We start from the raw sequence: 144,179 nt of genomic DNA, 5'->3' as shown, positions 1-144,179 counted from the left end.
GCACTGGCGCTCAAGTAGGGCCAAAGTTGCATATCCTCGTGTCACTCTAGTGTGTGCTACCGTGGTCATGGTAAAGCAAGGAGGGGCCACTAAAAGTAGCTCCGAGGTACACATGATGGGACCGGGGCTCCCTATACCTAAAGCTCAATCTTGATGTGTAGGGGCGGGAGATGTTGAAAACCATGACCTTGGTTTTACCAAGGTTAACAATGAGATCTGTGTACAAAAAACCTATAGAGCATCCACGTGTCTTTGGAGGGGAATGAGTATGCCTGCAAGTGGAGCACCTGGCCTACGTAATCGAGATCTCATCAATGTAAAGGCCAAAGAGAGTGGGTGACATCAATGTAAAGGGCAGCCCTGTTTCACCCCAATAGTACTAGAGATCTCTTGTTGCAAGAGATCTCATCAATGTAAAGGGCACCCTTGTTTCACCCCAAAATCTCTTGTGACATCACTCCTAGGGCTCTCACCCGACTTGTGGGTGATTCATAAATAGCGATGATGCTCCAAAGCATGTCGGATTGAGCCCCGATCTCCTATAGGTGTTGGAGTAGTTGGGCTAGGGGAACAATATCAAAAGCTTTGTGGAAGTCCACAAAGCATCAATAGATCCTCTGATGGTGTGCTCTTCCCTCCTCCATGATGGCTCGAAGGGTGATGATGTGGTCAAGGGTAGAGTAGCTCCTTCAGAAGCCTGCCTATCTTGCGCCCCACAGCCCTGTTTCTTTGCTGGAGCTCTCTCTCTAACGAGACGAGCTCCCAGGTCTACTGTGCCACCTGGTCACGTAACTCGAGCACCTAGGAAGATGGTGGGCAGAGGAGTGAGCTCCAATTCTACTTCCTAAAGGTGCTGCTCAAGAGTGGATACTTCAGTCTGAAGACCTCAAATGGTGTCCTCGGCCTGGCGAGTGTGATCTCGTTGGCGACGGCAATCATGGGAGAGATCAAACATGTAGTCGGTGAGGTAGGTGGAGTAGATGCGGAGGTCAATAGAGAGTGTTGGAAACATGGATCCTCCCACTTCCCGGGAGGTCACCCATCCTAGTTGTGTTCTTGCGCAAGCGCGCTTAACTAAGGTGTTCGACAAATTGGTCAGCCATCTAGACCCCAAATCCTTAAGGTGTTAGGTGACCTCCGGTAATCCAATTTGTAGAAACCTCAACTTGCCAAGATTCAAACCCAGTCTCACCACATGAGTTGGTTCTCTCTAGAAGTGTGGATTGCATCTCCCACACCCCCCCTCAAGCCACACTTTGGTTGAGGTCTTAGCTTCCAACATCACATGTCACATCAATCAAAGTCAAGCTATCTTGGTCTACATCTAAGTACTTGTTCATTGCTTTCATTTCCATTTCATTATGTTTGCCATCTTTCCTTTCTGCACCTAGAGTTAGCTTGCTCTCATGTTCCTTCAGAGAGGTTATCCAAACCCCGAACTATGCAGCGAACTTGACGAGGATGAGGCAATGATAGTTGCTCTTGAGGATTCGGGAACCCACGGAACTATCTGCAACGCTGTAAGAAAAGGAGAGTTTGGAAGCTTGATGCGCTTAGTGTTGTCACCCCGACCTACACGAAATGGTGCAGTGGCAGGATGAGGTGGGGAGATCCTTTTGCACCCGAGGTGGGATGCAGGACGCCATGGGGGATGAACGGTGAGGCTGGTGGGGTGGCAGGGAGGTAAGTGGGCTCACAGAAGGTAGGTGAGGAAGCGAGTAGAAGGCCAAATGAATGAGATGATTTCAGGCTCATTGAGCTGAGCACGAAATTGGTGGCAATGGAGGCGAATAGATTCATAGGGGAGATGGTGAAAAGGAAATGGTTGGCTGGTGCAGAAGCAATGAAATGCCTCAGTGTAGTGGGTGGAGACCAAAGGTATTAGCGATGTGGGGTTTTCTCGGAGCAAGAGATACTAATGAAATAAGATGTAGAGATGTACGGTACAGGGGCTAGGTGGAGAGGGTGGGAGCCAGCGGGCACTGATGGCGGTGGAGAGATTGACTGGTGGAATGCTAGTGATGTGAGTGTCGGAACGGCAATGGAAAATAGAGCTGTCCGCTGGACCAATGAGGTGAGCGATGAAAGTTGAGAAGTCAGTTGTCCGCTGAGCATTGGGCATCGTCAAAAAGCTGGTGATGAGGGCGGCACACAGGGAGGCGTCCATTGTAGGCAAAGCCAGAATGGGGGCGAGACCAATCAAGCCCAAGGTGGCGAGTTCAGCTTGACTAAACAAAGTGGGAAGCTGTGGATGGAAGGGAGATAGTTGATGAAATTGATGGTGAAGGGAGTGTGTGGGAGGTGGTTGCTGGGGACAAGTGAAAATGGTGCACTGAAACATGGTTGGAAGCTGATGGTGTCCAGGCGGGGTGGAGACGAGTAGGTGGGCGAGGAGGTGGGGCAGAAATGGGAATAACATTGTCATCCTCAGAGGGAGAATACTGAGGTTCGGCATTGTTGGATGAGGTGGAAGAAGATTCAGATGAGTCGAATGAGGCGGGCAGAGATTGTACCTGTGGAGTCACGGTTGCCACACTAGCAAATGTGGAAGGCGATGGTTGCATCATGGAGCCAACCCATGATGGGGGTGTGGTCGTGGGAGTCACGGTTATAGAAGGAAGCAACTGGGTGGTCGGGGATGGCGGACGAACTCCATAGGTCGTAAAAGCTTGGCAATGGAATGTACAGGACTGGAGTAGTAGGGAGGCCGTCTGCCATGAGTGGAGTGTGGTAGAGAAAGTGATTAATAGAATGGAAGAGTACGGGAGAGCATGGTCTGAGTTGGTGGTACAGTAGACAAAAAAAGAAGTTGCCTAAAGGGGAAAAAGCGGTGAGGAAGGTGGAAAAAAAAGGATTGTTTTTTTCTTTGAGATTTTTTTTTTCTACTCGGTAGTGCAGAGGTGAGGCACTAGTGCGAGTGGGAGGTGTAAGGGGAGGTGAGGAGGAGAATGTGAAAGAGGAGGCGTGCAAGGGAGGTGAGTAGGAGATGAGGCGCAGTATGTGTCATGTGTACAGGGTGTATCTACCGTGTGTGCTACACGCACACAAGACTAGCTTCGAGGTTTGGGGAAGCTTGGAGCTAGGCAGGCTGATTGGCGAGCTAAGTTAGGGATAGACTAACGGGCGAGCACCCAAGTAGTGTCATGTGCACAGTGTGTATCTACAGTGTGCTACACGCACACAAGACTAGCTTCGAGGTTTGGGGAAGCTTGGAGCTAGGCAGGCTGATTGGCGAGCTGAGTTAGGGATAGACTAGCGGGCGGGTGCCCAAGTGTGGACGCCCGATGACCGGCCAAGACCCTATAAAAGGGTGGTCAAGGTTAGTCATTAGATATATAGAGTCTCGCGTGACTTTGTAAGTGCTCTATGGTCAGGATCCTGGATCTAGTGCAGACATGCACTTGCTTCATGCAGCCGAGACCGGCAGCAGTCTCGAGGCCCACGAGGGTAGCTTCGTGGCGGTATGGGACATCACGAGGTAGAGATTGGTCGGTACGTCCATCTAGTTAGCTCAGCTCGTGGCTCGGTGGGGACAGCCAAGACTTGTGGGCTTGCCCACGGCTGTCGAGGTTGGGAGGTGAGTCAGGCCTGCACTCCCTTCATGTTTGTTCGTTTGTTTGCAGGTTTCGAGTCTTTTACTAGGAGCGTTCTACGAGGAGATCCTATGGGGATTTGACAGTATGTGGCTAAAAAAAAGAGTAAGTGTGATGGTGGCCATGGGGGCACCTGGGGCCAGCAAGGAGAAGTTGCGTGGGGAGGCGAGGAGGAGAAGGGAATCGAGTAGGAGAGGGAGGCGAGTAGGAGGCACAAGGGGAGGCGAGGAGGAGAGGAGGCTAGTAGAAGGTGCAAGGGGAGGCGAGGAGATGAGGCTTTGAGAAAGCACAAGGGGAGCCGATGAGGAGATGAGGCTTGGAGGAGGTGCAAGGGGAGGTGAGGAGGGTTGCTAAAAAAAAACGAAAAGATGTTGTCGACCAAGGGAGAAGGCAAGCTTGAGAATTTGGCCTTAAAGAAAAGAGAGGCGAGGAGGATGTGGGTACCGTGGGAGGCGAGCACGAAAAGGTATCCCAGAAAAGAGGCCAAGTGGGACAAGAAGGTATTGGGCAAGCGTGAAGCTATCTAGTTTGATGATGGAGGACGCGTGGCAGGCGAGCATGTGGAACAAAAAAAAGTAAAAAACGTTTTTTTTTTTTGGTTTTCCCATATAAACGTAAGAGGGGAGGTGAATAGCAAAGAAGGGGGCGACTATGTAGATTTTGTCACATGGAGGAGGCGAGTATGAAAGAGGACTAGGGGACGAGCATGTAGAAGGTGGGAGGCAAGTAGAAAAAGTGGCTTTGGGGGGGGGGGGGGGGGGGAGGGGGGGGCAAGCATGAAGATTTTGGCCGTCAGGAGGAGTCGGGGGCTGATGGGCGAGTATGAAAAGAGATCATGAGTATGAAAAGTGGCACATGGGGAGGTGAGCTGAGTATGAAATTGTTGGGGGCCGAGCATGAGAGTGCGGGAGGGGGGCGAGCATGATTTGCATGACCTGGCATCGGGTGAGTATGGAAGAGACGCTTGGTCAAGTATGAATCGGGTGAGTGCACGTGGGGGGTGAGTATGAAATTACGGGAGGGGAACAAGCATGAAAAAGGGTATTGTGGGGGGTAAGTATGAAGGACATGGGGGAGGCGAGTAGTAAAAGAGGGAGGTGAGCATGAAGGACATGGGGGAGGTGAGTAGTAAAAGAGGGAGGCGAGCATGAAAGGCATGGGGGGGGGCGAGCATGAAGTAGGTGAGGGCGAATAGGAGAGATGAACGAGTATGAATATTGTTGCGAGAAAGGCATGGGGGGGTGAGCATGAAGTAGGTGAGGGCGTGTAGGAGATATGGACGAGGATGAAGATTGTTGCCAAAAACTAGAATAGAGAGTGGGCGTCTAGCCAAGTATGAAAGGAGGGCTTGCCGTCGGCCGCATCTGCCCGAATGGGGCCATGTGCCACGATTTTCCCTTTTTTTTTTTGTTTTTTGTTTTTGGTGAACGTTTAGTCAAGTAGGGATGACCAGAGATTAGGCGCTCTTAAAAAATAAATAAATAATTTTAAATAATTTTTTTCTTCATGATTGAAGAGATTTAAGGTTGTAGGGTTATACACGTTAATCCTTGAGCCATTTACCAAGGGAAGTAGAAGGCGACGATGTGCAGAGTTGCACAACACCTTGAGGAAGAATTTGGTGAACCAGAAATGGCCCTTCCCAAGCCCAAACCAACTTTTTTACCAGTTTTAGATAACAAGCTTGTGAAACCGAGGCTTTTGGACATGGTGATCACCATGCTTCCGTTGGTTTGTTCCACCTCCACTGCGTGGGCGGCTAGTGCTCGTGTTTCATCCAGAATAGTCATCCAGAGCACAGTGGCATGGTGTGAAGCATCATCGTGTCGGTTGGACTCTATCTTGTGGGACCCATTCTTAAATTCAAGGTGCAAGAGTGCTTTCAGGCCGTGAACCAAATGAAATGGGTTATGCCTTGTGGTGGCTTCGAATGCAGTGCGGTAAGCCGACAGTGTACCTAGAAGTTCCTCTCACCAGTGACTTAGGTGTTGATGGCATAGCTTTCAGAGTAAGTGACGAAGCACTTTGTTGGTGCTTTCAGCCTGTCCATTTGCATGAGGGTAATAAGCACACGATTTTCGATGGAAGAACTTGTATCTGCTGAGTAAGGTGGTGATGACTTCATTGACGAAGTGGGAGTCCTTGTCATTGGTGATTTCCAAGGGGTAGCCAAAATGGATGAACATGTGCTCTATAAGAGCTAGGCCACTATGTCAGCCATGCAATCCTTGGTGGCTTGGGCTTCAGCCAACTTGGTAGTGTAGTCAGTGGTGATGAGGATATATTTGCACCGGCTGGGGAGTGCCACAGGATCTATGGGCCCCACAAAGTCGATTCCCCATAAACCATGCTAAGGAGATCTGGAGAGGCTAGTTGGACTGACGGGTGGGTTTGGGTCCACACCATTGGCACGTGTCACAAGACTCGGCAAACTAGATGGAATCTTTGAACATGGTTGGCCACCATATGCCGTGCTAGAACAAGAGGGTGCCTGAAATGTGTCTGGGATAGTGACCACCACCAAGTCCAAAGTCAGGATCTTTGACGAGATGTGGCACCTTGTGAAGGCTTACACACCACCATGGGACACCATCTGGCCAGCCTTGTAGAGCTGACCAGCTACGAGTTGGAAGGGCCGGCTTTTCACCAAAAGCCAACGTTTGTCTTTGGGGCTTGTGCCGGTGTTATCATGTAGAGAGAAAGCAAGAACATCCCCATACCAATCTGGGGCAACATCCATTTTAAAAAGAACACTATCAGGGAGATCATCATCAATACCTGTTGCAGTTTTGCCAGTGTCGATGTGGAAGAGATGATCTGCCATAACGTGATGTTTGCCAAGCCATAGCAGAATTTCAAAATCAAATTCTTGGAATAGAAGCAACCACCTCTTGACACGACCAACAAGAAGGTATTCGAGGGCATGGTGATCCGAGATGACGGTGAAGTGGCTGCCCAAAAGATAGTGACGAAACTTTTGGCAGGCGTAGATGATGGCCTGACCTTCCTGCTCTGTGGTGTTGTAGTTCTATTCAACTGGAGTGAGGAGGCAACTGACGTAGTAGATAGGCTGGTCCATTTTGTATTCTAGACTCGGTTGGGTGAGGACTGCGCCAACAACAGTGAGACTTGCATCTGTGTGGACGTGAAAGATGATCGACCAATCTGGTGGGATGAGGATGGGTGCTTCGGTGAGGTGCTTTTGAAGGTAAGTGAAGGCATTGGACACCGGGTCGGACCACTGGAAGATGGTGGAAGGTTTGACTAAACGGGTCAAGAGAAGAGCTACATTAACATAATATCTATAAAAGGGTGATGATAGCCGGTGTGTTTGACAAAGGCTTAGGTTCCTTTGGGCCTGATGGGGGGAGGTAATCGAAGGCTGCGATCTTATCGGGGTCTGGTGCCAAGCCTTCAAAAAAGAGATGTTGTGACCTAGGAGTGTGCCTTGGACTACCAAGAAATAACATTGAAAGGGATTGAGTCGTAATTGGGAAGAGAGACACTTGGCAAAAACTAAAGCTAGCGGTGGTCCTAGATGGTGGCTTTCTTGAGGGACCAAAAGTCCACACAGACACGGATCTTGTTGGTTTTCTTCTTAGGATAGATGACCATAGGTTAAAGCCATTCAAAGTGTTCCACTCGGGAGACGATGTGGGCTTACTCCATTTTTTCCAGCTCCACTTTGACTGCCTGTGCATACTTTGGGTTAAGCTTGTAGGCCTGCCCACGGATTGATCAAGTTCCCCAATGTTGGCTTGGACACCTTCCAAGTCTTTGTATGTCCAGTCAAAGACATCCTTGTAAGATTGGAAGAAGACGGCGGCTTGCTCAAGTAGCATGGTTGCACATCCAAGAGGCTAGTAGGATGGGTCATGGCTCCTCTATAGTAGCTAGGTTGAATTCCTGGATAGGATCTTGGCAGGAGGGAAGGGAGAGGGGTTCCCCTGTCTCAGTTGCTTTGGAGAGGAGAGTGGGATTGTGAGCCGGCTGTTGATAAATTGGAAAAGTGTTGTATTGTTCTTCCCTCCAAGACTTAGGACACTCCCCCAACGGGATGGCAGGTTCTTCCCGGGGCATATTCTCTGTGCTGGGGCATTGGGAGATTGGTCGGGCCCGTGGTTGGGTGCTTGTTGACCTTATTCGAGAGAGGTTCGACAATCCTCCTGCACCCGCTGTGGCGGCCTGTGATAGGCTCCTCTAGACCTACTACCTCAGAGTGCTATGATTGAGAGTTGGTGGAGTCACTTGGTACCTCTGTAATGTCACCATGTAGAATGTTAGGCCTTTTGCCGCTTGGAGCCAATCAAGTAGTTCCGACCCATCACCATGGGAGACAAGGTGTAAAACTCCCATAGGACCACTTGATACGCAAGCTAAACACACAAGGTTAGAACATATAGAAGGGTGCATGCAAATTGACCTTTCAACTGTAGATTCCATATGGAATCTCCCTCGAGCCAGGGGCTAAGGTTCCACTCCCCATAGGCCAAGCCAGTTAGCCTTGGCATCCCATACCACCAAAGCCTGTCCTAAGGGACCCTTTGCAAGACCACCTGTGAACCACCATGTCTATGGCAAGTGTTTGGTCTAGGCATAGACCATCAGTCAAGTAATATGACTGAATTAATCTTAAAAACCCATAAGTCACTTATATAGTGACTATTGCCGCTATAAATAACAATCCAGCTAAAAATAGACAGTAACCATGGATCATCACTAATAATAAACCCTAGCGTCCTATAACCTGCCTGTGGCATTCCCATGACAATGATATTCCATACTTGTAATCATCCCTTGTCCAGATTAGGATCTAATCCTGAGGATACTGTTAATAAGACCTTTTTTAGACACGGGCCAAGATGTGGTCGATTGAGGGGTAGCAGACGAAGTGGGGGGTATTGTGGCACTACGGATCCCTTGGTCTAGACCTTCTTCCATTTTCAGCTCTTGTGGACCATGCTCTAGGGAATCCACAAACAGTTAGAACCTTAGTCATGTAGTACTCCTGTACTTCGAAGCCACAGCCGGCTAATGAGGGCCCCTTTGACTTCAGGAAGTCGGATCACCCCAAAGTCAAGCAAGATGGGATTCCCTAGATTACTACAGGGACGCCTTCCTATGGGGATCACCTCTCGTTGGTAGGCCATCTGGACACTGAAGTTGGCTGGTCTCGTTACCTAGAGACCCACTGCATGGAGTGTGAATTTTGGCATTAGGTTAACCCAACAGATTTTTTTTGTCTGCTAGTAGGTAGTGCAGAGGCGAGGTGCTGGTGCGAATAGGACAGGGAGGCGAGTAGGAGGCGGAAGGGGAGGCAAGGAGGACAAAGTGGAAGAGGAGGCAGGCAGGGGAGGCGAGTAGGAGATGAGGTGCACTATGTAGTTTAAAAAAAAGAGTAAGTGTGATGGCAGACATGGGGGCACCTGGGGGCAGCAAGGAGAAGTTGTGTGGGGAGGCGAGGAGGAGAAGGGAACTGAGTAGGAGAGGGAGGTGAGTAGGAGGTGCAAGGGAAGGCGAGGAGATGAGGAGATGAGACTTGGAGGAGGCGCAAGGGGGATGAGGAGATAAGGCTTGGAAGAGGCACAAGGAAAGGTGATGAGGCTTGCTAAAAAAATGAAGGGATGCTGTCGACCAAGGGAGAAGGCGAACTTGAGAATTTGTCCTTAAAAAAAAGAGGCTAGGAGGATGCGGGCACCGTGGGAGGGGAGCATGAAAAGGTATCCCAAAAAAGAGGCCAAGTGGGACAAGAAGGTATTGGACGAGTGTGAAGCTATCGAGTTTGATGGAGGACGGCGAGCATGTGGAACAGGCAAAAGAAAAAAACGTTTTTTTTTGTTTTCCCAAAAAACATAAGAGGGGAGGTGAATTGAAAAGAAGGGGGGTGTATATGGAGATTTTGTCACCTGGAGGAGGCGAGCATGAAAGAGGACTGGGGGGCAAACATGTAGAAGGTGGGAGGAGAGTAGAAATAGTGGCAGGAGCTGTTAGCATATATCATCTCCTGTTGGTGGCTATTTTGGTGTCTACAGTGCCCTTCCCATGTTCCGGCACCTATTTTCCCTATTTTTCGTGGGCCTCCGATGTGGCTGCCCACCCTTTTATGGCATTTATGCCTATTTTTCCCCATTTTTCAGGTCGTGAAGTCATGGGTGAGTCGGCCAGTACATATGGAGAGTATATATATGCTGCCCTCCCCCTAATTTTCATCATTGTTTTTGGTCATTTGGCGAGCACCCTTCAGCTCTCTGCCTACGGAGACCACTCCGCGCCTACGGGCTGGTTGTATCCATCTCCCTTCTTGAAGATTAGTGCATCAGCGTTTTGTTGTTTTCTCTCTCATCTCTCACTTGGTGATTCAGCTTTTCTGTCATTTGTCTACATCTTTTCGCTGCCCTTTGACATGGTATCAGAGCAAAGGCGTCTAGACCTGGGATCGCTGATTGGAGGCTGATTGGTGCTGATTTTTGCCACGTTTTCAGGCAAGCCTGGTGGCTGCCTGCAGTATTTTACATCTGTGTTTTCATCTCCAGAGGGGCAGATCTGCATTCTTTGCTTTTTTTTTTTCCCTCTCCACTCACATTCTATCCCACCCAGCCTCCCTACAAGTGCAGAGAGCAGCTCTTGGGCTGTTTTGGTGTCGAGGGGGTACATCATGGCACTCATTCAACCTCAGGCGGTTCAGATACCCACTCTTCCGACTTTTCTTACAGATGCAAAGTTAGATGGCACAAACTACGACATGTAGAAAGTCATGGTAGAAGAAATCTTGGAGACATATGATCTTCTGGAGTTCATCACTCGCCCAGTCCTCTAGCCTAACCCGGACACAGTAGAGGATGAGGATACGAGGGATATCCTTACACAAAAAGCTGCTCTATGGGATATGCTTAATGCCCATCTTCTGAACTCTCAATCCTCAGTCATCGCTCACATCAAACGGGATACCCATGCACAGGTTGCTTGGAAGAGACTCTTTGACATCTACGACCGAAAGACACCGATGAAAAGAGTTTCCTTGGAGCTTCAAATGTTGAAGCTTTCACCCATTGATTCCACTTCCATGCAAGATCACATCAACAAACTGGAGTTATTGTTGCGATCTGAGATTTCTAGGTGCGGGAAGGAAGTTTTTGATGAGGATATGGCCATCCGGCTACTTGCTCAGTTGTCCCCAAAATTTGAGAGCTTCTATTCTTCACTTCTTACCTCAGGATGGATGGAAACCATTACCTGGAGCTGGTGCCTATGGTCCTTGATCAGGAGATCAAGGAGATTCAAGGATTCTTCTTCAAAGAAAGGTAACCAGGCTTTCATTGGATAGAGAGGGGGACTGCCTAAAAAAGGCAAAGGTTTTGCATCTCCCTCTAAGGACTCCAAGGGTTGTAAGGATGCTAAGCCAAAGGGGTCTTCAGCTCATAATTCCTTTGGCAATCAGAAGGTTTGTGATTACTACTCCAAATAGGAGCACTCATGGCTACAATACCGGAGTCGCATGCGGGACTTGGAAGGGAAGTCAAAGGACAAAGGGGCGAGCTCATCTGCCAAAGTTGTGGAGTCGTGAGCTTTCATCACCTTGATTGATCTCGAGTCCGATTCTCCCCATCCAATGGTGGAGCAAGCTATTTGATCAGTGTGAGGAGATGCGTGCCGATGCCCCTTTTTCTATGCAGGAGTTTAGTCATGCTCTTCATGCCTTACCTCATGGTCAATGTCCAGGGGAGGATGGCCTCTCCCCTGTTTTTTTTCATTACTTTTTGGGATGAGATTGGGGCTGAGATCACATCGGCTCTCCAAGAGATGTGGGACACAGGTTGTATGCCTTCTTCTCTCACTGAGGGGCTTGTGTATCTTATCCCTAAGAGTGGGGATAAGACATTGATTGGCCAGTGGAGACCTATCACCTTACTTGTTGGGACTGCATATAAGATTCTTGCTAAGGTAGTGAGCATCGGATCGTAGCCAGTTTTTCAGGATGTCATTCATGATACTCACAATGGATTCTTACAAGGAAGGAGCATCTTTGATAGCATTTTCTCGTTTTGGGAGGCCGTGGAATGGGCCAAAGCGAGTAATCAGCCCTTAGTCATTCTGCTCTTGGATTTTGAGAAGGCCTATGATAGAGTGGATTGGGATTTCTTGGAGGGTACTCTTAGCCATATGGGTTTCTCTCATAGATGGATCAAGGGAGTTTCATGCATGTACCATGATGCCAACAATAGTGTTCTCGCTTGCGGTGATAGAGGAGAGCGGTTTCAGATTTCTCGCTCAGTACGGCAGGGTTGCCCTTTAGCCCCATTATTATATATCATAGTTGCAGAGGCCATGAGCATCTTCCTTTGCTCCACTGTTGGTATTTCTGGGTTGAGGTTACCTCTTTGTAGTCAAGAGGAGCTGGTTTACTCTGAGTTAGCTAATGACACAACCATGTTCTTGGAGGCCTCACACATATGCTTATGTTGCTTCTGGGTAGCATTGGAAGAGTTTTATTTGGTAGTAGGGGCACTCATTAATTGGCACAAATCTGTTGGTTTTTGGATTAGTGACTCACCGAGAGTTGCTAAGGGTGTAGAGCTTGGTTTTACTTGGATCAGTAGAGGATGCACTGCTAGATATTTGGGATGCCACTTGAACTTAGAGACTGTGATCTGCGCCTGCGAGCTCCGCCTCTCCCCCTCCCGCTGCTTCTTGCCGTCGCGCCCCCCCCTCTCCCCCCCGCCTGTCCCCCGCCTTCTCCTCCGTCCTCTCCCCCGCCTCCTTCCTCGCACCCTTCCTCACCATCTTTCCCCCGCCTTCTGCCTCGCATCCTCCCCCGCCATCGCTCACTCGCCTTCTTCCTCGCATCCCCCACCGCCTCCTTCCTCGCATCCTCCCCCGCCTTCTTTCCCCCCCCGCCTTCTCCTCCTCCGCCTCCTTCCACGTTTCCTCCCCCGCCATTTCCCCCCCCCCGCCTTCTTCCTCGCTTCCTTCCCCCGCCATCTTTTCCCCCGCCTCTCTCCCCCCCAAGCCTCCTTCTCCTCCGCCTCGCTTCTCTCCCCCGCCATCTCTTCCCCCTCCGCCTTCTCCTCCGCTGCGCAGCTCTTCCCCCCCGCCTTCTCCCTCTCCTCCCCTTCCGTCTCGCCCCTCCCCCCACCGCTAGCTCCCCCGCCTCAGCTCCCCCCTCCCCCCCCCCCCCCCCCCCGCCCCGCCCCCGCTATCCTGTAACCTTCCGCCTCTCCTTTTCCTCGCAGGGTTGTGTCCCTCTCGTTGGTGACCCCGGTTTCTGGCCTTTTCCCTCTGGAGGACTCCATGGAAGCCGCTCCGACTACCCCTGCCGATTCCGGTCTCCGTCTGGAGTTCACAGCTGAAGATCATCAGTTGTTTGTTTCCACAGTTTCCGCTCTTGAGGCCTCCTCCTTGGTCTGCAAGATAGTGGGTAGCCGTCCGATGCGGAGAGAGCTTCACGACCTTCTGCAAGGCAGCCTTGTTGGTGTGCCTGCCAAGATCGTCAGCGTAGATTTTTTGGGACGTGGCTACTACCAGGTGGATTTCGAGTCCCCCCAGGCAGCTCAGATGGTGCTGGCTCGGAGCCCCATTGCCCTCCGCTCATCCCGGGCGTTCCTGGCGCGATGGACTCACGGTTTCGACCCCGCTTCTGACCCGCTAGCAGGCGCGACAGGTTTCCCCGCCGTCACTATTTGCTTTCCTGGACTCCGTAGGGAGTACTTGCCCCTCTTGTCATCCATTGGCAAGGCGTTCGGGCAGGTGGTGGAGACGCCTCAGACAGCGGCTTCAGTGATAGCTCGGGCAGCAGGACTCCCGGCCATTCGTGTTGTGGTTCCGTCACCGGAGTCCCTCACGAAGACGATCCTCCTCCCTTGTCTTTCCGGAGGACATCTGATACAGCGCGTGGAGTATTCGGGCCTCCCCGGCCAGTGCTACACCTGTCGGGAGCTGGGCCATCTCGCACGCGCCTGTCCCCGCAAGGGGGTTCATCCTTCACGCTATGCTGCCTCTGGACCCCCTGCAGGAGACCCGAGGGGTGGCCATCCACCTTAGAGACCGGACATCCCTGGCTCACCTCAGCAGGCGCCATCATCTGACGAGCAGGCCCCGGCGGAGGATGCCGCGCAAACCCAGGAGGCTGGCGGATGGCAGGAGGTTCGCCGGCGGAAACGCCCGGCCCGCAGGGACCGTCGCAGACGCCAGCAGGCAGCACAGGCTGGCGGACAGGCGACTCCAGCTGGCGTCCAGGCACCTACCCGCACTTATGCTCCAGTCAGGGATAGGCGGCCAGCAGGTCCCACCCCGATGGACGAGGATTCAGACTCAGTGCCCGTTGAGGACGCTGGTGGAGCCTCCCACGTGGAGACCCCGCTCCCGCCTCCCCCCGCGGGGGGCCCCGCCCCCTCCATGGAGCAGATTCCTAAGGATCCCGGGCCGCACTCTGCGACCCCCGGCTCCTCTTCCCCTCACCCGGAGAGCACTCCTTCCACCCCCCCCCTCCCCCCCCCCAGCCCCCCCCCTCCCGCCTCCCCCGGCGGCCCCCCCTGACACCTATCCTCTGGCAGATGCCTCTCCATCCTCTCCTCGCTTTCCCCCCTCCTCTCCGCGAGCCCCCATCCCTCCCTCGGCCTCTCCAGGATACTTCGCCAGACCACCCACTGCCCCGGGGCAGCGCAGCTGGGTAGGCCAGAGTTCAGTCCAGCGGCTGTTCCACCGCCACTCCGGGCCGGTGGAGATGGCGATCCTAGCTTCGCCCGCCACAGAGTTCTCTCCAGCCTCCCCTGGGGGGTCCCCGCGCGAGTGATGGGGCTCCCAGTGGATTACGGTTTTTTCAGGTGCCTCCAGCTGGATGCTGGCCCGTTCGAGACACTGGTCGCGCCCTTGCGAGTTTGTGTGGTGTGCCATCCCTCTCGTTCTCCTTCAGTGGTGAGCAGCATGGTGGCCTTCTCCTTTCCTCTCAGTGTTGCCCCAGACACAGCATGGGATTGCAACTCTGTAGAGGAAGTTTTGCGTGATCAGATACTGGAGTTTTCTCACCACTTCAGTGACTTGGGGCTCACGGACCTATTGCAGACCCGATTACACTCAGCCCGCATGAGCTTGTTTGGTATAGGAGATTGGCGGGCGGATCCGGTCCACACCTCAGTTGAGGCGGTGCTACTGATTCTCCTCCATGCCGCCCCGAGGGTGCAGCCTACCTTTAGATACATATATGCAGAGGATTGGTCTCACGCCTATGCCCTGGACAGGGCGAAGGCGGAGTGGGGCTGGACACAGAGACAGGTCACCCTCTTTTTGGAGAGACTCCGCACCCGGACAGACAGTGACTATTCTCCCTCCAAGCCGGCGCCCAAGACTCACAGAGTGGAGGGCAGATCATCCGGGCCGGCTGAGAGGGGTGAGCCAGTGGCGGCTGCTTCACTTGCCATAGCTCATCCATGAGGATCCTCTCATGGAACATCCAGGGTCTCGGTGGACATCGCTGCTACATTGGTCGGGGCAGACTTCGCCAGGAGATCCAGAGGGCTCTCGTTGGAGGACCCATAGATATCCTTTTCATCCAGGAGCACCACCTTTCTGCCGGGCGTACCCGCACCTGCGGGAAGATCTTGCCAGGCAGGAGTCACACTTTTTGGTCACCGGCATATGGCTCCCAGGGGAACCAGGGTGGAGTATGCATCTCAGTCAGCGAGCAGCTTCTATCCGAGGTTGTGGATTCTGGCACTCTGGTCCAGGGTCGAGCGCAGTGGATCATCCTTCGGGTTGGGGAAGACCGCATTGGCTTCCTCAACTTCTACGCCCCTAATGGGGCGACCGGGAGAGCCGAGTTCTGGAGCACCATTAGGCAGTCCCTCCCCTTGGCAGACCACTGGTGCCTAGGGGGGGATTGCAACATGCTGGAGGATGCAGAGGACAGGATGGGGGGCAGCCAGGAGACCATTCATGGGCCGGAGCTCGCTGCCTGGGAGGAACTAGTGCTGCAGGTGAGAGGCCAGGATCCGTGGACTCTCCCGGAGTTTGGCAGGTTGCAGGGGAGTTTATCTTTCTCGCGCTCGGATAGACGGGCCACAGGAGTTAACCTTTCCCGCATCGACAGGTTTTACATTGATGAGTGGGCTTGTGATAGAGGTGGCACTGTGGGCATACTTGCAGGCTCCTCGTTTTCAGACCACTTTCCAGTGCTTCTCCAGATCGAGGACCCTACGAGAGGAGAGCGAGGCCAGAGCGTCCGGATTCCAGATTGTCTCATAGAGGAGCCCGAGATTGCGACCAGAGTTGAGCAGGTCTGGCAGGAGCTGCAGTTCAGGAGAGGATCGACAGCCACCAGCGATCTTGCCAGGGGCTTGCAGGAGATCAGTCGGATGCTCAAACAGGCTGCCCTGGACCGTCTGGAGGCCTTCAGAGAGCAGGAGAGGAGCCTGCGGAGGAGTCTAGCGTCCCTTCAGAGACTCCAGGAGAGGGATCCTACGAGCCCTTGGATCTCAGAGCAGATGGAGTCAGCTCGCACAGAGATCAGATCCATCGAGGAGAGGAGGGTGGAGTTCCGATTCCATGCTCGGGCTTCTTTTTGGACACAGGCTGGAGACAGAGTGACTCGAGATTTCTTTGAGGCGACAGGGCCTCGCTTTAGACGAGAGGGTCTCAGGCGTCTTCGGCAGGCTGATGGCCAGGTTGTGGTGGATCCCCCCAGGGTTCGGGCGATGGCCACAGATTTTTACAGGGATCTGCTCTCTGCTGAGCCAGCAGATGACAGGGTGAGAGAGGCTCGGGAGGCAGTCTGGAGCTTCACGAGACCGGTTGTGCCGGCCCATTTGCAGCACTCCCTTCTCTCCCCCTTCTCGGATACGGAACTGGAGGAGGCTCTTCAGGCCCTTCCTCGGGGCAAATGCCCAGGAGAGGACGGTCTCTCAGTGGCTTTCTTCCAGAGGTACTGGGGTCTCTTACATAGGGGTTTCAGATTGGCATTCCAGGAGATTATGGAGTCGGGAGTCATGCCGGACAGCATGGCAGAGGGGTTGATTCACTTGATCCCCAAAGAGGGAGGAGACAGACTGGAGATTAGACAGTGGAGACCGATCACCTTGCTAGGCACGGCCTACAAGGTCCTAGCTAAGGCGATCAGCAGGCGGCTTCAGCCTCACCTTCCGGATATCATCCACTCGACGCAAACCGGCTTCATCCAGGATAGGAGCATCCTGGATAACATCTTCTCTTTCTGGGAGGCTACGGCTTTGGCTAGATTTCGGCAGGAGGATCTGGCAGTGCTCCTTCTCGACTTCGAGAAGGCATATGATCGGGTGGACTGGGCCTTCTTGGAAGGCACTATGGAGAGGATGGGCTTCCCCCCTCAGTGGATCCGTGGGGTCTCTGCACTCTACACATCGGCTCATAGCCAGGTGCTGATACAGGGCGTGCGCGGAGAGAGGTTCCAGCTCTCGCGCTCGGTGCGGCAGGGGTGCCCCTTGGCGCCCTTTCTTTTTCTTTTTGTGGCGGAGGCCATGAGCACTTTTTTGACGGCACAGGATACAGGTTTGCGGGGCCTCCAGCTCCCCATCCGCACCTCGGAGGAGCTCCTAGACTCGGAGTTTGCGGATGACACTGCTGTCTATCTTCAGGGAGGAGAGGAGAACCTCCGCCGCTTCGCCTCAGCCATGGACAGGTTTTGCAGAGCCTCGGGCGCTTTGATCAACTGGCACAAGTCGTGTGGGTTGTGGGTCAGTTCTATGCCCCCCCCCGACTTGGAGGCGATGGTTTTCAGTGGCTGCCCCTCGGCACTACAGTGCGCTATTTGGGATGCTATGTGGGCATTGACATATCTCCGGAGCAGCAGATAGCCCCCCTTCTTCTTAGCATTCGGAAGAAGCTTCTGTATTGGAGTACCGCTCGTTTATCTCTGGCTGGCCGAGTAGTTGTGGCCAACCAGGTTCTGCTTGCTACCATGTGGTACATCACTTCTTGCTGGGCCTTCTCTCGGGCGTGCATTGGCCAGGTGCAGAGGCTCATCAGGAACTTTCTTTGGTCCGGTGGCGACGGGCGGCCCGCCAGGGCCAAGGTGGCATGGGCTGTGATCACTCAGCCGAGGGAGAGAGGCGGCCTAGGCATTGTTGATCCTATTTGCCAAAGCCGAGCCTTGCTTGGCAAGTTGGTGGTTCGTGGCCTCCTACCAGGCGCGCTGAGCCGTGGAAGGAGTTTCTTGTTTCCAGGACGCTCAGCCGCACTCCTTCTCTTAGCGGCCCCTGGACCCCCAGCATCAGGTGGATCTTTACAGAGCAGCGATCCAGAGGAGTGGGCCTTGGCTTTGAGGAGCGTTTTGCAGCTAACCTTTTGAGGGCCTGGGCGCATCTGAGGCCGTCACTCTTCCAGACTCCCCCGGGCACCGATGAGGAGCGCCTGAGGCAGCCATTGATCTGGAACCCCTTGATCCGACTTCCCAGTGGCCATATGGTTGGATCGCGGTCTCACGTGTCGTGGGGCCCGTTGAGCTTCGGCCCAGCCCAGTCCCTAGACGACTGGATATGTTTTCAGCAGCTGCCTCTAGAGGCTCAGGAGAGGAGACTCAGTGGGATGAGGGGCAGAGAGTTGATGAGACAGGACATTGAGGCGGCCATCCCCCGGGAGTGGCGGACCCCAGTACAGGACCCTCCACCTCCATAGTGGATGGGCGTCTTTACTCGGCATGAGATCCTTCTAGCGGTCTGCGGCACAGTGGAGAGAGTCGCCCCACTCACTTTCGAGGTGGGAGAGGGTGGCCAGCTTCAGAGGACACGACTGGATTTGGATGAGCTCCAGGGTTGTATTTTTCAGAGGGTGCGGGTGGTCGGCTTTCATCAGAGACAGTGGCATGTAGACCCCTCACCGGCCTCGATAGGGGAGGACTGTTCTTGGAGATTATGGGCTTGGGACAGCAGGCCTCTTATTCGCCTTCAGTGGGATCCAGGTGAGTGGTTTTGGCGAGATCCCTACTCGGCCCCTACCAGCCCAGGCATCCCCTTTTTTCAGTACACAGCGAGGCTGGGGCGGCGGATTCAGAGGCACAGGATAGCGAGCACCCTGGCGGCGGCCGAGCATTGGCGGCGACAGGGGCTCTCCCCTGCCTTTCTTAGGGACTTCTGGCAGCGCCTTTGGGTCAGCTTCCGGCCCCGGAAGGTGACGCTTTTTCTCTGGCTCACAGCGCATAGAGGACTGGCTGTGGGGGCCTGGCTAGCTTTTGGCAGACACCCAGCGTCCTGCCCTCGGTGCGGCCATGCACAGGAGTTGTAGCGGCACTGCTTATGGGATTGCCCACAGGCACAGCAGGTCTGGCAGCGCGCTCTCAGGATGGTTTTTGCAGGCTCGCCAGGTGAGATGCTGGTGACGTGGGGTGCGGTGGCTTGGGCCACGGACAGCGGCCCGGCCCTTGGATATGAGGACGTCCCTGGCAGTGCGACCATCCAGGTCTCTGACAGGGCGATGGCGGTGGTTCCGACGCCAGACTTCTCTTCGGCAGTCCCTCAGGAGGGGGTCAGGCACAGATGGGAGATGATCAGCAGCATGACGGCTTGGCACATATGGAGAGCCCGATGCAGGGAGGCCATTGACCGCCAGGCGACTCCACCGGCGGAGGTCATACAGGCCCTCTGGGTGGACATCATTCACACCTTGAGAGGACACTGGGCGACTCGGATCGCATGAGAGGTCGCCGCAAGGCTTTCCTCCGCACTTGGCAGCCTGGCCCTTTCCTCATCGCGAGGGCGACTCGGATCGCATGAGAGGTCGCCGCAAGGCTTTCCTCCGCACTTGGCAGCCTGGCCCTTTCCTCATCGCGAGGGGCGAGGATGTCACTTGGCACTATAGGCCTCCAGTTTGGCTTTTCTCACCTCCCACATGTACTACTAGGTAGCCCCCCCCCCAGAGAGCGGCCAGCCACGGGGGTGGAGCTCAGGTGTTCACTGTGTGTTTTTTTATCCCTCCTTGTGAGGTGAGCTTTGTAGCCTTATGGCGTTTTCTCATTAACTAATAGAAGGATCGTTTTTCCGGGGAAAAAAAAAAAAAAAGATATTTGGGATGCCATGTTGGGTTGATATTTCTCCTGCAGAGCAGTTTGCTCCGGTACTTATGAGTATCCGCAAGAAGCTTCTTCATTGGAGCTTATTGAGTCTCCAGAGCTTCGGTGGCTAATCAAGTATTGCTTGCCTCGGCTTGGTTTATTACCTCTTGTTGGTGCTTCTCTCGTGCGTGCATTGGTCAATTGCGGAGATTGATCCGCAATGTTCTTTGGTCGGGTTTGGATGGCACCACAGACACTCGTGCCAGGGTATAGCTTGGCTCACACTTATTCAGCCCAGACGAGAGGGGGGCTGAATATTATTGATCCAGATGTTTAGTGCAGGGCATTGCTTTGCAAACTTATGGTCAGAGCTTTCCTACTAGGCACTGAGCCTTGGAAGGATTTTTTCTTGTCTCAGATTTTCAGATGTACACCCCGTGTTGGGAGAGATTGGCTGCCCAGCACACGGTTTTTTTTCACAAAGGCTAATATCAGGGCACCATCTTCCCCTCTTATTGTAGCCATTGTCAGAGCATGGAGAAGCATGAGACCATTTTTGCGACAAAGGCTTCCTAGGTCTTGGATGAGGCTAATCGACAACCTATTATGTGGAACGGGTTCATCAGGGATGAGACCAGTCGGCCACTTGGTGCATCTCGTTACATGCAGTGGTTAGGATGGAAATAATGTGCATACACAGTTCTTGCTTGGAAGACCCTTCAGAGTCTTCCAGGGGATCGGAGAGCTGCATCCATTCAGCATCTTAGGGGCTCTTGCATACGTTGTGAGGTTGTTGGGTGATGGCCTCTACTACACCACTAGTAGACACAGAAGAAAATGTATAAGGATCAGAACTAGGGGACACTAGGAGCCCAGCTCAAAGGGCACCCATCAGCTTGGAACCAATCCTCAGACCTCCAGCTGACCCAAACGGACACCTCTATACCCTTCAATCCAGCTTGGCGGATACCTCCAATTGTCCTCTTAGGTCAGATCTGTTAGCATTATTCATCTCCTGGTAGTGTGTCCAACTTATGTATCAGGGGTGCCCAGATTTATCACGGGCAGCACCATATTTTTTCCTCATGTTCAGGCCCTTGGTTGCAGGGTTGGCCACCCATTTCTCACATATTTATTTTGTCCAGTCGTGGGTTTTTTTCTAGAGCCAGTCAACCAGCTACAGTAGGAGCTACATAAGGCCAGGCTCTTTCTCACTTGTAGATACCTTGACAAGGGCTTCCAGGCCCGGGTCCTCCCTCAGGGGAGTTGCTCATCATGCCCTCACTTACGGGGAGCACCCCTTGCACAAGGTTGTTTGTATCATTGCTTCTTCATCATTATGCAAATTTTCTCTCTCTCTGTGCCTATGTCTCACGCTTTCCGCTGTGCACTTTTGACATGGTATCAGAGCACTGGGTTGAGGCTCTTCTACAGAAGGTGTTCTGGCGTTTTTTCTGAGAGAAGGATTTCTGCATTTTTCTCCAGAGGGGGTGCTGGGGCAGCATGGCTGGGTTTTCTTCTAGAGGAGGAGGTGCTGGGCAGCATGGTTGCGTTTCTTTCCTGAAGGAGGTGCTGGGAAGCATGGCTGCGTTTCTTTCCTGAAGGAGGTGGGCACCATGGCTGCATTTTTTCTGGAGAAGGTGCTGTTGGCAGCCCCTAAAGCTAAGTGATGGGACCTTGTGAAGAGGTGGAGGGCAGCCCCCTAGTGCTGCGTTTTCTGCAGATATGGGGCAGCGGGTAGGGGAGATACACGTGCTGCGTTTTCTGCACATCTGGGGCAGCCAGAGGAGGTGCTGAAGTTGCTGTGTTTACCTCTTCCCTCTCTTCTTCTTGGTACACGTGCTGCCGGCTGTTTACAGCAGCGTTTTTTGCATCATCTCATCTGCGTTTTCTGGAGGCAGTGGAGGCAGGTGTTCTTTTCAGGAATGGTGCCTTCCCACATGGCCTTGAGCCCTTGCTCGGCCAATCTTTGCTTTGTCAGAGTTTTCAGACTCATGGGTGCACACTTGGATTCACATCCTCGAGGTGTGTGTGGAAGACAGTTAGTCCTTTCTCTGTAGTAGAGGGGTCGATGAGTTTGTGCGAGTTCAGCGTAGTTTTGCTGGTGTACTGGTGTTTCCTTTAGGTTCTTAGGGTGTTCACCTTGAGAGGGGGATGTGGTTACTTGGCAAGGTGAGCCACTCCTATTCCCCAGGCAGATGGCCTTCTGGGTTACAGGGTACAGGCACGGGAGTCTTCATCCCTAGGATGAGCATTGATTTGGGAGCTTGGTGTACAGGTTGATATCGGCATTCATGCAAAGGCAGCTAGGTCATTTGGTGACGAGAGCTGTTGTCGAGGTTCACAAGTACTTGCTCACTTGCAGGATGGGAATAGGATGCATGGTAGGTGTATAGGTTCATTAAGTACAGGTAGGTACCAGTGGAGCAGTAGTTTGGAGCAGATGATTGACATCAGATTGTGCTTTGGGATGATGAGTTGTGGATGTTTGGTTCCACATGGACATGTGACTAGTTGGTTGGGAGCTTGCCATCTGGGGGTGTCAGGTTCTGGCAGGAGAGCTTTCTTGAGCTCGGTGCCATAGTTAACACCAAAGAGCTCAGGGGGTGTTGCCATGTGATTGGGTGACTCATAGGGTTGTGTGAGTAGTAGTCCCATCACACGACGACTAGTTATGGATACAGGTTTTAAAGGTCAGGTGCCAGCAGGATTGTCAGCTACAGTGCTGGAGGTATGTTTCTTCCACTTGGGGTGTTAGTAGGACAGAGAGGCATTCTTGGACCGAGGGATACATGGAGATCCAGAAACCTTGTATCTGGAGATTGGTGCTCAACAAGCTCAGAGTTGGAGGCTTGAGTGCCAGGGCTGATGTAGACATTGTGGGCCTCTAGGGTGTCTAGAGGGGGTGCCAACAGGGAGACAGTTCGGCGGTGTTCTCTAAGGAGCAGATTTTTTCTTGGAGAGGTAGAGAGTCAGACGACATCCTTTCTTGGGCTGAATAGGGAGCACATTGTGTGGACTGGTGTGATACAGATTGGGTTGGAGATATGGACATCTGGTGGTTCATTTTTGGATTTTGCTGGACTTCTGGATCGGGAGAAGTTTCTTGGAGTACGTGGCACAGGCGAGAGCAGATCGACTTCTTGACTTGCTTTGGAGGTTTCCTTTTCCAGCTCCTTGGACTAGTTTCTCTCCCAGGATCTGAGAGGGGGTGTTAGCATTATTCATCTCCTGGTAGTGTATCCAAGTTGTGTATCAGGGGTGCCCAGATTTATCCCGGGCAGCACCATATTTTTTCCTCATGTTCAGGCCCTTGGTTGTAGGGTTGGCCACCCATTTCTAACATATTTATTTTGTCCAGTCGTGGGTCTTTTTCTAGAGCCAGTCAGCCAGCTCCAGTAGGAGCTATATAAGGCTAGGCTCTTTCTCACTTGTAGATACCTTGACAGGGGCTTCCAGGCCCGGGTCCTCCCTCCGGGGAATTGCTCATCATGCCCTCACTTACGGGGACCACCCCTTGCACAGGGTTGTTTGTATCATTGCTTCTTCATCATTATGTAGATTCATTTTCTTTCTCTCTGTGCCTATGTCTCACGCTTTCCGCTGCGCACTTTTGACAGATCTAACTCCCAAGACCTCTAATCTGCAGCCTAAAAGCCTCAGCTGACTTCCTTTGACAAGCAGCTGCCCTGAAACCTTCCCAGCTGACATACAGATGATCAAATTCTAACTATAGTTTGAATCCGACGCTTGTTGCTGATTCCAATCAGAAACGTGTCCGCCTAACTCCCATAATGTCTTCGAATGTTAGCAAACTTCAAATACTTGCCTCGGAACTTCACAGAACTTGTCAGCTCTCCTTTACTGACTCCCTACTGACGCTAGTCTGATTTAGCTGGCTATAAACCGATCCGAAACACTGACACTGACTCCGATCTGAAATCATATGTGTAGCTAAGGATGAAGGGGTTAGCGTGTTCCGCGGAGTGCAGAGGCACTGGTACACGGATGGGGGTCCAGGGATTGCTGCCATCCCTAACCATCACCCATTGCTTTGTAGTATGCTAGTGGGAGACATCTGAGCATGTCCACACCACCTCCTTCTAGAACTCGGACAATCTCTAGCAAGATGACCCCACTGGCTGCAAATATGGCATTGATATGCTTTACCAACAATCTCCATCTTCTGTCAAAAATGTGAGCCATCCGATCTTTGTAACAAGATGTAACCATCAGAGATGGAAGGTTCCACAAGAGCAAAAACTTGAGGTATTCCAATAGAGGTGGCAGTAACCGCTGCGGATGAAAGTAGCCCTAGAAGGGCAGGTACTTCCAAGAATTTGACCAAATGTAGCTTCTATGGAAGCCAATAGCTTCCAAAAAACCTGTGGAAGAGCGGGAAATTTGAGAGAAATCTGAGTAAGGACCCGATCCTCTGCCACAAGATCAAAATCCACTCGAAGAAGAACAATTTTCGTGTACCAAGGGAAAATGGGCGTGCCGGTTAGTGCCTGAGATGTGGATTCCAGGGAGTTGAAGTCAACTTGGAAGAACCCTCGTTTGCATCGAGAAAATGCACAACCAATTCCGAAGGGAGGGCTGCCAGAAGCCAATCTCTAACTTGTGAATGGGCGGGGTGCGAGCCATAGACTCTCCCAATGAGAGTAGTCTTCATTTCACTGTCAATGTCACTTTGAAGGATGAGAAACTAGTTTTGTGAAAAATTGATAGTTCTCAAGGCATGTGGGAATGGAGAAGGATTGGCTTGTGTCGAAGCCATAACGCCTAGAAGGAGGAGGTCCATGGGTGCACAGGCAGGGAGGGGGGTGCGCAACAGTATGGGGAGCCTCACAAAGCGTTTTTTGTCTCAGTTTTTATCTTTATTTTTTAATATACTAAGGTTGTACATCCTTTCTCTTGCACCTCATGAAAAGATGCTTTTCCATGACGCTTGGATCTCCGATCTACACTTCTTACCATTTCTAGTAGATTGATCTTGGGTGATCTCCTCCTTGGAAGAGCTTTTCTGTTTTCTCCCCTCGCGGTGAATCTTTGCTTGACTTCCAAGTGTATGATCGCATTGAGGAGCGCCAATATTATACTCCCTCTTTGGATTCTCAAAAAATTAAGGCTAGGATGATTGCACCCTCGAGGATGATGTTGCGTACTCGCATTATCATGGTACCGCTCCAGATTTGAGGACCAACCTTGGATTTTCCCCGGAGTGGGAACGAGAGGTATGGTTTTCATTTGTCAGATTTTCCTTCCCTTACCTTTGCGAGACGTACCTTCGTCTCTAAAGGGGGTCCTGATCGTTTCTACTCTAAGTCCTTATGAGGATTGTCTCATGGAACATTCAGGGTCTTGGGGGCTTTTTTCCGCGTCAGATTGTCAAAACTCAGCTTCATTGTGCAGTCACACAGGTGGACCTATGGATGTATTGCTCTTGCAAGAGCATAAACTAGATGCTAGTCAATGTGGGAGATCAGGCAAGCTTCTCTCGGGACACACCTTTTGGTCACGAGCTATTGGTACCAAAGGTGGTGTTTGTATCTCTCTTTCAGCTTTGGTCCTGCCTTGCATCATTGGACATGGTGTCATTTTGACTGTGAACTTTGAGACATATATGGGCTTAGCTCTACTAGCATTTGGTCTCACCACTTGCATGGCCACTCCCCTTTCCATGGCTTGTGCCATCCTCAGCATATCTGTTGTATAAGCAGGTGGTGAAGGAGTATAAGCTAGTTGGATCGGCTAGTATGCTCTTTGAGCTATTGGTGCTTGGGGTCTAGCCAGAGGTTGTCTACTATGGGCCTGAGCATGGACAGTCCCATGATGTCCAATAACATCCTCGTAGGTTTGCCATGCCTAAACATGTATACTTACAAAATGGGAGGTAAATAATTGTGTTAAAAAATGTAAAAAATAAGAATTGTGAGTATTTGAAACACATGTATGCACGCACACGGTATATTGGTGCTAGAAGTTCCTCTTTCCCTCTTTTCTCCCGCCGACTACGGTTGTGTATTAGTTTCTACTAGGCTGGCTTAGGGGATGTTGTAGGTGTATGGTAATACAGTAAGCATTCTTGCAGCATTAGTCCTTGCCTTCCCTTGGTGGGTTCCATCCAACCATTAGATGTGGTCCAACCAAATGCATTGGTGTCTACCTGATCCTTTTCTTTTTTGCAAAAAGGAGATTTTTGTTAAGTATCAATAGACCATACAAAATCACAGCTGGAAGCTGGAACAAAAAAGACCTAACCACATGTAGGGTGATCTCAACCAATATGGGCCACAAAGGTGCCATGAGAGTCCTGTGGGAGTCAATGAGAGAAAGATCCTTTGATCCCACTCCCTCATGAAAACAGTGTGCTTTGCTTGCGGAAGTCTGGATGGTCCCTGTATATGAGCCCATGTAGCCATAAAAGAGTTAATACTCTCCCGATATAGTACAAATGCACTGAGTGCCGTATATCTGAATGTCCTCAATAGCCTCTGTACATCTGGCCCTCCAAATGTGATACTGGCAATGAGCTCCCAAGTAGTATCAATCATCTATCGAGGTGGTCTATATTGTGTATGAGGAATATCAAGTAACATGCAGTGTTGGGCCACACCTTTGCATATCATTATGGTGGTGCTAAGGTCCCTGCCCTTAAAAAATATTTGTGGACCAAACTAGTGAGCCAAGCAATAGCACCCCAAGTAACATAAATGGTATCTCTCCTCAATCTGCACATAAGTTGAGCTATTCCTCTGAGCAACTCTACACCCCCATATGCAATGTTGCATTGTCTCAAAAGCTATTGGGAATCTGGGGCATAGTCACAAGCAATGTTTCATGGTTTCGACATGTTTTATTTCATTTCGTTTCATCTCTATGGACGAAACGGAGAGGTTTCGAAGTGACACTTGTTAAATCAAGTTGGGCAAAAGTGAGAATTTAAGGAAAATGTAGAAAAAATTCAACAATTGGGTGTGAAATTAGATGCTATTGAGGTTGAAAATAAGATATTGGGATTGATAAATTTGGGGAAAGTGAGAAATTGAAGAAACTATAGGAAATTTCAATAATTGGGTGTGAAATTAGGTGCGATCGAGGCTAAAGTATGAACTTGGAATTTATAAATTGGAAGAAAATGATAAATTAAAGAGCTAGCAAAACACTAGTAGGAAATTTCAAAAAGGGATGTGAAATTAGGTGAAATTGACTAAGAAGTTGAATTTGGGTAAAACTTTGTTTCGACCATTGAGATTGAACGTACAAAATTGGGATTTGAAATTGGGGGAAAGTGAGAAATAGAAGAGCTAGTGGAATAATATAATAAATTTTCACAATTGGGTGTCAAATTAGGTGAAATTGGCCAAAGAAGTCAAATTTGGGCTATTACGCATAGTCACAAGAAATTTTGTCTATTTCATTGCTATATCTTTATGGGTTTTTAAAGAAAATTGAGATGGAGAGGAGAAGAAAGTAAAGGGGAAGAGAAAAACCAAGAGAAGAATAAGATTCGTTCAAGATGGCATTTCGGTCAAGAGTGTTTTGTTTCATTTCGTTCGTTTTGTTCATTTCATGTTTCGTAGGGATAAAATGGGTTTTCATGTGACTAGGAGTTTTTGGTTTGAGTTTGCCCTTGTGCAGTGAGGATGAGCTTTTGGACTATAAGCTTGATGATGATACTGCTATGTTCCTTGAGGCTGCCACATATGTTTATGTTCCTTTCAGATTGCATTGGAGGAGTTTTGCCTGCTCCAGGGGCTCTCATTAATTGGCATAAGTCAGATGGTTTTTAATTAGTGGCTCACAAAGAGTTCGTTGAGTTGTAGAGCTCGGGTTCACTTGGATTGATAGAGGCTGTAAAGCCAGATATATGGGGTGTCAAGTTGGATATATGGGGTGTCAAGTTGGATATATGGGGTGTCAAGTTGGGGTTGATATATCACCTGCACACCAGTTTGCACCAGTACTTATGAGCATTAGGAAGAAACTTCTTCATTGGAGTTTCAAGAGATTGGATCTAGCCTCCAAAGCCTTGGTGGTTAACCAAGTACTGCTTGACTCAGCTTGGTTCACTACCTCATGTTGGTGCTTCTCTCATGGATGCATTGGCCAGTTGCGGAGATTGGTCCGTAACTTTCTCTAGTCAAATTTGGATGGCACACTTTTACTGAGGTAGAATATAGGGCACCTTCCTCTCCGCTTATAGCTACCATTATTAGTGCCTAGAATAGCATGAGACCTTTTTTGAGGTAGAGGCTTCCTAGATTAGAGGATAAGGCTAATAGATAGCCCATTATGTGGAATAATCTCATTAGAGATGAGGTTGGGCGACCTTTGGGTGTGTTTGGATATATGCAGTGGCCAAGCTAGGAGAGATGTGCATCGACAGTTATTGCTTGGAAAACTATTAAAAGGCTTCCTATGGATTGGAGACTCGCATCCACCTATTAGAGGGAGTCTTAGATGGATTGATCAAATTGATGCAGCTATACCTCATGAGTGGATTACTGGCACATTTCACAATCAGCATCATCCTAGGTGGCTGGGAGTTGTCTCCAAGATAGGAGTGCCATTTTAGGTGTTAGCTTGCTGGATGAGGAGGGAGATCGTGTTTTTAATTCTATCCAGCCAGGATGGAGATTGTTGAAATGTGACACTAGATTTTTCCTGGTAGTGCCCTTTATCCACCAACGAGAGTAGTTAGTCGTCGCTTAGGAAATGACTAGTCGTTGCTCAGGAAAGCACTGCCATGTTGACCCTTTGACTGATATTGTGACCCATGGTTGTATGGCGGATGTCCTATCATATATCTTCATTGGGATCTTGGTGAGTGGAACTCGATTGATGCAGCCAAACCTATGAAGAGTCGGCCTTTTTTCAGCTGCACTATCCGTAATGCTAGGCTCCTTCTACTTGGACAAATGCCTTCCCATTAATCAATAAAGGGCTAGTTTTGGAGTAGATCCCACCTGTCCCATATCATACAGTGGAGCGAAGAAAGATGCTCATAGCCTCGGCAATGATGAGATGTAACAGGGGGGCTAAGGGGCATCCCTGACGTACAGAACGAAAGATCTGGAAGCGATCACCTCTACCACCATATGCGAGCACAGTACTGTAAGCATCCTGATACAAGCATGAAACACCTCTGATCCAGTCCTCCTCTTGAGAGAATCCCATACATCTAAGAGTCCCTTCAAGGAAATCCAATCAACTCTATCATATGCCTTCTCAAAATCTAGCAATAAGATGGCTAGGGGCTGGTTGCTTTCTAGCCCATTCCACCGCCTGCCAAAAAGAGAAGATATTATCAAAGGTGCTTCTTCCTTGAAGGAATCCATTCAGCGTATCATGAATCAAATCCTGCAATACCGGCTGTAACCTTATGCTTACTGCCTTGGCGAGTATTGTGTAGGCAGTCCCAAGCAATGTGATAGGCCTCCATTGACCAGTATTCATCTTATCACCACCTTTTGAGATAAGGTGAATGAGACCCTCAGTAAAAGAAGAAGGCATACTCCGTGTGTTCCACATTTCCCGGTGATATGCTCCCCAAAGTCATCCCAAAATGTCACGACAAAGGTGAGTGAGAGGCCATCATCCCATGGACACTTAGCCTAGGGTAATGCATGGAGTGCTTGACTGAACTCCTCAGTGGAGAAGGGGACATCAAGTGAAGTACACATGTCCTCTGTGACCATCTGATCCAAAGTAGCCCAAACCTTCTGTCATGATCTATCCCTATGGGGGGTATGGGGCTCAACAGTAAGAAGTCGACAATAAAAGTTAGTGGCAATCTACCTCGCCATAGCAGGATCTGACCCTGAGTAAATTGCAAGCAACTGTCTAACACTTTCTCTGCTATGAGATGGGCCATGAGTAGCAAAGAAGTGTTTATTGCATCTGCCTCTCATATGAGCCCAAAATGACTCCTAGGCATGGTAATGATACTCTGCTCTCTGCTCCATGGAGTACTAAAGCTCAACCCTAACAATACATAAAGTGTCTGCAATCCATTGGGCATCGGGGTGCTTTTCATGTTCCCTCTATAATGCTGATAACTTACGTCTTATTGCCCTCTCATGGTCAATGACCTTTGTCTCCTAAGTAAGGCCATCTTGTGGTAAAAATCATTGACACACTGCAATGCAGAAGTCACACCCTCTAAGCCATCAAAAAATTCACAAGTATATCCCCCAGTTACAATACACTGAGTATTCACACCACCGAAGAGATTATTGCTAGTATCAGAGTGTGCCATATTTGGAAGACCAGATTGTTGGATAGCAATGCTCCACCCTCATATTGTATTATCTAGGCACCGGCTAGCTCATGTTTGTATGGTCCCCCATTATGAGGAGTACCCATGGTTGCGCAGTTGGAGCGCTCGCGGCATCCCCGTATTCACATGGGAAGGTGGCCTATGAGGCCAGATGGTTAGAGATGGCTTGGATTAGATTTGGCATACTGCCAAACAGTCTACATGCTACACTGGACCATTATCTCATAACGGTGCACACATGGAGTAGGTAGACTTTACTGTTGGACACCCTGTCCTGACATTGCGTGGCCTAAATGGGGTCCAAGATGAGCCCGGATGGTGGTAGTCTACACTGCGGACGGTGGCACCGACTATGACCGCGAACCTACACGGCTGCCCTGTGTATACATGCTTATATAGATACACGGCCAGCCCCTTCTCCACAGAGTTCATCAGTCATCACTATGAGTTTACTCCCTAGCTTCTACTAGCATACAACCTCCATCTTAGCAAATCCGGATCAGCCATTGAAGCTCCCTTCATAGGAGCACACGGGTGTGGGGATTTGGCATCTAATGTATTGCTTCAATAATACAATATTCTTCTCTATCTCTGTTATTGTACAATTTGAGTTTTAAAGTTTTCTGTTGTGAAAGATTTTACTTCTTGTGAGTGTTCTCTTGTATACACCGCACGTTGTATAATCTTACAAGCTGCTTTAGGAGCCACTCTCTCATAAATCTATTGCGTTTTGTTGCACATCTCTAGAAGATCCCTTAGCAGTGGCCAGAAGTGTGTGAACAATGTCACTCCATATACTACAAATCCACTTGGTGTCATAAACCCTCGAAGGCAAAACTAATTTCTACAGATCAATCTTCCCTTTCTAGATGTCTTGGGGTTTCGTTGGCTTGTCGTAAAAATCTTGTCTAGTTGTACTGTCATAACAATGTTACTTCTACAGTCTTTGAAATTGATTACTACAACCTTATGTGACTTGTGGAAGATTGGTCCAGAATAGATTACAAAATTATTGATGTACAATGGTCGTCGAAATGATTTCTAGGTCATAAAAGTGATTTCTGTAGTCATAGAAATCATAAGCTGATTGGTTGAGATTTCCCCCTTGTTTGGTTTGAAATCTCCCTTTTGTATATTTTTTCATACTTAATAGAAGTCTCTTGTCCCCAAAAAAAAAAAAAATGGTCACGGAAATCATTCCAGAGAGCAATTTTGGGTGTTTGATGTAAAATGGGAAGTTTTGCTTCCTTCCAATGATGTTAATCATCCCTAATTGTACTATGAATTGGAAAAGCTATTGAAAAAACCCAAGAAAAATTAAAAGATTGATTTTGATTTTAGTGATTTATACCCCCAAGAAAACATACAAACAACACAAATTCCAAAAAAGATGACAAGCACTTGCTGTTGACATGGCTTTTTGCATTGTAGTTGCCAATGCGTCACCTGATATCATCCTTCATCCTCCAAATTTTAACCCAAAAACACAAAAATCAACAAAACTCAAAACACATCTTCTAACAACCATGAGTATTCTTTGGGCCATATTCACTTCGATAAATCAAGATAAAATGCAAGACAAGTAAGCTAAAAAGGCATTCCTCCCTGGCTACTCCGTCAAAAAATGTTTAGTCCTATTGATGCATCATGTGAGGGTCGTTTAGAGACTTACACCTTAGCCACAGTGTTCAACCTCGCATTTCCTCTCTGTTATCACTTTGTGTGCAGCCCTCAATCTCCATCAAGTAGGGATCAATGCTTGGTGGAGGATATGCTAAGTGAGTACTACCTCTCACAACACTGCTAATCTTGCCCACTCTCAATCCTAAAAGAACTTGCAAAACTCAAAAAAGTATGTTAACCACATGCGGTTAACACATTTCTATGACAACTATGTCCACACACTTATGTAAAAGGTGCCTGTACTATATTGTAAATCCCGTCATTTGATGAGGGAAACACCCTAAAGACGCTCCCAAGTCTTGAGCTTCAAAGAACATCGACTCTCAATTATACCCTTACCACACTAGCACAAGATGACAGCATCATACAAGAGAATACAAGAGAGAGAGAGAGAGAGAGAGGAGAGTAGACTCAAGTTTGGATAATGGGATTGTGCCCTTTCCTCTTTGTTAATCAAAATGTATTATATACATTAGCATCTTCCTACATATGGCTGCCCAAAACTAAGTGTCTAGGGTACCCATGGTAAAATATTCTAATTATAAAAGTGGTTCCGGCTCATACATATGTGATTTGGAGTGTGTTGGTGACCATACTTACAAAAATAAAGATATAAGGCATGACAACTATCATGGTTAACAATGTGCACTAGCTATGGGGTATATTACTCTACAAGTTATGCAAAGTGCAGAAGACATGTTAACCATAAGACATACGACAAGTTAACCATGGTAGTTAACAATGTGCACTAGTTATGGGGTATACAAGTTACGCAAAGTGTAGAATTGGGCTAGTAATATGCTAATAATTCCATAAAAGGGTGGTTATTAATAGCACATATGGACCCAACAGTGTGGGTTTGAATCTAGATAGGCCCTCCAAAACTCCTAGTGGATGATAGGTGTGGTGCAGAATTTGTTTGTTGTCATCTTTGGGCAAGATTTTAGTATGGAGGCCTCTTGTGTTTCATCGTTCAATGTAACTCTCCTATGCTCAAGGATGATTGGGCTAGTAAGTTATCAACTACTTTTTATGGTCTTTAGTATGAGGCCTTGCACTCCAATGTTTTGCCAAATCTAACTCTTCCATGGTCAAAGGATGATCTTGGGATCTATATTGAGCTTGTGAATTGCTTTTTAACCTATCAATGAATATGTGTCGATGTATGCATTGGTTTCGTACAAAAGTAGTGTGTCTGTGAGTATGTATATGTGTAAGTGTTGGTTTGGTGCCCCAGATGCATGTTTGATCTACAAGATTGTAATAAAAAGTGTGTTACCTTTTGTGGTAGAATAATCACAATGGGAAAGTATTCCTGCTATCCATAAGCCATGTGGTAGACCCTCCTAATGTGTAATTCTATAATTGATTTGCAAACTACAAAAATGCAATGGACTAGATACATGTCAATTTTCTCCCACCAAGTATGCTTTACCAGTAAGCACAACAAACCTATTGCATTAAATCATTGACTCCTCATTAAGTCCATTAGCTTTTGGTATAAAAACCTAGGGATCCACATGAAAGAAGTATTGCACACTAAAATATTGTACAGTTCCTAAGAATGCTTTTGTAGTAGGTGGAGCATGAAAGAGTGTGAAGATTTATGGCTTTGTTTTAAATCAATTTACTAAATTGAGTTAGAGTATAAATCAATTAACATATGTAGTTCTTCATAATAAAGTACAAAATATAAATGCAAAGATCTAAGCGACCCGAATGATTTTAGAGGTTTTTAAAAATGGAGTAAAATCTAGCAACGCCACATGGAAGCTTAAAATTGTAACTACAATTTTCCTTGCCCAAGCCAAAAACTTTTTTTTTGGACAAATACTTAGATCCACACTTCGATATGTTGTCAAAGAGGTAGAAAATCCCCTACAATCAAGAGAAGAATGATGGAGTCAAGTCCACGACTTCATAGGCGAGTTGGTAGACTCTTGAGCAAAATCACGAGTTCAATATCGATTGAATACCAGGATCTCTACTAAAAAAAATGATGAGGTCAAGAATTAACAATTGGGAACAACATATTCTTTTATTTGGCATTGCCTCTAGAGAGAAAGCACTTGTAAGTTGCATAAGAAAAGTAGACTATAACACCAAAAGCCTACTCCTTGTGCTAAGCACTATGTTGGTGCCTTGGGTTCATACTATAAGGGATATGAGCACAACACCTTGTTTTTTTTGTTGAGAGCCTGCTCCATCATTAATAGAGCAAGTACTTGCTCGTATCTTTTGTATTTCAAGGAGATAGCCATTTTGAGCATCAATCTTTAAGCAAGCAAAGAGCTTCTTGAGATCCACCTTTTGATCATCTTCATGAATCTTGTCCATATTGTGTAGACAAGCAGAGTTTGTTTCAACCTAATCATTTAAGTATTATGTCGACACTCTATTGTTGTTGGCCCATCAAATGTTTTTTTGAGAACCAAGGATTAGTTGGGTGATGTGTTTATCAAAAGATGGTTTTTAAAGAGAAGACGAGTTGTCAGCCCATCAAATGTTTTTTTGAGAACCAAGGATTAGTTGGGTGATGTGTCTATCAAAAGATGGTTTATAAAGAGAAGAAGGGGTGCATAGCTCAAACCAACTAAGGATTGAGTTGGGTGACGTCTCTATCAAAAGATGGTTTATAAAGAGAAGACGAGGTGCATAGCTCAATACAACTTGCTATGGAGCAAGCTACATTTGACTATTCATTGGCTTACAATTACCTAGTTATGTGCTTTGCTAAAAGCATATGCAATCTAGCCCATCATTTATCTTTTATCTAGAACCAGGGACTAGTTGGTTGGAATGTGTACCACATGATTATCCCATTGAGAACTGTAAAAGAGGGTTTGTAAAGAGGGAAAGAGGTGCATTGCTTGCTCATCGCAAGCTGCGTTTTTATCCTTTCCCCTACAATTACCAAATTGTGCACTTCACAGTATAAATGTAGCTTGCTCGACAGTGAAATGCTTTGCCCTTCTTTGAGAGAGGACGCATCACCCAACTAATCCCTAGAGTGAAAAGAATGAAGAGCCATATTTGGTGTGCTGCTCGTCAAATCTATGGTCTCTACCACAGATCCAATGAGATGTGGAATATTTCCTTTTCATAACCACTTTCCATATATTACCGTGTTCCAACGGTTGCACGGCTCTTACGAGCTTACATGGACCCATGCCACGGGTTGCACAAGCTCACACAGACCCATGCCGTGGTGGCATATCTCTACTTGCCCTTGCCAGTGTGTAAGGACAGGGTGTGATTACACGGCGGCGGGCCCGGACAAGCCAGTTTCTAAACACATGAGGCTTGCTCTGGTATAAATAGGTCCCTAGTTTATATTCTTCCCCATAAGAAGAGAGAGATGGAAGCAAAGAAGCAACTCCAGCAGCAGCAGGAGGCATTGTACCACAAGCAGGAAAGCAACAACAATAATACCCTTTACGGCAACACAGCTTTCGAAGATGGTAAAGGGGAAGAGGAAGACCCAGAACCCACAACAGAAAGCCCTGCTCTATCTGCACTGTCTCCTCCTATAGCCATTGAAACGCAAACTTCACTGTTTCATAAAACTTCACCTTTGCAACCTGATGCTGCCCTTCCATCGTCATCTCCATCCCCTTCTGCATCGCCATATCCAGCCCTAGCTACAGAGCTTGCCTTCTCCATGAAGTACGTGCATGTCTCCCGGCTTTACCCTCCCAAACACTCACCTCCCCCTCCGCCTCCCCCCCCTCCTCCCCCTCCCTCTGCACCCTTCTCCTCCCTGCCTCGATTCTACTCACGCCGTCGCATCCCTGCGCAGCTCCTCCTCAATTCCGACGATCCTGTTCCGCAGTCGCCATTTAAGCAGCAGCGAAGCTATGGCCACAGGGAAGTCCTTGATGACGAAGAAGAACGCGAGGATCCTGGCTACGGCGATGGTAATGGCGATGGATCGCAGGAGGCGGCAGTTTTAGGGTTTGCAGTGCAGGACCAGAAGGTCAGTCGGCGTCGCCGTCTTCAAACGATCGCTGTCAAGCAAATGGAGAAGAGTAGGAATGGCCACCACTGTCTGAGCAAGCATCCTCCTCGCCCTCTGCAGGGCACCGGTCGGCCCCCGACAGACGCAATCCTCGTATACCCTTCATCCGATAATATAGAAGAAGAAGAAGAAGAAGAAGAAGAAGAAGAAGAAGAAGGAGGAGGAAAAGAGGAAAGGGGCAAGCAAAGGCCTTTCCGCAACAGAGCGAAGAAGAAGAAGAGGAAGAAGGATCAAATGGCAGGGCGAGTTAGGGTTAGGGTTTTCGATTCTGAAAAGGGATCGCCACAAAGCAGGCTGCCTGAAGGAGATAGCCACATTGGATCGAGCCGCATCATCGAAGATTGTGCACTAGTAAGCTTCGGGCACTCATCGGATGATGTCCTCCTGCACAAAAAAGCTCGTAAAATGGATGCTTTGCTGCCAGACATGGAAGCTTGCGGCACGAAGCTGCACACGCAGGCTCTGGAAGCTTATAATTCTCCTAAGTCTGCTTCTGCAGGGGCGATTGAGCAGGAAGGAGTAGAAACAAACGATCAAGGTGGCCTTTTGGTTCTGAATCAACAGGATAATGTGCCAAAGCGGGAAGGAGATGATAAAAAACTTGATCATATTGAAAACAGTCAAGGAGCTTTTATACCTGGACCTGAAACACGGGATGATGGTTTTCACACAGCTTATCAACAAGACATCATGCTTAAGGAGGAAGATGGATCCAACCAAAGTGTCGAGTTGGAGTTGAAACTTGATGTGGCCTTATTTGCTGATGAAACGGTGAGCCTATCACCGGTAAGGGGCAGTGACCAGATGGTTCAGCAGACAGAGCTAGGTGCCCAGCAGGACAGTGTATCTGCAGAGTTTGAAGGCAGTAAAAGCGAAGTTTCAGTTGCTCAGGATGTCGATGAGACTAAGCCTGTTGTGCTCCCTCAAGTGGTTGCAGAAAGCAGCCTTCAGGATGGATGTGCTGAAGAACCTGAAGTGATTAAACTTGGAGAAGTAAAGCATTTCTACAAGCGGAGACACAGGCAATCTAAAGGCTTTTATGCTGCAGTAGAAGTGGGTGTTGCCAGTGCAGGCATGGACAATCAGAAAATCCTTTCAGCAAGCAAGACCCCAGATCTGTCGCCAGCAAAAACACAGGTTGACACCAAAGCCCCGAGTCTGGAGTTGGCTGAATCTGACCTGCCACCAAATTCACAGACAAACCGGTCCACTAACCCATCAAAGAACTCACTACGTTGGTCCAGAGAGCTAATGAATCTGGTCTCAAGTGGATACCTTATCAATGAGGAGAGCACAGAGTTGCTAGATAGGATTGATTCCAGTATCCGTACTCTTCCAGCTAGAAGGAAAAGGAAACTGCAGAAAGCTAATGACACCCCCAAGGGTACATCTGAAAGCCCTATCGTGATTGAAGGTTTTACCACCCAGAATGCAACGTTGCCGTACCAAGAGGCACATCAGAAGTGGAGGGAGTAAGTAAGCTATCCAGAGTTCTTGTGGTTTTGGAAGCTTTGTCTTTTAACTTTTTTCTTTTAGGGGTGCCGGGGGGGGGGGAGAGAGAGAGAAAGAAAGAAAGAAAGAAAGTTGTATTAACGTCTTCAAAAGGCCAAAATGACCTATGAGACCAAAAGGTTACATCATATCCATGAGGTACATAATCTTGGGTACAAAATAGTAATAAAGAAAGATAACAAAAATCTAGAACTTTAAAATCTGATCTAGGTACATGAGCAGAGAGCTCTCATATCACCCTAATACATCCCTCATGGGCCGCTGTGACATGGTGCTCAAGGTGGTAAAACTGAGCTGGCGCGAGAAGGTCCTGCGATGATGGGAGATGATGGCCCGGATCTTCCTGTGGTGGCGTGGCCGTGGGCGAGGGCCATGGGGTCTGGGGCGTCGAGCTCTCCATAACTCAGTGGCTCTGTCGAGTGTCACCCCACTCGGCCGAGCTCCTACACTAGCCTGTGGTCTGGGTATGATGGGTGGATCGGCCCTCGGAGTGCTGGTATGGAAGAAGTCAGTGAGAGCTCTCTGTGCTGGTTCTCGAGCAAGTACAGCTGATCTGGATCTCACTAAGGACTCCCTGTGTCTATGGAGCTCTAGAAGAAAAAGTCCCAGGTATCTCTGATCCAGGAAGTCCATGATCCTGGAAAATGGTCTGAACCCAGCTCGAAAGAGGCAGTGGAACCTCCCACGAATCTCATAGTACACGGGGCATCGGCATATGTAATGGTCCTCTATCTCGGGCTCTGTGTGACAGAGCTGGTATATCCTGTCCTCTGGTGCGGCCGCCCTAGGCCCATATCTAGCAGTCTCCACTCTCAGCTGGTGGGATGAGGTGCGGATCTGGCCGATCACACATCTCACCCCAAAGGATAGGTGTATGTCCATGTAGCGTGGACGGATGATGAACCCATCCTCTGTCAGGCATAGGAGGTGATCTCTGTAGAAGGCCACCTTTGTCCCCAGTGGACGAGTAGGTGAACTCCATGTCCTTTGAGTATCCAGTCTGACAATGTCCTTCCTGATAACCCTGTTCCGCTCTGTGCGGCTGAGAGCAAATGACAGGGCCTCTATGCTGTACTGGAAGGGGGGGAGTGCCTCCATCTGCATACTGTGCATGCCAAACCAAGTGCCTACCTGTGCATACCAGCACTCTGTATCTCCCTCAAGTGTCAACTGTGTCGAGGACTCCAAGGCTAGCGGGGGGTATCTATCAAGTGGAAGCTCCCATAGCCTATGCTTGTATGTCACTGTTTGGAATAGAGCCTCTGTCACTATCGGTGCAGCCCCCATCTCTGCCCGCACAATCTCATGTGGCACTGATGGTTTACTCCTAATCATGCGTGAGATCATCGCCACTAGGGGCCTCTCCATCGGCTTCCACCCATCATATACCTCCTTTGTATCTGTCTCGGCCGGCTCTCTCCTTTGTCTCCTCCTATGGTATAAGCTAGGACCCCAGATGGGGGCACCATACAGTAGTGCAGGTGTAACTAGAGTATCAAATAGCCAAAGCTTTGTCCTCGGCTCTTGAAACTGTATTTGTGAGCATTGCCTCTCTAGCGAGCCAAGGGTTGCATATCCCCTCATCAATCTAGTGTCGGCTGCCTTCCGCATCGAGAACTGAGGTCCAACAAAAGTGATCCCAAGGTATACATACGAGGTAACATACTCCACAGGCTCTCCACTGTATGTAAACTGTACTGCAGATCTACTTATCCACTGTGAGGAGGTGTTAAAGATCATGACCTTGGTCTTTCCAAGGTTCACAGTAAGGTCCTGGTCCTTGCAAAAGGCCTGTAATGCATCCAAATGCCTCTGCAGCCCCTCTGGTGAATCAGAAATAAGAACAATATCATCTGCATACAAGAGGATCGGTATCAGGACTCCTGCCAAATGTGCTCCTGGTCCTCCCTGTCTGTCTATGTAATCCGAGATCTCGTCAATGTATAGACCAAATAGAGTAGGAGACAAGGGGCAGCCCTGCTTCACCCCGATAGTGCTGTGTATGATCTCTGAGTCACCTCTTGGAGGCCGTACTCTGCGTGTGACTGACTCATAGAGTGTAATGATCCCCCAGAGCATCTCTGTTGGCACTCCCATATCCTACAGTCTCCTCATCAGTCTGGCCCGTGGGACAGTATCAAAGGCTTTGCGGAAATCCACAAAGTAGCAGTATATCCATTGCGTGTGAGCTCTCCCCTCCTCAATGATCCCCCATAGTGTGAAGACGTGATCTAGTGTGGAGTGCCCTCTCCTAAAGCCTGCCTGCCCCGGTGCTCTGAGTCTCTGCTCCTTGGACCATCTACTAAGCTCATGCTCCAAAATCGAACCATAAATCTTGGCCAAGGTGTGACCAATCATGATAGTCCTATAGTTGTTGGGGTCCATGGCTTTCAAGATAGGTACAATAGTATTCGATGATCAGCTGACGGGGAAGCCTTCACATAAAGCCCTGTTAAACATGTGAACTAGTAAAGGCTCAAGGGGCTTGCGTGTCTCTAGCATGGGAGAAATGCTCGATGAGGAGTCCATCATGATCTTGTGCTCTCCCAGTCTGCATCCTGTCAATAGCATCTCTCACCATGCTGAGGTGAAAGAAGAGTGTGGGGGACGAGGTTCGGGTGGATGGGGGAGAGGTGGCTGCTCGGGGACATGGTAGAGAGAGGTGGCATAGGTGTGCCAGGTGCTGGGTGAAGTAATCAGAGTTGGAAAGCGATGATCCTGGAAGATCCTCCAAGCCTCCTTATAGTCCCTTCCAAGAAATAGCTGGTATAGTTCCTGCTCAAGCCTTGCTAGTTGGTATAGAGAGAGAGAGAGAGTCTTCAAAAGACCAAAATGACCTATGAGACCAAAATGTTCCATCATGTCCATGGAATACATCATCATGGTACTAAAAGTAAAACTAAAAGAAAATATCCATAAAAAAACCAACAAAAAGCCTCAAGCTCTGGCATCAGCCAAGAATATCTTGCATAGGGCGCAACAACATGGTACCCAATGTGGTGAGGCTGACAGGGCAGGAGAAAGTCCTGTGGCGGTAGGAAATGATGGTTCTGATCCTCCTGAGGTGACGTGAGCATGGGCAGCGGTCACTATGTTAGGGGTGTCGGGCATTGGGTGGCTTTGTCTAATGTCACTCCTCTCGGCCAGGTTGCTGCATTAGCCTAGAGGTCGGGGGGAGTGGGTGGGTTTGCTCTCGGGGCTCTAGTTTGGAAGAAGTTAGTGAGAGCTCTCTGGGTTGGTCCTCGGGCAGGTGTAGTTGATGTGTGCCGCAGTAGGGATTCCCTGTTTTTGCTTAGCTCTAGAAGAAAGAGCCCCATGCACTCTGTTCTAGAAAATCCATGATCCTAGAGAGTGGTCTGAATCCCTCTCGCAAGAGGTAGTGGAACCTCCCCTTGATGAGAGAGAGAGAGAGAGAGAGAGAGAGCTGTATTAACGTCTACTAGAGGCTGAACTTGACCTATGAGTTAAATCAATGTACAACTGTCAATGTCTTCTGGATGTCCAGAAAAAAAAAGGACAAAATGAACATGAAATAAACTATGAAAGTATTGAGCTAGTGGGGAGGTGTGATGGATGGAGCACTACTACTAGAGGCTCAGTATGCAACCTATATGCACAGGGTATACAAGAATGCAATGCAGATCTGTCTAGCTCCAACCAGTACCATAATGGGGGTGTAATATGTGATACATAGGTGATGGTGAGGCAAAAATACCTCGGAGCATGATCTCCGGGTGTGAGTGTAAGTGAGCTAGCCGCTCCTGGATATGGTGTTGATGTTGAGCCCGTATCTCTGTGATCTCCCTCTGATGTAGTCTGGGAGTCTGGTAGCCTGGTGCTCTCTTGGTCTCCGCCTGGCTCGGAGGTCCGCAGCGCGCTGAAGTGTAACCCCCTCCTGTCTCAGGATAGGCACTGGGATAGATCTCTGGAAGAAATCAGTGAGCTAGAGTTGTCGCCCACCTCTCCCTGTGGTATGAGTCCGTAGCAGTGTCTAGCAAGAACTGGCCAAATAGCGCTGGTCTGCGGACTCCATGATTTGGCGGAGTGAGAGATGTCCATTGAAGATGGTGGTGTATCTCTCTCTAATGACACTATATGCTCTGCATCTGCATACATAATGTTCCTCATTCTCAACCTCCTCCTAGCATAGTCTGCATATCTTCTCTGCTCTGGGGATCCGTGCTGCCCTACCTGCCTCAATCTCAAGCTGGTGTGATCACACTCTGAGCTGGCCAATCACCACTCGGGCTCTGTGAGGCATGTACACATCCATGTATCCAGGTCTTTGTATGAATCCATCCGCTGAGATACGCATAAACTAATCTCTGTATAGCATCTTCGGCGGTAGAGGCTGACTGGGTGTAATCCAAGTCTCTTGAGTGTATCGTTGCCATAAATCCTGCCGAAGGACTCTGTTCCTCTCACTGTGAGAGAGCTGGATGTGTGGTGCATGTATATCATACTGGAAAGGTGGCAGGTGATCTATGTCAAGACCATGCTAAGTGAGCCACTGTATCCTCTGTGAATACCATGATCTCCTATCTCCACTCTCTGCGAGCTGCCTGGATGCCTCAAAAGCTCTATGTGAGAGTGGATCTGATGGCATATCTTTGAAACCGGCCTCTGATAGAAAACCAGAGTGCGGTAGACTAGCAGTCACCCGTCCACTTGTAGTCTAGATGATAAAACAAAACAGATTGGAGCTAGAGTGCCCAAATCTGAAAACACAGCGACACCTGTTGGCCCCAAAGCTTGGCGCCCCTTGCGGTATTTCTTTATTCAATTATAATAATATGAATGGCTGAGTACAACACAAAAATCAGCCAAGAGTTTACACCTGTATATCCAATCTGACGGCCCACAAATCCTTCTTAGCACAGAGGATCTATGCACACAGATCTGTGTCTCCAAATAACACACTGTGCCTCCCTCTGATCAGCCAAGATCACTAAGCAGGCCAGCCATGGGCATACATCTGGCATAACTCAAGTGCTTAATACATCATCTCAGCTCAAACATACATGTGCTGTCCAAACTCTGTCTCAACCCTTGTCAATCTGCCATACCCCTCCTCTCACAAGGGGCCAGATAACTCATATCTGCAACAGACATCAAGCAGTAGAAAGAGAGATAGATGAACAGAAACGGAGCTTACCAAATTTAGCTCGTGAAACAGCACTGGAGGAAGCAACAGCACCAATCTGTACTTGCAGGCACTTGTATCCACAACCCTGCTTCAGACACGTGCTTGTACTTGCCTGTACCCTCCTCTTGATGTTCACTCTTATGCTGTCCTTGAAAGTACAGATCTGAAAAACAGCACCGTACCCGTCTGTACCACCTCGGGATACGTGCCAGAAGTCGTACTTGCACAAGCAGCCAGCTGTCCTGATTCTGGTCGCCTGAATCTATGTAACCAGGCCTGTCCAGCAACTGTCTGCACCGCCTGTAGCAACTGTACTTGCTGTACCTGGCTGTCCGTACACTGTACGGCAGTCGTACAGTATGGTACTGGCTGTGTACTTGCTGGTACAGCCTGTACAGGGCCTGTGCGCAGAGAATCCAGCAGAGAAAGAGTGCTTGCAGCAGATTTCAGCAGCCGCCTGTGTGTAGCGTGGACCCAGAAAGAGCCTGCAGCCTGTCCGTACAGGCTGTACGGCTGGTTTGCACAGAGAAAACAGAAGCAAACAATCTCCAGCAGCCGCCTCCTCCTTCCACAGCTTTTCCACGCTTCTTCTCTCACTTTTGCTCCACGACTCCCAAAAGGGAAGAGAGAGAGAGAGAGGAGAGAGAAACACTCCAAAAGTGGCTCCTCCCCAGAATAATCCCTAGGGCCCCAAACTTTTAAAAGTTCCCTAGGGCCACTAAGGCCTAGGGGCAAACTTCAATAAACATTAAAGTTTAATGTTTCTAGTTCCCCCCTTCACACCTAGGGATGTCCACACATCTTAAACTCTGTCCGGGCACCCCCCATGTGAATCATAAAATATTCTGACTCTGCAACCACCATGCTCACACTTGTACTGTTCCATTTTCACAGGGCCATGACATACCCCCCTCTTGAAAAATGGCAAGCGTCCTCGATTGCATTTTGGTGATGCATGAAAATATCCAAAGTGAAATATACAATATGGCAAGATCAGCGTCCCAATCTCTCTAAGCCATACACATGTATCAACATTCACTGCAAACCAATGGCATAGTAATAGTCCAAGTTGTATACCACTGTGAACCATACATATCCACAAAAATCTCATGTGACTAGTACACATATATCATAGAAGTCCCATAAACAGATGTACTGTCAGCCTCAGTACCTTCGGGTGAGATAAAATCTGCACCAAGCGACCTCTAGATGTCATCTGAGCCTGTCTGTATCAAGGGAGTGGAGGTGCTACCCCCCTCTTGAGCATCAGGTAATGCTCCAGACCCATGCTCTGCTGAACCTGAATGAGCCACAATAAGAGTCGGCTCTAACTCAAAGGCATCGAGATAAAGCTGCAAAACCTGAGGTGAATCTGTTAAGTCACCTTCCTCCATCCACTTCGCATCCATCGGTGAATAGTTCTTGAACTTCACAAGATAGCGACGGGAAACTTTACCTCGTACCTTCCTTTCTTTATGTGCCAGTATCTGCTCTGGAATCAGAACCTCATCAAGTTCCTCAACTTCCGGCTGAGCCTCATCTGATACATCCTCAGGCACATCCCCACGGAAAGGTCTAAGAAGACTCACGTGAAAAGCATTGTGAATCCTCCAGTGATCTGGTAACTTCAAACGATAGGTTACCTCACCAATCTTTTCCAAAACCTGAAAAGGCCCATAATATCGCATACTCAACTTAGGGAATAAGCGCTCTTTACCCTTCATCTTCTTGAGTCTAGCCTTTTCAAAGCGCAAAAGAACCCAATCACCCAATGCAAACTGTAAATCACGTCTGTGAGACGGTCTGCGGCTTTCTTTTGCTTCTGCTGAGTTTTCTGGAGGGCCAACTTAACTCTCCGATAAGCTTCATCCAAGCTCTCCACATACTGATCAACCTCAAAGATCTTATCCTTTGTATGCAAAATGGGTGGAACCTTCTTCCCTCCTTCTACAATCTCAAAAGGCGCCTTGCCTGTCGAGCTATGTACAGTGTTGTTATATGCAAACTCCACTAAAGGAAGATACTTTTCCCATTGTTGCTTGTGCTCTGACACATAACACTTGAGAAGATCCAACACTGTAGAGTTAGCCTCTTCTGACTGACCATCTGTCTGTGGATGAAATGACGATGAAAACTTGAGAGTTGTACCCATGTTGTTAAACAACTCTCTCCAAAACAAACTCGTCATCCGTGGATCACGGTCACTAATGATAGACGTAGGCAAGCCATGATACTTGAAGATGTTCGCCATGAACAACTTCACCATATGATCCACTTTAATTGTCTTCCGCACGGGAATGAAATGAGCCTGCTTACTGAACCTGCATATGATAGTCCAGATGCCATCATTTCCCGTTTGTGTCCGTGGAAGATCAAATACAAAATCCATGGCAATGCTCTCCCAAGGTCTATCCGGAATAGGTAAAGGCTGTAATAACCCAGGTGTCTTCTGACGGTCAAACTTTACCTTCTGACATACGATGCATTGCCTCACAAAGGCATCAACATCTCTTCTCAAGGTTGGCCAATAAAAGAAAGTCTCCACTGCTTTGACCGTGGCGTCAATACCTCTATGACCTGCATACGGTGAAGCATGACTTTCAATCATAACCTTGAGTCGCAATGGCCTGGTAACACACAGTCTGCCATGCATCAATAAAAACCTATCTCTGAGAGTATAATGCTCATGCCGCCGACCCTCAGACATCTGATCATACAACCTTTCAAAATCCTCATCATGGGCATACTGCTCTTTCATTTCATCAAGCTCATGATGATAAGCAAGTGAAACTGCTGAGACCTGTGGCTTGCGTGACAAAGCATCTGCCACTACATTCTTTTTGCCTTCCACATGCACAATCTGGAAGTGAAACATTGACAAAAAGTTTGCCCAACGCATATGCTTCTCTGAAAGCTTAGTCTGCGTGAGGAAATATCGCAAGGTCTGATGATCTGTCTGCACAGTGAAATCAGCCCCAAGCAAGTAGTGTTTCCATGTAGAAAGAGCGTGAATTACAGCCAACATCTCTTTCTCATACACCTGTAAATGCTTCTCAGCATCTTGCAAAACTCTACTCTCATAGGCTATCACATGTCCCTCTTGCATGAGAACTGCACCAATGCTACTTCCACATGCATCACACTGGACAACAAAAGCCTTTCGGAGGTCCGGTAACACCAATACTGGGTCCGAAGTAAGCTTTTCTTTGAGCTTTTTGAATGCTGTAATTTCCCGATCAGCCCATCTAAACGGAGTTGCTTTCTTCGTCAAAGCATGAAGAGGCGAAGCAATTTCAGCAAAGTGCCGTATGTATCACCTGTAATAGGAACACAATCTAGAAAACTGCGTACATCATGCACGGTCCTCAAAGCTGGCCAATTAAGTATTGCTTCTACCTTGGCTGGATCCATACGGACTCCATGACCAGACACAATATGCCCCAAGAAATGTATCTCCTGCAAGAAAAACTCACTCTTCTTGCCATTAACCACCAACCTATGGTTTCTGAGTTCTGCAAACACAATGGCCAAATTCCTTCTATGCTCTTCCTCAGTTCGTGAATGCACAATCATATCATCAAAGAATGTGCCCACAAACTCTCTATGAGGCCTGAAAATCTTGTCCATCATTCTGTTAAATGTGGCAGGCGCATTCGTTAAACCAAAGGGCATAACCAAGAACTCATACAACCCAAACGTGGTTCGGAATGCTGTCTTATGCACATCCTTGGGTCTAATTCGTATCTGATGATACCCGCTTTTCAAGTCAATACGACTAAAAACTGTGGAGCCCTGTAAGCGGTCCAAGATGTCATCGATCCTCGGTATGGGGAATCGATTCTTGATGGTATTCTTGTTCAGCGCCCTGTAATCAATACACATGCGCCAAGAACCATCCTTCTTCTGCACTAAGAGCACAGGTGAGCAAAAGGGTGATGAGCTAGGCTGAATCAATCCCTTATTCAAAAGCTCCTACACCTGACTCATAATCTCTTCTTGTTGGGCTACACTAACACGGTACGGCGGTCTATTCGGTGGAGTACTACCAGGAATTAGATCTATGGCATGATATTCTGGCCTCTCAGGAGGTAATTCTCTTGGCAATGACTCGGAAAAACAGTCTTGAAACCCACTTAAGAAATCAGTCCTGTCCTTATCTAACATAGACAAATTAGACTTAGACTCATCATCCTGTGCATCCTTTACATAAATCAAGTACGCGGAAAGATGCTTTTTCATTACTGATGAAATCGCCGAAGCGGATACAATAGGAACAGATTCCCCTTTGAGTTTTACATCCAATACATGCTCTTTCCCTCTATGAGTCAGAGTGATTTTCCTATTGTAAGTATCCACCACCGCATGTACCCTGTGGCACCATGGCATCCCCAACAAAACATCACAGCCATCCAAAGGCATGATGAAGAACTCCTCGCTGTCCACATAACCCTGCAAATGAAGCCGAAGCTTTCCAATAATAGGAGTAACGGGTTCTGCATACCCTGGACAAGCCATATTTGCCTCATGTAACGGCCCCATCTCCTCTGCGCGAATCCCCAATCGGCCAGCCAAATCTGGTGAAATGAAGTTGGCTCTAGCACCTGTGTCAAAGAAGATCAAAGCATTCTGATCTCTCACTTTGCCCCATGCCCTGCACAACTCTGTAGCTTCACCACCTAGCTGCTCCCCCACAAGATCAGGAACTAAGCCTGCAGAAGGCTTTGGTTTCTTTGGCTTGGGCTCTCCTTATTGTCAGGGTCCTTTTTGGACGTTCTTTTGGGACAATTGAATGACATATGCCCCTCTTCAGTACAGTAAAAACACTTTTGAGCATCTCTCAAAGCATGTCTTTCCTCAGAAGTCCTCTTGGGCATTGGCAACTTCTTATACTTTGTCTCTGAAGACCCTTTAGCATCACGAGAAGCATGCCCAAATTTTTCAGCTTTCTTGCTCAATTTCTTACTGCCTTTAAACCCAGATGAACCACCTTTGAGTAACGCATTAGCTGTCATAGCATTTTCAATCATCTGTGACATGTTCATTACTCTTGTCTTTATACAATAATCTCGTACCTCCTTGGGCAGCCCACAACAATATTTCTCAACCTGCTCAGATAATGGCACGGCACGATAAGAAGTCACTGGGAGTAAAGCTTCCCAAAACTTCTTGTTATAATCCTCCAAACTATCACACTTTGAAGCATCCAGCTTGTGCCATGCGGTCATAACATCCACCTCAAATGTAGATGTGAGCCATACGGAAGAGAAAACCTGTTTAAATTGGACCCATGTGGTGGGTGCTATGCCCTGCAAAAGAAGAGTAGACCACCACTGCAAAGCATTGCCCTTGATAAAAGTGGCAGCTTTCCTCACCTTAGAAGACTCTGTGTAATTCCCACCAGAAAAAGCAGCATCAAACTGCTGTAAAAAGGTAAGTGCCTTCAATTTATCCTTGGCCCCACTGAAAGTGTCAAACTTCACTGCAGCTCCCCCTTCCTTGTAATCCTTCGCCTTTCCCATAGGCGTTAGATTGTCATATGGAAGTGGTTTCGCAAGATTGCTGCCCCCAACATTCATACCCATCATTGGGTCAACATTTCCCATTCCCACACCAGGCATACCATACATTCCAGCCATGTTTCCATACATTCCATTATGCATACCTGGTTGCATACCACCAAACATATTGCCTTGCATCCCAGGTTGCATGCCTGCAAACACATTTCCTTGCATACCGGACTGCATACCACCATACATATTCCCTTGCATGCCAGGCTGAAAATTGGCTCCAAAAGGCCCATACATACCCATGCCTCCCTGAGGGTAACCCCCAGTCATGGATTGAAACACCGAGCCACCACCGAAATAACCTGGATGCATATTTTGCTGAGGAATAGGTGGCTGTCCATAGAAGGAACTCTGAGAGTTTGCACCATAAGCATGCTGCATATTCGGAAACTGGCCAAAAGATGGTTCCTGTGGGATGGCACCACTATGACCCTGTGGAAGATTCTTCGAACGAACCTTCTTCTTCTTTTTCTGGGGCTCTGTGCGAGATCTCATAAATTCAGCAAATCTTCGCTCTGTGTGAGCTGCATAAAAGTATCCATAACACTAGCCAAGCGATCTTTGAACCGAGCATCATCATCCTCTTTACCATGCACATCTTCTGGCTGTGTTACATCCTCATAAGGCTCAACATTTGCAGCCTGTTCTCCTGCAAAAATATCCTCAGATACATCTCTCTCAGGAGAAGTCTCTTGCTCTTCTTCTTCATGATAGAAGTACTCATCCTCTGTATCAGACATGATTGCTGAATTTTCAGCGATGGCTTTCTTCAAAGCAACCACGAGCTCACCCCCTTCAGAAAGTTGATGATTGGCCCCGGGGACGGAACCTTGAAACCGGCCTCTGATAGAAAACCAGAGTGCGGTAGACTAGCAGTCACCCGTCCACTTGTAGTCTAGATGACAGACGTGCCAGAAGTCGTACTTGCACAAGCAGCCAACTGTCGTGATTCTGGTCGCCTGAATCTATGTAACCAGGCCTGTCCAGCAATTGTCTGCACCGCCTGCAGCAACTGTACTTGCTGTACCTGGCTGTCCGTACACTCTACGGCAGTCGTACAACATGGTACTGGCTGTGTACTTGCTGGTACAGCCTGTACAGGGCCTGTGCGCAGAGAATCCAGCAGAGAAAGAGTGCTTGCAGCAGATTTCAGCAGCCGCCTGTGTGTAGCGTGGACCCAGAAAGAGCCCGTGGCCTGTCCGTACAGGCTGTACGGCTGGTTTGCACAGAGAAAACAGAAGCAAACAATCTCCAGCAGCCGCCTCCTCCTTCCACAGCTTTTCCACGCTTCTTCTCTCACTTTTGCTCCACGACTCCCAAAAGGGAAGAGAGAGAGAGAGAGGAGAGAGAAACACTCCAAAAGTGGCTCCTCCCCAAAATAATCCCTAGGGCCCCAAACTTTTAAAAGTTCCCTAGGGCCACTAAGGCCTAGGGGCAAACTTCAATAAACATTAAAGTTTAATGTTTCTAGTTCCCCCCTTCACACCTAGGGATGTCCACACATCTTAAACTCTGTCCGGGCACCCCCCATGTGAATCATAAAATATTCTGACTCTGCAACCACCATGCCCACACTTGTACTGTTCCATTTTCATAGGGCCATGACACTCTGTATGAAGCAGATCGTCTGGAAGAGGGCCTCTACTAGCATAGGAGGTGCAGTAAACTCCATCCAAACAATGTCATGTGGGACAGAGGGTTTGCTGCGGATCATCCGTGAGAGCATGAGAATCTGAGGCCTCTCTATCTGAGACCATGTGGAGGTGGCGAGCCCAAGCGCCCATACTGCTGCAACATACATCAAAGCAGGGGTGACTAGTGTGTCAAACAACCACCCCTTCGTGTTGGGCTCCTGGAAGTGTGCCTGGTGACTCTGTCTCTCTAGCATGGCCAGAGCTGCATACCCTCGTGTGAGTCTATCCTTGGCTGCCTGTGCCATAGTAAATCTTCGTGGCGGAGTCGTAAATGTAATCCCGAGGTACACATGAGTCTACCACCTCTACTTGTCCTATTGCTAGTGTGAAGATGGCCTGTCGTCGAACCAGCTCTGAGGTGTGGAAAATCATGGCCTTGGTTTTCCCAAGGTTCACTGTAAGCCCCCCTCTGTGTGCAAAAGTCATCGAGTGCATGGAGATGGTGCTGTAGTCCCATCCGCGAAAAGACTAGAATAATATCATCTGCACATAGCATAATGTGGACTGTGGTACCTGAGATGTCTACCCCGTCCCCACCAGCGTGACCAATGAAGTCAGCCATCTCATCGATGTATAGCCCAAATAGTGTAGGAGAGAGTGGGCATCCTTGCTTCACACCTATGGTGCTAGCAATAACATCAGATAGCCCCCTGGGGCATCGTATGCGCCCGAAGACTTGCTCATATAAAGCATAGATGCCCCAAACCATCTCTGATGGGATCCCCAATGACTGTAGGCGTTGGAAGAGTCTCTCTCGTGGCACCGTGTCAAATGCTTTGCGGAAATCCACAAAGCAGCAGTATAATCTCTTCTTTCGTGCCCTAGCCTGGTCAAGCAGACATCTCAGAGTGAATATATGGTCAATTGTGGAGCTCAACTCTGCATATGAGCTCAACTCTGCCTCGAGCACTCTGCGCCATAAAGTTTGGCCAATGTATGACCAATCATGATAGTCTTGTAGTTGCTGGGGTCTAGCGTGTCTCCCGCTTTGTGGAGAGGCACGATGGTGTGCATAGTCCACTCAGTTGGTAGGCCCTCCACTAGTGCCCTATTAAAGAGGTGAGCAACAAAGGGTCCCAGTGTGTCAGCAGCATAAATAAGATGCTCACTCTGTATACCTGTGTGGTCAGCCGATCTCCCATGCTGTAACTGGCGGATAGCTCTCTCTACCATAGAGGCGGTAAAGAAAGTAGAGGTAGTAGGGCGGGATTCCTGTGGCTGTGGTATGGGCGGCTGTTGAGGGATATGGTAGAGGCTCTTTGCATATGTGTGCCATGTGTGTGGATCCTCAATCGGGGTACGAGGGCGAGGCTCTCATCCTGCGCCATGTAGTGGCTGCATCTCTGCTCATGAGTAGGTGGTATATATCCCAGTACTGTGCCTCCTCATATGCACGCCACTTACGGCATGTGAGGATCCTCATCTGTCGGCTCGCCTGTCTCTGTGTAATGGTCCCTAGTGCTCTCTGGGCACGGAGGTGTCTATATAGCTCTCTGCACTCATCATCATACCACTGATTCTGGGGCATGCTCCCAGATCTATCTGTGTGTGCAATGTGTATGATGGGGGAAGCTGCGGGTGGCGGCCGTATGTAGTAGAGATGACAGCTGGGTGGTGAGTGTGTCTAGAGGTGACAGGGGATCCATCTGGAGTAGCCCGTCATATACATGATGCTCATATATGTCTGCCAAGTCATGGGTGAAGTAGAAAGTTGTATGCGATGCCTGTGTGGGCTGTGGGTGCTGGTGTGGAGCTCGCTAGTGACAGTAAGAGGTACGTGTGATCCGCACCAATAGGACAGGGGGGGATGGTGAAAGATGTCACTGCCTGTGTGGTCTCCATGGACCCCATGATGTAGTCCACTGCGCTACCCCCCCCTGATCGTGGAAAGCATGTCAGTGCTCCTGAATCCTGCCACTGTCTCATCCCGTCATAAATAACGAGATGGTGTTGCGCTCCTAGCTCAAGTAAGTGATGACCATATCTGGTGTTATCCGGCCCCATGTCCTCTGACACCCTGCATGTAATATGCAGAAGCTTCGGTAACTTCAATACTCAGAATTCAGCACTCTTTTCGCGACGGAAATTAACGCACAAACTGAAAGGAGAAGTGCAGAAAATAGAGAGAGAGAGAGGAGAGGTGGAGAGGACACAGTATTGGGTCCCAATTACCCTCTGTAGGGCCCCCACCACGGATGGTGTATTTGCTTTATTAGAATGATGAGAAATCTGAAAGAAAATACAGCAATCTTGGACCTTTTCTTGGCTGGGAATACCCTGCCCTTGACTTGAATCCTTCACCCCTTTGCTTAGCACCCTCTTGGCTTTGTCTAGCCTCTTATGCTTGAGCTCTTGGTGGAGAATGAGATGATTGAATGGGATTATGGGCCATTCTATTTATACTAGCTCAACTACAGCAGTCGGCCAGTACTACTGCAGTCGGCCAGCATTAAATGCTCCCATGACCAGAAATTCGGCAATAAATGCTGAATTAAATCCCAAAAAATGCTGCTTTTCTCCCTAACAGGCTGAAAGTGATGCGCCTGATTCTAAATGGCTGGGCACAGCTTTCGCAAACCTCAAGAGGGCTGGGCAGCCTGTATGGGCTGCCCCATACCTGCCTTACAGCCATATAAAGGCTGTAAACTCCTGGAAACTGCCTTAATCTTGCCCTAGGGCTGTCCTACAGCCCCTCCATGGCTGGTGGTTTCAGCCTGGGCCTTCCTGGCCCTCATGGGGGTGGTTCTACACCATTCCCATGCCCATACTAAGATCCGAGGTAGCCCTATGGGCTGGCCCCTTGTCCTAACCACTATCTACTCAGTGATTTGGCATCCGGTACCATACCAGATACATAGAACCACTGACATCATTCTAGAGGGAGACTCACAGTGCGGACTGGCACTGTTTCATGTGTAGGATAGTGCACACTTGACCTTGGACTCGTGTAGGACAATGCACACCTGACCTCGGACGACTGAGATGGATCCCTGGCTGACTCGTCCCGGACTGGGCTCACATGGGACTAGTTCACCATCCTAGGTCCTGCACCTTCTATACAGAAATGTCTACGTGGCATCCAAGTGCGGGGTGCACGTGACATCCCCTTCTGCTTAACTTGACGGAAGCTGCATAGCCTCCAAATAATTCGTCAATAACACCGGATAGTCTTCGAAGAACTCTTTGTCGAGCCATACCGCTTCATGGGTTCCTCGGTCCTGAAACTTCATGAGGAACTGTCGTAGTCTTCGGCCGGAGCCATGCTTGAAACAGTGCAGAAGGATCTGTTCTGGAACCATTACTTCTGCTTCATCAACAATGTCTGGATCCGCTTCGTCTTTGACCTCTGAAGGGGGTGGACCTGCATATGGCTTTAACCAACTGACATGAAATACATCGTGCATAGTCCAACTCGGAGGTAGCTTTAACTGCATAGACACCTCATTAATCTTTTTCTGGATGGGAAAAGGTCCGACGCTCCTGAAAGACAACTTTGGGCATCGCTTGCCCACCTGCTTCAATCTTTGCTTCATTATCCGAAGATAAACCCAATCTCCTTCCGAAAACTTCATATCCCTTCGGTCTTTATTGGCCTGTCGAGTGTAGACCGCTTGCGCTTTAGCCAATCTGTCTTTTATTGACTCTAAGATCTCCTGGTAAGACTCCGTCACTCTGTTCGCCTCCGGTATTGAAGACGAAGTCCTGGTTAACGACGACTGGAAAGGTCTTCCAAACGCTGCCTCATATGGAGTCCTGTCAATAGCTGAAGAAAAAGAGTCATTCAAAACAGCTTGAACTAAAGGCAAATACGATTCCCACTTACCTTGCTGATCGTAGACATAACACTTCAGCACATCAAAGGCCAACTGGTTGTATATCTCTGTCTGGCCATCTGTCTGTGGGTGGAATGCACTGGAAAAATTCAACTTAGTACCAAAATTATCAAACAATGCTCTCCAAAAATGATTGGTAAACTTGGCATCTCGGTCTGACACTATGGTTCTAGGAATCCCGCCGATCGGGTACCAATGCCGAATGAATAACTGGGCAACATCCTCGGCGGTCACATTGGCCCTGCAAGGAATAAGCATAACAAACTTACTAAACCTATCAACAATAGTTAAGCACTGCGTATTACGCTTACTCGGACTGGGAGGCAGATTTGTGACAGTCCATCGAAATGTCCTGGAAAGGACCCTCAGGAATTGGCAAGGGCTGTAACAACCCTATCTTCTTTCCACGAGGAGCTTTCACCTTCTGACAAATGTCAGAGCGTTGTACATATGTAAACACATCACGCCTCATCTTTGGCCAATCGTATTGCCGTTCTAATTTCTCTAGAGTCGAATTCATGTCCCTATGACCACCTGTAATGGCGTCATGGGCATCATGGAGAAGAGCTGCCCGGAATGACTTCATGACACATAGTCGGCCCTTGTAGAAAAGCCAACCATCGCGTATCAGAAAATGGCATGGTCCTGTGGCATCCAATGCCTGTTCCCACTGTGTACCGAATTCCTCGGAATCCGCGTATGTGTGCTTCATGTCCTCTAGTCCTGTACCAACAAGGTCAAGTCTAGTGGTCTAAATCGTAGACACTTGTCCCTTCCTGCTCAAAGTGTCGGCCACTGGATTGGCCTTTCCTGGAAGGTACTCAATCATTCCATCGAATTGCTGGAATATCTGACTCCAGCGGTGTTGTCGATCACTCCACTGTGCACTTGGCATTGTCTGAATCCAGCGTAATGCCTGATGGTCAGTGCGAACCTCGAAGTCACGGCCATACAGAAAATGTTTCCAATGTTTCAAGGCATGTATAACTGCTCGGAGTTCACGATCATAGACTGAGTAGTTCTTCTCGGCGGGCAGTAACTTACGAGACATGTAAGCTACTGGATGACCATTCGGTTGCAATACACCTCCAATTGCGATGTTACTCGCATCGGTGATCACCTGCAATGGGTCGCCCCACGAGGCAAGTGCTAAACATGGTGCTTCTGATAAAGCCACCTTGAGGTTCTGGAATGCCTCCAACGCTCGTGGAGTCATTCGAATCTTTTGTCTTCTTGTTTTCACCCCCTTTAGCAGATCGGTGAGATTTGTCGAGAGGTCAGAAAACTTGTCGATGTGGGTGGAATATGCCTGGCATATACCCACAAATGATCTAATGTCATAGGCCGTCTGAGGTACTTCCCAGTTGACAATCTCAGCCACTTTAGCCGGATCAAGTCGAATGCCTTCAGCACTAATTATATATCCCAAGTAATGCACCTGGAACAGATAAAATTCCGACTTCTTTTCATTGACGTAGAGCTCGTTGCTTTCCAGCAACTTAAGAACTTTCTCCACATCAACGTCATGCTGTTCAACCGTAGCTGAAAATACCAGTATGTCGTCCAACAATATGAACACACACTGTCCAATCAAATCCCGGAAAACACGCATCATCATGCGGTTAAATGTAGCTGGGGCGTTCGTCAAGCCAAATGGCATGACCACAAATTCATAGTGGGCCCCATTCTGTACAGAAGGCTGTCTTGGGGATGTCCCTCTCCACAATCCGCACCTGGTGGTGCCCACTCTTTAAATCCAGTTTTGAGAACACCTTTGCTCCATTCAGCCTCTCGAGAATATAGTCAATTCGAGGCATCGGGAATCTGCTCTTGATAGTCAGCTTGTTGAGTGCACGATAATCGACACACAAACGGAAAGACCCATCTTTCTTCTTGACAAATAAGATCGGTGCTGCAAATGGCGACACGCTGGGGCGGATGAAGCCAGCTTGCAACAATTCTTGGAGTTGGCAGTCCAACTCCGATTCCATTGCCTTGGAAAGGCGATACGGAAACTTGCTCGGGGGTTCCGAGCTTGGGAGGAGGTCAATCCTATGATCCTCTGGTCTGGACGGGGTGAGCTAGGGAGGGAGGCTGTCCCGAAGAAAAATCTTCTGGAACTTTTCATGGAGAACCGAGTACTTCTCGGAAGCACTGGCCACTGTCTGGGGGCTGTCTGGATGTAAATCATCGCACACTGTGCGCCTTTCCTGACTGCTCGCTTAGCCTGCAAGTGGCTTATGAGCGGAAAGTTCGGAATTCTTGGCTCACACTTAATGGTCACCGGGGCGTTTGACACATTCTGATTGATTTGGAACGTGTGCTTGTCCCACTTGACATCAGGAAGAAACTTGTGGAACCACTGAATACCCAAAATTATGTCTGCTCCTACAAGAGGGGCAACCATAAAGTCACGCACAAACTCTATGCCCTGAATCACTAACTTAGCACCTAGAGCTTCATACTTGATGCTCGTTGTCATACCTGTGCTAATACCCTCAACCTGTTTGTCCACCGAAGTCAGCTCGGAACGGGCATGCCTAGCGGCCTGTTCCGTGACCACATCCTCCATGCTACCGCTGTCAAACAAGACAACGACTCTCTGGCCACCTATGTAGCCAAAGGACTTGAGCAATTCGTTGCGCTCACCCAGGAGCCTCTGGCTCCAAGAACTCAAACAATGCGTCAAAGCTTACTCGAGACCAGAAAGCGGAGGCAGGCAAGACAGGTGGCAAGTTGAGTGGTGCTGAGGAGCTTTCTCAGTACAAGAAGGAGGGTAGATGTTTCTTTTGTCATACAAAAGGACATACTTCTCGAGATTGTCCTAAGAAGCCTCCAAAGCCCGCCGCCACCGCCTCCACAGCTTCCGTGGTGAGCTTAGCTCCCACATAGACCCCAACGGCTAACCCTAGTTCTTCAAACCCCGGTACCATTATGTTTCATTTCTGCACTCTGCGCAAGCGAGAGTGCGTCCTCAAAGGTGGCTGGCCTAAACATACGCACCTCCCATTGGATTTGCGTGTCCAGGCCATACAAAAACTACCCTTTCTTGTATGTATCAGATAAGTCTAATTGCAGACATAAGGTCGAAATTTTATTGGCAAACTGAAGGACTGGTTGCGGGTTCTGACGCGCTCCCCTGAACTCGTCTTCGAGTCGCTCAAGGTAGTGGGGCGGTAGAAACCGTTGCTTAAGGTCGTGGACGAACTCGTCCCACACAGAAGCTGCCATACCTGCTCTGGTGTGGGCATGAGCCCAGTGAGTCCACCAAGGAATGGCGTCACCTTCCAAGTACCAACTGGCTAAGATCACTGTGTCAGTATCTATTTTCCTAACTGTGGCAAAGTAAGCTTCAAATTGATGTAACCATGAATAAAGAGTTGTGGGATCGAGTTTACCATTATACTTACTAAAGTTCATTTTCTCGAGAAAATGATTCGAGGGCGCCGCCGGTGTCAATCTGGCGTCCAAAGCTCTGAGGTAACGCTCGTGTTCCACGCGTCGCATGGCGTCGTCTTCTCGTAGTCGGATCTCCAATGCGCGCATCTGCAACTCAAGCAAAGAGCTTGGCTGCGGCTGTGACCCCGCGAGAGGGTCCCTGTGACGAGGATCTGGAATCTGGGATACGGAAGGAGAGGGAGGAGGAGATGGAAAACGCGACGCTGGAGAGCGGGTACGCTCCTCCAGAGCCAAGATCTACGCCTTCTGCTGGCTGTCTGTTCTGCGATTGCTCCCATCATTTGTTGGAACATGTCTGTGACACTCAAGCCTGGTGCCCTAGCTGGGCTGCCTGGTGCACTCTGGTCCCATGGTTCTTGGTCTCTCTCGTCGTCAAAGCTTGCCATAGCAGGAAAAGGCAATTCCTTTCCGGATCGCAATATGACCATCCACTATTTGTGTGGGAGACTTCCGGAGGCTAAAAACCAACTGTCCTTCGAGGGACAGGAGTCACTCCGAAAGGGGTAGTCCACCGGCGTCTAAAAACCAACTACACGAGCGAGAAAAAATTCTGGTTTCTTTGCTGAATCTTTGTACTTGAAGTAGGCTCTGATACCACTGTAATATGCGGAAGCTTCAGAGAAGAATCGGTAATTTCAATACTCAGAATTCAGCACTCTTTTCGCGACGGAAATTAATGCACAAACTGAAAGGAGAAGTGCAGAAAATAGAGAGAGAGAGAGGAGAGGTGGAGAGGACACAGTATTGGGTCCCAATTACCCTCTGTAGGGCCCCCACCACGGATGGTGTATTTGCTTTATTAGAATGATGAGAAATCTGAAAGAAAATACAGCAATCTTGGACCTTTTCTTGGCTGGGAATACCCTGCCCTTGACTTGAATCCTTCACCCCTTTGCTTAGCACCCTCTTGGCTTTGTCTAGCCTCTTATGCTTGAGCTCTTGGTGGAGAATGAGATGATTGAATGGGATTATGGGCCATTCTATTTATACCAGCAGTCGGCCAGCATTAAATGCTCCCATGACCAGAAATTCGGCAATAAATGCTGAATTAAATCCCAAAAAATGCTGCTTTTCTCCCTAACAGGCTGAAAGTGATGCGCCTGATTCTAAATGGCTGGGCACAGCTTTCGCAAACCTCAAGAGGGCTGGGCAGCCTGTATGGGCTGCCCTATACCTGCCTTACAGCCATATAAAGGCTGTAAACTCCTGGAAACTGCCTTAATCTTGCCCTAGGGCTGTCCTACAGCCTCTCCATGGCTGGTGGTTTCAGCCTGGGCCTCCCTGGCCCTCATGGGGGTGGTTCTACACCATTCCCATGCCCACACTAAGATCCGGGGTAGCCCTATGGGCTGGCCCCTTGTCCTAACCACTATCTACTCAGCAATCTGGCATCCGGTACCATACCAGATACACAGAACCACTAACATCATTCTAGAGGGAGACTCACAGCGCAGACTGGCATTGTTTCATGTGTAGGACAGTGCACACCTGACCTTGGACTCATGTGTAGGACAATGCACACCTGACCTCGGACGACTGAGATGGATCCTTGGCTGACTCGTCCCGGACTGGGCTCACAAGGGACCAGTTCACCATCCTAGGTCCCGCACCTTCTGTAGAGAAATGTCTACGTGGCATCCAAGTGCGGGGTGCACGTGACACTGCAAGCTCTCGTGTCCTCCACCTCTAGTGTGTGCATCACCTCGGGGTGCTCGAAATCATAAATGTCGCACTGTCGGCTCTGTGTCCGTGCATTGAAGTCCCCCATTAGGAGGACTTCCCCCAGGTTGAAGTAGTGTATGATCTCATTTGAAAGGGCTGCATATGGTGACTCTCCCAATGGCCCTGTGTCCTCCTCCTTGCCTCTACTCTCATCCCATGCTGTCATGGCATATCTCGATCCTCTAGGAGAGAAGTAGCATAGAGCAATGTATAACACCATGTCTGCTGAGAGTTGCAGTCTAATCCACATGTATCTAGCCTCCTGGTCACGTGCTACCACCTATAGGCGCTCCTGTAGCTCTCACTTGAAGAGTACCGCTATACCTCCAGATCCTTTCGATGTGCTCTGCTGTGTGGTCCCCCTGTATGTTAACTCCCACTGATAGCTCTCTACTTTGGGTAGCCCCCTCTCTCGGCTCTAGTGCGTCTCTGTAAGTAGTGGGTGTTAGTCCATAGTCCGAAGAGTTGCTTCTCCGGATTCATTAGTGAGGACATCATTAGTATGTTATGTCCCAAGGCTCTAGCATGGGTAACAGGTCTAATCTTGGGGTTAGGTTAGCAAGAGTTTGGGGTTTAGGCATCTTATGGGAAGATTAGTGGTATTTATGAGGCATGGGCTATTTATGGCTCCCAGTTTGATGTGAGTGTCTTTATGTTCTCGTGTTAAGCTTAATCGTAGGTGTTTATAGACAGGGTCTTACGTTGGTATGAGGGCTAGACCTACTGGTATTAAGTTGGAAAGACTCTGAAAGGACAAGAGGAGAAAATACATTGTGAGGATCTTCTGGACTCAAGATGATATAGTCCTATGCATAAATTTTGGAGCTCATGAAGTTGCATTTGGCCAAGGCAAGGCGTAGAGGCCTATACACGCCAAGCAAACAAGCATAGACGAGACATGTCATTCAAGGAAGGAGATTGGGTTTGTTTTCGGATCATGAAGCAAAGGATCAAGGAAGTAAGCAAGTGTTGCCCAAAGTAGTCTTTTCGGAGTTTTGGTCCATTTTCTATCATTAAGAAGATTAATGACGTCTCTATGCAACTTAGGTTATACAACTTAGTTTGACTCTGCATGATGTGTATCATGTTAGTTGGTTGAAGTTGATTTAGGGGACCAATTCCTAAGGAGGTGTGCTTATTGAAGACCAACCAGATATTCTCGAAGTGGAAGATTTAGAACCGGAGCAAGTGGTTTTACATAGTTTGAAGCATGGTAGTGATCATAAGAAGCGTCTTTTCCTAACGAAGTTTAAGGACCGTGGTAAGCATAAAGCGTTGTGGTTGGATGAGGGCTTCTTCGAGCAGTAGTCAACATTACTAGCATGACTATTTGAAGGCTCTCCAACTCTTGCCATCAACTTAAGCAAGAGGGGATGTTACGTGCACCATTTATCCTGGGGTGCCACATGGACATTCTTCTTGGATAGAGAAGCAACCACCTTGATGGGCCAAGAGCATGTTGTGACCCTAGTCCAGGGACAGGTTGCCAGGGACTGATTTAGGACTTCTCCACTACTTTCTTGCTTGGGATGGAGGTCTATTAGTCTTTTGATGGAGTGTTTCTTGACTAGTAAAAATATTTGCAATAGCACCTGGAGACATTGGGATGACCGAGTGCTGTCCAATTTCTTGTCCAATGGATCCTAACTCCAAGCTCTCCCTTGATGATCCCTCTTCCCTCTTCCCTCTTCCCTCTTCGAGGCAAGTACACAGTATCGGAGGCTTGTTGGTTCTCTTATTTATGTGACTTACACCAGCCCGACATTTCTTACAGTGTTCTTAGCCAGTTTTCTTCCGCTCCTCGACATTCTCATTGGCAGGTCACTTTGAGAGTTCTCTAATACTTATCCGGTACCTTGGACTATGGTCTCTCTTCCAGAGGAGGCAGTGAGCTTGTTGGATACCTTGATGCTAATTGGGCAGGTGATTAGGATACTCAACGATCCACTTCTGACTATTGCTTCGCTCTTGGTTCCGGTCTTATTTCTTGGAGATCCAAGAAGCAGAATACAATTTCATTATCTCCTACTGAGGTTGAGTAACGTGCTTATTTGGATACGTTTGTGAGCTGTTATGGTTGTTCTAGATGTTGAGAAATCTTGATGTACTCTCATATTCTCCAATCCGTTTTCTTACGGACAGCTAGAGTGCGTTGGCGCTAGCTCAAACTTCATCCTTTCACGGCAAGACCAAACATATTGAGGTCTACTTTCACTTCGTTCGTGAGCTGGTCGTCGACGGCATCATTACACTGGAGGATTATCCTTCTTAGGACAACTTTGTTGATCTCTTCACCAAACCTCTTCCTGGAGATACTATTGATGAGCTCCTTACCCATATGGGAGTCGGACCCCGTGTTGGAGCTGAGAAGAGGTGTTGGACATGTCATCTCCAACTCTCCTTTACTCCATTTTTTACCTTTTCTTATCGAGATATTTATTTGATATCATTAGGGATTCTTCCCATATTTTTTCACTATTTTATAGCTTATTGTTAGGCATTTATCTCTTTTTCTAAAGTCGTGTGGCTTTTGCTACTAGCCGACTGCTCACCATGAGATGTATGTAAGCATGACCATTGTGCCTTCATAATTCATTCAATACTTTTCAGTTCTTGGCTCAAGTGTTGGATCTCTCTTGGCTGTCTACAATATTTTGTGTGATCTCTATTTGCTTCCGCTCCATATTGACATATTCTCACACCTTAGTCCCTTTTTCTTGTGTGGTGTAAAAATGTCTTTGATAAAAGCTGTTCACATGGTTGTGCTTTAAGCATATAAACTTGGGATTTCTTTAGGCACTCGTAAGCTCTTGTAAGCTTTGATTTAGGGGGAGCTAATCACCTGATTAGTGGATGTTAACATTTTCTTAGCATTAAACCATGATTGTACTCTTGCATCTCTAAGCTCTCTCTATCAAGCCTTTCTCTCTTGTAAAGAAGCTAGACACTGCCCTCTGAGTCAGAGTCCCCTAGTTAACTGAAGATGATGCAATGGCAGTACTCCTTAAAAGCATGCCAGAGGAGTTTGATAATCTAACTACCATCTTGAAGCATTTACCAGCTCCAAAACTCCACGGGATTATTAGTGCTCTTCACGAGGAAGAGAGAAAGAAGAATGTAAGGTTGGAAAAAGTCGTAAGAAAGAAAGAAGGATGTAAGATCGGAGAAAGTCGTTATTGAAGAAGCTTTTGCTGCAAAGATCAAGTTCAAGGGAACTACAAAAAGATCAAACAATGGCAGACCACCTTGTAGACATTGTGGCAAAACCAATCACCAAGAGAAGGATTGTTTCAGCATTAAATCTTGTGAGATATGTGGAAAGAATAATCATCTGGAGAAAGATTGCTACTTCAAAAAGAACAATGTTGCCAATGTTATGGAAGAAAAGGAACCTACCAAAGAAGAAGTCAACTTTTGTGACTATGATTGGGCTTTTTAGCTCAAGATTTCTTATGTTTCAAGTACTAGTTGTTCTATCTTTTCTTTTATGGTTTGTGACGTAAATTCCTAATTTGTTCCTACCCTTGGGAACCACCTATTGGCATGAGAAACTATGCCATGAGCCTCAGATTTATCCTTGAGCAACGTGTGGCAATCCGGTTAGGGGGGATGTTGGAATCAAGGACTTGCTCATGTCTATGTGTGTAGCCACAGGTCAAAAGTGTGTGAACACTCATTATGAGTGTGAGTGTATCGGTGTGTGAATAGCCTTTTAGGCTTGGATTTGATATTGTGCAATTGGGCAAGAAGCTTCCTTTTTGGAAGACTTGGTTTGAGATTTGATTGAGTCTAAAGATAAGGCTCATAGCCTATAAAAAGTATGTAAGCTTTGAAACAAATTAATTTAATTATTCATTGAGTTCACTTAAAAAGAGTTAGTACAACTCCGCCTGAAGTTTGGCCAAGAATGCATGCTTTTTTTGACCGGTAAGGCTCTGCATTTCACATGCAGAGATCCGTCCTTGTGCCCTCTCTTGGAGGAGATGATGAAGTGTGTTTTTGCAAGAGTTCAAAGATGTGGTTCACGTTGGTGCGAGGCATGCATGTAACAGTTCTTTTAGCTATTTTGATATCTTTGATGGTCAAAAAGATGTAGAGATGATGCCAAGTGGCCCAGGAAGAAGGCAGATTGTAAGATTGTCTGGAAGTCGCGTTGTGCAAAAAAGTTGTTCCTTGTTACTTTATTTTATAAGAACGTGTTTCCTGCATCTTGGTCTACTTTTTACCATTATTAGTATTTCTACAGCTCATGCATAACTTGGCTGCAACTTGTATTTTCCAGTGTGAATCTTGGGTCTACGGATCCAATTCTTTTGATTGGGTGCAAATGCAAGGTATGCCCCATTTAACTGCAGTTTCTTTTGATCAATATATATTCTTGTTGCTTTTTACATTGCTTTGTAAGTTTTAGTTGGAAGATTCGTTTGGTGATTTGTAGGTTTATTGGCCAGATGACAAGGATTGGTACACAGGAGTCATTAGCAATTATGATACTCAGGCCGGAACGCATCATGTAGGTATCCTTTATATGATCTAGCATTGGATTGTAATTTGATTGTTTATCCTTCTTTCTGCCACAATGTACTTTTTTGGGGGGGTTGGGATGATGGCTGCAGCATGGGTCTTGTGCTTGCGTAGTAGTGAATACAAGATGTGATTGCCAGCATGTAGCTGATAGAAGAATGTACACAGGTTGACTATGATGATGGGGACCAGGAAGATCTTTTTCTTGGGAAAGAGCTGGTGAAGCTGTACCTCTCTCGTGAGGAAATGGTAACTCGGAACTTACTTTCCAACTGTGGGATGGAAGAACGGAGGAGGTTGGACTATCAAGAGATGGCCGCCTTAGCTACTGTCTTAGAGGATTTTCAAGAAGAGTTTGGGCATGGCGAGCTTGTTTGGGCAAAGATTAAGGGTACATATGCTGAGCAAACTTTGTTGCTTGTTTTGTTTCATTATTTAGTAGAGTGCGTAACAATGCTTATTGATGCTTGATAGGGAACAAATGGAAGGAATACATGTATTTGTGTGTGCGCGCGCGCGGCGCATGTGAGTTTGTGCACGTACGTATGCACTCGCAGGCATGTATGAACCACAGGTTTGTTGCCAGAGCATGGTACATTTCCCCTTGCTGGTTCTTTTCAGAGTCAAAGGCTTTGCGGAAATCCACAAAACAGCAATACACATGTCTCTTTGAGGACCTCGTCTCCTCTATGATAGCCCGTAAAGTAAAGCTGTGTTCTGACGTGGAGAACTTTCTCCTAAAGTCTAGTATTGCCCCATAGATTTTGGCCATTGTGTGACCAATCATGATAGTCCTGTAGTTACCTGGGTCCGAGGGATCTCCTGCTTTGTGGATGGGGACAATGGTGTTGGTAGTCCAAGAGGGTGGGAAGCCTTCACAGAGTGCTTTGTTAAAAAGACTCGCAAGAATGGGAGCCAATACTAGGTGCCCGTGGGCAAAATGTTCCGCGTGTAGATCCTCATGATTTTTTGCTCTCCCATTATGCAGCTTTTTAAGAGCCCTAGTGACATTGGGAGAATCAAAGAGATAATATGATGTAGGCCTAGGGATGTGTGACATTTGTGGTATAGGCTGGTTTGGCACATCATACAGCTGTCGTGCATAGGCTTCCCAAAGGCTAGGATCTGTGATAGGTGTAGGTGCTCTTTTTTCTTCGAGAATGCGCCAAGCTTCTGAGTTGTCCTCGCTCAAAAAGAGCTGGTATAACTCTTGTTCTCGTCTGGCGAGAAATGCCCGTTTCTTTCGCACGAGTGAATGTACGGAAGATGCGTTGCATCTTATGTGCTGAAATCAGCCCATGTTCCCTCTCGCGTAAGAGGCGAAGCCTGGTGGTTTTGCACTCTTCATCATACCATCCATTATGGGGTTGGGATCCCACTGGCAAACTTGTTGTGGAGCATGTGGTGTAGGGGAAGCTGGCGTGTGATGGAGGAAAGTTGGGATGTGATGGTGGAGATGGGGAGGGATAAGTCGAGAGCTGAAATGTGGTAGGAGAGGTGGTCCTCATAGATGTGGTGAAGATCATGATGGAAATGAATCCGGGTGAAGGTGGTGACAGGGGTTGTGGGTGTGGGTGTGGACGGTACGATGGGGCATATCTGTAATGTTGTAAGATCATAAAAGTGTTGTGCACAAGCGGCAAGCCAACGGTTGTAGATTCTGGGCTGCCTACAAGACTGTCCTGATTGAAGAGTTGGGCAAAGTGCCAAGTCATTGATTTGGCCCTATTGAGAGTGGGCTAGCCTTGTTTAGATTGGACTTTAAGTAAGACATTACCTAATTGCCAGGAGTACCATACACGAGCTTCGATGTGACTGTCAAAGAATTTAGGAAGCCTCACAAGTTTGAAGGTCGAGTACTGAGCTGGCGTGTGGGAGTACTGCACATGGTAAGAAGATGGTGCACTCCTAGGCCTGGAGTTGGATTACAGGGAGTCACAGCCGTATGGCAGTAGTGAAATAACAATTTACCCAGGAGATGGAGACCAAGTGGAAGCAGATCAGGCAGCCATATCTGGCAGTAAATTAAGAAGGGGATGATCTGCAAGGTGCCCCGAGAGGAATCAATCCACCCCCTGATTTCGTTGCAAGCCTCTGAGTGAGGCAGCCACCAAACTCAAAGGTATAGGCTAAGAACAATGTGTGAAGGCAGGTCTTCATACCAATATGAGCTCCCAAGGGGCCCCAATGTCTGTGATGAACTGCCTATTTCTCCCCCAGTGTTCCAGCCTTAACCCAGGTCTGCACCAAGCCTTGACGATACGCCAAAAGAGGAGGAGGAAACATCCAGATACATGCCCCTTGGGAGGTCCAGCCTAAGTGAGGCTCCTACTCCCAACAAACCAGGGATCTTCCAAGGCTAGTCACCTAGAAAAAGACCATGCACAAAAAGTTTTCCAAGTAATGCTTCGCTCTGCATATCAAGGTCAATGATGTCTATGCCACCCTCAAGTGTCCAAGATCCAGAATCATGTGTGCCATCGAATCTTTACCAAAGAGAGTTGCAAATTCGTCTCCTGAGTTGCTGTATACATTAGATTCCTTGTGTCCTCCAAGATGGCGGAGCCTTCTGCTAGTAGCATGGCTCAGATTTGGGTGAGAAGGTCCCTAGGGGTTGACCACCTTGCTGCCATGTTTGGTGAGGTAAATACTTGCCTAGTCATCTTGTTCCCTGCAGTTCATGCATATCTTGGTTGAGTAAAAAGCAACCCACTGTTGCCACATCTACTTGTGAGGCTGAGTACAGGGCAGTCTTTACAGCTACAGTAGATCGTGTATGGTTGAGGAGACTATTGGCTGATCTTCGTGAGTGTCAGCAGACACCCACCACCATTCTCACTGATAGCCAGAGTGCTATGGCCGTGGCACGAAATCCAGTATTTCATGCAGGTACCAAGCACATAGAGATTCATTATCACTGTGTCAGAGAGAGGCTACATGCAAGGGAGATCAGTTTATCTTATTGCCCTACACAGGATAATGTTGCAGATCTATTCACAAAGGCTTTACCTTGAGAAAAGTTTGAAGCTTTCCGCAAAGCTTTGGGCTTACTCTCATACAGAGAGTGATCTGCTACTTTGTACAGGTTCACACTTCCACTACAGGGGGGATTTGTAGGCATATGCTCACTTATGGTAGTGCTATGTGTGAACAGGGCTTAACCAAGGGCACTTTTTCCCATGTGGTTTTTCCCTTGGACATCAAGTGTGAAAGGACACTCTAACATATAATATTTTGTACTTCTATATTATATGGATGTGGCACACATGCAAGGGTTGACTTGCATTTTGTGGATACCACACTTTTGGCCTTTTTCCCATGTGGTTTTTCCCCTTGGACATCAAGTGTGAAAGGACACTCTTAACATATAATATTTTGTACTTCTATATTATATGGATGTGGCACACATGCAAGGGTTGACTTGCATTTTGTGGATACCACACTTTTGGCTCTCTCTCTCTCTCTCTCTCCCTCATTTCTGTGTATGAGCTTCTCTACCCTGCACCTAACCCTAATGTGCACGTTTGTGTGTGTGAGTGTGTGAGTCCAACACCCAACACTTGCTGCCAATCCTCATTGGATAAATCTGGCCCCGAGAAGGCTGCTCCATTTATCAAGGTTGGTGTGACGAGGGTGTCAACCCTTCGTCCTATGCTCCTGGAAATGTGCCTCGAAGCACTGCCGCTCAAGTAAGCTCAAGGTTGCATATCCCCTTGTCACTCTAGCATGTGCTGCGGGAAGCATGGGCCACTGAAAGTGACACCAAGGTAGACATAGGATGAGACAATCTCCACAGGACCCCCTCTAAATGTGAAGCTCAATCTGGATGTGAAGGTGTGGAAAGAATTGAAGACCATTACCTTGTTTTACCAAGGCTAACAGAGAGGTCCCGCTGAGTGCAGAAGTCCTTTAATGCATCCGACTGTCTCGGAATCCCCTTGGCTGAGTCTGAGAGGACGACGATGTCATCTACATAAAGTAGTATGGGGATCGATACGTCTGCCAGTGTGGGACCAACCCCGCCTAATCCGTCGATGAAGCTCGAGATCTCATCCATGTAGACGCCAATAAGAGTGGGTGATAGAGGGCAACCCTGTTTCACCCCAATCGTGCTGGAAATCCCTTGTGATGTACCTCCTGGGGCTCTCACTCATCCGATGACTGACTCATAAAGAGCAATGATGCTCCACATGGGACTCCTATCCCCTGTAGATAGTGTAAGAGACAGGCTCGGGGTACAGTATCAAAAGCTTTGCGGAAATCCACAAAGCAGCGGTAAATCCTTTGATATCGTGCTCTACCCTCCTCGATGATGGCACGAAGGGTGAAGATGTGGTCAAGGGTAGAGTAGCTCCTCTGAAAGCATACTTGTCTCGAGGCTCTACATCCCTGTCTCTCTGCAAATGAACTGAGCTCCGCCTCTACCGCCGATCCATAGAGTTTGGCCAATGTGTAGCCAATCATGACCATCCTGTAATTATTAGGATCAAGTGGATCTCTGGCTTTGAGGATGGGGGTGTTGGTGGACCAAGAGTGGAAATCCTTCACAAAGAGCTCTATTGACATGTAGGCTAGTAGGTGCGCCATAGTATCATCGCCATGCGCGATGTACTTGGCAGTAAGTCTCTCATGATCCTGGGCTCGCCCATTACGTAGTCTACAAATGGCCTTGAGGACCATGCCCTTTGTGAAGGTGGAGATGGTGGGGCGGGGATCTGGTGGTGGGGGTAGGGATGGCTGATGGGGGATATTATAGAGAGAGCGTGCATAGGAGTGCAATGTGTCTGGGGCAGGTGATAGGTGTGGGGAAGCAATGTTCTCGGAGTTTCCTCCAAGCCTCTTTGTAGGCCGGCCCTAAGAAAAGTCAATATATAACTCATCCTCTTGCCAAGCGTAGAACTTTCGTTTCTGGCATTGGGTGAGACGTTGAGAAATCTGTTGCGCTTGGCACTTCGTGATTTGCCCAATCCGTACCTCATGCTTAAGACAGAAGTGTGTGGCTTGGCATTCGTCATGGTTCCAACAGTTCTGGGGCATGGATGCAAGGTGGCTTGGCGGCAAACCACCACGTGCAAATGAAAGTAGTAGTGGCGGATGTGTGGAGTATGGTGGTGAGCTATGATGTGAGAGTGGGTAGGGGGACAGTAGGTTCCACATCATGGAGTTGGCAGTAGATGTGGTTGGAGTAAACAAGGTCAAGCTCATGATTAAAATGTGTAGGCATATGCTCACGTATGGTAGTGCTATGTGTGAATAGGGCTTAACCAAGGGCACTTTTTCCCATGTGGTTTTTCCCCACATGTGTATCTGTATGTATCCCGAGATCTCAAAGAATCCATCCTCGGAGAGTCTCAAGAAGTGATCTTTGTACACACTTCTTACCAATCTCTGACGGAGACACCCATGTCTAGTGTATGTGTAGTCCGAGTAGATCGGAGGAGCATAGAGAGGCTATGGGTGATGATGTTGTCACGCATGACCAGGAGTAAGCGATCTGTACCACATGACATTCTACATGCAGAGTTTGGGGTGGCCCCACTGGTTACAGATGCCCTTTTTCAGACTGTCACTTATATTCAGCATGTATACATGCTTGACAGAGATCGCCTTCCACGACTAGCACTACAGTCCTCTATTCAATTATACGGCGAGAGGGAGAGGGAGAGATTGAGACGAGCTGGACTGCCCTCCTCCTCAGCGACACGTCCACCACCATTATCGACACATGCATGGTACTCTGAGGTAGTCAAGTGGTTTCATGCACATGGCATACAGATGGACCGTCTCCCCCCGTTTCAATATAGCCTAGATTCCCCATACCTTGATCTCTCACGTCAGGAGATCAATCGGATCATTGATCCTTCCCTAGGCCTAGCCCCCAAAGGGCTGCACCATACATAGCCGCTGGTCGTACTAGAGTATCAAAGAGCTAGCACTTAGTGCGGGGTTCTTGGAAATGTGCCTGGAAACACTGTTTCCCCATACGGGCTAGGGAGGCGTGCCCCCTCGCAAGTCGGTCAGTGGCAACTGTGGTCACGCAAAACAAAGGGCCTGTAAAAGAGTGACTCCTAGATACACATACTTCTACACAATCTCTGCTGGGGCATCTCTGTATATGAAAGAAAATCGTGAGGCGACTGCATAAGATGTGTTGAAGACCATAACCTTGGTTTTGCCCAAATTGACCGTAAGGTCTCTCCCTACAAATCTATCCAATGCATTTAAGTGTTTCTGTAAACCCTCGGCTGAATCTGAGATCAAGACAATGTCGTCACCATATAGCAATATGGGCACTACTATCTGAGCCAATGGTGAACCTCTACCTCCGATGTATAGGCCAAAGAGTGTAGGTGAGAGTGGGCGGTCCTACTTAACCCCAATATTGCTATATATATCTCCCGAGGCCCCACCGGGTGCACGTACTCGGCCGAGTATTGCCTCATATAGTGCCATCACACCCCATATCATCTCATGTGAGAACTGGAGCTCCTACAAGCGTCCTATCAGTAAAAGAATAAATTTTTTTATTATGAAAGTGTTACTTTCATAAAAATGGATTTTTATGCATAAAAGAATAATTTTTTATTATGAAAGTGTTACTTTCATCAAAATGGATTTTTATGCATAAAAGAATAATTTTTTTATTATGAAAGTGTTACTTTCATAAAAATGGATTTTTATGTATAAAAGAATAATTTTTTTATTATGAAAGTGTTACTTTCATCAAAATGGATTTTTATGCATAAAAGAATAATTTTTTATTGGTGTAAAGATGCCGAAATGGTTACAGGGGCAAATGGTGTAAAGATGCCAAGAAATTAATCCGCGAGGCACTGAATCTATTAGCCAGGCCAAAATCTTCCTTGTTTTTTCAAAAAAATAATTTTCTCTGACATTTGTCCACCCTCTCATGTCAACAACAATGGAGCGGAGTTTATAGCGCTCAAGGATTGCCAGCGAGAGAAAGCTTGCCAAGTAGCATCTATGATCATGCAGGTAAAGCCCGTTGACTACTACAATTGTATAGACATGCATAAGGTGTACTGTATGCATCAAACAATTCCCACTGGTGGATTGCCTGGTATCATAATCACCAGCCCAATCTGAATCACTGTATGCATAAAGCTGCAAGCTGCCCCCCCTGGGATAGAACAAACCAAGATCCAAGGTACCCTTAAGATAACGGAAATGCGTTTGACTGCTTGCCAATGCTTTGTGCCTGGGCTGTACTTTGTCATCAGAAGAGTCTTCTTTCCTTTTCTCTTTTGTAATCCGCTTCCTACATTCACTGATGTAGTGTCCAGGCTTATGGCAGTAGTGACATTTTTCTTTCTTTTTGGGCTTGTTTGCTTCCCCTTTGTCAGACTTTTCACCACCAAAAGAGGGCTGTCCATGACCAGCCTTGCTAGACTGTTGTCCCCCATGCCTAAAGCTCTTTGCTTTACCCTTATCCTTGGCTGTAAATGCCTTGTCTCCACCACGGTTGCTCGATAAGTTTGCTCTTGTTTTCTCTTCCTGTAAGAGTAAACCCACGAGCTCTTCAAAAGTGACGGGATCACCACCTCCTCTAATTGAGAGGTTGAGACAGGTGTGAGCCCAAGTAGGAAGGCGGTAAAGAATGAAGAGTGTTGGTGACCATCTGCTGTCTGTCTGGGATAACCTCATCAATGTTGAGCAATTGTTCCTGAAATCTTTCACTTTGGTGAGATGATCTGCCATGGAGTCACCCTCATCCATAGAAAGAAGATCCAATTGCCTCTTCAAGTAGGCAACTCTTGCCTTGTTGTGTACATGATACATTGCTTCCAATGTGTCCCATGCAAGCTTCGATGTCTTGCAAGAACGAATGTGCGGAATAATAGTCCTTTTCACTGAAAGGGCTATCAATGACATGGCCTGTGCATCTCTAGAGTCCCATCTCTTCTGCTCTTGTGTAGGAGCAGGTTCTACTTAGGAGCTCTTTGAGCACCTCCCTTGGCTGGCTGTATGGTAAGTGGGCGTGTGTCATCACCACACACGATGCCCCAAAGCCCTTTGGCTACCAGCAAATTACGGATCATGAACCTCTAGAGGGAGTAGTTAGATACATCCAGCTTATCCTCCTGGGTGAGCACACCAAATACATCTGTAGCATTCTGTGCCATGCCAACAAAATATACTTGCAAGCAAACCAAGCACCAATGTGCCCTGCGAGACAACCAAATGTCCTGTGCAAATGTATGCCTGCAAATCAAAGCAAGTGTAAACCTGCACCAAATTGTCCAATTACACACAATGTGTATACATACGCGACAAATCACACCTGTAATGCCCAATTACATGCTCCAATCTGAAAATCCCTAATTTTTATGCACTCCAATCGCTTCAGTGTGTGCATCTAATTGGCCAATTTTCACAAAAGCCCCAATGTGTATACATACGCGACAAATCACAGCTGTAATGCCCAATTACATGCTCCAATCTGAAAATCCCCAATTTTTATGCACTCCAATCGCTTCAGTGTGCATCTAATTGGCCAATTTTCACAAAAGCCCCAATTTTTTGCAACTGAAAGAGGCTCAATTTGCGGATTTTGACCTCAATTTTGAAAACCCCCAAATTGCAATTTTCAATTTTGGCTCAAATTGAGGAATCCCCCAATTTGCCTGAATCCTGTACCACCTGCAAACTTTCAAATCTTCCTCGCAAACCCCCAAAATTTGTCGAATCTGAAGCGGAGTGCCTGCAAAGCTTATTTTGTTTACTTTGTTTAATTTTTCTGTTTGCTAAAACAAAAGTACCTGCATGTGTGGGCAGTGCTGATGCACAGTCGGGAAGAGGCCTGGGCGTTGGAGGGAGTTGTTGCAGCTGGAGACTCAACGATGAAAAACACACGGAGCTGCAGACGGGGACACGTTATAGGCAGCCAGGCGAGGCGTGCAGAGGGCGAATAGCAGACGGAGGCAGCGCTGGGCAAGTGTCGTGCCACTGGGAGTTTGAGGGGGAGGGAGCCGTCGGAGGTGCACCAGAGAGGCGAATGTCAGGCAGGCGGTGGCGAGCGCTGGGCGCGAACAACGGACGGAGGCACAGGGCGAGCGTGCAGGTCGGCGCAGGTTCGCGAGGGCCTGGAGTCGTCGGCGCAGGACGGACGGCGGCCTCGTGCGGAGGCCGGAGCAGGAACGGTGACGGTCGGGACGGAGCAGAGAGGGCGGCCTGAACAGAGGAGCGACGGGTACGCACGGGAGTCTACGGCCGGAACGGAGGGTCAATGTCGGACGCCAGGCGCTTCTGGCCTGCACTATTGCAGCCGGCTGGAGAGGGCGGTGCCACCTGTGAGCTGGGCGGTGGTGCTGGGCTCCCCACTAGTGCCGCTGGTTTGTGGTGGCCGGATGGTGGAGCGTCGACGGAATCGATGGACGGAAGCAGGCAGTCCCGCGACGGACGGAATGGCAGTTTTCGACGGAATTTCGGCGACGGAATTCCACAGTCAGCGGCTGTTTTTCTTGGGGCAGAAATCCACAGGCAGCTCCTAGCTCCGAGCTCTGATACCAATTGTTGGGTGTTGGACTCACACACTCACACACACAAACCTGCACATTAGGGTTAGGTGCAGGGTAGGGAAGCTCATACATAGAAATGAGGGAGAGAGGGAGAGAGAGAGCCAAAAGTGTGGTATCCACAGAATGCAAGTCAACCCTTGCATGTGTGCCACATCCATATAATATAGAAGTACAAAATATTATATGTTAGAGTGTCCTTTCACACTTGATGTCCAAGGGGAAAAACCACATGGGAAAAAGTTAAGCCCTGTTCACACATAGCACTACCATAAGTGAGCATATGCCCACAGCAAGTTGAGAGGTCCCAGGTCATGATGTTCTCCTGTATGATTTGCAGCAAACCATCAATCCCACACCAAATTATCCAGACAGAGTTTGTTGCAGCCTCGATAGTAGTGGATGCACTCTTCCAGACAGTCACATACCTCTTGTATCAGTCACATGGATCCCCATAGGTACCTGAGACAACTAGCACTGGAGGGCCAATCTGGAGTATGGTATGCCTTAGTTTCCACTTGGTTCTCAGTATATGGGCTCCGCATGGACGGCCTACCTCCCCTTCGGTACAATTTGGACTCCCCTTTTCTCTGGCTCTCTCATGAGGATACCAACCGGGTTATCCAATTAGATCTTCTCAGCCTCTACAACCATTGCACATGGATCACACCTCCGGAGCTCCCTAAGAAGATGGACTTCTACAGAGATCACTTCCTCACGCTCATTGAGGATGGCTTCGTCCTGTAATCGGGGTACTTGAGTGTTCACATGTCCCATGCCATGCGGATTGCAATTGGCCAGATACGGGTTTCATCCCACTGCCTCAGAGTGGAGATAGGTAGAGTGAGTGCGTCTTCAGAGCTAGGAAGCTCATACGGAGACCCAGAGGAGAGGATTTGCTGATTATGCCACACAGAGGTTGAGATGGAGGAGCATTGCATATGCCGCTGGCCAGTATACTATGAGATTTGGGGAGGTTTCATTGATTGTTTCGTGAGGGATTTGGTCCACTCTCTAGGATCATTGACTTCTTGGACTAGTGTTGCCTAGGCCTCTTCCTGCTTGAGCTCTGCAGACACAGAGACACCTTCTTGAGAGAGCTTTGGCCCCAGCCACCCCGCTCGCTCCCTTGCTAGCCAACCATCACGAGTTTCTTTTGGACCCAGGAGGTGGAGGACATTGATATAGTGGATCTTGTGAACCCTTCTCGAGCTGTTTCGGACCCACATCGCTCGAGAGGAGTTACCTTGGACCGGGCTTCCGCATTCCAGTGTGCCCAACGCCCCCGGCCCCTTGGATGTCGGCCACGATCCCCTTATCTGCTCCAGATCTAGGACACGCTCCACTGGCCATGGATAGTATTGTATCACTTTGGTCTCATAGGGCCATTGGGTCTAGTAGACGCTTAATATATCTTTTTTTCCTTCTCTCTCTCTCTCTCTCTCTCTCTCTCTCTCTCTCTCTCTCTCTTCAGCATATAGAGATGCATCTTGCCTTAGCACTCCATCCACATCCCCACCCCCCCTTATATTGTTTGTATATGGGCTCCACCGATCCACGATGATTCACAGTTGTATCTAGACACATGCACACTTTTTCTTTTCTTTCTTTTCTTCCGATGACCGGAAGAACACAGTTGTATTATTTTTTGTCTCATAGGCCGACTTTGGCCTCTCGTAGACGTTAATATATCTTTCTTTCTTTCTTTCTTTCTCCCCATGCGTCGCAGAGCCAAACAAAGTACATGGACCATATATGTCACATAAGGCCCCATGATCCTTGGGATCCCACTATACCGATGAGGTAGGTTGCCATATTTTTTGCACAAACTGAGAGTCCAAGACCTCCTCCAAAGATGCGGATGGGTAGCTTGAGGCCTCGGAAACCTATACCTTATTTTGTTAGGAAATCGCTCATGACCTTCGCCATGAACAAGAAGAGGATAGGGGTCAAGAAGAGGATAGGGGTCAGAGGGCAGCGCTGATATGAAACAAGCATGATCTCTTGCCCTATGTCCCTTGAATGAGTAAGTGGATGTGGGTGGAGGAGTATAGAGCGGCGGCGGATGCTCCCCACACCAATGAGATGAAATTTGCAAATGGACCACAGTCCCCTCGGGCCTCAAGGAAAACCCTAGGCAACTTCTTCATAGTCCTTACTCCTTCTCGATGTCCAATAAGAGAATAGCCAAGTCTTGTTCACGAGCTCATGTCATTAGTGTTACCTTCCAGAAGGTGAAAGTGTTATCTAGAACGCTTTTATCCTGGATGAAACTTATCTTGTTGCCATGGATCATAGTGGGAATTAAAGGTTGTAGGACTTGATCGATGGACTTGGCAGCATTTTGTATGTAGTACCAAACACAATGATGGGGTGCCATTGCCTAACCTTTAAACAATCTCCCTTCTCCTTGGAGAAGGTCCTCTGCGAGGCGCTTTGGAAGGACACCCATGGTCATGACCTTTTTAAAGGTTTGGCCTTCAAGAGCTCCCACTGCTACTGGAAGAAAGAGACTAAGAGGCCATCCTTGCTTGAGCATTCCTTGCAAGGTGGTGTGAAATGAGGGCTATGGTGTATCGTGGTTCTCCATGGTTGCAAGAAGAAGAAATAAAGAAAATTAACGTCTTCAAAAGACCACTCGGGTCTATGAGACAAAAAGGTGTTACAAAGTATCCAAGTGTTACATTGATCCTGGTAAAACCGAAAAATAAAACACTGGAAAAAGACTACTAGCTACAAATACAAGTAGCATCCTCAAGAATACATCATCAGGAATACAACAGCACAATGACCCAAGGTCCCAGGAACATCAAGCTAGGGTGGCTAGTGGAGAGGTCTCATCATCATCCTCAGGAATTGTGTAAAGGGCATCAATGTCCACATGACTGTGTGGGCATCTTTGTATCGCCAGAGCATCTCCTAGACTTGGAGCTGATGGGCGGAGCGCCTATGCGGCCCTGTAGGTCTTGGGCGCCTAGCTCGCTCCATTTGAACCGCCTGGTCTATGGGTACCCCGGGGAAACGGAGAGGCTCTTGTGTGCACTGTCTGACTCGTCTGAGAGGTGGGAGGTCCTAGGTGGGTTCCTCTCTCAGGAAATGGCGAGAGGCTTCCTGGATGTGGGAGAAAAAGCTCGTGATCTGAGATTGCGAGGTATTTGTGCCCGGACACTATTGGCGTGATCCAAGTAGCTGGTCCCTGTGTCTAAGCAACTCCAGAAAGTAGAGCCCATGACAACGCTGATCCGGATAGTCAATGACTCTGGATAATGGCCCAAAACCCTCTCTGAATAGACAATGGAATCTCCCACGTATCTCCTAATACACCAGGCATATGCAAACATAGTGCTCCTCAGTCTCCACCTCCACTACATCATCAAGTTGTGACATGCTTTGTTGGAAAGATGGTGTTGTGGGGGGGAATTTCTCTAAGTATCTACAGTGAAGGGTTGTAAGGGAGGGAGGGAGGCAGCCTATTATTAGCCCTTTAGTGTAGTGTACGATGCCCATGACACATCACATATATCTATAGAATTGTCAGCTGCATCTATGCTCCATTTGCATATTAAGCATTCGAGATTCTTTGAGTATTCCATGTAACCCACTGCAATTACATGTATCATCAGAAGCTCGTGATACTACTTTAGGATGCTCAAGAAGTAGACGGTCATTGGAAAGCCAACAATAGAGGCAAACGGATTAGAGTTGGTGTCAAATCCCCACGGATCCCCTCGTGATCGATCTTGGTCCTGACTCGAATCCTGCAAACAAAACAAACAAACAAACAAGGGGGGGTGCAGGCCTGACTCACCTCCCAACCATGACAGCCGTGGGCAAGCCCACAGTCTTGGTTGTCCCCACCGAGCCACGAGCTGAGCGAACTAGGATGACGTACCGACCAATCTCCTCCTCGCGACGTCCCATACCGCCACGAAGCTGCCCTCGCGGGCCTTGAGACTGCTGCCGGCCTCGGCTGCGTAAAGCAGGTGCACGTTTGCACTAGATCCAGGCTCCAAGACCATAGAGCTCTCACAAACTCGCGAGACTCTCTATATCACAATAACTAACCTTGGCCACCCTTTTATAGGCTCTTGGCCGGTCATCGGGCGTCCACACTTGGGCGCCCGCCCGTCCATACTTGGGTGCCCGCCCGTTAGTATATCCCTAACTCAGCTCGTCAATCAGCCTGCCTAGTTCCAAGCTTCCCCAAGCCTCCAAACTAGTCTTGCGTGCGTATAGCACACGGTAGATACACACTGTGCACATGCCATACTCCCCTTCCTCTAAGAGCTCACTCCTGAGCTCACTAAAAAGCCAGGGTAATCTCTCTGAAGAGTAGTCAATGTCTCCCATGTAGCGTCCTCCTCAACACGATCCTTCCACTTGATCTTGTATTCCGTGATAAGCGTATTACGCAATCTTCTTTCACGAAATCCAAGAATCTTTTCAGGTTCTTGCGGAACAAATGTCATGTCCTCGACATCTATAATTTCTTGAGGAGTAACTAACTGACCTGCTCCACCCAGTACTTCCTTAAGTCTACTGACATGAAATACAGGATGAACTTTCACATGAGAAGGCAAATCCAATTCATATGTAACTGAACCAATCCGTCGTGTAACACGAAATGGTCCACAGTATCTAGGGGATAATTTCGGAGATCTACCTGTCCGTAAAGTCTTGTAATCTTTCGGAACTCTCTGGGTAATTGATGTCTATTAGAATAAAACCTGTCTCGGTCTTGAGCACTTCTAATAGATTCCTTCGCAACTTGTAACATTTCCTGCATGTCTTGCAAAAAATTTCGTGCTGCATCATGCTGAAGTCCTGAGAATTCTACTATAACAGGTTATCTAGGTTGAAAACCATACATAAGCATGAAAGGACTAAACCCTGTATTGGTATGCTTAGTACTGTTATATGCAAATTCTAACATAGGAAGATAATCCTCCCATGAACTCTGTCTTTTGGATACATATGCTCGAAGCATATCCTCCAAAATCTGATTCACTCTTTCAGTCTGGCCATCAGATTGAGAATGATCTGAGGAACTCAAATTCAAAGTTGTTTCCAACTTCTCAAAAACAAGTTTTCAAAAATCACTCGTAAACTTAGAGTCTCTATCACTGACTATGTCCTGCGGTAACCCGTACAGTCTAAACAATTGCTCAATAAATTCCCGTGCTAATTGCGTAGCTGTAATAGTCTTCCGAGTCGGTAAAAATCTAGCCATTTTTGTCAAGCGATCTACCACAATCCAAATAGAATCGTGGCCTTGATGTGTTCTTGGCAATTCGGTAATAAAATCCATGGAAATACTTTCCCATTTATTACCTGGGATTTGCAAAGGATGCAACAACCCAACATGTCTAAAGCGTTCAGCTTTATTTGCCTGACAAATTTGACACTTGAGAACATAATCTTCTACATACCCTTTCATCTTTGGCGTGTGTTTCACTAATGATAACGTCATGTGTACCCCAGGGTGTCCAGCAGAAGGGGCGTCGTGACACTCCTTAAGAATCTCGGACCTAATGTCTGGGATCTGTGGTACACAAATTTTGTCATTACGGAATAGCAAACCATTCCGAATCATCCATTGGCCTCCTGCAGCCTGAATGGTAGACTGCTCAGTCATCGAGTCTTGGTCAATCAATGAGCTCCCGTCCTGGATCTTCTGCCAAAATGGACCAAAATAACTATCAGTCTTGCAAAGCCCTCTCAATGACTGAAATAAGTCAGTAGAAATCTTGGTGAACGACAAAGTATTCACCTCTCGAATTCGACTAAGCGCATTTGCAATACTATTCATGGACCCTTTCCGATAACGGATCTCAAAATCAAAATCTTGCATTAACTCTGCCCAACGAGCTTTCCTGCCTCTCAAATCATCCGCATCACACACATACTTGATTGACTGATGATCAGTCAATACCACAAACTTGGAGCCATATAAATAATGTCTCCAAACCTTGAGAGCATGAATCATAGCATAAAGCTCCTTCTCAAGGGTTGGCCAACGAGATTGAGTGTCATCTAGCTTTTTACTTTCAAAAGCAACCGGTCTACTATCTTGAAATAAAGCAGCCCCGATAGCATAGTCACTGGCATCAGTTTCAAGAACATAAGGTCGACTAGGATCGGGTAGTGCTAAGATAGGTGCTTCCTTGACTTTATCTTTCAAAAGTTTGAAGGCCATATCCAAATCGTTATTCCAAGTGATAGGCTGATTTGACTTACGTCCACGACCTTTCAATAAGTCGGTCAACGATAGTGTGAGGTGAGAGTAATCCCGTACAGATTTCCGAAGAAAAATAACAAAACCGAGAAAAGAACGAAGTTGTTTCACTGTTCGCGGTATAGGCTAGTCCAGAATCTTTTGAACTTGGTCATAGTCAGTGATCTTGTGTCCCAAGTAAATGATTTCTGTCATAAAGAACTCACATTTACTTAACTTAGCATATAGTCGATTCTGTCTTAAAATAGATAAGTCAATCATGAGGTGTCTGACATGATCCTCAAGAGTATGGCTATATATAAAAATATCATCCAGAAACACCACCACAAATTTTCCCAAATGTTCACGAAAAAGATCGTTCATCATTAGCTGGAAAGTGGCTGGAGCATTGGTTAACCTAAAAGGTAATACGAGAAACTCGTAATGGCCATACCTAGTCCGAAAGGCGGTTCTTTAGACATGCCTTTCATGACTACGTATCTGGTGATAGCCAGTACGTAAATCTATCTTCGTGAAATATTTCGCTCCTGCTAACCGGTCAATCAGGTCATCTAATCTAGGGAGAGGATAACGGTTCTTAATGGTCAGCTTGTTCAATCTCTTGTAATCTATACACATTCTCCAGGTATTGTGCTTCTTTCTCCTAAGCAACACAGGTGCACCCCAAGGTGATTTACTTGGATGAATCTGGCCCATCCTCAAATAATCTTCGAGTTGTTTAGCCAACTCATCTTCCTCAGCTTGGCTCATCCTATAAGGTGGAATACTGAAAGGATGAGCACCAGGGATCAAGTCAATACAATGATCTACTGCCCGTTCAGGTGGTAAACCCGATGGCAGTTCCTTAGGAAATACGTCTTGAAACGAATCAAGTTTCTTCTGTAATTCTTTGCTTTCAAACACGCTTAATTCATTCACATCCATGGAAGGGATGAGAAAGGAAGAAAGTGGAATCAATACACAATGGAAAGCGGTATACAAAGAAGAATTCATTATATTTCCAAAATCAATTGTATTTACAAGAGGTACCTGAGAGGGATGAATACAATCACCTAAAATACTATACTTGGTGTCCCTATGCTGAAAAGAAAAAATACGACTAGACCAATCTATCTGGACTCCAAGAGTCTTAAACCACTCAATCCCTAATAACAAGTCTACATTTTCTAGATACATTACATAGCATTCCAGAGTATCTTTGTAGTCCTGAATCTGGATTGGGAGCATCTTCACCTTGCGATCAAACTTGCCTTCCCACAGGTAGGCGTACCTCATAGGTATGGTCGCTGAGTGTCGTATCAAGACTCAATTTCTGCACAAGTTTGTAGTTAACAAAGTTATGCGAACTGTCGAACTGGAATTCTTCGAAGGTTGGTCCGAAGACTTTCCTTCTGTCGTGTTAGCCATAGGTGCGGAGAACTTTCTTTTATGCTTGTTCCCCTGCTCGGTAACTGGTTTTGACTTGGAAGAGACCATCGTATTATCATAGATATGAGCTGAATGAATGGCCTCGTCCAATGTTTTACATTTGTTATTTTTAACTTGTAATCGGTACGAGTCTGGTAAACCAGCTATGAAAAGGGGTGTGGGATCCATCTTTGTAGCTTTCATCTGCAAGTCACGAAACTTTTGGAGGTAGACCTCATAAGTGAGGTGCTGCGAGGTCATGGTCAAAGCTGAAAACCGGGCAACCACATCATAATCATCTCTTTCTTGAGGAATTCTTTTTTGAAGACGTTTTCGAATTGTGCCCAAGTCGTCGGCTTAGGGTTGAGTTCCTTCCACCAAAGCAAAGCTTTGTCGGACAGGAAACCTGCTGCTAACTGGATCTTCTTTCCATCATCATATGGATGAAACTGAAAGTGAACTTGCCACTTATGTAGCCACGTGTCCACGATCTCCTTGGTGCGCTGCTTTTGCTCGCTCCCGAACGGTTCCGGAGTAATGTTGGGGCCTAAAGAAGAGGCCAAGGTATCCATTCCCGAGAAAGTAGAGAGGGTAGCGGTCAATAGAGCACTATGCCATTTGGCAGAGTATACTTGTGGAGAAAGCATCCAAACAGAGTTGGCACGAAGCTCACTCATTAACCTACCAATGATGAGTCAACTTAAGAACCCTAGAAGCTGAAGAATTCTATGAACTACTCCACAACTGCAATTATGTGCAATCAAGGCTACAACACCCCTGAAACCTAGTGGGTGTGGCATGCAAAGCCTCAAACGATGTCAACAGGTGACACTTCAATCCTGATGACAAAATGGGTGTGGCAATCAAAGTCACAACACCTAGATAAGCCACTTGGAAGACGTCAAAAAATGGTAATTACACAAGAACCTGTTCCTAAAAAGGAATCATAATTATGAGTCTTAGGTTCACAACTCTCTGAATTGACTATAGAAGAGGTGCTGAGATTACCTAGAGAGTAGGAGTCAAGTGAAAGATTGGAGCAACAATACGAGAGGATGAATTCTATTGGTGACAGGAATTCTATCGATTCTGACATCCAAACCCTATCTTGGTTAGTACTCTAATCAATTAACATAATACCGTACTAATGATTTAAAAAATTACTAAAACTTGATAATTCTTATACAGTTTCGAGGAACCAGTAGAGTAAACTTTCGACGCTACTCGGGTGATGAACAATCCAACAAAACTAGCTGATCCAGAGGATAGGAGAAAAGCAAAATGCTATGCAGAAAACATCACAACTTGGAATCAACGGATTAGAACATGCTTTAGAAAAGCCTGTGACTTCGCAGCTGCAGATAGATACACGAGAACCTGCTCCCAAAAACGGAGTGGTACTACAAGAACCTATCTGTGAGGGGCTCAAAACTAGGCAAACCAATGGAGTTGCACAAAAACCTTTTGTCAAAAATCAAAGCAACCTGCCAACATGAGGAGTGGCTGAGAAGTGTCTAACTTCAGGCTGCATCAAACTCAATCCGAATGTATCTATTGCTGAGGAATTAGGTGTCAATGATCCAACCGAGCTTGCCCATTAACACAGCTTGCCTGAGATTTTTAACACGTCCACGTGCAGGTTTGCTACTGGATAAGTGTGGTAGCCTCGAGAGATGCCCTCACACCTATTATCAGGAGAAGCTCACGATACTCCTTTAAGAGGGCTCATGAAGAAGTGTTACGTACCTAGTGCTAATCCTCGAGATTAGTGGCCTAATCCGGGAGGGTTCGAGGAGCCCTGGGACTAGGAGGAAGCATGCTAATACGGGTGGCTAAGGTTATTATTAGCTATTTATAACATCATGATTATTTATAGCAGCAGTGGGCACTATATAAGTGAAGCATGGGTTATTATTGTCATAACCTCTCTCACTATTGGTTAGAGTTCAACCAAGACTCCGGCTATGCATGTGGAAAAAGCATAGATCGGCATGCTTAAGGACTGGCATGGATATGTAGGAGTCAAACTTTAGTCCTTGGCTTGGGGGGTTGTAGTCTACACCCTTAATCACTCGTGTATTGTGTTTAGGAGATCCATGGGGTTGTAACAAGAAGAAAACCATTGGAAAGCTGACAATAGAGCAAATGGGTCAGAGTTGGGTGTGAAGCCATGGTGCCATCTGGCAAAGTATGCTTGGGCATTGTGTAGTGCGATGGGGTTCAGCTGCAAAGCTCCATCTCCGAGAGTGGTCATGTCAAATTAAATCCAACCGTATTTATTGTTGAGGAACTAGATGGGAGATCCAGCCTTGCTGGCGGATTAACCCGGCTTGCATAAGATCTTGGGGGTGTGCTTGGGCTGGTCTGCTACCTCTGAACCTGCACAAAAGAGTGGTAGCCTCCAAAGAGGCAATGGAAGACGACAGGAGCGGGAGGTCCGCTTCAGGAAATGGCCAAAAGAGGGCAACCTGGATCAGTGAAGATTGAGCGGGAGAGGGTGGCGCAGAAGGGTGAGGGTGTGGCAGGACAAAAGGCAAGGCGGGCTGCAGGAACTAAGGGGACAAGGGCAGGTGCAAGATAAACAAGAAACAAGGAAAAGGGGAAAGGGAAAAAAGGGAGGGGGGGGGGGGAGATGTGCACAGGCTAGGGGATGGGGCAGGCAGGGGTGCACACAAGATGGAGGGGAGAAGGAGCAGCAAGGAGCACGATTGAGGGAGTGGGTTCATTGGGCTCCTATGCGGGGAACTTCAGCTCTCTCGTAGCAAATATCTGGTTACGTTTTGTGATGTGGTGCTTCTATGGATAAGAATATAAATTATGTGAGTGATGATTGTTGGTTTTCGTTATAAACAATTTCTGAATCATTTCTGATGTCTACATGGTTTTTTCTTAAGGTCATCCGATGTGGCCTGCTTTTGTAATGGATGAGGAGCATGCAGATGCATGTGGACTGGATGCACCGATTCGTGAAAGCACCCTTGCAGTGCAATTTTTCGGCAGCTATGACTATGCCAGGTGAGGAGAGCTACAATACAGTTTCTTACTGATTCCAAATGATGTCAGCCGATTTGCGTTGGTCAGCCTAGGACATGGATGATGAGGTTGATGGTTTATTTGAAGGATGTCAGATGATTTGCATTGTTAAGCCTAGGTGAGCTTGATGGTTTATCTGAACAGTATTGTTGGCTAAGTTTGGGCATTACTCTTCTTATGCATTGTTACCATATGAGCAGATTTGTTGGCCTCTGGTAGGGAGATTACATATGTGAGGGCGGGGAATGAGAGCCTCAGTATGGGTTTTTAGTGCCAAGTGATCCCATTGTGCCTCCAAATGCAAAGGAAATTTTCTTCTTCCTCCTGCATAGCTGGGGAGGTGTGCCCAACTACCACAGAGGGTCTAGATGGCTCTGCCTATATGGTGTGGACAGAGAAGTTCTCTATTTTCTAGTTCTATTGCATATTTAATATTTTAATGATGTAGAGACAGGTTCATAAACTGTGTTTAGACAGAGCCACATTCCAAAGTCAATCAAGGCCTGGAGATCACCAACACCTTCTTCTCTATGAGTTTTGGTGAAACCTCTTATTATTAATCACCCTTGCAATGGAGGCAGAAATTGAAGGGTCAGAGGCAAAAAGCAGGGGGGACTGTAGGCGGGTGACTGCCCATGCGTTTTTTTGGGGGTGTGGGGTTGGACCAGCGGGGGCAAGTGGATGGAGGGTGTAGGTTCAATGGGGAGGGAAGATGGCTGTAGTTCCATTTCATGTCTTTGTGAAGCCAAGTAATTTTTGTCATACACTTCCACGTATGAAATGCAGGATAAGCACAAAGCAAGTGCTGTCTTTCTCGGAGGGTCTATTCCGCAAGGTGTACTCAAAATGCAAGAAAGTGACCTTTGATCAAGGGCTTAAAGAGGCAGAAAGGTAAGAATTCTCACAAGATTTAGTGTGGGATCAATGCCTTTTGCGTTGTCTGAAAAGGAAAGCATGGTTCTAACATGGTTTTCACCAGGTACCTGAAAGAGGGGAAACTCCCGGATATCATGTCAAAGCTGCAGGATGAAATTTTTGACTATACTCAAAATGCCACGCGTATGGAAATGAGTGAAGAAGATGAAGATTTTATGGGTGACGAGCGAACCCACAAAACAAAAAAGAGTGTGCAAAGCCTTTTCACTTGCCCTATTAAGCTAGGGGACCTTCAGGTGCTAAGCTTAGGCAAAATTGTGAGAGACTCTGAACATTTCCATAATGAGCATCAGATTTGGACTGAGGGGTATACTGCAGTTCGTAAGTTCCCTTCAATCAAAGGTAGGTCACACATCGTCTCAATGCTGCTGGTTTTGTCTACTGTGCTGACTCATTCTTAGGCTGAGGAATATTATTAAAAAAAACTCCTTCTGCAGATCCTGAAAGATTCGCGGACTATAAAATGGAGGTAATTAAGGATCCCTTTGATAGGACCAGGCCACTCTTCCGTGTAACTTCAGATGATGGAGAGCTGGTAAGGTGCTGATGTTTTTTCCTTTTTTGTTTGTTAACTTTTTTGAAACTGTGGGGTAAATATATCTAAATTTATTTTTTTCTTTTCAAAATTGGGTATGCAGGTGGAAGGATCCACTCCATCCATGTGCTGGAGAAAGATTTACCAAAAGCTGGACAAAGTCAAGGACAAGTGTGGAGCAGCGGGCTTGCAACCTGAAAAGAAGCGACACCAAGTCAACCCGGGGGACTTGATGTTTGGGTTTATCAACCCACAGATATCAAAGCTCATACAGGCATGTGCTTTATGTTTATTATTATTATTCCCTGCCTGTGAAAAGGAAACCTTCCTCCTGGGTAGGTGATATTACCTTTCAATCTCCTACAACATATGACGTGTCAAACGTGAACCTCTTGCAAAGTTATTCCCGTGCAGGATATATGCTTACACCTTGTGTCATATGCCAATGCAGGCCTTACCTCATGCAAGGGTATGCTTCAAGTTCACAGGATGGTTTGATAAAAAAGCCACAGATTACTTGGAACAACTACTACCAGCTGGCTATAAGCCCGTGGAAGTAGACTGGAAGCATGCTGATAGATGCAGTGTATGTGATCTTGATGAGGTAAGGTCTCTCTTACAACAAGGTGATGAATGCAGCCCTTTCAGGTGGAGAAACAACACTTATTTGCAGGACACTGAATGGGTTATGGTGTGCAGGAATACACGAACAATTTGTTTCTGCAATGTGACAGGTGTCGAATACTGGTGAGCCTGTTGTTTATGCCTGTGTTGGCCATGCAAATCGTTCATAGGACTTTTGAAAGATTAACTTAAAAGTCAAGATTTGTGTTTTTCAGGTACATATGCACTGCTATGGAGAATCCGAACCACCAAATGGGCATCTATGGCTATGTCAACTGTGCCGCCCAGAAGCTCCAGCAAAGAATCCACTTTGCTGCCTTTGTCCAGTTCAAGGTTTGTAAGATGTAGATTAGCTGTGCTGGTTTAATGTTTGTTCTGTTTAGTGACAACTCATCTTAATCACAGTTATTGTTGTGTGTTTATGTATATGTAAGAGTGTGTGTGCGTGTGTGCACATGAACTCATCTTAATCACAGTTATTGTTGTGTGTTTATGTATATGTAAGAGTGTGTGTGCGTGTGTGCACATGAACTCATTTTTACACCTCCTTGTTCATGACGCAGGAGGAGCGATGAAAAGGACACTGGATGGACGCTGGGCTCACCTCACTTGTGCCATGTGGATTCCGGGTATCCTTCATCATTCATTTGGGTTCTCAAAGATATCTCATTAGTAGCATTTTTTAAAATAAAGATATCCAAAATTTTCAAATTGCAGAGACCTGCTTTGTTGACGTTAAACACATGGAGCCTATTGATGGGCTAAAATCAATCAATAAGGTATAAGATCTTCTTGTAATGATGTTCTAGTTTTAAAGTGCTTACTAATGCATGTGCATGTGTGCTATACAGTTGTATCATGAAGTTGTGTGTGCATGCATCGACTCGATAAAGTCTATGTATCCATCTTACGGAGAGAGTCTTGACTATCAACCTGTCTATGTGTGCATGTGTGCACTCATTATGCTATGTAGTAGTGTCATAGAGTCCTATGTGCATGCATCACCTGTATAATGTCTTTGTATTCATCTTATGGAGAGTCTTGCCTCTCAACCTGTTTGTGTGCACGCTTATTAGTTGTACTATGAGGAGGGGGGGGGTGGGGGGTGGGGGATGTGTGTGTTTTGGGCATCAACTTGATAAGATCTATGTGGGGAGAACTTTCTCTAAGCCTTTTATGATTTTGCAGGAAAGATGGAAACTTACTTGCAGTATCTGCAAGGTACCATATGGAGTCTGTATCCAGGTACGTTAAGGTACCCTATGGAGTCTGTATCCAGGTATTTTCAAAGGGGTTAAATTCTGTTTGATTGTTTTATAAAGTGGGCGTTTCACTGTCTTTCTGCCACTTGTTTAGCCACATCACTGACGTTTTCTTATTCATGCAATGCAGTGCTCTGAACCATCCTGCTATGTTGCATACCATGTGCTATGTGCAAGGTCTTCTGGCTTTGTTCTCGAGGTATGATCTAACACCTTAAAGTCCAGGTTTGGGGTTATTAAAAAATTAATATGAGACATCAATTGTGTGTGCTTGCCCTTTCTCCAAACATGCTAAGAGAGAAAGAGAGCAAGCAAGATTTATTCATCTATGAGGATTGCCAAAACGTCCTATGAGATCAAAATTTACACTATGTAAACAATAGAAGATGTCTAAAGCATCCCCTGAATTCTGTTGCAACAAAGAAATGATATATCAAATTGTTTCTAAACTAGCAATTGCCAAAAAGAATATAGCTGCTACCGGTCTGTGGAGGAGCTCTGTGGTGCTGAAGAATGTCCGGGATCTGGAGACAAGCAGAGGTTTTGGATGTATGGGGCTAGGGGTGTCTGGCTCTTTGAACAGTCTGTGCTCTCTCTCAAAAAACTTCTGGGGTGTGGTGCCAGCAAGCCATGGGTGTGGGGTGGCCAATACTATAGCATGTGGCATTGAGGGGCTTACTCCTCATCATGCGTGAAAGCATCATAACCTGCAATCTCTCTTGAAAGACTTCTGGTGTGTGGTTCCAGCAAGCCATGGGAAAATCATGGGTGTGGGGTAGCCAATACTATAGCATGCGGCATTGAGGGGCTTACTCCTCATCATGCGTGAAAGCATCATAACCAGGCAATGTATACAGGCCCTGAGGTTCCCCAATGTTTTCTTGGAGAGAGCTACTCTTATCCGGAGATCCAGATGGCCACGACCGAGAGGACCTGAGTTACCATCCCCTCGCCAGCTCCAACTTTGGGAGATCCTTCAGCAACATTGGAGTGTACCACCCTGAACTGTGGACATAGACAGCCAGTACACAGTTACAGATACGGAGCCTGTTGCCCCATCAGTGAACAACACCGACACTCGACCCTGCCACACTATTTATGAGGATGTATTGCACTTTTACAGATGAGCACATAGGGCTTTCTTTTCGTGCCCTATTTATTCAGTCCAGATCATTTTTGTCCGTGGGACAGATAATAACCAAGTGACGTGTTGGTTACACACACGGCTTTGCCTTTGGTTTTACGTTTACACCCTGATTCACGCGCGGGTAGGGGCGTAACAATTTTGACAGTGATAGCTCAGTTTAGTTTAGTTCTTGTTTCATTTTCAGTTTGTTATTCCATGATTAGTTACTCATAGATTCATTGTAACTCTTGGTTTCATAGACCCTTGTGGTCTTTTGCAGATGTTAATATATCTTTCTATCTTTCTACTCCTCCAATCCTCCTCTCCCAAATCTGGTTCCTAGAAAGAAGTCCCATACATCACCTCTGGGGGAACCGAAGTATCAAATAACCAGCAGTGCTAGGTTCCTGAAAATGGGCTAGGAAACACTGCCTCTCCAATTGGGCAACTACAAGGTAGCCTCTCGCCAGTTGTGTGCCTGTGCGTCTGGACTCAAAGTGAAGATCGGGCCGATAAAAGCGGTCCCCATATGTACATATAATCTGATCACCTCAAGCACATCACCTTTATATGTGAAAGGATTCCTAGATGCATCTTGGTATGAGGTTTTCAAGAACTTAATCTTGGTTTTTCCAAGATGGACCCCCTCATCACAAAATGCTTGCAATGCATCGAAATGTCATTGCAACCCCGTAGTAGCTGAATCTGAGATGAGAACTACATCACCTCAGAGAAAGAAAGAAAGAAACTTATATTAAATATCTACAAAAGACCCAAAGGGTCTGATACCAAAAAGTGGAATTCCCCCCAAACCCGCCGCCCCGCCCCTCCCCTCCCTTTTGAGTAGATCCTTCGATAGTAGCGGTTTTTCTCCACCCGTAGGCATCAAGTGAGTTTGCCCGCTCGTAGGCAGTGTTTTGCCATAGAAGGGGTGCACTCATTTTGATCCTGCAGCAACTTGACTGTATTGTTCCGGCCAGCTAGTGCGTAGTGCATGAAATTAGCAATTCCTGACGTAATGACGCGAATAGAATTTCCATTGGAGTCAGGCCAAAAATAGTAACGCTCCTAGATTTTAGAAGTGTGATCCTTTGTATTCCAGGATAATCCCTCATTCCCAAAGCTTGTACTTTCCAAAACATTTAGACATCCCGGAGTCCACCAGACCCCTTTCATACTAGGAAATGTCCAGGCTGGTGACATCCCCCCCCATCTTTTGAAAAGTTATCCACAACTTTGTGCTTCAAGCCATATATCCAAGGAAGAATCATGTTCCATCAAGTGGACGAGATGAGACTGTCTCATAAATCCAATATAACTTAAAGAATCCATGTCCCAAATAAATGGGCAAGACTAAATAAGTCTCCAATATCAAAATCATGTCCCAAAATAAATGGCGAGTTAAAAGAGTCCCATAAGTCCAGATCATAATCATGTGTCTTTATCCATACTCCAAGTCGAATCCAACTCCAAGGAGCAGTTACTCGTTCCCCAATCCCCAGTGTCACGTCAAACGCATGCTACTCTCCACTAGTTTTCATGCCTACACATGCAAAGACCAAGCTGAGAAATAGAAGACCGATTGATTGTGCACGCCATTTCGGCCACCAACTCACACTACCCTCTAAGGTGCCCATGTTCCCTTCCATCTGCTCTCTATTGTTTCACCCACACATGGTAGAAACAATCTTCAAGAGAGCACATAGGACAAGAGAACACTACACAGGGTATGTTGTGCTTCACACTATCCTCTAAAGTGTCCATGTTCCCTTCCATCTGCTCTCTATTGTTCCACCCACACATGGTAGAAACAATCTTCAAGAGAGCATGTAGGACAAGAGAACACTACACAGGGTATGTTGTGAGATTTAGACGTCCTGGAGTCCACTAGACCCCTTTCACACTGGGAAATGTCCAGGCTGGTGACAAGTACTATATGGGGTGATATCATCCATACTCGCGTGGCTACTTGGGCTCGTATTCTGGGGTCCTCTCGTTCAGCGCAGGCAAAGTGCGTTGTATTTTCCTCTAATCCCACAAGTCTCTCATGGCATCATGATACTCCTCAATGGTTGAAATTATCTTACATATTGGGGTGATTCTATTCTATTTCGGCTTATAGCCATGATTGTTGTATGTTTTTTCATACTTAATAGAAGTCTCTTTCCTTGGGGGGCGGGGGGGGGGGGGGAGGATTTGGGTTTTTGAGTTTTGTCCACCTCGGATGGTGGACATTTGATGTCCACTTGGAGAAACTTTGTCAGCCCAAAAATTTAGTGTTGTGTGGACCGGCAACCATTCAATATGAATTACGGTTTTAAACTAAATACTTACCACCTACAAAACCCATCATATGTCCGTTAGGCAAACAAGTGATGCAACACACTTGTCCATCAAGGCATCCCCATCTTCTGGACATTACAGGCTTTTGAACCAAGCTGATCCTTTGTCTCCTTTGCACACCCTATACTTTGGATTTACCCAAACTTTCTCGCACTGCTTGAACATGGTCTTGATAAGTGCATTCTGTGATGTTACTTATGATGAGAGTGTTGAGATACCTGATAGCTATATGATTCTTTGATAGGGAAGGAATTTGCTGATCATCCTTAGTCTGATGGGCAAACACAGAGGGCGAATCAGGTTTTGGAGGATATGCTTCGTGCATAGGTCTCCAGAGACGACCATCTGAGTGGGAGAGGTACGCAACAGTTGAGGAGTTTGCCTAAGATTCCTGGTAAGGGTAGGACTTCAGGGTATTCAGATTTATGCAGTTACAAATTTCCCGATGGATATGTAGGAGATGCTGGTCACTGCATTTTTATATCAGCAGGAAATGTTCAGTGAGGAAGTTTTCCAAGGGAATAGTTGTGTATTTCAGATTACCCAAAAGTTCTGAGGTGTTGCTTGGCGGGAATGGATCCCCTAGGTACCTCTGTGATGACTCCAAGGCTAATTTGGGAAGGCGACCACTGCCTAGTGTATATATCCGAAGTAGGTATATCACTGTTTGGAAGATTGCATCTACTACCAGACCCAAACTCTGCCCTGACAATCTTGTGTGGTATGGATGCCTTGCTCCGGATCATCCTGGAGAGCATCAAAATGTGTATCCAGTCCAAGCTTTGCCAGTCTTTTTGCCGTAAGTCTGGTCCCCAAAAGGCTATCCCATAAGACATTGCAGGAGTGACCAAAGTATCAAAAAGCCATAGTTTTGTACTGAGCCAATGTGCTTGGAAACATTCTCTCTCCAACCTAGCCAAGGCTGCATGCCTCGTGTCATACGTGTCTGTGCTGCTGGCCTCATGGTAAAGAATGGTCCTGAGAAGGTAATACCTAAGTATAGGTATGATGAGACTATCTCCACCTCTCCTTCGCCATATGCTGCTGCCCCAGAGGTGTTAAATATGATGACTTTGGTTTTCCCTAGGATTACCATGAGGTCTCGCTCGTCACAAAAGGCTCACAAAGCATCCAGATGCCTTTGTAGCCGTTCCTTTGAAACTGAAATTAGGACAATGTCACTGGCATAGAGGAGGATAGGTATTAATGTATCAGCTAGTGCAGATCCAACCCCTCCTAGCCTGTCAATGAAGCCCTCAATATTGTGGATGTAGAGGCCAAAGAGGGTGGGTAATAGCAGGCAGCCTTGCTTCACCCTAATGGTGCTCCTAATCTGCTGTGTCATACCTCCAGGTGCCCGAACTCTCTGTGACAGACTCATATATGTGAGGACCCCCGTATCATATCTGCTGGGACAGAAAACTCCTGGAGTCTTATGTGTGTGTGTGTGTGAGAGAGAGAGAGAGAGAGAGAGAGAGAGAGAGAGAGAGAGAGAAAGAAAGAAAGAAAGAAAGATATATTAACGTCCTGTCGAGGCCAAAGCTGACCTATAGGACAGATCAGAATACATCTTTGGTTACAATCCACTTCGGGGTATCGGTTAAAGAAAAGTGCATGTGGGATCAAAAAGAAACTAACTTCAAAGCTCTCATGACTCATGAGAGTTACATGTTACAATGGTAAAATCACCATGTGCTAAGAGAGAGAGCCATTTTGTAATTATTGTATACAGGTGCTTGAAGACTTATCACATAAGCAGGAGGGGAATGTTGAAGACTTTGACCAACCTGTACGGCTCTTATCATATTGTAGAAGGCATCGACAACCAAAAGTAGACAGGGACCCTACAGCTCAACAAGTCTCCTCATCAAAGCAGGAAGTTGGTGATTGTTTCAACTATCACCCGCCCAGAAACAGTTCTGGGTGTGCTCGAACAGGTTAAAACTGTATTACTTTGGGTGGAAAGATGTCGGGGGGAGTGTTACAGCATGGTAGTATGATGACTTGTTATTTGATTGGATGGATTTTTGGCCTGTTTACAGAGCCTTACAATGGTGCCACAAGGCGTGGCCGCCAGGAGCCTGAAGTGAGACCCGCTGCAGCAGCTAAGAGGCTTTATGTGGAGAAAATGCCATACCATGTGAGCGGATTTTGCAGGCAGGGTCAACGTGGGTCAGATACTGCTCGCAAGTTTACTCTTTTCTCCTTGCAAGCAAGGTACTTGCAAACAAGAAGATCGTCACTGAGCGAGAGAGACTTTAAAGCTTTGATGCCAAAAGGAAACATGAGTGAGGCTAGTGGCATAGTGGCTGAAGATTCTCTAAATATTCTCTCTGTCTCTGATAGATACCAGCAGATGTGCTCTTCCTTAAAGCACAGGTTAACGTTTGGTAAGTTTTATGTTGGAGAGATTTGTGCACATCATGGGCACTCTCCACATTGGGTAGTATGTTTGACCCACTGTTCTGGGGTTCTGAATAGGAAAATCAGCGATCCATGGTTGGGGGGTCTTTACAAAGCAAAGCCATCGTGCAGGAGACATGGTATGCCTGTATTATCAGTGTTATGCTATTTATGGGCAAAGCTTTTGTCAACCTGAACACCACACCAAGTTTTTTATTATGACAAAATAAGCTAAGCTTTTTTGGTGGGTGTTTCTATCACTTTTATAGGTTATAGAATATGCTGGTGAAACCGTTCGACCCATAGTGGCTGACCTGCGAGAACGATTCATCTACAATACATTGGTGGTACGATATTTGCTTATAAGTAGATGTGACTTGGGATGCCTTTATTGAATCATCATTTATTCATTCTGTTATTGCATCAGCATGATAAAACCATATTGTTTGGTGCCCATATAGGGTGCAGGAACATACATGTTTCGAATAGATGACGAGCGTGTCGTTGATGCAACACGTGAAGGAAGCATAGCACATTTGATCAATCATTCTTGTGAAGTATACCACTGGCCTTTCTCTTTCTTTGATTTAGAGGCCGTTTTTAAGATATGAATTTGGTGATGTGGCACGAAATGTGTTGCTTGCTTATCGTGTTCCTTATGCTTTGATTCGAAGCCAAATTGCTTCTCGAGGGTAGTGACTGTGTGTGGCGAAGAGCATATCATTATATTTGCAAAGAGGGACATAGCAGAAGGAGAGGAGCTGAGCTATGACTACAGGTTGGTTTTATGTTTTCTTTTTGGTCTTGCCAGTAGAATCTTGATCCAAAACAAAGTATAATTTGGTTTTCCGTTATACACTTTTTCCGAGCAAATTTTTGTGATTTTATTGTTTGCTTTCAAGTACCCTATTAAGTGCCTCAGCCTGATAGGCAAATGCTCTTTGGTTTCCTTTGACATGTGTTGCACTAGTGAGCGTTCGCCATATTCCAGTGCACAAATTGTACATTTGAATACAGGCTTTCGTACTTGGACCCCAACCCTTTCCTCTCCAGAATGGATGGCCCCAGTGTGGCTTTTCCCCCCTCCTCCTCCGATGTAGCCACCCTCCGAGAGTGGCCAGCCATGGAGGGAGCCTCCATTTCATGTTTTGTATATATTGAAACTGCACCTCTTGCAGTGTTTGTATATATTGAAACTGCACCCGCACCCTTGCAGTGTTTGTATTCTCTCGTTTTCACAGGTTTTTTATTTAACTGATAGAAGGATCTTTTCTCGGAGAAAAAGAAACATGCCAAGAGGACATGACCGACTTGTTGGCCACTCTTGTAGGCCCAGAAGGGGTCCATACTACCGACTCTTCACCCTCTCAGGCTGAGGGGCCCCCTTGGTCCACCAATTCTACATTGTGCAGTCTACCTCCTTGCAGGGATGTAATCCACTCGCGAGCAGAAGTTCTTTTTTTTAAAAAAAAACTAATAGAAGGACAATTTCTTTGACAAAGGGGAAAATGTTAAAATAGAAGAGCCAATGAAAAGGAGGAGATGGTGAGAAGAAAGAACAAAAGAGAAGGTAATCTCGCCCTCGAATCACGAGTTTTGCTGGGGAAATGGAAGCAAAAATGGCAGGAGAGAAATGGCTCGCACGGCCAAACTGTGCTGTTCTGGGAGTGGAAAATCCGAAATGGCTGAAGTGCGCATCAGACCTTCAGATCCCCCCACCTGACCTAGAGCCCCCTGAAATCACGTGCACATGTGCGCAAACACCCCATGCACTTGGAATTTTCAGCCAAAACGCTCTAAACATCCCCGAAGGGTGTGGATAAGATTCATCCAAATGGCATGGATGGCCTTTGCAGAGGGTATGATCACACCACCTTGCTGCCAGCGTGCCCTCTCCAAATGTGCTAGGCCGCCTTGCTGCTGATAAGCTCCCACCGCTGGCTGGTGCCAGACACACAAGTCCATGGAGTAACTGGGACCGCTGTGATGCAGAAACGAGTGAGGACCAGTGCAAGGTGGCTGTCATGTCCTGGAGAAAAGAGCCAGCCCTGCCTCAGCTGTCCAAGCAATCGCCCCCCACGTGGCAGAGGGAGTAGTATGGTCTCCCCATTTCCACTCACTGGGCCCCACTAAACATGTGCAAGGGGTCTTTTCTCTCAAAGCTACACGTGCTAGCACGCCATGCCCCTGATCTCAAGAGGGAGAGGATCGATGGACCACTTCATCCCCTGCAATCCCATGACTCGGACCCGTTGTGGGGGGGTGGGAAGATCATCTCTGGGTGTCCTTTGAGATTAGGTGAGCTTCCCATGGAGACCCACCTCCAATGCGTACTGTGAAGCCACATGACAAGCCGAAGACTACTAGTGGCACTCGTGTGCAGGAGATGTGCGGGAGAATAAAGCCATCCAGGCGGCATCGGGGAGGTCCTCTGGTGGAAGAAGCAATCTGGAGGAACGCCTGAATCAATGTCGAGGCTCATGGATGAGGCTCCCCTCAAGCCCTTGAGGTGCGCCAACTGGGTCTGCTCGGAGAGATGGCGGAAGTTCTGCCAGGAGTTGAAAATCTGGGTAGGTCTGGCACAGAGGCTGGCCCAAGAGAAATGAGATTGGGGGCTGTGTCCTGAGGGTATGTGAAAAAGGGGGTTCCAGGTTACTGAATAAGGGCCTCGTGAAGCATCCTCCAAGAGCGAAAAAGGTTGGCAACAAACCTATCCTAAAAGAGGGGTTGTACTCATGCAGGGGAGCCTGAGAGAAGATCCATCGGATGCTGTAGGTCCACCGGCTTCCACAGGAAGGAAGCCTTGAGGAGATGCAGCTGATGAGGAAATCCTTCTAGGTCTCTGCTCCTGGTTGAAGACAACGCACTATCAGCTTGCCTTAAATGGTTGTTGTAAGGTCTCCACAGACCACACCCAAGGATTATCTGACCTAGAACCCAAAACCGCAAAGAGGTTTCATAGACCCGACATCGTTGATGATGGATGGACAACATGGTACACCAAATGCTCGAAAAGCAGTTGCCTTGCAAAATAAGCCATTGATTGCAAGGCATTGGGATAAAACATCTATGGCCTGCACCCCGGGCAAATCAGCCACATGTACATCCATGAATTGGTTGAATGCAGTAAAGGGAGGGATGGAATGCTTGCAACAAATGCATGGAGAGCTACAGAGAGATTTGGTATTAGCAAATGACTATTTGCAAGTTGCATGATGGACACGACACCATGTAAATATGTAACTTATAATGTATAGTGTTTGTTCGATCCAAATAAATGGAGGTTGTTCTGGGATTATGTTACTTCGGTAAATCTGGACGTGGTTTGCTTGCAAAAACATAATTAGCATGCTTTTATGGGAAAAATAGGTTGTTTTAGAGGTTTTAGTATATTTTATGCAAGAATTGCTGATTACTCAAGCACATGCATAATGATATGAACAGATTTGAGGCTAGTGACCGCATATAATGATCCTCTTGGTCGATACATTGTGTTGCAATGTATGCTAAATGAGCAAATGCATGAATTTTCAAGTATATATGCACTGACAACGTCAGCTAGAAGGACAGAACTCTGGAGAAGACTGGCTATCTATCCGTGGTTGACAAATGCATTTGTGTTATGGAGACTTCAATAGCTCTTCATCAGTGCAAGATAACACATTTGGGAATTCACACATGATTGCTACAAAATAAGTAGTGTGGCAGACATTTATTAGAGACACTGTTGCAATGGATGTGGAATGTGAATTGTCCAAACAAAAGAGGATTCACATTTCAACATAATGCTAGATCAGAGTATCAAGCAAGGCTTGACACATGCTATATGTTAAATGTGCACAATGGGGATCCGAGCCCTGCAAATATATGGGGCAGCAAAGAGAGCATGTGTCAAGCGAGGCTTGACACATGCTATATGTTAAATGTGCACAATGGGGATCCGAGCCCTGCGAATATATGGGGCAGCAAAGAGAGCAAATAAACCAATGCAAAGTGGATGTGCGGGCATTGCATGAGATTGCACAAACAAGACAATTGAATCAAGAGGAGGAAGAGAAGTTGTCAAATGCATGTGACAGACTGCAATAATCAAAGGAAATTGAATAAAATGGTAAAAATGAGCGAGGCAAAAGCCTTTACTAGATAAAGGCTGCTCGTCAAGACAAATTTTCAAAAGCTTGCATGCTAAGAGACAAAATTTAAGCATACGTCATGTGCAGAAGCCTGATGGTTAGTAGACCAATGACGTAAATGAACTCGAAAGGGAATGCATGGCACAGTTCCAATCTATCTTTGCTATACCAGGGCACTTCTTGTGGGTAGAGTTGAAAGCAAAAGCGAGGATGCTTTTAAATGTGACGCCAATTCAAAAGTTTAATCAACAAGAAGCTGCACAGATGGAATCCCCTTTCACGAACATGGAATTGCAAAATGCTCTTGCTAAACTGGGTAAGTGGAAATCACCGGGATGGGATGGATTGGGTGTGGAATTCTTTCAACATTTTCGAGAGGAATTGGAAGACATTCTATTGGCAATGATAAATGTTGCATGGTTACAAGGAGTGATGCTTGCTTCGTGGCAAGAGAGCCTTGTAAAATTGGTTCCAGAAAAGGATGTATGCCTGAATTTGGCTGATTGGAGACCTGTCACTTAATGCCAGTGCTATACAAATTGGTCACAAAGATGATCTCCAATAGAATAGCCAATATGCTTAACAAAGGGTTGCATCCTACCTAATATGGGTTCATTCCTAGATGACGAATAACAGACAACATATGTAATGCTTATGTGCTGCCATCATCAAACATGTGGATTTGGTCCGGAAATGACAGAAGTCATCTACTGGTTGTATGTAGACAGCACAACTAGATGTATCATTGCGAAAGGATTATCATCACCCCGGACTTTGGGAAGATCGGTTAGGCAGGGTTGCCACTGAGCTCCATGTTATATGCATTTGCCACTCGGGAAGGAGCATAACATGGACTGCTGCAGCCAAGTAGATCATCAATGGTTGCAAAGGCATATGCAGATGACTCTTTTTTCTTCCCAGCAGATACTCCAAGGTATTTGGCAGTGATTATGGGTGTTTGCAATTGTTTGGGACAGCACCAAGGCTGAAAATCAACTTTAGAAAGTCGAAGCTGCCACCACTAAAACAGGCGGATTAGCATTGTCACGATTGTGACGTATGTATGTATGAGATTCTCTCTTCATTGCTGATTCCTGTTGCAGATGCAAAGAGTAACCAGCCAAGGGAACCCCTACCCTCGATTGGTTGTGACTCTTCGCCAAAGGATGTACCTCTTCATCGAATAGCCACATCCCTTCGACGAATGGTTGTATCCCTTGATGAATGGTTGTGCCTCTACATCGAATAGACACATCCCTTAGCCTAAAGTTGTATCCTTTCGTCTATGGTCATGTCCTTTCGTCAAAGGACATGCCTCTTCAAATGTGTCTCTTCATCTCCTATATAAGAGACCTATTGTACTCAATTTAATACAACAAGTCAATTCAATCTTCTCTCAAGTGTTCTCCTGAAGGTTCTTGTTCTCTAAGTTAAGTACTTAAGTAGTAATTAGTACACAATATGAAGGATTAACAACATAATCCTCACAGTGGTATCAGAGCAAAAATTTTTTCCTACCCGTGGGTTGTGAAGCCCCCACCCTCTCCGCGGCACTCCCTCATCCACCCCTCTTCTCGGTGTTGTATGGAAGAAGCAGAGCGATGGTGGACTTGGCGTAAATCCTTGCTCATAGTGATGTTAAAAAAAAAAAAGGTTTCACACCCATACACACGCACCGTGTGTATTGCAGAGACGGAACCCTTGCTGCATACTCGGACTACCCTCCCTCCCTGCTGACCGGTGGTGTTAGGCGTTCGCAACATGGCGGGAACTTTCCCTCTCGCTGCCGAATATGGAACACCCCCCCCCCCCCCTCTTCGCCTCGTTCGCTGCCAACGTGAGCCCTTGCTTGCTTGGAGCAGCTGCCGGCCCTGAGCCCTCACCGCCGAATAGCACCCTTCACCTCTTCGCTTAGTTGCTGACGGCGCCCCTTGGAATCAGCGCACCCTTTCCATCCAGTTGGCGACGCGATCCAGGCCTTCGAAGCGGCGCACCCTTTCCAGTCGGCGACGCCGTCACCTTTGCACCATCAAAAAAAAAACAAACAAATAAACAAAATTTTAATACGTACCATTGCCACATGGGTCTCTCTCTATTAAAAAAAACAAAAAACCAATGGGCGTGCGCTGGTGTGAACGGCCACCCCTTGGCGATTCGGCAACCACCACCCCCCCTCCCCCCCCCCCCGGCTGTCAGGATGCCGCATTTTTCATGTTCGCCCCCCTCTTCCCAGCGATTCAGCAACCATCCTCGCGGCTGTTTGTGGGTTCTCCTGGCTTTGCCCACACCACATAATCTGTGTGCTCTCGCCCCCTACGTGCATGCTTAATGGACAACTTTCCGGAGGAACCCAACATGCACATCTCTTACCTTAGTTACATCGACGAGATTCTCGAGGCTTTTCTTCCCGAACACAGCCCTCCTCGCGTTCCCACTCCGAAACCAGTGCCACTTCCCGCCGATGCTGGGTGGATTCCAAGTCTCTCGGCCTCTCATACCCCAGTAACCTCGGCCTCTCAGGTGTACCGCATACATGTCAGCAGCCCGCATGTAACCGAACCCGACACTTGGGCGATTTGGACTATTTTCCTCACCTGCGAGCCACTGCATCTTACTCATTTCGAGTAATTTCTGTCACGGTACCCTCAGTTGGCACACTTTCTTCCAGAGTGCAGTGTGGATGGCCTTCGCAATATCTCCTCCACGCGCCCTCCTGTGACATTCTACTGCGAGATCTTCGTCCCCGATTATACTCCATTATCTCCGGTGCCCAGTTCTTTGGCGGAACCAAACGAAGAAGTGGAAGCAGACACAGTAACCTCCGAGGACGATCCCGAGGAAGTGGAAGAGGATCCTGTTACTGCCTCTCCAGCAGTTGTTTCTTCCATCCTACATTTCGGGTGGACCTTTCCTGCTTCATGTCACCAGCCTGGACATTTCCCAGTCTGAAAGGGGTCTGGTGGACTCCAGGATGTTTAAATATTTGGAAAGTACAAGCTTTGGGAATGGGGGATTATCCTAGAATACAAAGGACCACACTCCTAAAATTTAGGAGAGTTGCTATTTTTGGCCCGACTCCGATGGAAATTCTGTTCGCGTCATTACATCTGGAATTGAGCAAATACCAAGAGTTGGCAAAGTGCCTATGACAGAATGTCTACCAGTTGGGATATTTTTAGAGGTAAAGATTATGGAAGGACCCATCTCTTAGATTGGGACATGTGGCAAGAAAGTGGACCAAAGTGAGACAAGTGGCCTGACACTTGTTAGAAAAAGGATCAAAGTGAGACAAGTGGCCTCACACTTGTCACTTCAGCTATTGTGTGGCTCTCCACTTGTCATTGTAGCCTTCTCTTGCCATTTTAGCTCATGGGAGGCCCAAATCTATAAATTGGAGCCCCCTCTCTTCATTAATGGAGGCTCTCTTGCTGCACACTAGCCTCTACCACCGTTGAAGGCTTCCCTAATGATGGCTACTCTCTTTCTCTCTCACTTGAAGGCTGCCCATGAAGAATACCGGCTGTTGGGGACTGTTTTGGAGGCTTCCATCGCGAAGAAATACTGAAGGCAAGGGTATTCAATCATTTATTATGATTTCTAGCCATTGTATGTGTTGTACCAGCATTTGTACTTGCTGTACCTGTTGTACCAGCCACTGTACCGGCTGTACCAGCCACTGTACTTGCTGTACCAGCTTCTGTACTTGCTGTACCTGTTGTACCAGCCACCGTACTGGCTGTACCAGCCATTGTACCTGCTGTACCGGCTGAATGGAGAGTTGTACTTGCTGTACTAGCTCTATTGCATGAAGACCCGTGGTTTTTGGGGAAGAATCAGTACCCACACGGAGGTATATGGATTATATTGTTGGCTCGGCATTTCTACAGCCTATGTTCCGGCTTGGTTGCCTCGTGTTGGGCTATGTTATGGCATTTGTATATGGATAATCCGGCATCTCCCGTGGGGAGAGTAAGGCCCTCAAAGCTTGTACATGATATTATTCTCCTTGGGTAATAAAATACTCCAAGGGGGGGGTCGGCCCATTCCGGCCTCTATGCAGTGTCACTCGTGCAAGCTCCATTTGCAGCATTTGTGGATGTTTTGTCCAGCTTTATGTTTTATGCAAAGTGATGATGGATATGTGTTAAGGTTGTGGCCATATTTAAATGTTTTAATATGCATTGATGGTATCAACAAGTGTGTCAAAGGCCCTAGTCCCCCGGGCACCCGCCGCCGCGAGTTTCATTGGTATCAGAGCATAGGCTTTCTTGGAAGCGGAGACTTCCTTCTATCAATAAGGAAGAGAAAAGATCTCAAGTGGGGACCACACTTACCATCATTGCTGTTAAGCATGGCTAGCCGCTTCATAGCTTATGAAGCAAGAGCATGAGCAGCAGTAGACAGCTTGTTGATCTAAGGATTTATGAATTCACAAAATTTATCTTGGAAGTATGGAGTTGGCTTTATGTGCACACGTTTAGCACTCTTTCCATATGGATATTGTGGATTATATTATCAAGCTTACAGGCAAGCTATATGGAGATATATCTCGGGATATCTTAAGGACATGATGAGGAGATATTTCTTTTGGCTTCATGAGACCAACCTGGCAAAGAAAAGCTAAGTATACTTTGAGTTTGCAAAGTTAGTGCTTTTGCTATCAAGTGTTTTTGATGTTCACTAACCCTTGTATAGCTATGCAAGGAGAAAGGTGGTGTTGTTTGCCTTGAGATGGTTTCAGGGAAACATTGTTTATGGCTCCCTTTAATGGGATGAATTCTTTTCATGGCTCTCTTTATTGGGATGGATTATATCTATGGAGATCTCTTTCTTGGACGAGATTTATATAGATATTGGGCTTCACAAGCAATTTCTATGGACGAATCTGTCCGAGTTTATAGAGAAGCAATCTTTGGTATCTCATGGATATGATGCTTTTATGGATAAAGTCCACCTCTACTCCAAGGTGTGTGGTTAGCACGGAGTATGAGGTAAGAGTTATGGTATACAAGGATTATGGTATACAGGTCTATGGATTCCTGGACTTCTTTTCTAGGAATTTGGATCCATCCTCAGGTTTATGGATTATGTTTATGGCTCCCTTTTACTGGGATGGATTATTCTTTTTGGCTCCCTTTATTTGGGATGCATTGGACTTATGGAACTCATGATTCACATACCCTGTGTAGTGTTCTCTTGTCCTACGTGCTCTCTTGAAGATTGTTTCTACCATGTGAGGGTGGAACAATAGAGAGCAGGTGGAAGGGAACATGGGCACTTCAAAGGGTAGTGTGGAGCACAACATACCCTGTGTAGTGTTCTCTTGTCCTACGTGCTCTCTTGAAGATTGTTTCTACCATGTGTGGGTGGAACAATAGAGAGCAGATGGAAGGGAATATGGGCACTTGAGAGGGTAGTGTGAGTTGGTGGCCGAAATGCCTATAAACTATGTGTAGCAGAAATGCGTATGGAACACCAGGTTATCTATGCCTGCGAGTGATTGTTTTCAGGACTCCTTGTTTAGCCGCCCTGTGTAGTATTTCTCTTGTCCTAAGTGCTCTTCAAGATGTTGCTACCTTGCTTGGTAGAACATAGAGCCAATGGTAGAGAATATGGGCACTGAAGTCGGGCCGGGCGTCAAGGCAGCTCCTTGGTGATCTACATGGATTATGATATCTGGACTTATGGGACTGTTTTGTCTCGCCCATTTACTTGGGACATGGATTATGATATCTGGACTTATGGGACTGTTTTGTCTCGCCCATTTACCTGGGACATGGATTATGATATCTAGATTTATGGGACTGATTTGTCTCGCCCATTTATCTTGGGACATGATTATGATATCTGGACTTATGGGACTGTTTTTGTCTCACCCATTTACCTTGGGACATGATTTTGATATTGGTATTATGGAGACTTATTTAGTCTCACCCATTTCTTTGGGACATGGATTCTTCAGTTATATTGGATTTTTGAGACTGTCTCGTCTCGCCCAATCGATGGGACATGATTATATCTTGAATATATGGCTTGAAGCTTAAAGTTGCGGACAACTTTTAAGAAGTTGGGGAGGATGTGGACATTTCCCAGTCTGAAAGGGGTCTGGTGGACTCCAGGATGTTTAAATATTTGGAAAGTACAAGCTTTGGGAATGGGGGATTATCCTAGAATACAAAGGACCACACTCCTAAAATTTAGGAGAGTTGCTATTTTTGGCCCGACTCCGATGGAAATTCTGTTCGCGTCATTACATCTGGAATTGAGCAAATACCAAGAGTTGGCAAAGTGCCTATGACAGAATGTCTACCAGTTGGGATATTTTTAGAGGTAAAGATTATGGAAGGACCCATCTCTTAGATTGGGACATGTGGCAAGAAAGTGGACCAATGTGAGACAAGTGGCCTGACACTTGTTAGAAAAAGGATCAAAGTGAGACAAGTGGCCTCACACTTGTCACTTCAGCTATTGTGTGGCTCTCCACTTGTCATTGTAGCCTTCTCTTGCCATTTTAGCTCATGGGAGGCCCAAATCTATAAATTGGAGCCCCCTCTCTTCATTAATGGAGGCTCTCTTGCTGCACACTAGCCTCTACCACCGTTGAAGGCTTCCCTAATGATGGCTACTCTCTTTCTCTCTCACTTGAAGGCTGCCCATGAAGAATACCGGCTGTTGGGGACTGTTTTGGAGGCTTCCATCGCGAAGAAATACTGAAGGCAAGGGTATTCAATCATTTATTATGATTTCTAGCCATTGTATGTGTTGTACCAGCATTTGTACTTGCTGTACCGGCTGTACCAGCCACCGTACCGGCTGTACCAGCCACTGTACTTGCTGTACCAGCTTCTGTACTTGCTGTACCTGCTGTACAAGCCACCGTACTGGCTGTACCAGCCATTGTACCTGCTGTACCGGCTGAATGGAGAGTTGTACTTGCTGTACTAGCTCTATTGCATGAAGACCCGTGGTTTTTGGGGAAGAATCAGTACCCACACGGAGGTATATGGATTATATTGTTGGCTCGGCATTTCTACAGCCTATGTTCCGGCTTGGTTGCCTCGTGTTGGGCTGTGTTATGGCATTTGTATATGGATAATCCGGCATCTCCCGTGGGGAGAGTAAGGCCCTCAAAGCTTGTACATGATATTATTCTCCTTGGGTAATAAAATACTCGAAGGGGGGGGTCGGCCCATTCCGGCCTCTATGCAGTGTCACTCGTGCAAGCTCCATTTGCAGCATTTGTGGATGTTTTGTCCAGCTTTATGTTTTATGCAAAGTGATGATGGATATGTGTTAAGGTTGTGGCCATATTTAAATGTTTTAATATGCATTGATGGTATCAACAAGTGTGTCAAAGGCCCTAGTCCCCCGGGCACCCGCCGCCGCGAGTTTCATTGGTATCAGAGCATAGGCTTTCTTGGAAGCGGAGACTTCCTTCTATCAATAAGGAAGAGAAAAGATCTCAAGTGGGGACCACACTTACCATCATTGCTGTTAAGCATGGCTAGCCGCTTCATAGCTTATGAAGCAAGAGCATGAGCAGCAGTAGACAGCTTGTTGATCTAAGGATTTATGAATTCACAAAATTTATCTTGGAAGTATGGAGTTGGCTTTATGTGCACACGTTTAGCACTCTTTCCATATGGATATTGTGGATTATATTATCAAGCTTACAGGCAAGCTATATGGAGATATATCTCGGGATATCTTAAGGACATGATGAGGAGATATTTCTTTTGGCTTCATGAGACCAACCTGGCAAAGAAAAGCTAAGTATACTTTGAGTTTGCAAAGTTAGTGCTTTTGCTATCAAGTGTTTTTGATGTTCACTAACCCTTGTATAGCTATGCAAGGAGAAAGGTGGTGTTGTTTGCCTTGAGATGGTTTCAGGGAAACATTGTTTATGGCTCCCTTTAATGGGATGAATTCTTTTCATGGCTCTCTTTATTGGGATGGATTATATCTATGGAGATCTCTTTCTTGGACGAGATTTATATAGATATTGGGCTTCACAAGCAATTTCTATGGACGAATCTGTCCGAGTTTATAGAGAAGCAATCTTTGGTATCTCATGGATATGATGCTTTTATGGATAAAGTCCACCTCTACTCCAAGGTGTGTGGTTAGCACGGAGTATGAGGTAAGAGTTATGGTATACAAGGATTATGGTATACAGGTCTATGGATTCCTGGACTTCTTTTCTAGGAATTTGGATCCATCCTCAGGTTTATGGATTATGTTTATGGCTCCCTTTTACTGGGATGGATTATTCTTTTTGGCTCCCTTTATTTGGGATGCATTGGACTTATGGAACTCATGATTCACATACCCTGTGTAGTGTTCTCTTGTCCTACGTGCTCTCTTGAAGATTGTTTCTACCATGTGAGGGTGGAACAATAGAGAGCAGGTGGAAGGGAACATGGGCACTTCAAAGGGTAGTGTGGAGCACAACATACCCTGTGTAGTGTTCTCTTGTCCTACGTGCTCTCTTGAAGATTGTTTCTACCATGTGTGGGTGGAACAATAGAGAGCAGATGGAAGGGAACATGGGCACTTGAGAGGGTAGTGTGAGTTGGTGGCCGAAATGCCTATAAACTATGTGTAGCAGAAATGCGTATGGAACACCAGGTTATCTATGCCTGCGAGTGATTGTTTTCAGGACTCCTTGTTTAGCCGCCCTGTGTAGTATTTCTCTTGTCCTAAGTGCTCTTCAAGATGTTGCTACCTTGCTTGGTAGAACATAGAGCCAATGGTAGAGAATATGGGCACTGAAGTCGGGCCGGGCGTCAAGGCAGCTCCTTGGTGATCTACATGGATTATGATATCTGGACTTATGGGACTGTTTTGTCTCGCCCATTTACTTGGGACATGGATTATGATATCTGGACTTATGGGACTGTTTTGTCTCGCCCATTTACCTGGGACATGGATTATGATATCTAGATTTATGGGACTGATTTGTCTCGCCCATTTATCTTGGGACATGATTATGATATCTGGACTTATGGGACTGTTTTTGTCTCACCCATTTACCTTGGGACATGATTTTGATATTGGTATTATGGAGACTTATTTAGTCTCACCCATTTCTTTGGGACATGGATTCTTCAGTTATATTGGATTTTTGAGACTGTCTCGTCTCGCCCAATCGATGGGACATGATTATATCTTGAATATATGGCTTGAAGCTTAAAGTTGCGGACAACTTTTAAGAAGTTGGGGAGGATGTGGACATTTCCCAGTCTGAAAGGGGTCTGGTGGACTCCAGGATGTTTAAATATTTGGAAAGTACAAGCTTTGGGAATGGGGGATTATCCTAGAATACAAAGGACCACACTCCTAAAATTTAGGAGAGTTGCTATTTTTGGCCCGACTCCGATGGAAATTCTGTTCGCGTCATTACATCTGGAATTGAGCAAATACCAAGAGTTGGCAAAGTGCCTATGACAGAATGTCTACCAGTTGGGATATTTTTAGAGGTAAAGATTATGGAAGGACCCATCTCTTAGATTGGGACATGTGGCAAGAAAGTGGACCAATGTGAGACAAGTGGCCTGACACTTGTTAGAAAAAGGATCAAAGTGAGACAAGTGGCCTCACACTTGTCACTTCAGCTATTGTGTGGCTCTCCACTTGTCATTGTAGCCTTCTCTTGCCATTTTAGCTCATGGGAGGCCCAAATCTATAAATTGGAGCCCCCTCTCTTCATTAATGGAGGCTCTCTTGCTGCACACTAGCCTCTACCACCGTTGAAGGCTTCCCTAATGATGGCTACTCTCTTTCTCTCTCACTTGAAGGCTGCCCATGAAGAATACCGGCTGTTGGGGACTGTTTTGGAGGCTTCCATCGCGAAGAAATACTGAAGGCAAGGGTATTCAATCATTTATTATGATTTCTAGCCATTGTATGTGTTGTACCAGCATTTGTACTTGCTGTACCGGCTGTACCAGCCACCGTACCGGCTGTACCAGCCACTGTACTTGCTGTACCAGCTTCTGTACTTGCTGTACCTGCTGTACAAGCCACCGTACTGGCTGTACCAGCCATTGTACCTGCTGTACCGGCTGAATGGAGAGTTGTACTTGCTGTACTAGCTCTATTGCATGAAGACCCGTGGTTTTTGGGGAAGAATCAGTACCCACACGGAGGTATATGGATTATATTGTTGGCTCGGCATTTCTACAGCCTATGTTCCGGCTTGGTTGCCTCGTGTTGGGCTGTGTTATGGCATTTGTATATGGATAATCCGGCATCTCCCGTGGGGAGAGTAAGGCCCTCAAAGCTTGTACATGATATTATTCTCCTTGGGTAATAAAATACTCCAAGGGGGGGGTCGGCCCATTCCGGCCTCTATGCAGTGTCACTCGTGCAAGCTCCATTTGCAGCATTTGTGGATGTTTTGTCCAGCTTTATGTTTTATGCAAAGTGATGATGGATATGTGTTAAGGTTGTGGCCATATTTAAATGTTTTAATATGCATTGATGGTATCAACAAGTGTGTCAAAGGCCCTAGTCCCCCGGGCACCCGCCGCCGCGAGTTTCATTGGTATCAGAGCATAGGCTTTCTTGGAAGCGGAGACTTCCTTCTATCAATAAGGAAGAGAAAAGATCTCAAGTGGGGACCACACTTACCATCATTGCTGTTAAGCATGGCTAGCCGCTTCATAGCTTATGAAGCAAGAGCATGAGCAGCAGTAGACAGCTTGTTGATCTAAGGATTTATGAATTCACAAAATTTATCTTGGAAGTATGGAGTTGGCTTTATGTGCACACGTTTAGCACTCTTTCCATATGGATATTGTGGATTATATTATCAAGCTTACAGGCAAGCTATATGGAGATATATCTCGGGATATCTTAAGGACATGATGAGGAGATATTTCTTTTGGCTTCATGAGACCAACCTGGCAAAGAAAAGCTAAGTATACTTTGAGTTTGCAAAGTTAGTGCTTTTGCTATCAAGTGTTTTTGATGTTCACTAACCCTTGTATAGCTATGCAAGGAGAAAGGTGGTGTTGTTTGCCTTGAGATGGTTTCAGGGAAACATTGTTTATGGCTCCCTTTAATGGGATGAATTCTTTTCATGGCTCTCTTTATTGGGATGGATTATATCTATGGAGATCTCTTTCTTGGACGAGATTTATATAGATATTGGGCTTCACAAGCAATTTCTATGGACGAATCTGTCCGAGTTTATAGAGAAGCAATCTTTGGTATCTCATGGATATGATGCTTTTATGGATAAAGTCCACCTCTACTCCAAGGTGTGTGGTTAGCACGGAGTATGAGGTAAGAGTTATGGTATACAAGGATTATGGTATACAGGTCTATGGATTCCTGGACTTCTTTTCTAGGAATTTGGATCCATCCTCAGGTTTATGGATTATGTTTATGGCTCCCTTTTACTGGGATGGATTATTCTTTTTGGCTCCCTTTATTTGGGATGCATTGGACTTATGGAACTCATGATTCACATACCCTGTGTAGTGTTCTCTTGTCCTACGTGCTCTCTTGAAGATTGTTTCTACCATGTGAGGGTGGAACAATAGAGAGCAGGTGGAAGGGAACATGGGCACTTCAAAGGGTAGTGTGGAGCACAACATACCCTGTGTAGTGTTCTCTTGTCCTACGTGCTCTCTTGAAGATTGTTTCTACCATGTGTGGGTGGAACAATAGAGAGCAGATGGAAGGGAACATGGGCACTTGAGAGGGTAGTGTGAGTTGGTGGCCGAAATGCCTATAAACTATGTGTAGCAGAAATGCGTATGGAACACCAGGTTATCTATGCCTGCGAGTGATTGTTTTCAGGACTCCTTGTTTAGCCGCCCTGTGTAGTATTTCTCTTGTCCTAAGTGCTCTTCAAGATGTTGCTACCTTGCTTGGTAGAACATAGAGCCAATGGTAGAGAATATGGGCACTGAAGTCGGGCCGGGCGTCAAGGCAGCTCCTTGGTGATCTACATGGATTATGATATCTGGACTTATGGGACTGTTTTGTCTCGCCCATTTACTTGGGACATGGATTATGATATCTGGACTTATGGGACTGTTTTGTCTCGCCCATTTACCTGGGACATGGATTATGATATCTAGATTTATGGGACTGATTTGTCTCGCCCATTTATCTTGGGACATGATTATGATATCTGGACTTATGGGACTGTTTTTGTCTCACCCATTTACCTTGGGACATGATTTTGATATTGGTATTATGGAGACTTATTTAGTCTCACCCATTTCTTTGGGACATGGATTCTTCAGTTATATTGGATTTTTGAGACTGTCTCGTCTCGCCCAATCGATGGGACATGATTATATCTTGAATATATGGCTTGAAGCTTAAAGTTGCGGACAACTTTTAAGAAGTTGGGGAGGATGTGGACATTTCCCAGTCTGAAAGGGGTCTGGTGGACTCCAGGATGTGTAAATATTTGGAAAGTACAAGCTTTGGGAATGGGGGATTATCCTAGAATACAAAGGACCACACTCCTAAAATTTAGGAGAGTTGCTATTTTTGGCCCGACTCCGATGGAAATTCTGTTCGCGTCATTACATCTGGAATTGAGCAAATACCAAGAGTTGGCAAAGTGCCTATGACAGAATGTCTACCAGTTGGGATATTTTTAGAGGTAAAGATTATGGAAGGACCCATCTCTTAGATTGGGACATGTGGCAAGAAAGTGGACCAAAGTGAGACAAGTGGCCTGACACTTGTTAGAAAAAGGATCAAAGTGAGACAAGTGGCCTCACACTTGTCACTTCAGCTATTGTGTGGCTCTCCACTTGTCATTGTAGCCTTCTCTTGCCATTTTAGCTCATGGGAGGCCCAAATCTATAAATTGGAGCCCCCTCTCTTCATTAATGGAGGCTCTCTTGCTGCACACTAGCCTCTACCACCGTTGAAGGCTTCCCTAATGATGGCTACTCTCTTTCTCTCTCACTTGAAGGCTGCCCATGAAGAATACCGGCTGTTGGGGACTGTTTTGGAGGCTTCCATCGCGAAGAAATACTGAAGGCAAGGGTATTCAATCATTTATTATGATTTCTAGCCATTGTATGTGTTGTACCAGCATTTGTACTTGCTGTACCTGCTGTACCAGCCACCGTACCGGATGTACTAGCCACTGTACTTGCTGTACCAGCTTCTGTACTTCTGTACTTGCTGTACCAGCCACCGTACTGGCTGTACCAGCCATTGTACCTGCTGTACCGGCTGAATGGAGAGTTGTACTTGCTGTACTAGCTCTATTGCATGAAGACCCGTGGTTTTTGGGAAAGAATCAATACCCACACGGAGGTATATGGATTATATTGTTGGCTCGGCATTTCTACAGCCTATGTTCCGGCTTGGTTGCCTCGTGTTGGGCTGTATTATGGCATTTGTATATGGATAATCCGGCATCTCCCGTGGGGAGAGTAAGGCCCTCAAAGCTTGTACATGATATTATTCTCCTTGGGTAATAAAATACTCCAAGGGGGGGGGTCGGCCCATTCCGGCCTCTATGCAGTGTCACTCGTGCAAGCTCCATTTGCAGCATTTGTGGATGTTTTGTCCAGCTTTATGTTTTATGCAAAGTGATGATGGATATGTGTTAAGGCTGTGGCCATATTTAAATGTTTTAATATGCATTGATGGTATCAACAAGTGTGTCAAAGGCCCTAGTCCCCTGGGCACCCGCCGCCGCGAGTTTCGAGTTTCACTTCCCTCAGTACTCTCTCTGAGTTCTCCAGATGTCAACTTCGCATGACAACGTGCCACCCGCCGATCCTCAGATGGAGGCCTTGCAGATGACCACTCTTCAACAACAGATGGAGGACTTGCACAAGGCCCTTTTCGACGGTATGGCATCAATGCGATCACAAATGGAAGACATGCAACAACGGCACCAACATCAGCGCGAGGGATCCTGCTTCACCTCAGTACTCTCTCTGAGTTCTCCAGATGTCAACTTCGCATGACAACGTGCCACCCGCCGATCCTCAGATGGAGGCCTTGCAGATGTAGGACTTGCACAAGGCCCTTTTCGACGGTATGGCATCAATGCGATCACAAATGGAAGACATGCAACAACGGCACCAACATCATCATCGTCATCCTCGGTGGGCCAGCAGGGCGATCCATTAACTCCTCCCGATCCGACTGCCGAGGTAGACAATGTTGAACTCAAACTTTTGTATAAATTAATGGATATCAAGTTACCTGAGCCCTGCAATGGCCGCCGCGATAAGCGGTTAATCGATCACTGGCTCTAAAAGATAGAGGTTTATTTCTCAAATACCGAATTGCCCGAAAATAAAAAGGTGGCATTGGCCAGTATCCTCTTGAAAGATACCGCCTTCCTTTGGTGGCGATGCAGGATTTCAGATAGCAAGTCTACTCCAACGTGGGATAAATTTCGGCGTGCTCTTCGCAAGGCTTTTGAGCCTGCAAATGCGAACTTTCATGCCAGGTCTTCTCTCCGCCACCTGAGTCAAACTGGCTCCGTGGCCGCGTACATCTCAGAGTTTCAAAAACTGGCTCTCGAGATAGAGACACTTAGCCCCTCTGACCAGCTTCACAGCTTCATTGACGGGCTTGAACCCACGATCCAAGACGAAGTCCATAAGTACAATCCTGCCACCTTGGATGAAGCAATCTCGTATGTCGAACGCATCAGTGATTACAGGCGTCCTCCCAGGAACATTTCCTCCGACACCCGTTCTTACCAGCGGAATCGACCCAATGGGACTAGCCAACCTGAGCGTCCCAATCCTGGACAACCAAACTCTCGGCGACCATATTCTGGACAACAGTCCTTCCGGTCACGCTTCTCCGGGCAAGCTCCCGCGTCAAACGCAGGATCCTCTCAGACCGAATCCTCTGGCAGCAGAAACCGAGATTGGTCTCGACAGGACCGTCGCAGCAATGATCGGCTTAACTTCAAGCGAGAAACCTCTTCAGGATAGCAAACCTCTTCATCAACTGCCACTTCGTCCCAACCTAGTCGCCGAGGCCTCTGTACAATTTGTTCTGGCGATCACCGGTGGTATGAATGTCCTCAGCGCCCTAAACCCTCCAACACTCGACGCAATTCTCAGGTGGATAGTTGCCACCATGCTGATCATGACCCGCCTCCTATGAAAGACAAGACCAAACAAATAGCGTGTTCTGTTCGCGTTTCTGAGATTGTCAGTACCGTGATGCTTAATGGCCAAAGTACCAACCCTGTTTCGGTGAATCTTTCCAAGCAGGTCCTTAGTCTTGTGGGCTTCATTGGCGACCATCCCATCAATGTGCTGGTGGACAGTGACTGTTCCACTAATTTCATGGGCACTTCTTTGGTTCACAAGCTTCGCCTACAGACCCGACATTTTGTGGATGCTTTTCAAGTAGAGCTTGCTGATGGTTCCTTCCTTTATTGTAACAAAAAGGTGCAACAGCTTCAGTTCCAGATTCAAGATTACCAAGATCACCTTAATTTTTCAGTAATGCCGTTGTCACATTATGACATGATACTAGGACAATCTTGGCTGTATCGATATGATCCGGTGATCAGCTTTCGTTCTCATTCAATCCAGTTATATCATGATGGTCGAGAGCTAGAACTTCATGGTCTTTTCAGTGCCAAACCTATCACTATTGTTTCTGCCCTGCAAGTCAAACGCCTCGTCCGCAAACGTGACTGTACAACATCCCTTGTCATGTTACGGGAGATTGAAGCAGAAACTAGTGAGCAATCTCAAGCCTCGTCATCAACAACTGCTTACTTAGAGCAACCCTTCTTCAGGCCTTTTCAGGATTTGTTTCCGAATGATCTTCCGACGACATTGCCTCCTCGTCGTCCTTATGCTACTCACCCTTGTATCAACAAGACATATCGACTTTTGTCTGCTACATACTTCTGGCCTCAGATGCAGCAAGATGTTATCAAATTTGTCAAAGCTTGTCATTCATGTTAGATAATGAAAGCCTCTCGACAACCTCCTCAAGGGTTACTTCAACCGTTGCCAGTTCCCAATGAGAGATGGGAAAGTATCAGTATGGATTTTATCACCACTTTGCCTCGTTCGTCCAAAGGCAATGCTCAAATTCTTGTGGTGGTTGATCGATTTTCCAAAATGGCGCATTTCATTCCTTGCAAGAAAGCTGCTTCAGCCCCAGATGTGGTGTCATTGTTCGTGCAACATGTCTTCAAATTGCATGGTTTGCCAAAGACCATCATCTCTGACAGAGATCCAAAGTTCACTGGACATTTTTGGACGTCTTTGTTTAAATCTCTTGGCACGAATTTGTTGTTCAGTTCAGCCTATCATCCTCAAACACATGGACAGAGTGAAAGAGTCAATCAGATTTTGGAAGAAATGATTCGACATTACATTCAATTCCGTCTGGCATCATGGGAAGATTATTTACCACTCGTGGAATTTGCCACTAAAACAGGCGGATTAGCATAGTATACTCTAGCCAAGAGATATACTACCCCCATACCAAATCACTAGGCATTTGGGATATCCTTTGGATTGGAACATATCTTTCAAACAAACAAAAGGTTGATTAATGGCACTTGTCTACATGGCCTTTGCATGTCAAGCTACGAATAGTACAATCCATCAAAATGGCTTACATGCAGTTCTTCTTGTCGTTGACAAAAAATGGCTTGATACATTTATGTCATCAGCAATGGAACTGTTATGGAAAACAAGCACTAATAGGAAGCCTTTATGGCTATTGAAAATGGAGTATGTACGCAGTCCTAAAATGCATGGTGGGCTAAATATCTTGAATGTGCATTACCATGTATTGGCAGGGAAAAGTAATATGATAATAACTTTGGTGGAACAAGGATAGCCATGGTCATGGATGCGGGCTGCAATGTGTGCATGTTACAAGGTTGATTCTTTTGGGCATCGGAATCTCTTCTATTGAGATATCTTGGTAGGTCAAGTACAAGGAAAAATCCTAGGGTGCCTGTAACTATTTCGCCCTCCATGTTATTTTCACATGATGGAATCCTTGCTCGGACATTGGACAAATTGATGAAAGCATGGCAACATGGATGATGAAGTTGGCTCATGAAAAAGCACCAGAAACTTTTAGCAGTTTAGACGATTTATCAGAGACGAAGAATTCCTTGCTTGGAGAGGCAAGAAGGAACATGGCCATAGAAGGGACTGAAATGTTTGAAGATTTCATCAAGGATCGAGCCATCGAAGCCGAAGGAGTTGAAGCTGCTAATGCCTATCTTCGGGCCAAAGAGGTCACCATTGCAGAAAGATCTAGAGCAACCTGTTCCGCTTCTCGTGGAGGAGACATGGAAGCTATCCCTAGGCCTGCTCTCTCGGATGCAGCATCTTCGGGTCAAGTAAGGGAAAAGAAGGCAAAAGAGCCTTCGACAACCGGCAAAGTGGACTTCAAGCTGGGAGAGAAGAGCGTCAAGTTCGATGCTTTTTATGGAAAGCGGGACAGTCAGAAAGCTTTATCTTTTGTCAAGCAATTCGATGCCGCTTTTGGAGGTGAGGACTTCTCTGAAAAGTCCAAGCTTCGTATGGTTCGTATGCATTTGAAGGATGCTGCCTTGAATTGGTGGCTAAAGGTGGTACAAGAAGGGACCGAGCCAAAGTCATGGACTGATTTCAAGACTATGTTCATTAAAAAGTTCCTACCTGCAAACTTTGAAGCGGATGTGCGGAAAGAATGGGATGAGGTAAAACAAAGAGTCGGTGAGAATGTGGCAACTTACCTTAACAAATTTTCAGCCCTTTCACTAAAGTTTACTTCTTATACTCCCATTCCACCATTAATGGAAATCCTAAGTTTGTGAATGGATTGCAACCTAAGCCTATGCAAGCAATGTACATGGTTGATTGAAAGTCCTTGGAGGAAGCACAAGACAAAGCTCTACAAGCCGAGGCCTTGCACATACCTTAGATGGTGGGCAAGCCGAAGAACAACAACCGAGATGCATCCCAAAGGAAGAGATTCAAAGCAGGATCTCAATCAAAGAAAGAACCACAAAAGAAGAAGGATAGGAGTGGGGACAAACCTCCACTCTTCTGAAAGAAGTTATCCCATAAGCAACTGGAAGCATATGTCAAGGAAGGAAAGTGTTTTCAATGTGGGAAGAAGGGGCACATGGCTGTAAAATGTCTCGATAAGCCAAAGCAAGAAACCAAGCCATCTCAAACCAATGCATTGCGAAAGAAACTTCAGCGCTAGGATGATACACCGCCAGAGAGACGGCAACTTTTCAAGGCTTGAAGCAAAGTAGCCAAGCAACTCGCGCTTAGACATTTTGATAGTGGTGCTACCCACCACTATATCCATCCTCGAGTGGTTGAAGCTATGAACCTCCCTCTGGATAGGTTCGGAGCTTCTATTTCTACATGTGCTGCTTTCGAGGAAATGTCAGAGGAAGTGACTCCTATCTTGGGAAGGCTTCGATTACAGATTGGGGATTATGTGGACTATGAGAACTTTGTTGTTGGTAAAATTGGACATTGTGATGTAATTTTAGGTATGCCTTGGCATAAGAAGATAGATCTGGCCATTGATTGGGTTGGAAACAAGATTAGGTTTTCTTTTAAAGGCAAGAATGTAACCTTTGATATAGGAGTTGAGGAAAATTCTATTCCACTCATCAGCCATGTATAGGTTCCTAAAACAATAAAGCAATCTATTTCGTCGTACTTGGTATATGTCAGAGATCCAAAGGAATTTGAGAGTGAGAATCACTCCCAACTCTTGATCTTGAAAAAGAAAATTTCTAAAGGAAATATGAAGATTTTTTGCAAATACTCTTCCAAGAGAGTTACCTCTGGAGAGATCGGAAGATCATCAGATTGACATCATGCGAGGAAGTTCACCTCCTAACCGACCTCCTTATCGTGTGAGTCAAGCACAACAAGACGAGATTATGAAGCAAGGCGTATTGGAGAAGGGTTTGATTAGACCTAGTTCTTGACCCTTTTGTTCTCCAGTTTTATTGGTTCAGAAAAAGGATGGTTCTTGGTGAATGTGTATTGATAACAGGCTCTTAATAAGATCACTATAAAGAACAGGTTTTCTATTCCTAGGATTGATGACATCCTAGATAGATTGGATGGAGCCACCATCTTTAGCAAGATTGACTTGAAGATGGTTACCATCAAGTCAGGATTGTTCCAGAGGACATTCACAAGACTGCGTTCAGGACCACATTTGGACTCTATTTGGTGATGCCTTTTGGTCTTACCAATGCCCCGGCTACCTTCAACTGAATGATGGAGAGAACATTTCGACCACGTAGAGAGTTTGCAGCTACTTCCTTTGATGATATTATTGTGCATTCTAAGAATGAAGAAGAGCATCAAAAGCACTTGGATATCATGTTTCAAGAACTACGGAAGCACAAGCTATATGTAAACGGCAAGAAGAGTGAGTTCTTTTTGTAAGAAGTTCACTATTTGGGCCACATAGTGTCCAAGGAAGGGGTCATGATGGATCTAGACAAGGTCGAGGCTATTATGGAATGGCGAGAGTTGACTAGTGTGCATGCAGTTCGAAGTTTTCTTGGCTTATGCTCTTACTACAGAAAGTTTATCAAGTGGTTTGTAGTGGTAGCTAGTCCATTGCATGATTTGACAAAGAAAGTCGTTGGATTTCGGTGGGCCAAAGCTGAAAAAGAATCCTATGAAGCATTAAAATTTTATGCTAGCAAAGGACCGGTGTTGATTATTCCAGACTTATCAAAGTCTTTTATGGTAGAATGTGATGCCTCAAGAGATTACATTGGAGCAGTCTTGAACGAAGAAGGCCATGCTATGGCATGTGAGATTCGAAGACTTCAAGGAGCCGAAAAGATCGGATTTATAGAGAGGCCTAGATACATGGAGGGCTTTTTACCACACGGCTCCCGAGTGGCTATCGGTCAGCTTAGAGTTTCATCACACCGATTGGAGATTGAGACTGGCAGAGCAGCACGGATCCCCCGAGAGGAGAGGGTATGCAGATTGTGCAGAGAGGAGGTGGAGAGTGAGGAGCATTATGTATGCAGATGCAGAGCATATACAGCCATCAGAGAGAGATATCCCATTTTATTCAGAGAGCCACATTCCCTACGCCAGATCTTTGAGGCAGCAGACCAGCGCATACTGGGGAGATACATTCTAGACATACAGCGCCACAGAGAGACATTATTGCAGGCTCAGACAGGTCCAGAGGGAGGGCGACAGACACAGATTACTACATTTTTTCAGAGATCCATCCCCCTCCCAGCCCCTACACGGCAGAGAATTACTCTCCAGAGAGCAGAGACACTTAGAGCCCGCAGGAGACAGAGGACACCTGGCTTTCGGACACCACGTATCCATGTACTCATGTACCCCATTTTGACTAGTAGCATTAGCTTCCCACTCTCCCTAGTTGCTGCTTCCGGATGCTGCCTTCTGATGTATTGTAGGGCTAGATACTTACCTTTAGTTCTTTCTTTTCTTTTCCAGACAGTGTATCAGATGTCACATGGTTGTAACTTTGGTCTCATAGGTCACTTTGGTCTTTTGAAGACGTTAATATAACATTTCATTTCATTTCTCTCTATCTCTATCTCTTGGATACGTGGTTGAGTCTATAATCACAGCACACCCCGCTGGGCTTACAGTGCCTCTATTCTTCCTGATTGTTGCAAGATTGGAACTCTATGCTGATACATTTGCGTTGGGCACATAGGACAGTGCCTCCTAGAAACACACTGGTAGCTGAAAATGTGTATTGGAGGAGAGCATTTGATACACCATTGGCTGTGGCTAAGCCAAGAAAATCTTTTTTTTTTTTTAAGCACAAAAAGGAATTTGCACGGTGGGAGATGTTATATCGACTAAAGGCAGACCATTATCGTTTCCACAAGCACGGCGGTGGTGGCAATTGGGAGCCCATTACCGCCATGTATGGAGATGTGTGGTTGCTCAGCTAGGACGGGGGGGATATGTCATATATATCGGTTGGGCAACGATAGGATGATTGGCTGCTAAAGAATAGACGAACGGGTTATATTACGAAGTTTCCTCTTTGTGGACTGACAGCGGCAAGGGCATATAGATTATTGCTTCCACAGCCATGGATAAAGGGACATGCGGATCGAGTGTGGCATATGAACAAGTCCTTAGGCTAGTGGAAAGGTAATTTGGGAAAGATATGGCAAAGCAAATTGCCTTTACAACAAATGGTTTTTCTATTGACATGCCTCACGGGAACGCTCGCAGTAGGAGAGTATTTGGCAAAGCGGAAATTGTTTGCAGTGCCATCATCAGATGGAGAGTATTTATCATTTGCTATGGGCATGCACCGACACAAGGGATTTTCTGAATCGTCTATTGGATATGCGAATCAGATTCCTTGGGGTGACATATGTTTTGGATGATTGGAAGATATCCTTCAAGACTGCAGGAATATGCTCTTTTCTTTGTATGGGCAAGATTTTGGGCTGTATGGCTGGATCGTAATTAAAAGGTGTTTGCACAACCTTGGATCGACAAGTATGTATACTTCCATCGATCGTTGCGTCAGTCATTGCATGACAATTTTGAGTTGCAGCAGATTGATCGGCAAAACTATGAAGGTTTCACAAAAAAAAAAAAGTGTGTGTGTGCACGCGCGTGCATGCACTTATCAAATGATACATCTTTCAAGTAGAGATGAAGATCTTTTGGGTACCAGGGCTGCTTTTAATTGCTGCAGATAAACAGCATGCCTTCAGGTTTTGTTTAACCCGTCCTGCATTAATCAGGTTTACATCTAAAGGTGAACAGTTGGAATGCTTTTGTGGGTTTCCATCCTGCCGAGGCTACGTAAATGTGGATGAAGCTGATGAAGAACCTACTAGAATTCTTGTACCTTCTAATGAGATTACTGCATGGATTCCATCAACCTCCTAAAACTGCATCACAGATTGAAAGCCTTAGAAGTGACTGGATAGTCAGCGAAGGTACAGGTGTGGCACTCTGCTTCTATATGGTTTCTGTTTATGCTGAAACAATAAGCTTGTAAATGTTGATTCTATCAATAATCCAAGAAATGATGGAAACCACTTTCTATGCAGGCATACGGGACACAGCTTTTGATCTTATGACACTAAATCCTGGGTCAAGAGAACTCCTTACTCATTGATACTCACCAGCATTTTGGAGTTTGGGCTCAGGTAACTTTAGATTGCTGACATTGTAGAGTTGGTACTGTACCTAACCATGTATGCATGCATGCCTGCCTGCGTGTATGTCTACATGCATGCATATATATACATTTTTCTGACACCATTACCTCCTTTGATTTACAGAATTCAAAGTTTATTTGCCGTTGATACCGCTTCACAGTCAGTCAGTGTCCCACATGGGAGCTGGGTACAGATGGACCCTTTTGGCAATTGTTTTACATGGATAAGAATTCCATGAAAATCTGGTCATGTGCTCGGCAGGATTGAGGGTCCTGAGCCAGATGCCACCGTGCCACCGTATACCGTTGTAAATTCAGATTATTACGATTTGGAAACGCCTGTGTTTGGGCAAGGATTTAGTCGTCTATCTGTGTAGCACTGTGTAGTATAAGGATCTTGGCACTTCTGTATATCATGCTATGTTAAGAGGTCCAGTCAAAAGCATGCCAAGTGGCAGTGGAACACCAACGCGGCTATTATGCTTGCAACCACATCAGTATGACACATGGAACTGTTGCATCAGCAGTTGAGAAGGGTTATTGTGACCCATCATTGTGAAAGTTTGAGCCAACTGGTGTCTTTTCAGGTTACAAATATATAAATGCCTTTTGCAATAGTTTTCAAATTCTGTACTCTCTTTCTATTCTTATTTCCTTTGTGTGAAACATCGAAGCACAGGCATCATCTCTTTCCATATGAACATGTGTGTGTGTGTGTGTGTGTGGAGTGAAAGATGTTATTAACGTCTGCTAGAGCCCCAATGTGTCTATGAGACCAAAAGTGTTAGATATGTTCCATGTGTAGTATCATATACATAAAAATCCAAACATTAAAAAAGCCAGAGAAAGAAAGACAGAAAGACTTTATCAACGTCTACAAAAGACCCAATGGGTCTATGAGACCAACATGTGTTACAAAAGTTCCATGTGTAGAATGTGAATATGGAAACAAAAAGTACCGAAACTGAAATGAGAGAACGGAAGAAAGAAACAAAGATATTTTAAGCAATTTAGTGTATACCAAAGACCCAATGGGCCTATGATAGAAAGAGAGAGAGAGAGCGCACCGAACGTCTATGAAAGAACAGAAATCTCTATGATACTAAAATGAGATGTGATCCATGGATAACTGGATGTCAGAAATATGAAAAAAAGAAAAATGTGTCCATGTACTATGTGGACCTGTATGTTCCTGAAGAAAGGCAGAACTCATGTAGTGTCATCATCCTCTTGAGTGGGGTAAAAGAAACTACTTCCACCTCATGTGGCAGCACCTCTGTATGGTGCCGGAGTGTGTCCTGGAGTACAGTGCCGGAGTATGATCTGGATCGGCAGCTGGTGGGTTTCGATCTCGGGGGGTAGGGATGTCTGGCTCTCTAGAGAGACTACACCCTCTTTGAAGACTCCACCACTAGTGTGGGGCTAGATGTGTCGTCCATGACCTACATGCCCCTTCTGGTCCTATTGGGCCTGGGTGGTAGCTGACATGGTAATGTAGTGGGGCCCAAAAAAAATGTAATGGAGTTCTGAGCGGTGTTATACTAGTCTCCCACAGTGCTGCCTCATTATGTTCTCCCGATGATGGCCAAGGTCCAGCAAGGCATCTCTCAACTCTATACTGCATCACCCATACAGGGGACGAAAAACATCATGGAAGATGCAATGGAATCTCCCGTGTATCTCAAAGGAAATGAAAGATTGTATCAACGTCCACAAAAGACTCAGCACATGGGAAGAACTCATGCTGTGTAATCCTCCTCATGAAGAGAACACAAAGCATCGATGTCAACGTCCTGTACTCATGCCTCAACAAATCTAGACACTACTTGCTGGTGCTCCAGCTGAATGTTGGAATATGTGACGGATCTGGAGTTGGCAGGTGGAAAGCTGGATTTCTGAGGACAGCGCTCTGAAGGGACTGTGTCCTCTGTTTAATGACTCCACGTGTGCGCGGAGCCAGGGGTCACAAGATCGAGGGTGTCATCCTTTTTTATCTTTCTTCTCCCTCTGATCCTGTCCAAGAGTGATCATTGCAGCTGTCTGGTGAGGACCAAAGAAGTTTGTAATGGAGGTCCAATTGATGTCGTGCTGATCATGCCTCCCTGGGTGTAGCCCATGAGAGAGAGAGAGAGAGAGAGAGAGAGAGAGAGAGAGTCAGTGACAAGTTGGGGGTCTACATGCTTGTTGGAGCCATATACACATTCCTCAACTTGAGGTTAGGGACAGTGGTGTTGGCTTCTTGCAACTGTTAGAATTAGGGTTAGGGTTGCACAAATGCGCACACAAAAGATAGAGAAGCTTTAGAGCACACAAACTCACTAGCTGGTTCAGGAAGTTGATAATCTTGGATAAATGGGCCAAAACTGTCACATGCACACATGCTATTTGGCCATTCTACTTAGCCGAGTACACTTAGGACACCGTTTTGATGGCTACCCCTAGTGTCAAGGTGTCCTTAGGAACCCCCCCGAGCACTCAGTTTGATGAAACTCAAGGTCTCAATTGACGTGATTTTGTAGGGTCAAGAATCACGGCCGTGATCCATGGCTACCCGTAGTGTCAAGGTGTCCTTAGGAATCCCCCCCGAGCGCTCAGTTTGATGAAACTCAAGGTCTCAGTTGACATGATTTTGTAGGGTCAAGAATCACGGCCGTGATCCATGGTGATGATTTTTACCCTAACAAGCTCAGTGGTGGTATATATGAGTTCTTGGAGATCTTTAGTAATTGTTTCAGGTGACATTCGAATCAAATTAACAAGTTGAATCACTGTGATTGATGGTGTCAACAATCACGGGTCATTGGGATAGCTAGAATGTCAGAGAATCACGGGCGTGATTTTGCAGACTGCAGAATCACGGCAACGTAAATATACAGGTTTCAATGAAAAATCGATGGTTGGGGGTACAAATCTCAATCTTTCCATCCAAAGTTTTCAGTTTGGTCCTTTGCAACATGAATGTTTATGTGATAACTAGCAAAAGGATCAGCGGTTCCTCATTTTTGTTGGAGACAACACATGTTCTCTTGCTATTTATCATTGTATGGGCTCCAATGTCAAAGGACAAACATGTAGCCGTAGTGTGTAACTACGTGTGAACACTCCTTATGAGTGTACTAGTGTGTGTGTGTATGTGAATAGCCTCTTAGCCTTGGATTTGATATTGTGCAAGTGTGTAGGAAGTTTCCTTAGGGAGACTTAGTCTAGGTTTGATTGAGTCAAAAGATAAGGCATTATGCCTATAAAATGCGAGTACTTGGTGGAGGTTTAGCATATCAATCAAATACTCATTGAGTAGTGCAGATCTTCTCTCTCTTTAGCTGTTTTATCTCTCTTTCTCTCTCAGCCACACACGATGAAGATATTGCATCCACCATAGCTACCTGCCTTTGCTAACCTCCTCATAGCTCTTGATCTACAATTGGTATCAGAGCTCTACGTTTCTTTGTTTTGTTGTTGCGGAAGCTGAAAATTGTCTGGCCAGCCATGTTTTTTTTTTGCAAATATTAAGCCTTATTGAATTAAGGCAAAAGCCTTATTAAAAGGCTACGCAATTGCTGCTGTCCAACTGTCTCTGTCAATTGTGTCTGGCCTCCTATGGCTTCCGACTATTGTGCTGAGGATCGCCTACGACTGCAACGCCAACAAACAAGCTCGTCTACAACCGCATCTGACATCACCATGTGCAGCCGCGTACTCTAACAACAGTCTCGTCACTAGCTCTGCCTTCTCATGTTGCGACATCTTCGCCAGCCGCAAGCCTTCACCTACCTGCTCCCGTCTACAATTGATGCGCCTTTGATCACCAAGACTTACATCCACACCGGCCGCTACACACTGCTACACGTGTTTGTAGCGACACCTTCCTAAGGTCTTTTGAAGATAAGGTTATATTAACTTGTAACCCTAAGGCTTGAACCAACAGTGGTAACCCTTCCTAAAAACAGGAGTGTTCACATGGTACAAGGGGGTTTAATCCATGTGCATGCCTTAAGCTATAAAAGGCTTCATTTGTTGAGCATCACAATTGATTTTGAAGAAGTTTTTTTGTAAGACACATTATTTCAGTATTCATTTATGCTTTTAATGTAAATGGGATAGACATTGGCATTCAAAGCTAAGAGCCGTGTCAATCTTTAGCACTTTTGACTTCACATTTTAACCTTTTCACTGAATTTTTGATTAAGGAGGGAAATTGTTTTAAGTGATCTCAAATTTTGTAAAGGATTTAGACACTGCTCTTGACCTACAAAGAGACAGATCTATCCTCATTAATCATGGACACTCAAGCAAAAATCAATAAGTGTTAAATTCACTCTTATGAGAAAAAGGATGGGGAATGTGGCAAACAGAAAAGAGATACGGTCAACAACTCGGGAAGAAGAAGTTGCCTCTTACGCTTGGATTTGCTATTGTGCAAGTGTGTAGAAAGTTTCCTTGGGGAGACTTAGTCTAGGTTTGATTGAGGCAAAAGATAAGGCATTATGCCTATAAAAAGCATGTACTTGGTGGAGGTTCAACATATCAATCAAATACTCATTGAGTCATGCAAATCTTATCTCTCTTTAGCTTTGTTCTCTCTCAACTACACACGATGAAGATATTTCATATGCCATAGCTTGCACTCATAAACGCAAGCACAAGAGGAATATGCACCAAGAATGTAGTACTCTCTCCTCTCAACTTTCTCTTACACACCATAGACGCATATACTTTAATCCATGCCAAGTGCTCAATCACGGGGCCCATTGGAGTTAGTGTTTTTGAATGATTTGGTAGTATGATCCAATATGTTGCTAGGAAGTTAAACCCGGTTACGGATGCACTTAATGGGAAAGGGACGACTTCATTCATTTCTACCCTACATCCTACCTTGATAAGCCACAAGAGGCTTGGTCTAAAGGACATGCAGCATAGGTACACAGATTTGGAAGAATTTGGTACACAAAGGGCTCAGGGCACTTGAAACCATTGGGCCATGTCAGTTCACAGTGCACAATGGTTGGCTCTTGTATAAGGACCGACTATGTGTGCTTAAAAGTCAAAGGGTGTCCTTCTCCATGAAATGAATGATGTCAACTTTGGTGATCACATCAAGGCATGAATAGGATGCATCCTGCATCCTATTGCCCAGGTTGCTTTATCAAATTTTATCAATTTTGATCAATTTTGAAAAAAGAAACATAGAGTGAAATTTGGATTTTTTTCGCCAAGTCTCCCAATTTTTGTGAGAATGCCTTGTGCCAAGGATGCAATGTGGTCCCATGTCATCCACCAGGCAAAATACAAGGGTCTTGGCTCTTTCAAATGGAGAGCGTCTGCATATAGATGCCAACATAACCCATGCATCTTAAAGAGCATGGGATTGGCCTCTGTGGACGGATCCCTAGAATCCCTTGAGGAATGGAGAAGATGATGGAAGGGAAAGCTTTAAGGGAGCCTGTTGATGTGGATGTCACTAAGGATATAGAGGATGCATCCCAAGAGACGCATGGACAAGTGCATAACAAGAGCTCTGGAGCTAGTTTGACACTCCTAGTGGTTGCATCTCCAATCCGCAAGCTCATAGAACCCCTTTGGCGTCAGCCCCATACAAAGAGGAAACATTAGAGGTGGTGTGCAAAGGCAAGCAATGATGGAGGCAACCGAAAGTGTTGACAAAGATATTCTTATAGTGTGCTTTATCTTTCGACAGTATGCACCCCACTTAGATAAAAGCTAGAGTGGAATTAGCCGCATTGGTTCGAGTGGAAGGGGCCCTCTTATGAGTCCTTGCATGATAGAGTGCAAAAAAGAGAGAATGCAGTGAAATTGGAAATTGAGCCACTCAAAAGCACATGGGCCAAAATATGGATGCATACTTTTATGTGATGGGTGAATAGACGCAAGAAAGAGGAATGCATATAACTTTCTAGTGTCCCACGATGTTTTTGTGTGCCATAGCAGGTACAATAGTTGCATGGTATTATATGGAGACATCACGCGAGGTAGTGATGGAGATTAGCCTGCAAAACATCGTGTAGGTTATCACCAACAATGGATAAAACTGTCTCCCTGGAAAGGATGGTTGAGGACGAGTTTCCTCAAATTGACTCCATGTGCTTCCCACTCATTGAAGATGTGGCAAAGATTGGTTGGACTGCCGACATCTTCAATATTCATCTCAAAATGGTGAAGTTTGTGACGAAGAGGCCCAAGGTTCTTGCCATGTGTCGTGCAAATGGTGTCCTGGAGCTTCTCAAGCCTTCTAAGATGAGGTTTTCTTACATGTTCATTGTGGTTGAGAGGCTGGTGAGAGTTTGCCAAGGACTCTTGTGCACTGTTGTCTTGCGGGAGTTGAATACTGTGAACATCCCAAGGCAGAATCTTTTGTGTGCACAGACACTTGGTGAGCAGATGTTGATGCTCTTGTACAGCCTATATATAGTGTTCTCCACATCACAGACATGGGAGGGCATGGACTCGATCGTTGAAACATTGAATTGGTGCAGTCTTATCTGCTGAGAGGTATGCAATGTCTCGTAACTAAGTTGTCTTGACTCTTCTTAAATGTGATTCTCGACTCTTGAGATAGATTCTTGAGTCTTATGTATAATTTATCATGGCTGTTTTTTAGGGTCTAGGACATCCGAGCCGTGTGGAACCTGTAGTAGAATAGGTTTCTTAGACCAATGTGCAAGGTTGCCCACATATTGCATCCTCTCTGGAAAAACGAGGAGCAATATCACAATGAAAATCTTGAGGAAGGATGACAATAATACGTAGTGAAGATTCCCAAGCTAACAAGGTGATCGAGTCATGTGAGGGAATTGTGGAGTCTGAGAAGATGCGGTTGGCTTAAGTGTAGGAAGCCTATACTAGACAGGAAAACAAGCATCACAAGGACATCAAGTTCTCAAAAGGGGATTAGGTCTACCTCAGAATCATGAAGCAACGACTCAAGCAAGTGGGCAAGCGATGCTCTAAGTTGTCGTTCAGGAGCTTTGGACACTTTCGGACACAAGAGAAGATCAACGAAATGAGCATGAAACTCCAGTTACCCCCAGTGGACTATGCACCTAGTTTTTCTTGTCAATTGGCTAAAACAGTACATGGGACCTCCACTCTCGGATGTACCGGATGAAGAACAACGAAACATTATTAATGAGGCAAAAGTCCTAGAACCGGAATTGATTGTCCGATACCGGTCACAAGAAGAGCGCAGGGGCAAGCGAATGGAACGGGAGCGAGAGAAACGTTTGAAGGAGTTCAAGGACCGAGAGACTCCTGAAGCCGTGTGGTTGGACGGATTTTTGCTAGTACAAGCTGTTGCTGGCGAATTACTTGGATGCAATGCAACTTCCACCATCAATTTAAGCAAGAGGGGATGTTAGATGCACACCTACTGTACTAGGGTGCCACGTGGCCGTTCTATTTAGCTAGTACACTTAGGATACCGTTTTAACTGTGCATGTTGTGAGCCCTTGTTGAGGGACATGTCATCATACATCATCTAGGTCTATTGGAAGTCTTCAGGCATTTATTAGACCCATGGTTGGGTGCTTGGAACAGTGGTCAGGTTATTTAGGAATGTCGGTGTCTAGCTGTGCAAAAGTCTTTTCCGTCTAGGGCCACTAGCAAGCTCACGTGTTGACCATATATGCATTTATGAGATCGTGGGCAAGGCAATGGACAACAGCCTGTCGACCTGTAGCAACTGGCCGACCAGCAGAAGAGGCCTTACATATAGGTACTTTGGCAGCTCATCTCTTCTATATACTCTCTTTTGGAATCAAAAAATTAATGCACACCTTAACCACAATTAAGAGCTTCCGCTGCATCGCATCTAACAAAAGCCTTCTCGGAAGAGAGTGAAATCTCCCCTGGATCTCATAATATACTAGACACTTACAGATCTAGTGTTTTTCTTTCTCAACCTCCAGACTATGGAGACTACGTATCCTGTCCTCCCTCAATCTTCACTTGAAGGCAGTGAGAAATCCATTGCTTGTAGTCCCGAGGAAGAAGTCGTGGTAGAATTGCATCTTCAGGTGTAAGTTCAGAGGGCAATCCATGCGGTATGGGTGCTGGTGGATGAGGTCATAGTAAATGAGACGATTCACCTCCTAGTGTGAGATGAAGGGAGGTTGCATCCAAGATATACTGGAAGTATGGCAGGAAATCTGTATGAAAACCCTGTGAGAGAAAGCACCGAGAAACCTTGCATATCAATCATGACCCATTGGTACAATCACTATGCTTTTAACCTTGCCGTATGCATCTTCCACAATAGTTGTGCTACCTTTATTTACTCTCTCTCTCTCTCTCTCTCTCTCTCTCTCTCTCTCTACGGACCTATATTTTTGGAGGATCTCTCGCTGCCTGACCCAGATGCCGCTGCTTGGGACCAGACAGCGCATATTGACAGTGCATGCACCACAGGTGCCACCCCACCTCCTGGGCACCTCCCTAGACAAAGCAACGGTCCGAGGAGATGCTCCACCCAACAGCTTCAGATGCAGATAAACTCTAGAAATACACGAGTGCCCCTCCAGATGTGGAGAGCCTTTATACAGTCATAGATGTTGAGAACCCACTTTGATCCCCTCACATTGTATCATTGTAGCATTGTACCAGTGGCACTTACAGAGGTCTTGTTTCTTCTCTCAGATTTAGTTGAGTTTTTGTTTTTCCATGATTCTGTCACTGCATGGACACATTGTACCACTTTTGGTCTCCTAGACCCTTAAGTTTTTTGTAGCCATTAATAGAGCTTCCTTTCTTTCTTTCTCCCTCCCTCTGTGCTCCCACCACAGAAGGGAGATGCTATGGCTTCTCGCATACTTATCTTTGTGTTCCATTCTTGAGGAGGATGGTATCATTGAATGACCACACATTGCCATCATGTAGCACCACATGGCTACTCTAGCTTAAGTAGCTAGTTTCGTACAGTTTTTTTATTTTCCATGGTTCAGATTCATCATAGATACATTGTACTATCAATTTGGTTCAGTAGCTAGCACCACACGGTTACTAACTTAAGTAGCTAGTTTCGTACAGTTTTTTTATTTTCCATGGTTCAGATTCATCATAGATACATTGTAATATCGATTTGGTCTCATAGACCCTTTCGGTCTTTTGAAGATGTCAGTATATTTTTCTTTCTTTCTTTGTGAGGGTTCAAATCTTGCTCATATGTAGGAGCTTGTTTTTTCAGGTGCCAGGCTCACCGGGCAGCACATACAGCATTGACTTTTCAAAGTACAACTCTCGATGTCAGCATACCTCTTTCAAAGGCACAACAATGATTAGAAAGAACCAATCCAGGAGCAGCACAGATTAAGGGATGAAGGAACTGAAGCATGATTCAAGGTGGGCAGCTTGAAAACAACCAAGAGTTTGGCAGGCCTGGTTTGTAATAACAACTCTGAGAGGTTCTTGAGCACCACACTAGTGCAGTTCACCAACTAATCTCCATGGGGCCAATGCATCTTGCAATTTAAGATTGACATTGAGTTTTGGTATATGCCCACTACTTATGAGGCTCTTGTCTTGTAGGCCTGTTGGCCTCTTGTATCGAGATGCTAATCTCTCTCTCTCTAGCCAATTGTTATATTCTTACATCTGCATGGGTGTTCCACATGCTTCCGTGCATGTGCACGTCCCTCCTCTCTACCCATTATGTTATATATTGTTGTGCTGTGTGCAGAATGTGTGCATGAGCTTTTGCATTTGCATGCTGTGTGTGTGCGTCCATGGGTGTATGCATCCCCTCTCTAGCCATTATATTACATATTTTTGTGTGAGTGTGTTGATGGGTGGATGGTGTCTATTTGCATTTGCATTTTCTGTCCAGCCCCTTGGGCTATGGTGAAAGAGAAGTTATGACACTTGCAAACATGGCCGTAGTGGAGTGGTTAAAGCGGATGCAGTCCCAGCCAGTGGTGCGGGTTCGATCTGGTGTTGCGCGTCTATGCAACAGGAGTTGGGGGTGTGAGTAGTGTATATAAAAACCGGTGATTCTCACCAAACTTTTTTTTTTAAAGACGTATTTGCAGAATATTCCCTTTGCAAATATTCAATTTGGAAAATGCATCCAATGCATTAATTTCTATTTATCTTTTGTTGTCTTGCAAATCAACATGCTGCCCTTCCCAGTGCCAAAGAAAACTTTGTATCAGGTGAATGTGTGCATTATCAAGTTCAATATTGTGTTTTAGATAGCAAGGGTGGTGGGTTTGTTGAGTCTCTCATCGATTTGGAGTGAATGAAGAGGCAGAAAAGTGGCACACACTCAGCTATATGATTGTTTATTTCAATGAGAAAATGCTTTGAAACTTGCATTGTCTACTAAAAGCTTCATTCAAAGAATTTTGTTCATAGTCATGGATGCACATCTTTGGATTGAATGAGGAAAGGGGGAGTTAAACAACTATTATATCGCCGTCCCCTTACAGGCGACGAAACAACAAAAAACCCTTTCATATTATAAAATCTACATACATGTGCATGTGCACGCTGGGATTTGTACCTACAAGAATTGAGAATTCGGGATACGGATACTTGAGAGGGGTTATAATTTCATAGCTTTTTCTATCAACTTTTCCAACCATGGAGTCGAAAACATTTATCGTATCAAGGCCAAAAACTCGTTGCATACAGACCATAAGCTTGAATGAGTAAGGAAGGGGAGCCAAGGTCTCCTCTTTGTGTCTAGATATGCCATAGCCATCCTGCCATACATACCATAAGCTTGAATGAGCATATCTTCGGCATCCAAATGAAGTTTTCTTTTTCTGATAGAGCTTCAAGCCTTGTAATTCGACCTCAAGCTCTCTAGGATTATAGGAAAAAAAACTGTATTCTGTAAGCTGATCTTTACTCTAAGCATTACTTGAGCTATTGCTGTGAATTCTTTTGGCATTTCTGTTTTGGAGGACAAACACAGGATGTCAGTTGTTTTGGATGGACTGTAACTTTGTTGGTGTTGCCTACTAGGCTAATGCTTCTTACCTGTTGTGTTTACACCAACTAGTCTTCTATACTGATTCCATCATTTATGCTAATGCTACTTACCCTCCGTTGTTGGTGTTGCCTACTAGGCTATTGCTGCTTACCCTTTGTGCTCATGCTTGTTGAGAATGATCAATTGAGATAGGTGAGACGTGATCATAATCTTCTCATCACGTTCATGCATGAGACAGTTGGGCTAAACCCCCAACACTATGCCTTAATTTCATATTTACATTTGTTAAAATGGTGCATGTTACAAATGTGCACCTCTACAGGGAATGTTGCCAGCAAAGAGCTCTAATAGCACCACAAGCATGCTTTCCATCCTTGGAGTTGTGAAGACTAAAGTAAGTCCAGCGACAAGTTCCAAGACGAAGCTTAGGATGTAACGTTAACCATTGTCCATGCATTCTTCTGATACTTTCATGAGACCCTCTTTCCATAGCTCTGATCATGGTATTTCATTAGAGGGTTAATGGTGTTTTATGGTGTATTGGCATGAAGTCCACATAAACTTGGGGACGAGGAATCTCAAGGGCGATGTTCTCTCTACAAATTTTCCATTTATAAGACACGAGAGGATGATCATGTGGTGTGATGCTGCCATGACCAAACTAGTGATGTGCAGCAATGCTTGTGTTGGCATTTTCCTGTATGATAAATGCATCTGCCTTGCGTCACACGAGGGAATGTATACCATAACCATTTGTCCCTTAAGGCTGCACACACCCTCAGTTTATGATTTTATTGCACGGCACACTTGAATATAGTATGCGGAATTTGTTTTGCATCCTCATTGTATTTGCAGAGTAGATTTTCAAGGTAAACCCAGAAGTGACTAGATCTTGGATTTCACCCCAAGAAGGTTTGAAGGAAGAGTGGAGGGCATGTGTGAGGACTGTCGGCTATCATCTTCTGTTGGCTGACTAGTGGAGTTACTACCCGAGCTGGGTCACTACTAGCTGACTGAGATTTTGCTAGCCAATTGTGTTTTTTATTGGTCGTGATCATGTCTGGCTGTTGTCGACCTGTTTTGGGTTGGCTGACCAGCAGCCTGGGGCCATATAAAATGGTCCCTGCCCCCACACTTGTTTTGTAGCATTATTGGGATTTTCTAGTGTATATACAAAGTTTATATAGCTTCTCTCTCTCTCTCTCTCTCTCTCTCTCTCTCTCTCTCTCTCATCTACGTTTTTCTCTCTGTAGGAGTTGTCTTCGTTTTCGTTGTGCATTCTAACATGGTATTAGAGTCCCAGGTGGCTTGAAGCTTGGAGACAGTGGGACCTTCAGGGTTTGCTGATTTGAGGTGTTGATTGGAGATTGCTTGGGATGTTCGGGACTTGGAGATTGGGTAGAAGGCGGCCATCACTGTTGGACAGACACCTTGCATATTATTTGTAGCCTCTTCTTCTTCTTTTTTCCCACCGACCCTCCCTTCACAAGACCTTGTGAACCCTTGAGATGGCAAACTTGCTTGAGATGGCTGAGAAGCACGTGAAGATCCCTACACTCCTTACATTCTCGGTAGACCGACAGTTGGACGGGAACAACTACGGCATATGGAAGGTAATGATGGAGTCTGTTTTGGAGTCTTATGACTTGGTTGATTTCATTGTAGTTGGTGTTCCATGGTCGAAGTTGGAAGACGGGGAGTTACCCTCTATACGGAAAGAACTATGACGCTAGCCAAAGAGATTTGGTAGCATTTGGCTTCTATTTATAACAGGGTATCATCCATAAAGCGGATCTCCTTGGAAGTGCAGATGCGGGTGAAGAATCCTACAAAGTCTTCGACGATGCGGGAGCACATCAATAAGTTGCAGGCTCTTCAGCAGGAGGTTCTTCAGGCTAAGAAAGAGATATCTTTAGAGGAGATGGCCATCACGTTGTCTCATTTGCTCTCTCAGTATTCGTCATGGTGCTGCTCTTTGATCACCAATGGCAAGCTAGCACCATCACGTGGGAGGAGCTTGTGCCTATGGTCTTGGACCAGGAAAAGCGTTTTACAAACTCTCCATAGGGCGAAGGTTCTGAGGCCTTGACTGGCTAGCGGTGGAAAGGCCGTAACAACAACAATAAGGGCAAAGAAAAGTCTTCATCGGAGAAGTCTTCTGAGAAGAAGTCTGATTCAGACCGTGAGAAACTAAAGGCCAAGCGGACCTGTAACTACTGTGGCGAGAAAGGCCACTATTGGAGAAAAAGTCCTAAGCGGAATACTAGGAAGAGTGCTGATTCTTCAGCTTCAACTGCAAAGACTCTAGCCTTTGTGCACTTGGAGATTTTGGACACAGATGCTTCATCTTCTTCGAGCGAGGGGGCAGTTGGCTTCACCGCCAGGGATACTCAGGAGTGGATTCTTGATAGTGGTGCTTCCATGCACATGACTCCTTCTTGTGAGTTCTTATAGGATCTTAAACAGCAATCAGGTCGCATTTTCATTGGCGACAATTCCACTATACCGATTCATAGTGAGGGCAAGATGGAGATCATTCTCGATGGCAGAGGAGGGAAGCATTCCTCTTGTGTTCTTTACGTCCCCGCACTTGGTTTTCATCTATTATTAGTGCATGAGGTTTGCAAGACGGCTTGCAGGTGGAGTTTGAGGAGCATTTTGTTGCTCTACGGGACAGAGAAACAGGCCAGGTTGTATGAGGAGGCAGAGTGGAGAACGATATCTACAAACTCTCAACACTCTCCTCTCTGACAGGCACTCAGATCGGTGACTTGTCTTCCGTTTTGGCCACTTGAATGTGGATGCGCTGCGGTGAGCTTTTCGGGACCAGATTGTGAATGGCATGCTAGATGTTTGTAGCAGCAGGTAGGGATGCTGTAGTTCTTGCATGTGTGGTAAGCAGCATAGGGAATCTTTTTCGAATCAGACTTCTAGGCGGGCTTCGAAACCTTTGGAGTTGGTACACTGACTTGTGTGGACCTATGCAGACCCCATCCTTGGGAGGTTCTTTGTATTTTATATTGCTTGTTGATCATTGTAGCAGATTCACATGGGTTTATTTCCTTTCTGTCAAATCCCCAAGGATCTCCTTGAAGAACGCTCTTGAAACACGACTCGAAACTTGCAAAACAAAGCCAAATAACATGAAGGAGATGCAAGCCTACTGACTCACCACCCAACCTTGACAACTGTGGGCAAAACCCACAAGTCTTGGCTGTCCCCATCGAGCCACGAGCTAAGATAACTAGCAAGACGCACCGACCAATCTCTATCCCATGACGTCCCATACCGCTCAGGAGCTACCTCGCGAGCCTCCAGACTATTGTCAGCCTCAGCTGCATGAAGCAGGTGCACGTCTGCACTAGATCCAGGCTCTTGACCATTTTCATGGAGCTCTCACAAAGACTCACAAGACTCTATGAATCAACTAACCAACCTTGGCCACCCTTTTATAGGCTCTTGGCCGATTACCAGACGTTCACACTTAGACGTTCACACTTGGGTGCCCACCCGTCCATACTCGCGTGTCCACTCGTCACTCTACCAACTCGCCAATCAGCCTTCCTAGCTCCAAGCTTTCCCAAGCCTCGAAGCTATTCTTATGTGCGCGTAGCACACGATAGATACACTTTGTATACATAACATACTCCCCTTCCTCTAAGAGCTCACTCTTGAGCTCTGTAAAAACACAAGGTAGTCCCTCTGAAGGGTAGTCAATGTCTCCCATGTAGCGTCCTCCTCAACACGATCCTTCCGCTTGATCTTGTATTTTGCAATCGTCTTTCACGAAATCCAAGAATCTTTTTCGATTCGTGTGAGATAAATGTCATATCCTCGACATCTATGATTTCTTGAGGAGTAACTAATTGGTCTATTGCACCCAGTACTTCCTTAAGTCTACTGACATGAAATACGGGATGAACTTTCATATGAGAAGGCAAGTCCAATTCATATGCAACTAAACCAATCCGGTGTGTAACCCGAAATGGTCCACAATATCTAGGGGATAATTTCGGAGATCGACCCGTCCGTAAAGTCTCGAAATACACCATCGTTCCATCAGAGAACTCTCTGGGTGAATGATGTCTATTAGAATAAAATCTGTCTCTGTCTTGAGCACTTCTAATAGATTTCTTTGCAACTTGTAACATTTCTTGCATATCTTGTAAAAAATTACATGCTGCATCATGTTGAAGTCCTGAAAATCTCATGATAACAGGTGATCTAGGTTGAAAATCATACATAAGCATAAAAGGACTAAAACAGGTACTCGTATGCTTAGTACTGCTATATGCAAATTCTAACATAGGAAGATAATCCTCCCATTAACTCTGTCTTTTGGAGACATGCACGAAGCATATTCTCCAAAATCTTATTCAGTCTTTTAGTCTGGCCATCAGATTGAGGATGATCTGAGGAACTCAAATTCAAAGTTGTTTCCAACTTCTCAAAAACAAGCCTTCAAAAGTCACTTGTAAACTTAGAGTCCCTATCACTGACTGTGTCATGCGGTAACCCGTATAGTCTAAACAATTGCTTGATAAACTGCCTTGCTAATTGCGCAAGTGTAACAGTCTTTCATGTCTCTAGCCATTTTTGTCAAGCAATCCACAACAACCCAAATAGAATCGTGGCCTTGACTTGTTCTTGGAAATCCAATAATAAAATCCATGGAAATACTTTTCCATTTATTACTTGGGATTTGCAAAGGATGCAACATCCCAGCCTGTCTAAAGCGTTCAGCTTTATTTGCTTGACAAACCTGACACTTGAGTACATAATATTATACATACCCTTTCATCTTTGGCCAATAAAAGTGTTTTTCACTAAAGCTAATGTCCTGTGTATCCCAGGGTGTCTAGCAGAAGGGGCATCGTGACACTCCTTATTAAGAAACTTGGACCTAATGTCTGGGACCTGTGGTACACAAATTTTTTCATTACAGAATAGTAAACGATTTTGAATCATCCACTGGTCTCCCGCAGCCTAAATGGTAGGCTGCTCAGTCACTAAGTCTTGGTCAATCAATGAGCTCCCGTCCTGGATCCTCTACCAATATGAAACAAAATAACTATCAGTCCTGCAAAGCCCTCTCAATGACTAAAATAAGTTAGTAGAAATCGTGATGAATGACAAAGTATTCACCTCTCTGATCAAACTAAGCGCATCTGCTACACTATTCATGGGCCCCTTTCGATAACGGATTTCAAAATCAAAATCTTGCATTAACTCAGTCCATCGAGCTTTTCTTCGCAAATCATTGGCATCACACACATATACTTAATTGACTGATGATCAGTCAATACCACAAACTTGGAGCCATATAAATAATGCCTCCAAACCTTGAGAGCATGAATGACAGCATAAATCTTCTTCTCAAGGGTTGGCCAATGAGATTGAGTGTTGTCCAGCTTCTACTCTCGAAAGCAATAGGTCTACCATCTTGGAATAGAGCACCCTCGATTGCGTAGTCACTCACGTCAGTCTCAAGAATGTAAGGCCGACTAGGTAGTGCTAAGGTAGGTGCTTCCTCGACTTTATCTTTCAAAAGTCTGAAGGCCATATCTAGATCGTTATTCCAAATGATAGGCTGATTCGACTTACGTCCACGATCTTTCAACAAGTCGGTCATCGATAGTGTGAGCTGCGAGTACTCCCGCACAGATTTTCGAAGAAAAACAACAAAACCGAGAAAAGAACGAAGTTGTCTCACTGTTTGCGGTATAGGCCAGGCCAAAACCTTTTGAACTCGGTCATAGTCAATGCTCAACCCGTCTCTTGTGATCTTGTGTCCCAAGTAAATGATTTCTGTCATAAAAAACTCACATTTACTTAATTTAGCATACAATCGATTCTGTCTTAAAATAGTCAAGACAATCATGAGGTGTCTAACATGATCCTCAAGAGTCTGACTATATACTAAAATATTGTCTAGGAACACAACCACGAATTTTGTAACACACGCGCACCCGGCCAAGGTGATTTACTTAGACGGATCTGGCCCATCCTCAAATAATCTGCGAGTTGTTTGGCCAACTCATCTTCCTCAACCTGGCTCATCCTGTAAGGTGGAATGCTAATAGGTTGAGCACCAGGGACCAGATCAATACGATGATCCACTGTCCTTTCAGGTGTTAAGCCCGATAGCAGCTCCTTAGGAAATACATCTTGAAACGAATCAAGTAACTTCTTTAATTCTTTGCTTTCAAACACACCTAATTCATTGACATCCATAGTAGGTATAAGAAATGAAGAAAGTGAAATCAAGACACAATGGAAAGCATTATACAAAGAAGAATCCATTATATTTCCAAAACCAACGTTATTTACAAGAGGTCCCTGAGAGGGATGGATACAATACTCGGTGTTCCTATGTTCAAAAGAAAAATTATGACTAGACCAATCTATCTAGACGTGAAGGGTCTTAAACCACTCAATCCCTAATAACAAGTCTACATGCTCTAGATGCATAACATAGCACTCCAAAATATCTTCGTAGTCCTGAATCCGGTTCAGTAGCTTCTCCACCTTTCGATTCCATACTTGCTGACCTGTAGGTAGGCGTACCTCGTAGGTATGATCGCTAGGTGTTGTGTCCAGACCCAATTTATGCACAAGTTTATAATTAACAAAGTTGTGTGAATTGCCAGGGTCCAAAAAATATGGATTCTATGGCCTTTCAGTTCTCCATAAACTCGGAGAAGATCATGCAAGACAAAAACTTTAGAGTTGAACATACAATCAGAACATGAAATAGGGTGAGAAAGTACAGACTGAAGTACCTATCAAAGACAACTGGTTGGCTGCCTTCGTCTTGGGTCCTACGTTGGTCTTGGCACCCTTCTTCTTCGGGCACTCATTACGTATATGTCCTTTTTGTGCGCAGATGAAGCAACGTCTCTCCTTCTCGAGCTTCAAACCCTTGAGAGGAGACAGTTTTTCTTTGCTAGAGTCGAAGTAGAATTCTTCTAAGGTTCCGCGTTCTGTTCGAGTACCCAGGTGGTTGTTAGACACCCTTCGAGAGTCCGGTGTTATGGAGCTTCCCTCCTAGTGGACCACAGAGGACGGACCTCGAAGATCACACAGAGTTCATGATTCAGCAGAGCTCTTACAAGTAATCTATGCTTTGATGTCTCATATCATGCGGGACAAAGAGCCCACTTACATGAAGGAAGCTCTTTCTCAGGATACTTGGAGGAAAGCCATGCAAGTGGAATTGGATGCCATTGAAAAGAATAATACTTGGGAGTTGGTTCCGAGGCCGTCACCTCAAAATGGTGAGTCATTGGTGTTAAGTGGGTCTTTAAGACCAAGTATACGTCAGATGGGTCGGTGGACAAACACAAAGCTAGACTTGTGGCTAAGGGTTATGCTCAATGGCTTGGCATCGACTATGAGGATACCTTTGCACACCGATAGTGAGGATGACCACCATTCGGACCATTCTTGCCCTTGCCTCTTCTCAGCGGTGGCCCGTATATGATATGGATGTCAATTCTGCATTCCTTAATGGTGACTTGCAGAAGAAGGTGTATGTTGAGCAGCCTCCAAGCTTTGAGGTTCCAAGATCAAAGGGGATGGTTTACAAGTTGCGGAAGGCCTTGTATGGTCTTAAGTAGATTCCCAGGGCTTGGAATCAGAAGATTGATTCCTTCTTTCTACACACTGGATTTCAAAGATCAGTTGTTGTTGCATATCCTAACTTGTATCTCTTTCTAGAACACGGCTTGGTCACATTGATCATCCTTTATGTGGATGACCACATTCTCACTGGCGGTCATGTGGAGCACATTGCAATGATAAAGGTTGCCTTGTCAAAAGAGTTTGAGATGACTTGATGTTACATTCCCGTAACGCCGCTATACGGGCGTTACCACGAGAGGTGACGGCCTCTGGCTCACCACCCAGCCATAGAGGAAGAATGAGGATTGCCCCTGCTGTCCACACTAGCCTGGCCGCCCATGTCTCTGCATGGGCGTCCTCTCCCACTGAACCCCGAATATAGCCATCCGGTCTGCCGTCGGTCACACAGGCGCTACAGCCTACGTGACATTACCCCCCCTTAAGAAGAGTTTTCGTCCTCGAAAACAAACTAGGGAAACCTTTTGGAAATTGCACTACGGCGTTCCCAGGTTGCCACCTCCTCATCCCTATCTGTCCATTTAACAAGTACCTTGTGGTACACTTTATGTCGGGTTTGTCTGTCTCGATACCCAAGAATTCTTTCCGGTTCATGTGGTATCTTTGGTGGCTCTATCAAGTCCACCAAAATCTCTGGAGAAACTGCGTTCTCTAACCCGTGAACTGATTTCTTCAGTTTACTAACATGGAAGACAGGATGAACTTGAGAACTCTCCTGCAAGAGAGAGAAAGAGAGAGAGAGAGACTGTGGGGAGCAAGCTCAACCCTCAATTCATGAGTTGTAGGGCAAGGGAGTGCACGTCCCCAATCTTCTTAAGGACCTTGAAAGGACCGCAATATCTAGGAGAAAGTTTATCACACTTTCCCGTTTGCATGGTTGCTGACTGCGCAGGAACCTTTAAAAATACAAAGTCACCTTCTGCAAAGGTCACTTGTCTGCGTCCTTTATCGGCAAATGTATTAGCGCGATCCTGTGCGCTACGGATGCTCTCGCGTGCAGCTTTGAGCATATCATTCATTTATCAAGGAACTCCTTGACAGATTGAATTTTCTCCTTTTCCAGGCCTACAGCCATCGGAGATCTCGGCTGGAATCCATACATTATCATGAATGTTGTAAATCCAGTCGTTCCTGAATGCTTGGAGTTGTTATAAGCAAACTCCAATATGGGCAAATATTCTTCCCAATTAGATTGCTTCTTACTAACATAAGAACACAACATATCCTCTAGAATTTGGTTAACTTTTCAGTTTGACCATCAGACTCCGGCGGATGATCTACCATACTCATACTCAGAGTAGTATCCAACTTTTTGAAGACTTCCCTCCAAAAATGACTGTTGAACTTTCTATCTCTATCCGACACTATATCTGCGGGCAGGCCATATAGCTTGTAGAGATGTTCAATAAAGAGTTTTGCCAACTCTGGCGTTTTAACAATTTTCTTCGTGGCAATAAACTTTGCCATTTTAGTTAACCTGTCCACTACCACCCACACCGAGTCATTCCCTCGACTCGTCTTGGGTAAACCGGTAATGAAATCCATGCACTTACAACTCTTTGTTGCTATTACCAGACACATCCTTTCAAGTATTGTCTGGACTCACACAACTATTCGAGTTTATGTGATATTTGAGGATATCCCCCTTTCCCTCAAGAAAGGTTTTTGTCCTCAAAAACTGTACTCTCAAGCGGACTACGCGCTAGTGTCATAGGTCCAAGAACAAATCTAGACCGTGTTAAATATATTTTTATTCTTGAGTCCTTCCAAGAAACTTTTAAACATCTTGCACCGAAGATGTGGTATAGTGTCTACGCACATATTGTGGTACTGGTATGAAGTATAACTATGAGAACATTATTTGCTGCCTCCTCATTATAGCGGCAAAGCTACCTACCCATCACAGGTGGCAATCTCTACCAAGCTATAAGCAATGACAAGCAAATAAACGAGTACTCTTGTAAGTTCTTCATAACCATATCTCACACCAAACTCATAATCACTACGGATTAAATGCCAGGGCTTGCAAAATTGAATGTTATCTGATAGGTAGAGGGGATCATCAAACTACGGATGATCTTGACAACTCACTAGGACTAGTGATGTGTAACTTTTAAGTTACTCCATTCTCTTGCTTATTCCATACCATCGAACAAATCGGTCCCTCGATTTGAGCAACGTCAACATATTTATGAGTACCTCGATACTCATGGATTGTGGTTCGGTAATTTAAATGTTGATATACAACCATCTATAACAAGATGCTTAAGTCACTTGCTGCTAAGAAGTGACTACACAAATTGACCCCTTCATTGCACATTGCAGTACAATCTCTGGTATTACAACACGAATTTTTTGGACGTCCTTATCATAGAGGTCAACTTAAAAACTAGTGCATAGGTCTTGTGGAGTCTCGGCTGACCTAACCACACCAATGGTGACTTCCTACAAAAAATGTGGCGCCGAAGTCACCACCTATGTACTTTAACTCCGTAAAGTACATGGTCTTCATCTATCATCTATGGAAAGTTGTAAAACATTCCTGCGATGGATTTTTATCACCCTAAAATTATTGTGCACTATTTTAGTGTGAAGAGCTTTTTTCCTGGGTACCATGGTTCACCCCAAGCTCATCTGTTGCTAAATTCTCCGATTTAACAAAAGATACGTCTGCCTCCGAACACTCCGGTTCAGCCCCAGACTTTGAGTTTACTTCTTAACACTCCGGTTAAGTCAAAACTCACCAGATACAGTAGGATTTACCACTAAGTTCTCCGGCTTAGCCTTCTATCCTAACTCAGCCCGAGTTTATGTACACTACATATGTCAGATCCGATACTAACAACAACCAGGCTCATCTAGAGTGAGATACTACTCACTATTGCCATGTAAAACCTTATTAAATCCTAGAAATGCTCCACTCATGGGTCATACGACTCATAGGGTTTACACGCACATGAACTTTGTAAGCAACATAGCCTGTCATGCAATATTACAATTGCTTATGTAGGAAAGTAATATATATTTCCAAATTCATATGGTAGCTGCTGCTGAGGACGAAAAGCCCACGACTGGCGCCTTTGCCTGTGCTGCGTAGCCAGCTAGGCCGGCCAGCCAGCCAACCAGGCGGCGGCGGCGGGGCGGTGGCCAGCCAGGCCCCGGCCAGGCAGCCAACCAGGCGGCGGCGACGGCGGCGGCGGCCAGCCCACGCCGGCCAGCCAGGGGCGGCGGCGGCCAGCCACCAGCCCAAACGCCACGAGACCCAAAAAAAAAGAAAAAGAAAGAAAAAGAAAAGAGTTAAAAACCATTTTTTCTTTTATTCATATTTTATTATTCATTTTTATGCAATTAAAAATGAGAAAATTTCAAATGAATCCTCTCGCAAAAGGGGAGGAAAGTTAATCCCGGCAAGGCACAGCCTCTCGACAATTTTTAATTTTTTATGAACACTCTGGGAGCCTGGCCTCACCAGATTTCAGTTTACACTTTTGCGAACGTCGTCTTGCTAGAGTCAAAGTTTTTGTTCGGACAAATTTGTGTTTGTTATGTAGTGACAAACAAATGTGTTCTTCTGTAGACACCCCACGAAACAAACCCAACACGGCCGTCGCGCCGTGTGGCCGTAGTGCCCGTTTTCCACGAAAGAGACCCACCGCACACGGTCGTAGCGTCGCGTGCTAATAGAGAGAGAAATCCCACGGCCGTAGTACCGAGTTCTTCGAGAGAGAGCTGTTCTAAGGCCGTTGTGCCTAGTGAACACGTCTATGGCCGTAGCGCCTCGAGAATAACACATGTGGTGATCACACATTTGGTTCGAAGAGACTAAATGAAAGCGGAGCATACACTTAGTATTGACCATCAAAGTCACGTAGTTTAGCTATAGTGTAAATGTGAAACCGCGGTGTGTTTTACTTGGGCTAAGACCGGCAATGGCGTCAGTTGTGCCCAAAGTAGACGAAGTGCTTATCACGAGAAATCAAGGTAAGCCTGATTGAGCCGTAGTGCTCAGAACCCTTCACAATCTTTTAACAGATGCTCGAAGATTGTGATAAACTTTGGCAAATGAGAACCATGTACAAGCGTAGTCTTGATGTGGTTATGCCTCGTGTCCAAACAAGTGGCTTACTGTTTGTAGCAACAAAAGGCCTTGGCCCGTAGAGGCAAGCTGGCCCTTGTTAAAAGTAACAAAATAGTGTCACTACTTGGGCCTAGAGAGTGGTGACTAGTTTGATTTAGTCACGTGATTGCCTGGTAAAAGTAATCCCTAAGGTGTGTATTACTTGGGATAAAGGGGCTAGTAGTGCTGCTTGCAGTGCTCAACTGAATGGTTTATCTAGGAGTACTAATCTGAAAGATTAGCGTACGCCTAGATAATAATAGCAGATTTAGGATTGATTTGTACGAATCAAAGGTAAATCTGAAGGGTATAGTCTTGAGATGTAATGCTCAATGCCCTTATAGAAGTGATCGAAGAGAACTGTTCTTAAACTTACTAGCATGGTTTTCTCTTCTTTTTATTGCCATGCGTCGACATCCCACTGCTCGAGAGTTTGTGGTGATCTTTCGAGGGGGGAAAGAGCCTTTTTATATGTCACATCAATTGGTTTGGTGGTAATTTGATGGTATGGGACATCAAATTCTCACGGAATCGATTGTAGCCTTGGTGGAATGGGACGCCAAGGCCTGTGCATGTAACTTGACTCTTTGGCAGGTTGTATGTACACTTGTCTGTAGTGATAAAGTGTGCAAGATAAAATTTGAACTTTGACAATTACAAATATAGCCATAAGTTGCGATAAAACCCAGTTAGAGAGTTCGGAGAAGCTCTAAGTAGCAAGACCATGATGGTGTACTAGTGCTAACAGAGTGATTTAGTTCCGGAGTGATCTAAATCTAGAGGTTAGCAGTAAGACTAGTTTGGTTGGACAGTTTCATGCATGGGGGACGCCCTATAACATTTTGCAAGCGTAGTCTTGCCTATGTTCAACATAAGTGTGCAATTGTAAGGTCTTCGCAGCCTACTCTTCACTCAAACTTCGCCCCACCTCAACAGCTCGGCCCTCCCTCGAGTCTGGCACAGGCTTTCACCAGCTACAGCATCGACAGAGGAGGCTGCCACAGCACATTTCAGCAACTCTTTCAAGTATGGCGCAGGCCCTCACCAGCAGCGAAAGAGGTCGACTCCCCCACTTTCGCGTACGTAGCAACGGGGCTGGGGCTGCTCTTCGCTCCCCCCCCCCCACTCAACGCAAGTCATGGGGTTCTTCAACGCAGCCGTGGGGCTGGTGTCCGCCCCCCTTCAAACGTTGTCTTCGCCGCCTTCAGCAGCATTCGTGGGCTGGTGTCGTCCCCCACACGCAGAGTTAATTTAATTGCGCCTGCCTTTCGATGTTCGCTGGGGCTGCTCTTCGCCCCGTCAAGGGGGGTTCCCCAGTCAGCCCCTTCAAGGCGGGTTCCAGCGCAAGTCTCCATGGGCTCTGCCCCCCCCCCCCCTTTTCCACACAGCTTCAACGCATTTTGGCAGACATTCAACGCAGAAATTTTTGATCGTATAGAAAAAAAACGAAAATTGCTTACCTCCATTGCTTGTTGTGTGTGACGGGGAGAGAGAGAGAGAGAGAGAGAGAGAGAGAGAGAGAGAGAGAGAGTTCTTCCCCTCCATTCTTCCATGGCTGCCTCCCTCCACACCCTCCATTCGAGATAAGGATAAGGAGACGAATGGTCGAAAACCATCGAGTGGGCTCGGGTCCCCCGGTCACGCGCGGGCTCTGACAATCCCATCAAACCACGCTCTGATACCAGTGTTATATTCCTGTAACGCCGCTACGGGCGTTACCACGAGAGGGGACGGCCTCTGGCTCACCACCGAGCCATAGAGGAAGAATGAGGATTGCCCCTCATCCCCCAGGCTATATAATGTGTGGCCTGCCGTCCACACTAGCCTGGCCGCCCATGTCTCCGCATGGGCGTCCTCTCCCACTGAACCCCGGATATAGCCATCCGGTCTGCCGTCGGTCACAGGCGCTACAGCCTACGTGACACTTGACTTAGGCTTACTCCACTTCTTCTTGGGATTGGAGATTTGGCAAAACCAGAGGGGGTTCTTTGTCTCTCAACAGCAAACGGTATGTTCATGAGTTGCTTGAGGAGAACTGCAAGCCTATCACATCACCGATGGACCCAAACACGAAGCTTACACAGTGAATGATCCTTGTGAGCCGGTTGATGCCTCTATGTATCGGAAGCTGGTTGGTTCATTGATCTGGTTGCTATACACCAGATTGGACTTGAGCTTTCCTATGGGGTTGTTGAGCTCGTTCATGCAAATGCCTTTGAAGTCTCATTGGGACACAAGATTGCAGATCTTGTGGTATCTGCAGGGTACGAAGGATCTTGTATTCTTCTACGACAATGGAGAGGAAACGAAGGATCGAGTCCGACTCCAAGGCTAGAGTGAGTCAGATTGGGGAGGAGATCCAGACACGAGGAGATCTACATCAGGCTGCTACGGATTTACCCTCGACTCAGGAGCTATATCATGGAGCAGCAACAAGAGGCAGCCAACTATTGCCTTGTCATTGACAGAGGCAAAGTACCAGGCTGCTTGTGAGATTGTGTGGCTACGAAGGTTGCTTGGCGAGATTGGGTTTCCACAGAAGGAGCCCACGGTCATCCAGTGTGATAACCATAGCTATATCATTATTTCTCGGAACCCAGTCTTCCATGCCTGGACCAAGCACATAGAGATACAATATCACTTTATTCGTGAGAAGATTTTGGATGGTGACATCTTGCTTGTTTATTGTTCGAC

At 46.3% G+C, this 144,179-nt stretch overlaps 1 protein-coding gene across 5 annotated transcripts; it reads left to right on the top strand.

Moving 5' to 3' along the window:
• Positions 1-34,916: 34,916 nt before the first annotated feature.
• Positions 34,917-128,877, top strand: LOC147634889 (histone-lysine N-methyltransferase TRX1-like). 5 transcript variants are annotated; one of them, XM_086804115.1, is made up of 26 exons: positions 34,917-37,063; positions 62,807-62,858; positions 62,963-63,037; positions 63,217-63,439; positions 83,121-83,241; positions 84,046-84,150; positions 84,239-84,537; positions 84,633-84,730; positions 84,834-85,004; positions 85,182-85,334; positions 85,430-85,477; positions 85,570-85,687; positions 85,918-85,983; positions 86,072-86,133; positions 86,543-86,599; positions 86,747-86,815; positions 91,818-92,022; positions 92,128-92,475; positions 92,567-92,628; positions 92,758-92,835; positions 92,950-93,045; positions 93,163-93,266; positions 118,361-118,564; positions 118,673-118,771; positions 118,907-119,369; positions 127,979-128,877. In XM_086804115.1, the coding sequence occupies exons 1-23, from the start codon at positions 34,932-34,934 to the stop codon at positions 118,506-118,508; spliced, it is 4,890 nt and encodes a 1,629-aa protein (XP_086660241.1). In that variant the 5' UTR covers positions 34,917-34,931; the 3' UTR covers positions 118,509-118,564; positions 118,673-118,771; positions 118,907-119,369; positions 127,979-128,877. The 5 variants fall into 5 exon arrangements, with proteins under 5 accessions (XP_086660241.1, XP_086660244.1, XP_086660243.1 ...); XM_086804118.1 differs by lacking the exon at positions 127,979-128,877 and having other exon boundaries at positions 92,128-92,302; positions 92,432-92,475; positions 118,361-118,558; positions 118,907-119,408; XM_086804117.1 differs by lacking the exon at positions 127,979-128,877 and having other exon boundaries at positions 92,128-92,302; positions 92,432-92,475; positions 118,907-119,408.
• The last annotated feature ends 15,302 nt before the right edge of the window (positions 128,878-144,179 follow it).

Source organism: Cibotium barometz, chromosome 10 (genome assembly GCF_041138505.1).
Source record: "Cibotium barometz isolate CiBa-2024 chromosome 10, ASM4113850v1, whole genome shotgun sequence".
NCBI classification, from domain to species: Eukaryota; Viridiplantae; Streptophyta; class Polypodiopsida; order Cyatheales; family Cibotiaceae; genus Cibotium; species Cibotium barometz.
The sequence above is the reverse complement of the archived record's forward strand: the minus strand, read 5'-3'. Positions and strand labels throughout refer to the sequence as shown.

Coding starts and splice junctions, on each gene's coding strand:
- LOC147634889 (XM_086804115.1), top strand. CDS start 34,932: ATGGAAGCAAAGAAGCAACTCCAGCAGCAGCAGGAGGCATTGTACCAC. Junction 63,038..63,216: donor CTCAGGCCGGAACGCATCAT/GTAGGTATCCTT, acceptor GAATGTACACAG/GTTGACTATGATGATGGGGA. Junction 85,335..85,429: donor GTGTATGTGATCTTGATGAG/GTAAGGTCTCTC, acceptor TATGGTGTGCAG/GAATACACGAACAATTTGTT.